Source organism: Hyaena hyaena, unplaced genomic scaffold (assembly GCF_003009895.1).
Source record: "Hyaena hyaena isolate Hyena2069 unplaced genomic scaffold, ASM300989v1 scaffold_333, whole genome shotgun sequence".
NCBI lineage: Eukaryota > Metazoa > Chordata > Mammalia > Carnivora > Hyaenidae > Hyaena > Hyaena hyaena.
The window spans coordinates 74541-218719 of record NW_024080963.1 but is presented as its reverse complement, the minus strand read 5'-3'; the positions used below and the strand labels follow the sequence as shown (position 1 = coordinate 218719).

Sequence of the window (144179 nt, the reverse complement as noted above, 5' to 3'; positions counted from 1 at the left end):
ATTCTCTCAAGTCACGACATTCTCAAAGTGAAAGTGAGTTTAATTACTTTTTTTAGAAAAAGGAAATACCTACCAGAAATAAGGAAATTGCATTATGAAATATTATTATCCTAGGCAGGGCATGGGGTTTGGAACACATGCACTACTGGTAGTGAGGCCTCTTCCATTGTAATGATAGAAAAAGCAACTCACGGTGTTTTTAGAAAAAGGGTGTTTATTAATTTAGATTCTTGAAATCAGGTCTTGGGTAGATCTGAAGGAACAATTAAATGCAGGGCTCATCTTTTTCCATTTCTCACCTCTGTTTTCCTCTGTGTTCTCTTCCTTCTCAGTCAGGTTCTCTTTAAAGGCTGGTATATGATTTTGCTGGTGCTGCCATAACAAAGGGACATAGGCTGAGTGGAGGCTAGAAGTCTAGAGTCAGGGTTGTTTTCTTCAGGGGGAAAGGTCTGTTCCTGACTTCTTCTCCGTGCAAGGGCAGTCAACTGAGGGAACTGCAGGGAGAAAGTCAAAGAATAATGTGAATCCATATTTGAGAAATAACCCACAGTCCAGTGCAGTTGGGAGCAGAGAGTATGTTAAGAAATTTATTTCTCCAGGATTTTGTGGTAGCTTGAAAGGACAATTTCAGTCATGCTGCTGCTGGATTTGGATCTATAGTTCATTGGATTATTATCTACAGTTCTTCATTTCTTTGTTTTTTGTAGTTATTGGTCTTTATATACCATATGAAAGTGGCTTTCATCGGCCTAAGAATTCTCTAGTTCTAAGGAGAAGCAGAGATTTTACAAAGAAGAACGGAGAGAAACTGAGGGAGAGCCAAGACTGTCCTCCAAATTCTCATGCCCTTGAGGAGCTTGTGTGTTGGTCTAATTCCCCCTGAAAAGAGGGAAAAATCAAAGTTTGGATGTCAGTGGGTTACCTTGAAATTTTGTTGTGCAAAATTAACTTAACGCAATTGTCTTAGCCAAGTCTAAAATTAATCAGTATCTTCAACTTCCTCTGAAATAAATCTATACTGTTGACTATTTTAAATTTGACCATTCCCCTTCCAATTTACATTATTTTGTTGTCATTTTATAGTCAATGTAGTAAGGGTGTGTAGGTAGTAAACTCTCTCAGTATGTATGTATGTGTATATGTATATGTACATGTATATATATATTTATTCATTCATTCACATTCATCCATTCAGAAAATGCCTTTATTTAGGCCATAGACTGAGGCCAAGGAGAAGATGCTCAAATACAAGTTCTGTCTCCCAGCTTGCTTAGAGTCTATAATATTACTTTTCATCTGGTTTTGCAGTACCTCCTTATTCTCTTTCACTATTTATTTGAGACTTATATTGTCCCATGCCAAACCTGCTTTTTGATGCAACATTTAAATTAGAACTCTCTTAGAAATTTCTCAGAGAATGGTCTCTTTACTTAAAGGATGCACTCAAGAGGTTGTATACATAGGACTGTGAATGTTGATTTGTAAAAAATTAGTTCACATAAGTCATAATCTAGATTTCACCACTGGCCTATCATTTTTCAAAATAAACTTTTCATCTTGGAACATTTTTAGATTTATATAAAAACTGCAAAGATGATACAGTAAGTTCTTGTAAGCCCCTTACCAGATTCAGTTTTCTTTAATGTTATCATCTTGCATTACTCAGATCCATTTATCAAAGCTGAGAAACCCACTTTGGTATGCTGCTATTAATTAAACTTCACCCTTTATTCAGATTTCATTAGCTTTTCCATTAATGCTCTTTTTCTGTTCCAGGCTCCCATCGAGGATATCACATTATGTTCAATCATCATGTCTCCTTAGTCTCCTCTGGTCTGTGACAGTTTCTCAAAGACTGATTGTGACCATTTTGAAAAGTACAAGTCAGGCATTTTGTAAAATATTCCTTATTTGTCGGTTAGACAAATTTGTCACAAATGACTAGAATGTATTTATAGGTTTGGGGGAAGACCATTACAGAGGCGAATTACCTTTCTTACTACATCACTTCAGGCAGTACGTTGGTTTCTCATTTTTGGAAATCTATTTCTTCTCCTAAAACCTTTAGCTTTTACCTTTATTCACCTAATATGTTTTATGTGTCTCTTTCCTTCTTCTTTGGCTCTGTACAATCTAGCTACAAAAATTCTCTAATTTCCCCCATACTTCTTCGCAATTTTTTCTCTAATCCTACACTTTCTTCAAGCTACAGATGTCCCTCTCCATCTTTCCCTCCCTTCCCCCCTCTCTCTGTCACCTCTTTATTCCCCTTGAGAATATCAGTTCACTCCCTGCCTTACTTGTCACTTGGATTGAGCCCCTTCCTGGCTTCTGATTTGCTCTTAATGATCTATAATGATCATCAATTCTCAGAGGAGTAAGAGAAATCAGGAAATGAAGCTAAGATTAGAAAAGACAGGGTGACATCATGGAGGAAGCAGAGCATATAGACAAGAAGAGTTGAGTCTGAGAGGCAGTTCTTTCATTTGTTGATTTTTCTCTTCTTTATATGTACCCCACTACCTGCCCATATAGAATTACCATTTTCTGTAACAGACTATTGCCTCAAACTCCATGCCATCACACATGGCCCCATCCCCATTTGCCTAAGATGCTGTTTTCTCTCTCTCCCCTCCCATCCTGTGATCCAATAATCTGGTGAACTCCAACTCAGCCTTCTAGAGATCTAATGTCCAGCATGGGGATTATAGCTAACACTACTGTACTGCATACCTGAAATTTGCTGAGGGAATTGATCTTAAGTGTTCTCACCATACAAAAACGTTGTTAAGTATGGAAGGTGATGGATATGTTAATTGATTGTGGTAATTATTTCACAATATACACATATATCAAAACATCACATTGTATACCTTAAAAATATATGATTTTTATTTGCCAAATATATACAACAAAGCTAAAAAAAAAAGAGAATCAAGGTTTGATTCTCTTTTAGATCCTCTGGAAGAGTGCATTATCCCCACCTTTGAGTTATCAAATATTCTGTTAGAGACCTCTTTATGGTCTCTAACATATTTTACCACAAGGTCTATTTATCTATTTATTGTTTATTTAATGTATTAAACTATTTTGGGTTCCCTGAGGACAGTTACTGTGGCTTATATAGGCTTCCTTTATACACATCACAGATGTATATTTGACACTGAAAATTTTTACTGAATGACTGGATCAATTAATATCTAATGTTGAGGAAGTCAAGTAATATCATCCTTAGGTTTATTTTTAAGATCAAATGAGACGATTGTGGCAGCACTCAGTTAAGTGTAAAGAGTTATGTACATTTATATGATTACCTATTTCTTATTCCCATGAACCGGCTCCACCCCAAATACTTGGTTTCTGTCAACTCATGTGTCACTCACCTTACCATATTTTGTTTTGAGGGTAGATCATGTATATTAGTTACCCACTGCTGCATAACAAATAATCCCCAAACTTAGTGGCTTCAAATAACAATGATTTAACCTCTCATAGTTTCTGAGAGTCAAGAACTCAGGAACAGATTAACTGAGTCCTCTGCATCAAGGCTTCTCAGAGACCATGTCAAGGTATTGCTGGGGCTCTGATCTTCTCAAAGCTGAACTATAAAAGCATCTGCTTCGAAGCTCACTCACCTGGAGGGGGGCAGCTGCAAGTCATTGCAGGATATTATTGGTCAGAGACACCAGTTCCTTGCCATGTAGGGCCACCCACACGTGGCAGCTTGCTTCCCCCAGAGCGAGGGCTAGAAAGGAAGAGAGATAAATGGTTGGGCAAGACTGAAGTTACAGTCTTTTTGTAATGCAATCCCATCACTTTTTGTAATGATATCCCATCCCTTTTGCCATACTGTATTTGTTAGAGGTGAGTCAGTTACTACATCCAGCTCACATTCGAAAGGATGGGCTTATATAGGGCATAAATATCAGGAGGCAGGAATCATGCGGCCATCCTAGAGGCTCTTACCACAGCACACTACTTACTCTGATCGCTGTAGGATCTAGCCCTGGCTAACATAAAACAGGCTCTGCATAAGTGGCTAATAAATTGATTTAAATAGAACAAAGCTGTTGACGCCCTGAGATAAGACAGGTGCTGCCACCAGGAGAAACGTTCCCGACCACTTCCCTTTCTCCCAGCACCAGGGATTTGCACCTGTGTGCCAGGCACCCAGGCCCCGTGCTGAGCACAGCAGGAAGGTGAGGGTCAGTTAAGGAAAGCAATGTAACCTATTTGAGGCATTGCCCCAGCGTATTTCTGGCATTGTGTCTTGAACTGTGCATTATTTACATGTAGCAGGTAATCATTTAGTCATTCACTCAACAGATTAATTGTTTTCTACGTGGCAGGTTCTAGAAATCCAGTGGTAAAGAAAAGGAAGTTCCTGCTCAAGTCTGCATGGTAGTGATTATTTTCCTTTGGGGCTTGACATGGTTTCTCTATTAGTTTTTAGAAAAGAAGCCAGACTTGATTATACTCTGATTGCTATGTCATGAAGGTCCTGGAGGGAATATCTGAAAAGATATTAGCTCATAACAGGAGGGCTGCTACTTTCCTAACTCCCTTACCTTCTTCAAGTCTTTGCTCACTTATTTAATAAGGCTTGTCCTGACCATCCTATTTAGTGATGTGGATGGATCTCTCCACTCTCAGTGCCGATTCACCCTTGCCCTTTCCTACTTCCTTACTATCCACATCACTTATTCTCTTCCAACATAATTGACTTATTATCTTTGCTCTCTAGTGTTCATAGCCCCTGTCTGAATTAAAATTTTTTTTCATGTTTATTTATTTTGAGGGAGAAAGAGACAGAGTGCCAGCAGGGGAGGGGCAGAGAGAGAGGGAGATACAGAATCCGAAGAAGGTTTCAGGCTCTGAGCTGTCAGCACAGAGCCCAATGCAGGGTTCGAACTCACAGACCACAAGATCATGACATGAGCTGAAGTTGGATACTTAACTGACTGAGACACCCAGGTGCCCCAACCCCTGTTTGAATTTAAATTCCATAAGGGTGAGGGCATCTGGGTGGCTCAGTCGGTTAAGCGTCTGACTCTTAGTTTCAGCTCAGGTCATGATCTCACAGTTGGTGGGTTTGAGTCCGGCATCAGGCTCTGTGCTGACAATCTGAGGCCTGCTTGAGATTCTCTCTCTCCCTCTCTCCCTGCCGCTCCCCAACTCATGCTGTCTCTGTGTCTCTAAAAATCAATACATACACTTAAAAAAACAAAAAATAAATTCCAGAAGGGTGGGATCTTCATTATTTTCTCTTCTGTATCTCCAAAGCCTAGAACAGTGCTTGGCACATAGTGTGTATGTGGGAAAGAAAGGTTAAAACAGGCAGAGAGGGAAAGGTTAAGACCTGAAATCCCTGGGAAAAACACATATTTTAAAACAATGCTGGGAACATCTGACCTCAAGCAAACTCCCTCAAGAGTAAGGTTCCTCCTAAGAATGTAACAGGCACCATCCACTCCCCCTCAGGTTTCCCTCAGGAATTTGACAAAAGACCTGACTAAAGAAAGCAGTTGACCATAAAATGTATGACGCACTAGGAACCTAAAGCCATAGACCATCCCTCCTACAATGGAAACGAGCCAATCAAGAAGGAATGACTGGACATTTAGAGTTACCTAGCCTATAAGGGTAGAACCTGGGAAGGAACAAGGGAGAAGGGAAGGGGTACTGACCAAAACCCTATAAAACAGAGTCCCTTACCTATAGTCACCAGCATTCACTTTCAAATGCTTCCTTTCTGTAAAGAAAGTCTTCATACTATTCTTACTTTCTGATCTTACACTTTATCCTTTTGTCTGCTTTTCATTTTATTCTGTGTCCACCTCTTCATTCTTTGTAGTGGAAAGAATGAACCCTAGGTATTGAGGTAAAAAAAATTCTGCAACAGTTGGTGCTCAAATATTTGTTGAAGAGATAAACTGAGTCCTTCCAGGTCAGGCTTCCTTTCTAGGCCCCACTTTGCAGCTTGGGATTTTTTTTTTTTAAGTTTTTAAGTTTATTCATTTATTTTGAGAGAGAGAAAAAGAGAGTGCATGGGGGAGAGGCAGAGACAGAGAGGGAGAGAGAATATCCCAAGCAGGTTCCACACTGCCAGCGCAGAGCCCAATGTGGGGCTTGAACCCATGAGCCCTGAGATCATGACCTGAACTGAAACCAAGAGTTTGATTTTCAACCAACTGAGCCACCCAATGTGTCCATGGGAATTTTTTTCATGAACAGAGACACAGAGAAAGCCAGTGATGCTCTTAGTTGTGGCTACTGGTTCCAAGAAAGGGAATTAGATTTAATTTGTTGGTGGGTCTAAAAAGTGAGATGTGATTAGTAAATGCCAAATTGGTTGATGATAAATGTGTGGCTGTCACTTTCTCCTGCTCACTCTTCCATGCCGTCCATCCCACAGCTGTCTGGTGTTCACAGTCTCAGGGAGTCTGTGCTCACAGGCTGAGCAGATGGAGTAATCAAAGCATGGGGTTGCCTAGTGATTTGGAGTGAGTTGTGTCTATTTGGAACAGAATCAGCAACGCTTATCCTTTATCCCCCAGAGAATGAGGAACCGTTGCACTCCCCAATCAGTTCAGAAAGTTTAATACTGCAATTTTTCCAGGCCTTACAGATAATAGGAAGTGATTATGGGAAGTGAAGTTACTTTGGCTGACCTCCCCTTTTTAGTTTAACTTTGTTCTCACTTGTGTCTTACTCACTGTGCTCTTAATGCCTCGTGGTTTTGAATTAAGCATAATCCTTGAGCTAAGCCCTTAACATTTTGATGGGTGGGGAGCCCATTACAAGAGTTTTACTTCATTTTTGAGCTAAGTTCACATAGACACATCCAGAGAGGGATGAAAAACAGATCTCTGCTTCTCTTTTGTGGCAGTTTTGGTCTACATAGAGTCCACCTCAGAAGGAAGTAAACAGTCATGTACTTTTGTTTCCGCATCTCCTCTCTTGTCTGCCTACCCTCAAAGTCTCACTTCTGCTTCTTCCTTCTCTGGCCTACATGGTCATTCATTTCTTTCAATTCATCTGGTTTGCCCTTGGAAGTAAGTGGTGTCAAGTCACAAGCTGATAGTAAAGGATGAAGGAAAAGGAACGTTGAGGTCCAGGCTTGCTGCTAGTGTGATTAACACACCTTAGCAGAATTCTAGGTGTTTCTTTGCCTTATTTAGAATTACCCCTTTTCTCTTATAGCATGGGACAGGGTCCGGAAATGAGGCAAATATGTGCCCATCCTCAAAAAGAGGGAGAAGATGGAGAGAAACTTTTCCTGCCACATAAATTTGAATGTAAATAAAATCTCTAATTCTAGTGGGTAGGAGTTCCCTTTAGGTGGCCAGAAGTGGTAGAAGATACCAAAGTATGATACATAATCATGTCTTTAATCTAAGAGTCTGTGAAACCTAGTGCACGGGAGGCTTGCTTAGTATTTTTAGTTTCATTGTTAAAATTGATATTTATTTTTATACTTCAAAGTGAAATATGTTTATTAATCTACATTGAATAGTTGAATAAACACTAATAAAAGCACAGTAGAGCAAGTACAAAATCATATGTATATCCATCATTTGAAGATAAATAATATTAACAGTTTGTCATACTTCCTTTCATTCTTTTTCTAAATGATTGTAACTATCATGATTCCGTAATTGTAACTATATAGTTCCTATTATTCTGTTTTCTCTTATTTTCCCAGAGCATGAAACATTTTTCCATTTATTTTTACAAACTCCCATGAACATTTTTCTCAAGGACTGAAAAAATATTCTAGAAATTGAGACATAGTTTACTAACCCAATAACCATAATCTAAACTAGGAATCAACGTATTTCTCTAAAGGGACAGAGAGTAAATGTTTTTGGATGTGTGGGACATATATATCTTTTGCAACTACTCAGCTCTGCCACAATAGTGTAAAAGCAGCCATAAACAAGATGTAAACAATCTGTAAACAAATGTGACTGTGTTCCAATAAAACTTTATTTACAAAAACAGACCTAGGCCGCATCTGGCTCAGAAGTCATAGTTTGCTGACCTTATTCAAGCAATTATGTTGTGTTAATTTTTATTATTTTAGATTGTATGATAAAACATTGTGCTACCTCAACTAAGATCACTTCCTTAGAAAACATTAGAAGTAAAACTAAAGTGAAGGTCAAAGTCTTTGAAAAATGGTAAAGCTCTTCATATTGCCAGATTTCTTCCTCAAATGACACAGTCATCAACAATGTAGGATACTGCCGATTGTATCACACTTTTTCACTATTTATTTTATTCATTTCATTTTCTGTCATGTTTAGGAAGATAAAATGCTATGTAGGAAAAAGCAGGCTAAAAATAAAGTGTGAGAAAAAAATTAAATATATAGTGAATGAAAAGAGCTGTCATTTTAATGGGGCAAAGTATGAATTTTCACTGTTTTTAATGTTTACTTTTGAGAGAGAGCGAGCGAGAGAGCGCTAACGAGTGGGGGAGGGGCAGAAAGAGAGAGAAACACAGAATCTGAAGCAGGCTCCAGGCTCTGAGCTGTCAGCACAGAGCCTGGCCTGGGGCTTGAACTCAGAAGCCATGAGATCATGTTAAGTCAGATGCTTAACTGAGCCACCCAGGTGCCCCTGAAATTTCATTACTGTTATAAATTGCATTTCTTGGAAGCTGAGAGTCCTCCCATGCTTGCTAATCTGTTGCATCTCCTGTATTATGACATGTCTGCTTATGTCTTTTCTCACTTAGAATCTGATGCATTAGCTGCTCCAGCTAACGATGTTTAAGAAACTTTAAAGGAGACATCTGGGGGGCATCTGAAGAGGAACGCTTAAGTAAGTTTTGGAATAGAGTTAACAACAGCATAGTATGCGGCCATTACCAATTTTTTGTTTGTTTTGTTGTTCTTCTAAGATGGTAAGTGAACCGAATTTAGTGGTCTATCTGCCTCTGTTCATAGCGATCTGTAATCATTCCTCCATGTCAGAAGACTATTTTATCTTTTGATTTTCCCTCTTCAGCACTAGTTTCCGATGGCAGCTGTAACAAATTAGCACAAACTTAGTGGTTTAAAGCAATAGAAATGAATTCTGTCACAGTTCGAGACGCCAGAAGTCTGAAATCAGTATCCCTGGGTGGAAAGTAAGGTGCTATGGAGCCCACATTCTCTCCAGAGGCGTTAGGGAGCTTCCGGTGGTTATTGGCATTCTTTGGCTATGGTCACATCTCTGCAGTCGTCAAGATCAGCAGCTTCAAATCTCTCTGCTCCATCTTCATCTCACCTTCTCTTCTGTGTGTATCAGATCTCCCTGTGCCTCCTCTTAACTTTTTTAATGTTTGTTATTTTTTTTTTTGAGAGAGAGAGAGAGAGAGAGAGAGAGACGCCGAACGGAGGAGAGGCAGAGAGAGAGAGGGAGACACAGAATCTGAAGCAGGCTCTAGGCTCTGAGCTGTCAGCACAGAGCCCGACACGAGGCTCGAACCCACGAACTGTGAGATCATGACCTGAGCCAAAGTCAGACGCTCAACTGACTGAGCCACCCAGGCGCCCCATCCCTGTGCCTCCTCTTACAAGAACACCTGTGACTGCAGTGAGGGCCCACCTGGATCATCCAGGATCCTCTCCCCATCTCCGGATCCTTAATTGAATCACATCCGCAAGGCACTGTTTTCAACTAAGGTACCATTTACAGCTTCCAGGGATTAGGACATGATGTCTTCGGAAGGGGGCATTTCCTAGCAACACAATCTCCCATTTCTACTGCTATTGCTGTCCCTTGTTTCATTAAGCAATTCTGCATAGTTAGTGAATTATCTTCCAATTGACCTTCCAAACATGTATTTATATATTTATAGCCATAAGAAATGTATAATGTGGTTATGTTTTTATCTTTTAATATTTTAATTTTTTAATGCTTTATTTTATTTTTGAAGGAAAGAGACAGAGACAGAGACAACGTGCCAGTAGGGGAGGGATAGAGAGAGAGGGAGACACAGAATCTGAAGCAGACTCCAGGCTCTGAGCTGTCAGCACAGAGCCCAACTTGGGGTTTGAACTCAAAAACCATGAGATCATGACCTGAGCTGAAGTCGGTTGCTCAACCAACTGAGCTACTCAGGCATCCCAATATTTTAATTTTTTAAAAAACAAATGTGGGCACCTTGGTGGCTCAGTTGGTTAAGCGTCTGACTTCAGCTCAAGTCATGATCTCACGATTAGTGGGTTCGAGCCCCGTGTCAGGCTCTGTGCTGACAGCTAGCTCAGAGCCTGGAATCTGTTTCAGATTCTGTATCTCTCTCTCTGATCCTCACCTGCTCATGCTGTCTCTCTCTCTCTCTCTCAGAAATAAATAAAACATTTAAAAAAATTTTAAAAACTCCAAATGTTATTGTGCCATAAAATCTTTTCTGTTTCTTATTTCCCATCAACATTATATTTTTGAGACCTCTCTGGTATGTGATTGTAGCTCTCCTTCTGTTTTGACCCTTTTTTCTAACCAAATGCACATCCTTATATCCGGGGACACATGGATGACCTCTGATTCATAGTCAGCTATCAGTTTTTTATATCATTAATTTTTTTGATTTCACAAACATGTTTGGCTTTTATAATAACATTAGTCAATGGTCACTGAATGTTTACAATGTGTTGAGCATTGCACAGAGCACATTTTTATTTTTTTTTAATGTTTTTTATTTATTTCTGAGAGAGAGAGAGAGAGAGACAGCGTGAGCAGGGGAGGGTCAGAGAAAGAAGGAGACACAGAATCTGAAGCAGGCTCCAGGCTCTGAGCTAGAGGTCAGCACAGAGCCCGACACGGGGCTCAAACCCATGAACCATGAAATCATGACCTGAGCCGAAGTTGGCGCTTAACCGACTGAGCCACCCAGGCGCCTCACAGAGCACATTTTAAAAAATATTTATTTATTGCTATTTTTGAGAGAGAGAGAGAGAGAGAGAGAAAGAGAGAGAGAGCGAGTGAACAGGGGAGAGCCAGAGAGAGAATCCGAAGCAGATTTTATACTGTCAGCACAGAGCCCGACATGGGACTCTATCTCACGAACATGAGATCATGACCTGAACCAAAATCAACAGTCAGATGCTTAACTGGTGGAATGATTAACCATCTGAGCCACTCAGGTGCCCTCCACAAAGTACATTTTAAACATTATCCCATTTAACACTGCTAATAGGACTATTAGCCAGCTTTGTCATTGTCACCTTTAAACTCATCAGGGACTGAACAACAGGACAGCCAAGCAGCTGGCCTAAGGTCGTACAGCCAAGTAAGAGGAAATACAGCATGAAAAAAGCAGTTGCTATTCCCCTAGGAATTCCTGATTAAATGAAGGAAAAGTACACACATCCTGGAAATCCGTGGAAGTGGAAGTGTACACACACACATACATACACCACACACACACACACACACACACACACACACACGAAATTTCCTGGATAGGGCCTGTGCCCATTGATCTGTTCCCCTCATGGCAGGTACCATCTGGCTGCAGGTCTAGGATTCCCATTCCTTGCTCTGGTTGTTTTGAGCTGTCTGCCTTGACTCTCTACTCTTCCCTCTGAACATAGAGCATCAAAACAGTTGCCAAAATCTACACACTGTAACCCTCAAACCACTTGCAAAATCATTAAATTTTTTTTTCCCATGGTTCCTGTATGGCTCAGTTGGTTAAGCATCTGACTCTTGGTTTCAGCTCAGATCATGATCTCACCATTTGTGAGTTTGAGCCCCACATCAGGCTCCACACTGAGAGCTCACAGCTTGCTCGAGATTTTCTCTCTCTCTTTCTCTCTCAGAACAAATCAATAAACAAAAGTAAGTAATAAAATTTCCCCCAATGAAAATTTATCTTCTTTATGATTTAAAAAAAAAACTTTTAATGTTTATTTCTTTTTGAGAGAGACAGGGTACGAGTGGGAGAGGTCACAGAGAGAGAGAAAGCATATACAGAATCGGAAACAGGCTTCAGGCTCTGAGCTGTCAGGACAGAGCCCGGTGCTGGGCTCAAACCCACGAAATCATGACCCGAGATGAACTCCGATGCTTATCCAACTGAGCCACCCAGGCACCTCTCTTCTTTATGATTTTAAAAATGTAATACACATTTATTCAGTACTTGTTTCTTTCTCTGTTGCATACTCTGCGAGTGCACACATCAGATCTACTGATGTTCTTCTCTGTCTAAGAAGACACCGTGTTAGAGCTTTCTATACTCATAAGTTACTGTTTTCTTTTTTACAATGAACTCTCAGAGTTTTTATAATCAGCAGGAATATCAAAGACATTTCCATTTATTAAACAAAGCATTCCTTTATGAACTGATTAGTTCATTAAACAAATGGCCATTGAAGGCATGCCTTCTGCCAGACCCTCTCTCGGACAACGAAGGACAAGATGAGTAAGAAGTTCTCAGGACCTACGAGGAAAAACAGAGATTTGTAATGTTACATGACCTTGTTAGATTTATATATGTATGTTAATTAATAATGCTCTGTAAGTGAAATGTAAAATCCATTTGGAACCCTTTGGAATTCTGAGGCTCTTCACCAGCTGAAGTCTTTACGGACATAATCTGCTATCCCTGCATAGGTTTGGGTAAGAGGCTGGGAGAGGATAAGAGAGGAGTGTGCAGGAAGCCTGACACCCCGGTCTCTGGCTTGAGGCCAGGACATGTGCACCTTTAGAGACTGTGCTGGTTTCCCAGGCTGAGGCAGAGGCACTCAGAGGCAGGTGCGATGACTTCCTTTGAAGTAGAACGCACTCTCTTCTTCCTGGAAGATTTGTAATTTCCTGGACACAGTGAGGTCAATGTCACCTGGGAGTATAAACATTTTCACAAACTCCATGCAACTGAAACACAGATTGTCTCTTACACACATCAAAGCACAGCATCATAAACTGTTTGCCAGAAGAGGGAAATTGAAGTTCTCCAGAACTTGCCTGCAGAGAATCTTCATTATGGTGGAACCAGACCAAGACTGGCTATACTTTGGGCATCAGAGAATGCCAGCTCTCCTGGACAGTACAGGGGAGAAGTCAGCTGGACAGAGAAAAGTCTCTCTACAAGGCACAGGCAGGCCTGGCTTCCAGACTTCAAAAGGCACAGGCTTTCATTTTTTAAATTCAAATGACATCTCTTGGTCTGCCTTTCATCCATTGCAAACTGATGCCTTTTCAGCACTTTCCCCTAATTTTAGAAGGCAGTGCTCCACACGCAGCGGGAACTTTGTTTTGACTTCATTCTTCTGGCACTAAGAAGGCTTACTTTCTTTTAGAAGCTAAATCCGTGCCAGGTTGCTGATAATGATAATTTCTTAGCCTCGGCCAGCTTTGCGGGATGCAACAAAATGTGTGTTGCTTATTACAGATTCTCTCAGACTTCAGCCTAACCTGCTTTCCATGAGAAAGAACTCACAAAATCCTGAAGGAAGCCCCACAAGTAAAAGGATCCAGGGTAGTAAATAGTATCTCAGAGAGGCCTTTCTTCCTTATGTAAACCTGGTCATGAATTCTTTGCCTTGATATATGTCAAAATACTATAGTACTCTTGCTGGACTGTGAGGACGGAGGCCTCTGGGCCTTCCCTAGATTGATGAGCCAGATGCTGATCAATCTAGCATTTTGATATTCCTGCTGATTATAAAAACTCTGAGAGTTCATTGTAAAAAAGAAAACAGTAACTTATGAGTATAGAAAGCTCTAACACGGTGTCTTCTTCCAGAGAAGAACATCAGTAGATCTGATGTGTGCACTCGCAGAGTATGCAACAGAGAAAGAAACAAGAAAGGAAGAAAGAATGTGATATAAATTTTTTTCTATAACATCTTTTTTTATTCACTATATGATGTTTTGGGCATATGGATGTACAACATTTTTAAAAGGGAGTCCTTAGTACCTTAGTAAAACATTGTATATAGCATACTGAAATTAACAAAGAAACTATTGTTGAACTGTAGCTTGTATTCATCTTTTCCAATGATAAATAATGTTGTAATGAACATCCTTGTTTATAAACACATTTTTTCACACTTGTCTGGTTATCTTCTTAGAATAACATCTAGAAGTAGAGTTGCTGGGTCAAGGGTATATATTCAAACTTTTTGTATTTTCAGATTGTCCTCTGGATAATCTGAAATTTTAACTAAGTTTCTTTGTTTGTAAATTAATTGATTTATTTATAGAAAGAGAGGGAGAGCAGGTGAAAGGGGCAGAGGGCAAGAGAGATAATCTTAAGCAGGCTCCATACTCAGCACGGAGCCGTATGCTGGGCTCTATCCCATGACCCTGGGATCATGACCTGAGCTGAAATCAAGAGTCCGTGGCTCAACTGACTGAGCCTCCCAGGCGCCCCTGACTAATTTTATTTTTAACAAATAAAAAATTAATAATTGGCTATTACTAATAAGTAATAAATTTATTGAAATAATAATTTTAACTCAATGAAAGCTTTCTTTCAAGGTGTTTCCCTACCTCCTCATGAATACTGGACATTTTCAATCTTAAGACTTTGCCAAGATAACGGATGAAAAATTATATCCCATTGTTTTGCTTTATATTCTCATCATTGTTTATGAGACTAAGCATATTTTCATGTCAGTCTTTTTTTTTAAGTTTATTTATTTATTTTGAAAAAAGAAAGAGAGCCCATGCAGATGGGAGATGTACAGAGCGGGAAGGGCAGGAGAGAATGGAGGCGGGGCTTGATCTTAGGAACCTTGAGATCATGACTCGAGCCAAAATCAAGTCAGAAGCTTAACCAACTGAAATATCCCTTCATGTTAGTCTTTAGCATTGTTTTCTTCCTTATCTTATCTTTCCTTATCTTACCCTGTCTCATCCTTCCTACATTTCAAATTTCTGGATTATTTCTTTAAAAAGTTCTTGACATCATATTTTTGCCTCAGGAGCTCTAGGCTGACTTGAGTTTTTCTTAGTCCTAAGAGGTCTCTGTGAGAGAGATTTGATTTTCCAAGGTAAGGCTTGTAGCAGCGAATTAGACTGGGGGTCTACTGGGGGTCATGGTGGGGGAGGGAGTAAATACTGTCAGCATCTTTCTGAGTGTTGAGATATAAATGTATACATGTCACAGTATTCACATTTTGATCCACTAATTCCAGATTCTCACAAATTTAACAAAGGAAAAATTTAGTAAAGGAGATCAATATATATATATATAGATCCCCCCTCCTTTTAAAAACGTTTGTATTTTATTTTGAGAGAGAAAAAGAGAGAGCACACACCCAAGTGGGAAAGGGGCAGAGAGAGAGAATCCCAAGTAGACTCTACACTGTCAGTGCATGGAGCATGATACAGGGCTCAAACTCACAAACTGTGAGATCATGACTTGAGCAGAAATCAAGGTTTGGACCCTTGACCAACTGAGGCACTTAGGCACCTCAAGGAGACAAGAATTTATATTCAAGTATATTCGTCCTCATCCATTCATTAAAAAGTCTATAATTTGAAACAATTCAAACCTCTAAAATAGGCAAAGGATTAAGAAAATGGTATCTGTCCTTCTCTGCCTGACTTACTGCGCTCAGCATAACACCCTCAAGTTCCATCCAAGTTGCTACAAATGGCCAGATTTCATTCTTTCTCATTGCCATGTAGTATTCCATTGTATAAATGTATCACAGCTTCTTTTTTTTTTTTTTATTTTACGAATAGTTTATTGTCAAGTTGGTTTCCATAAAGCTCCTAGTGCTCATCCCCACAAGTGCCCTTCTCCATGCCCATCTCCCCCCTCCCTCCAAATCCATCAGTCCTCAGTTTGTTTCTCAGCATTCAAGAGTCTCTCATGGTTTGCCTCTCTCTCTTTCCCCCACCATTTCCGCCCTTCTTCTCCCCCATGGTCCTCAGTTAAGTTCCTCCTAATCCTCCTATACGTGCAAACATATGGTATCTGTCCTTCTCTGCCTGACTTATTTTGCCCAGCATAACACCCTCAAGGTCCATCCAGGTTGCTACACATGGCCAGATTTCATTCTTTCTCATTGCCATGGAGTATTCCGTCATATAGATATACCACATCTTCTTGATCCATTCGTCCGTGGATGGACACTTAGGCTCTTTCCATGTTTTAGCTATTGTGGAGAGTGCTGCTATGAACATTGGGGTCCATGTGCTCCTATGCATCAGCACTCCTGTATCCCTTGGGTAAATTCCTAGCAATGCTATTGCTGGGTCCTAGGGGAGTTCTATTGTTAATTTTTTGAGGAACCTCCACAGTGTTTCCCAGAGGGGCTGCACCAGCTTACATTCCCACTAACAGTGTAGGAGGGTGCCCGTTTCTCCACATCCTCACCAGCATCTAGAGTCCTCTAATTTGCTCATTTTAGCCACTCTGACCAGAAATATGTGAGATTTTTGAGAGATGTTTGAGGATGCCATTTCTACCACCCTCACCCTACTGAACAGATTTCTTTCATGTTTGGGTAGAAAGTGTACACAATTATTCTGGAACATTGTTAAATCAGATAGTGAGGAAGCTTTCAAAGACCAGTAATATGTAAAGAAGGACCTAGAAACCAACTCAAAGAACAATTTGAGCTTCCCAGAGCAAAGTCTAAGTGAATCCTCTTACTTGTATTCTAGCTGGTCAAGCCCAACTTAATATAATCTGGCACTGGGTGTGGTTTTCTTGTATTCAGTATAGAGTTCTCTCTCCCTACCTAGGATGTTGCCCTGCTAAAGCAAGGCTGACCTGAGTCAGGAGCTGAGTTTTCCAGGTTCCTTGGGTTAATAATAGTACCCCGCCTAACCTGAATCAATACACAGGGGTGCTAACCTGCTTCCTATCAGCACAGACATCCTGGGAGATATTTCTCTAGTAAATATGCCCCTCTTGTAACCTGTCTCATAGATGACAGAATTGTTGTTTGAGGTCATCTTATCTCTTATTATTTTCTATGACCACCCCATACTTTGTAGCTAACATTTAAGTGCTTTTCTAGCTACATTATCATCCCTAACTTTCCCAAACAGCCTTATAATAATACCCACAATTTACTAGTTCTAGTTCCTGAGTGAAATGTTTTTTCTTTTAGGGTGAAAAAAATTAAAACAGGTAGGAATAAGCTGGACATCTTGGAAGAACCTAGTTGTTCCTTCCATCATTTATTCTACAAATACATATTGAAAAGTTACTCTAAGCCAAGTTCTATGCTAGGCACTGGGATACGTGGGGAATAAAAACATGAGCCCTAATCCCAAGGAACTTGCAGTCTAGAGAGAAGACTCAATCTTGATTTAATAATCACATAAGTGAATTATTAATGGTAGTTGTTGTTTAGTGCTATGTTTAGCATATGTAGCAGACCTATCATTAGAACTACAGAGGTCAAGTGCAGGGTGCTATGTAAGCATTTAACAAGGCTGTCTAACCTAGGGATGAGAGAAATTTTCTGCAAGGGAAAGATTTTGAGCCGAGATCCCAAGGATGAATAGGCAGTAACCAGAAGGAGGGGAGAGGGGCTGGTGCACATGGAATGAGTGCAAGAGTGATATAAATAATTCTAGAGATGTTCTCAAGGGCCATATCAATAGGACTTAGATCATGTTAAGAATTTTGTACTATACTTGGACTTAATAGAAATGGGAGGGTATTAAAGAATTTTAATTGGGTCACTGTGTGTGTGTGTGTGTGTGTGTGTGTGTATGTGTGTGTGTGTAGGCTGCTTTTGCTGTGTTTCAATCAAGAATTACTTGCATAAGCTATCTTGTGAAATGCTACATGGAACAATACATTTGTGGTTAATCAATGAGTAGCTGATACTCTAAGAACGTTCCTCCCACATTACAAGAAACATGTCTAGTCTAGGATAAGGCATTTCTAGTTTTGTCATTTCTCTCCTGTTTGTCATTGAGGGATATATGGTATCAGTAATACTTAGGCCTATGGGCTCTATTTTCTGGTAAAGTCATATTCTCCCCTCTGTGAAACACCTCTACCCCAACCATGTTGGTTTCTATTGCTTAATCCCCCTTTCCCGCTGTACAACTATTACTGGAGATTTCTGAATGCTTACTGTTTCTCAAAGTTACCCAACAAACTCTTCAACTTGGAATCCACACACCTCTTTTCTCCAGTATCAGGGTGTCTTTTGCATTTGATGGGCATCAGAGCCCCCTACTGGGAGAAATAGCTCAACTACATAAATACCAGCACAAAGGTCCAGAGTCCTGTAACTTTGGTGCATTTGTGTGGTGGGTGGTTTACCATCCAATGTTAAATGTAAAACTGTGCCAGCTAGAAAACCTGCTCATACCCTTTGCAATACTTCTGACATATAATTACAAATAATTAGCTTCTCATTTGGAACACTTTCCAATTACTCTGGATTGAAGACTCATTGTAACAGTGGGTGCATACCACAAATTGAGTCTCAAACTGGAATTGATGTTAAGAAATAATTCAGTCCAGTCTCCTGCTTCAAGAGAAAGAACATATAACACCTTCAAGCTGCTGAGTTCTTTGTTCTTTTCCTAAAATTTCCCAGAAAGGATACTCCACAATATCATCAAAAACCAAACTCTATGTTTTTAGTAATCCAATGGTTTTGTACATTTGATAAAAAATATCTTTTATGATTTTATTTTACTTTTTTTGATGTTTATTTATTTATTTTGAGAGAGAGAGAGAGAGAGAGAGAGAGCAAGTGCGGAGGGAGCAGAGAGAGGAGAGAGGGATCCCAAGTAGATTCCGTGCTGTCAGTGTAAAGCCCAACACAGGGCTTGATCTCACAAACGCTGACATCATGACCTGAGCCAAAACTAAGAGTCAGACGCTTAACCAACTAAGCCACCCAGGCACCCTGATAAAAGTATCTTTGAAAACAAATTTATTTTAGAATAATTTTATACTTACAGAAAGGTTACAAAGATAGTATATAGAGTTCCTGTATGTCCCTCATTTAGTTTTCCCTATTGTTAAAATCTGACATTACCATGGAACCTTTGTCACAATTAAAGAGTTGACATCAGTATTTTGCTAGGAACTAACCTCCAGCCTTTATTTGGATTTCACTAGTTTTCTCTGAACATCCTTTCTCTGATCCAGGATCCCATCCTGGATGTCACATTATATTTCACTGTCATGTCTTCTTAGGCTCCTCTGCTCTCTGACAGTTTCTGTGACTACGTTTTTGTTGATCTTGATGGTTGAGGAGTATTGGTCATATATTTAGTAAAATGCCCCTCCAGGTGGGTTTGCCTGATGTTTGTCTCATGGCTACACTGGGGTCATGAGTTTTGGAGAGAAAGGCTGCAGAGGTAAAATAACACTCCTATCATGCCGTATCTAGGAATATACTGTCAACATGATTCATTGCTGACGAGGTTAGCTTTGATTGTTGGGCAAGGTGAGGTTTGTTGGCTTTCTCCACTGCAAAGTTACTTCTAGTTGTTGTTTTTATTTAAAGAAATGTTTATTTACTATTGCGAGAGAGAGTGAGAGTGCGTGCAAAAGGGGGGGCGAGGGGCAGAGAGGGAGACAGAGCATCTAAACCAGGCTCTGCGCTGACAGCAGAAAGCCCCAAGTGGGACTCAAACTCACAAACTGCGAGATCATTACCCAAGCCCAGGTCAGTGCTTAACCGACTGAGCCACCCAGGCACTCAATGAAAATTTCTTTCCTTTTCTTTTATAGAGACACTTGTGGGCTTTCCTTTCAGAAGAGGGAAGGCTGTGTAATGAAGGACAGCCTTTAGGAGCCAGAGAGATCTGGATTTGTGAGCAGTTTTGCTGCTCTGTGTGATCTCGGGCAAGAATTTGTAAGATGGGATAATTCGAGTACTTTCCTCAACTGTTATGCTAAGGGTCAAAGGACACCATGCATATAAAGCCCTGACCGGCCACCTGATGAACCCACAGGCAACTAGCTCTCATACTCAAATGCTTGTTAACATTAATATGATAGCAATGATCATAAGCACTGTCTTTACTTTACCGTCACTGCTGAGTTTATTCTTCAGTCAGTAGCAGCATTCCTCAGCATGCAGTTCATTCCATTAATAGGCCGGCCTGGGCTTGGGGCCTTTGGGCTATATGGCTGAGCCTGCTGGTTCATTCAGTCATGGGTTTAACCATCTTTGCTAAGCTCCTCCTAGATCCTGAGGATATAGTGTTGAACCAACACACAGAGTGTGGCTGTGGCCCAGCCAGTCAGGTGGAGAATGTTCAGAGAGAGGGACATGGGAGCTGCGTGCCAGGTTAGATCAGGTGGGACCGTGAGGGTTAAGTGTGAGGAAAGCCTTGATTATGCACTGCTTCCCTAGTTCCAAGTCAGATAGTGTTGAGCAATAAAGCATTTTATTTATGGGTGAAATTCACTCTCTTTCAAGTCCATCATCACAGGATCAGAGTAGCCCACCCAGACTAATGACTTCAATTGTTCTCTCCTTCCCACCTTGCTTGTAGGGGTTCTGTGCTTGAAATGACTAGAAAGGTGTTTTCAAACTTAGGATATATTAGTGTCAACTGAGGGACTCCTCACACACATATTTTATATCCTGTGCCTGATATTTCCCATATTGTTCATCTGAGTCTGAGTCTGCACTCTCTTCCTTACTGTGGTGTGTTTTTTTGTTTAATTAAAAATTTTTTTAAAAATTCTTTATTTATTTTTGAGAGGGAGACAGAGAGACAGATTGTGAGCAGGGAAGGAACAGAGAGAGGGAGACAAAGAAACTGAAGGAGGCCCCAGGCTCTGAGCTGTCAGCACAGAGCTCGACGTGGGGCTTGAAGTCTCGAGCAGCCAGATTATGACCTGAGCTGAAGTCGGACGCTTAACTGACTGAGCCACCAGGCACCCCTACTGTGGTGTGTTTTATCGTGTATTTGGAGCGATTTTATTGTGAATTTATATATTTTTTTGGAATTTGCTTTTAAGAATGTCTTGAGACCTGGCTTCAGAGTATTCCCTCAGTGAGGATATGAGTTTACGAGTTTAATTCTACCAAACAGAGTAACTATCAGTTTGGGACTAAAGAATATCAGGTCACACTGGTGGCTGGATTCGGGTCCAGCGTTCATGAGAAGGCTTGTTTGTACTTAGTGCATCTGGGACTGAGAAGTGGGACCAGCGGCGGGAGACTGTATCTTTTCTGTACTTTATCTAGAACCAATGTCACCACTTAAAAACATCTGTACCAACTCCTTCTAAAAGGTATTTATTTTTTGGATAGTTTATTTACCAACGTTTTCTTGGTTTATCTACCACTCTGGGTGCTGGTTTGGGGCCAGAGTCTCTGATTCTGACCCTGGACTCTGTCCCTATTGCAGGAGCAGCACGAATCCTTCCTGTGGTCTGTTTTGATGTGGCATTTGAGCTAAGGACAGCTTTTACATTTTTAAAGAGTTAAAAAACAACATTGAAGCAAAGGTACAGAAATCACATGGGGCCCACAAAACCTAAAATATTTATTATCTGCCTTTTACAGAAAAAAAAATTTGTAGATACTAGATCGTCAGGGATCAGTGTATGCACCCAGAGCAAACTCCATTTCTGATGTTCATTTTCCCCACTAGGTAGAACTTTCTTATAGTCTCTAGTTTCCAAGAGTCTCTCTTACTTAACCACTAGCTTAGCTATTCATCTTAGAGGAAATTTCTAATATTTGATCTTTGATCTCCATATTTTAAAAGTTCGTTTATTTTGAGAGAGAGAGAGAGAGAGAGAGAAAGCATGTGAGCAGGGGAGGGACAGAGAGGGAGAGAAAATCCCAAGCGGGCTCCATGCTGTCAGCACAGAGCCCAATGCAGAGCTCAAACTCATGAACGGTGAGATCATGACCTGAGCCAAAACCAAGAGTCAGAAGCTTAATAGACTGAGTCATCCAAGTGCCCTGATCTCTGTATGTTTAAGTGTTCTATAGTTTAGGGGGTTTTGTGGACATCTATTTTCCCAAAATATATGAAAAAGAAGTCCTATCCTTCTGTCATATACTCCCTGTCAAGCAAGTCTCAGAGCCAGAGTAGGGCCAGAGCAAGGGCATGCTGTTGTCTGTGAGCCAGTTTCAGAAAGCACAAAATAGTAACGAATTTTATTTTGAAGGAATGAGTCTAGAAAGTAATAACTTACATTGGGATCTTTAGGCAGTGAGCTTTCTTGCACAGCTAAGGTTAGACAGCATTCACTGGGGACCCACCTTGTGGGTGGTGGTGTTCACACGCATAGGCGAGCATGGGGGTGTGCACGTGCCCTGCACATGTGCCCCCGTGGTTGCATCTATCTTATTTTGTCTCCAGATTAGGATTGTTTTGGATCAGGGAGTATTCCCTGACTACATAATAACCTTCCTATCAATATACTAAAATCTGACTTTCAGCTCTTGCTTTTCATTTGTGAGATTTTTGAGCGGTCTGGAGATGCCTACCCATTTATGGAAGGAATGTGGTGCAGCCCAGAGAACTCTGGCGAAAGGGTCAGGAACCCTAAGTTCTAGCCTTTGCTCTGGTCCTCATGCACACTCTCCCTTTTTCTCCTCCTTGTTTCAAACTAATGGAGTAAGAAGGAGGGAAAGAGAAAGTGAGGAGGCAAATGACCATTTCCAATTTGCCCCGTCATAAAGGGAGGGCTGTGTGTTCGCAGACATCAGCCCAGGCCCAGCGTGATGGCATCTTATTCTCAGGTCTACCTCTATTGTGTTCTCACATTCTGTTAATTAACTGCTCTGCGCTCACATGTATTTATAGATATCGATGCCATTTCTAAAGCTCCGAATTTTGTGGGTTATTGTATTTAGAGGTTTGAGACCGTTGGCTCCCACTAGATCTATAACATCAATGACAGCTGTGTTGTGTATACAGCTCTATAGCAACCAAAAGCAGCTGGCTGCCCATGAAAACTGGCTCTGGCTTCTCCCCTGACTATTCAGAAAATGATCCTTAAGAACAAAGAAGGCAGGACCATGCGGGGTAGGTTGGGAGGGGGTGCTTAGGTTAAGGGGGCCATGACCATGATCAGACCTTCTGGATGTTCCCACAGGGAGAGGATGGGAATGTTTTCCACACAAAAAAAAGGTCTGAGGAGCTTGGGGAGTTCAATTTTTACCCCCCACTGTGCCAGCAACCAGGCTCCCTCCGGTTGGAGACTCAGGGAGGCACCCGCCCTGTGTAAGGTGCTGTGACTGCAAATCACTGAAGGGACATCTGCTCATGGTAAGCAGAGGGTCCCCTTGTCTTTGATGGCAGCACCGTCCCTTACTTTCGCAGCCACAAATAATGAATCACTGTGAGCCCGAGGGAGGCTACACCCAGGAGTGTGTTGGAATAAGAGGTAGACTAATTTTCTGGTCCTGGGTTACTAAGGATCATGGAACAATTGTTCTAAATGTCTCATAAATACAAAACCTCTGTCAGTCCCGTGAATTCCCATCAGTGGACCCTCATGCTCTTCTGTGTATAGTAAGTACCCCAGAGTAAAACTAGTTTATGTTGTTCCCACCATCTTTGTCCCCCAATCCCGTGCAATGTTTCGCTCAACCACAACAGGGAGACAAGAAGAGACACCAACACTGGTTTAGAAGGAATTATGAGACCTATGTAAGTGCCAAACACAAGGACTGGCCCCTAGGGCAAAGCCTCCAAGGCACTAATGTTTTCTGGCTATGGACACAGCAGTTGGCCATTTGGATAGGAAACAGCTCCAGAAGGCCGCACCACTCAATGCAGCTTGACCTTTGCCAGGAGATTCCGGCAGATTCATCTGGACCACCGTTCAAATGATCTGCAGACTGGCCTCCTGGGGAGGCAAAGTAACATTCTATCTGTGACATCACTCATTTTATAATAAAAGTACACAGACTAATGCTGAGGAGGAAAAAATTAATCCATTGAATCTGTTTCTTGCTAGCAGGGAGATCCTAGATCTGCTGGAATCCACAGCTCCTGGAGGGGCGCCTGGCCACGTGGAGGGTTTCAGGGATTGGCTGAACTGCACTGGGCATGTCTGACCCTGCCTGCTCCTTCAAGCGGTGCATCAGCGATCTTGGATGGGCCAGAGGTTCAAAAGGACACCAAGGAGCTGTCAGAACTGTCAGCAGTTCTGAGTAGGTGGTAACAGCAAATAAAGGTGCCTCTCCTTTTTTTACCTTCAGTTCTTACCTCCCCAGGCTGGCGGCTCCCACATTTTTAATTTCTTTAGCATTCCCTTGCTAATTCCAAGGAAGCGCTGTTAAAAGTTCTTTAGAGAAGAACATGTAAGTAAAAAAAAAAAAAGACCTGGCCAACCTGGCCCATCGGGTGGCCCCCTGGTATAATCCCACTTAGGATCACCTGCCCGAGATGGCTCAGACAATAATGCTCGGTTCCTGCGGAACACACCTCAGGCTAACTGAGCAGCCATTCTTCTGAATGGATCAAAATCTTTTAATCACTTCACTTAGAGGAACAGAGGTAAAAGGAAGTCGGGTGTCTGGCACCTGAGAGAAATTAAAAACATTAAAATTTCACTTTTTATGTTTTTAAAACATAATCATGATTTAATGTTAAATGTCAATGTTTAAAATCCATAGGGCTATCTCTGGAACTCAAGACAACACAACGTGGTTAGGAAATATGCATGACACAGACACAAGCACCTGGTTCCATTTTATTAAAAAACAAAACCAAACAAAATTTTGCAACGAAATTTCCTGGAATTCACAATCCTTTTCAAATCTTTATAGTTGCATTTTTTTATCAGTACATAAGAACACAATTGCATGTATTTACATGATAGTCTTCTATATAACAAAAATAGCTGTGTTGTACGATTGTTTCCAACTATCGTCCTTAATATTTTATCACTAGCCCAGTATGAGACAAACTGTTTATGCTCTCCAAACACATAGATAATAGAATAATAAAGCAAAATAAAAGTCCATGTCTCCTAACAGAAGACAAATCCCTTTAAAGACAGATTTTTAAAATTTCTGTGTATTTCAAGAGAGATATAAAGTGCTCTGGAAGGAGTAAGGTAGGTGCCTGATGTGGGAAAGAAGGAAAGAGAAAGAGATTGATACCACCCTCCTCCCCGCTCCCCCAACACCCCCCCCCCGCAAATGATACCGCTGTAACTAATCATTTAAATATACATGTGACTTTATACAGAAGATGATGTTTGAGTAAAAGGGCTACATAATCCACTACCAACTTTCTCGGCAACTAAGAGCTAACCGAAGTCCAAATTAAAAGTTACCCATGCAAATGCCATTAGGAATAATTTTGTGATTTTTGAGTCATGAGGCAAATAAATCCAGGAAGCTGTCCCATGATCTGAGAATGGAGGATGGGAAATAGCATGATGGTACTACCATGTGTGTGATCTGCAGACTGGCCAGAGAGACCTCACAGGGAAGCAAAGTAAAATTCTACCTGTGACATCATTTGTTTTACAATAAAAGCACGCAAGTGCAGGTATATGGAGGAAAAATAAATCCGTTGGATTTTTTTCTTGCCAGCAGAGTAATACTAGAGATCGATGGTGCCACTGCTGAATATTTCATAATGGTAAATTCATTCTTTGTAGCAGATTTTTTTTCAGTGAAAATAATAATGTGTTATATACAAAGGGGTTAAAGGAAATTGGTTTTTTTTTTTTTCTTTTCACATTATTGAAATGGCAATTGCTGGTCATGGTCTGCAGTCTATAAAATCAGGTATCACATACATACTGCTTGGGAGGCTCCCCTGGAAACTAGAATAATCATCCTCCCAGCTCATGAATATTTGAAAGAACAATTCCCATTAATTTTCAGGAAATGAATGGAATGTAACTTTTCACAAGTACAAAATTACTTCAAGTTTTCTAAATATAAGGGACATCCCACTATAAAAATAACAGCCCGTCCCTCCCCTCCCTACCCCCTACATCTCTTTCTAATTATAAAATGGTACAACCATTTCAGATTACTAATGTGATAGCAGAAGTAAATATATTATTATGTACATGTACAAAACACATCAGTATTTCACACCATTTACATTCATATGAAAGAAGTCTGTTTATTGATCTTCCTTTGTGATTTGACAAGAATAGAGTTGAGATAAGTTACAACACGATCAGGCCCTTGCCTTAGATCTCGGCACAAACATTCCAGCCAGAGGCATCTTCTTTGCAAAACAGAGCTAATGATACGCTTCCACATTTTGCAGAAGAAAGGGCTGCAGATGGCAAGATCTTCTGTGGGGTTCTCCTTCATTTTTTCCGAGCTTGTGACATTCCTTCCTCTTCTGATAAACGTGGACCAAATTCTCAACTACTGAGGACACTACACGGTGAAAGGCAAATACCGAGTTGAAGAAACAGTGACCCTAGCCAAATCAGTTGGTTGAAAGAATAATGGCAATTATTCCAGCAGAGGGCACCCTGCCCCCTTGCAATAACATCCGACTGAAGTGTAAGTACCACGGATGCCGACAGGCACCCAGGCTGCAAAGTCCTTATGCTGAGAGTCCTTCTCCAACTGCTCAACTATCTATCCATTCATAGAGAAGATAGTTTGGTATCTCCTTCAAAAGCGTGGGATACACTAATTAAGAAACCCTCCTACATGAAAATTCTTTGGCTATTTAAAATCTTCACATTCTCAAACAGAATATTCCGAGTTCAGTAAAGCACTCGTTTTGTCTAAAACTTTTCGAGGGAAAAGGGGACTAACCACCAGACTTGAAAGATGATGTAGTACTAAGGCCATGATACACTTTTTAGGTTTCTGGATTTAGTAAGGTCAGTCATTGGCCTGCAAGACAAAACCCCCTATGGTTTTGCAGTTCTGTCTGACTAGGTAACCCACCTTAGCTTCTAATTATGAGAACGTTAGGAGAAAATTAAAGTAGTCAATGGAAGAACATGTGTCCATTTGGATGGTGATTGGTCTTTGGTTTACAAAGCACACACGGTCCCCACATTTTCCCTGCTTCTCCAAGCCCTTCAATTCCGTTAAGGATGACAAGACCACAGACGTTCTGCCAAGCAGTGATTCTGGGTGACTTAAGGTGAGCTACCTTCTTAACAGAAGTTCTCTCTTGCTCTATTCAGACCTGCGGACCTCTTAAGAGATTATGTTCTTGCCCGATCATTATCAACAAATATTTATCAGGTAGCCCTGAGCCAATGGCTCTGTAGTAAGTGCAAACATCAATAGTAGCACAAGGGTAAAAAGGTCTTTGATCACAGAGATTCCTGTAAAAGCCGCTTGAATGAAGCATAGTTCACAGGGTGATAAAGAGAGATGTGAATGACCTCATTGGATTCTTTGCAGAACAACCAAGTTCTGCAATTGAAGGGCTTGATAATTAAGGATCCACATCTAGGATCTAGAATCTAGGACCTTTAGTTTGGGGATAATTTAGTGCCACCTAAAGGGTCAAAGTGGAAATGAGGCTACCGATATGTGAGTCTTTACAGATTACTGTTCTATTACAAAGGGCCTGGGGTTGTAAGATGGGGAGACAAGCAGGTAAAGAGAAGAGGTAACTGAGGCTGAGAAACTCATTTCTGTTTCTCAGAATTCATTTATTTTTCAAGCAATCCCAACCTTCTTTGCAAGCATGAGTGTTTAACTCATGAGTGTTAAACTCCTTAAAATACACACACACACACACACACACACACACACACACACACACACACTCACACCCCAAAACACCAGGTCAGCTCTAAACCTAGGGGATGAGCATTTACTTGGGAAGGGCGCCCATATTTATATCCTGCCACTCCCTTTCTCACTTCCTGCAGGCGAGTATTCCCACCTCCTTTTAACTGCCATCAATCACACGTCTGTGACACAGAGCACTGCACAAGGAACTTGTGTTCCTCACCTTGGGAGAATGGCCTCTTTGTCTCTTTTTCAGTCTTAAGGAAGAAGTGGCCTCTCAGATCACTTACAAAGAGGAAGTTCTCATGCTAAGAAGCTGAATGGACATCAGAAACAGTATGGCCCATACGTTTTTCCAAGAAGTTCCAACCTTGGAAGCCTGTGGTGAACTAGGAAGGTCACAAATGCTGAAGGTGGAAGGTAATAGATCTAGATAGCATTCTGGAATCGTGACTTTGCCATTATTTGCCTAGGAGACTTTCTGGCAAGGAAGCCAGCAAAAAAGGCAACAGCTATAGGTGGTCTGTGATTCAATTAGTGATAAAAAGACGTGAACAAAAACATGGCTAACTCCATTATGGAGGAAGTTGATTTGCCTTTATAGTAAACTGGTTTTCCTCATCAGAAGTGCATATATAGACGTTGCCACACAATGAAAAGAAGAAAAACACCAACAATAGTAACAACGGTAATCACAATAATGGTAATTACAGATCAAAGCCACCAAGGTTTTTGTCCTGAAAGATGGGAAAAGAATGTACGTAGGGATACGTACAGGAAAGAGACAGGCAGTCAGAGGAAGCCAGAGATAGATATAGATATACAACACACACACACACACACACACACACACACACACACACACACACGGGAAAGAAATCTAAGTGAGAACATACAAAAAATAGTACCACAGAGGGCTGGGTCCTTGCTCTGCAGAGGAAGTGACTCTGTATCTCAGGTTTTCTGAAAGAGTTTTGATTTAATGAGATTTGTTTGTTTTCAGTCAAGGTGATGGATTCAATGGATAACTAATGCTTTTTATTTTTTATGCTCTGCAAGAATTTTCATCTAAACATAACTCATAAATAAGAAAGAATCCTATATTAGGCTATCTGCCACCATGTTTGGTTCTGAAGGTATGCCAGTTGCAAGAACCTAGACACGTGAACAAGCGGAATGAGGGAAATGCTGAAAACGACACAAAACAAACAGAACAACCTATTTGGACAGAGATTTGCCTCCATGGTTACCATCATGACTAGGTGATGTCACAGTAGGCAGGTAAGTCTTGTAACTGATCATTTTTAAAAAAGATTTTGTTTTTAAGTAATATCTGCACCCAGCATGGGGATCAAACTCACAACCCCGAGATCGAGAGTTGCATGCTCTACGGACTGAGCCAGGCAGGCACCCCTCCCACTATTCACTTTCTGCCTCCTCCCAACTCCCCCTCTTCTTGCTTCAGTGATGGACTTAATATTTCAGGGGTGACCAAGCCCCAGAGACTAAAACAATGTTCAGATGCTGTATTCATGATCAGGGCTCAGTTCTTCTTCTTCTTTTTTTTTTAATGTTTTTTATTTANTTTCTAGGAGAGAGAGAGAGAGACAGCGTGAGCAGGGGAGGGTCAGAGAGAGAGGGAGTCACAGACTGAAACAGGCTCCAGGCTCTGAGCTGGCAGTCAGCACAGAGCCCGACGCGGGGCTCGAACCCACGAACCGCGAGATCATGCCCTAAGCGAAAGTCGGAGGCTTAACCGACTAAGCCACCCAGGCGCCCCAAGGGCTCAGTTCTTCTTAAAAGAATCAGCCACACAGAGAGGCAAGTCCTAGAGGTGACCCTCAGTTTTTCTGAGGGAATGGAAATGCTCCTTTTCTTGCCCACAGCTTTGGGGTGAGAGAGGTCGCTGACTTCTGAGTTGAGCGCTGGCAGTTGTAAGCTGTCATGATTCACCCAATAGGGCTGGATGGTCACAAGCCCAAAGACTTCTTCTCAATAAGGCCACTCAGAGTCTTGTCTTTGGAGTCAGTATGTAACTTCCCAGGCACCCGCCCCCAAACCCCCAAGGGGGCACTGGCACTGGGAAGAGACCTTCTGCCAATCAGGAGGCAGGAGAACTGAGGTGAGGCTGGATGACTAGAGTCTGGAATTCTTTTCGGTTCCCGAGTGCCACATACCAGTCAAGGGTTTGTCATAGAAGTGAGGGAGCTAATTTTGTTTCAGCACCAAATCAACATGGTTGTGTGACTTAACAAAACCAAAACCAAAAACAACTGGTCAGAGGAGTAACAGTACCAGTAATGGACATCAGTGTGTGGTTAGAAAGGTCAAGCAGGAATTTCAAAAAGAATGGCCTGAATATTTTTGCATCACAAAACAAGCAGATCTTTGGGCCTCTCATTAGGCAACTTGGGTGGAGTCTAGTTCTCTCTGGAGGTAATTAGGTTTTCACTTCTTTGCGAGGGGTCAGGGAATCTTGTGAGAATACTGGAGCAGCTCTGCTCTGGACCAGGGGCCACGCACAGCTACTGGGGTGCAGCTGGCGATGTGGCCAGTCTAAGGAGACGTGCTTTGAGTGTAAAGCACACACTGGATTTAAAGAACTTAGTACCCAAAAGAATGTAAAGTATTTCATTAATACTTTGTACATGTTGAAACAAAAGGATTAACTATAGTATTAAAATGATTTTGAACTGTTCCTTTTTACTTTTTGAAATGTCGCCAGTAGAAAATGTAAAATGTACATATGTGGCTCGCATTGTATTTCTATTGGATAGCGCTGGTCTGGATACTCACTACAGAAAATAATGCACATCTGTACATACACATAAAGTTTGCATTTACTTCTAGAGGGTCAGAATTTCCTCTGCAGGAGAGGTGGTGCAGAAGCACGGGAGAAGGTTTTCATTTCTTTTAAACCCTTCTATGCTGGTTATTTTATTTTATTTTATTTTTTAACTACTGAAGCCCCATGAAGATCCTCCAGAAACAGCCTTTGGTAAATGGAAAGACTCCTAGGCTCAGGGATTCTGCAGTGGAACCTCCTTGTGGTAAAGTCACGGCCCTCACATTATCTATGCAGGATTCTATAAGGGGCTGCTATAGCCACAGCATAATATACAACCAATTCTCAATTTACCTGGTCACTGGCAGGAAGAGAACACTCCTCGCGCGGAGAACTCTGCAACCCAAAAGGCATTTTCTCTCCTGGGCATGGAATACAATGTATATACTTCCTTTGCTATTGAATTATCCTTCTAGTTCCACTTGACTTAACACCAAAATGTGTTTCAGGCCGAGCTGAATGGAGGAGGAATACATGATGTAGCTCTAGCTGGCCAAGAAAAAGCAACACTTTGGGATGAAGAATTCCACACCGAGAACTAGGATTTGAAGGTGTCTGGAGATGACACACTCTGTCACTAACAGCAGCTGTAACACAAGGCAAACCCAAACCACTCCTCCGTGGACTTAACACTTCAATCACTTAGTCATTCATTCTCAGCAATGCAGGAGTGCCGAATGTGTCAGGTCAGCGCCTCCCTAACGTATGAATAGAGTCAGCTATCGGCCATCTCAAAAAAAAAAAAAAAAACGTAGCCCCCAGGCAAAAAGCTCTTAGTGGCCTAAAGGTCAGAAGGAGCCTTAGGCATCATCATGTTAAAACTCCTTCATTTCACAGATAGAGAAGATGAGGCCCAATAAGCATGTTGCTCATCCAGGACTCCTTTTTTTGTTTTTTAAATTTTTTAAATGTTTCATTTATTTCTGAGAGAGAGACAGCATTAGCAGGGGAGGGTCAGAGAGAGAGGGAGACACAGAATCTGAAGCAGGCTCCAGGCTCTGAGCTGGCAGTCAGCACAGAGCCTGACGGGCGGCTCGAACCCACGAACTGTGAGATCATGACTTGAGCCGAAGTCGGACGCTTAACCGACTAAGCCACCCAGGCGCCCCTCATCCAAGACTCTTGACGCTCTGTTCAGTGCTGTCTTCATCCCTCCCTGCCTGCCTTCACACATGGACACCAGATTTCATTATAGGAGGTGTTAGATGCCCAGGGAGATGTGACATGTCTGAAGATGGTAATTACTTTCCTTGCCTTGCTGACTGCTTAGAGAGCATCAACAGGAAATCGTTAAAAGATGGTGAAAAAAGCAACCGGTGGTCGCCCCTGGCATACACTTTATGCTTCAGCAGGCAGCAGGTATTTAGGGCACAACCAAATTCAACCAAATCCTCATCGAATATGTAAATAACTCAATGAGGAAAGCTTTCCTTCTTAGTAACCCACACAGCCGCACGGCCTTCTTACAGAGGATGTGACCTGTGATTGTCCAGGGAAAGCATCCATTCCCTTAGTCATCGCTGCATGCGGATAGTCTAAACTTATTACAAAACTGCCCACTGAAAAAATAGCACATCTCTGTCTTTGTTAAAAAAGAAGAATAAAAACATAAGGAGTTTAAAAACGCCGGTGGGTTTTAGGATTGATTTGATACCTCTTTTCCTTTCCCTCTTTGTTTCTCTCTATCAGGTTAGCAAATTCCCATGCTGTACTTTTAAGATCAAATGGCTTATCAAATCACACGTCCCTCCTCCCCTGGTATTTGGATATACTCAGGGAGCCCTGGAAAGCTTTCACCTGAGCCCTTCTTTGAGGTCTGGCGAGGTTCAACAGAAGTGTGTTAGAATTAAGGTAAAGGCTGTACCCCCCCCCCCCCCCCGTGTTGGATACAGGGCTCAAAGATGATTGGATATCTTCTGAAGCCTCCGTCTCCTGCAGAAGCCACTTGTGGAGGTAACAAAAGACTGATCTAGCTATGGGGAGACCAATATCACAGACATTCGCTTTGGGGAAGAATACGTGGTATCTGCTCTTAAAACTAGGCTTGCAGTCCCAGTTACAAGCCCTACAGTCCTGAAGAATGGCGCTGCTGCCCTGGAGGGGACTTCTGAGTTTCGAATTTCCACCAAAGACTGTAAGATCCAGGCCGAATCAAGTGCCTCCCTAGGGCTTCCTTCTCATGTCACGTGGGCCATTGACAGAGCCCCGAAAGTGGAAGCCAGCATGATGTAGAGGAAAATAGCGAGTAGTAGCCTTCGTGGATTCAGAGCTCTGGCAGCTAGGATTTTTAAGATCCACCTAGAAGAATTTAGATTCTTAATGAGAGCTGGCCTTAGACTGTCTCAGGGTGCTTGAGGCACTTCCCAAAGCCATGCACACTTCATGCTGAGAGGTCAAGGCCATAAACCTCAGAGATGGTGTACAAACTAATCATAGCAGGAACTGGTGCTTCTAAACAGAACTCTCTGCAAAAGCTGGAGGAAACCAAAGGAGTGGATGTAATGTAAACTACACATGGTCTTAAAAAGACACTGCCAGAGAAATCCAACAACATTCCAAAAACAATAAAACAAGACCTGGAAAAAAAATGGACATGAAACTAAGAAGCCCTACATGTGTCCTTTCTGTGTGTTTTAGGAGCTCCTGAAGTGTGTGTCTACAAGGACATGGGAGGGAAAATTGGCTTTTGTGTTCCAAGCTGCCAAGGCCCTGGACTGTTGTACGGATGGAGAAACGGCATCCTGATGGACGTGACTTTGGATATTGCTTTCATTACCATTCTTGAGTGGAGCGTCGTGGGGTTACCAAGGTATTCTGGAGGTGCGTGTGCCTGGTCCAAGTCTTGAGGCACTCCTCCCTTCCTTCCCCTTGGGTCCTACTATCCCTTTTTTCTATGTGTATCATTTCAAGATTTCACCTCTTCGCAGTCTTGGTCAGTGGAAAGTTCTACATCAGACAGTCCAACTTCCATCGCCATAATCAGCGAGATGTCAGAGTCACTGCTTACAGCTGGCTCCTGCTCGCCTGGGAGGAGAAAGCAAAGTTCATGGTGAACATTGAACTGTTTTTTTGATGCTGGCTATTTGAATGCAATTGTCTTTAATACCATTTCTTTGATGGCCAAGAAAAAGGTCTTAGAAAAACTGGCTCTTTTGTAAAAATAAAAAAACAAAACAATAAAAAAATCCCTCATCTCGCACTATAGCCCCAAATAAATCCTAAAGAGGTGAAAAAGTTAAATGTAAAAAAGAAATGAATATAGCTAGAAGATGTATCTTATAAGTATATATCTAAGTAGAAAAATACCTAATATATTAAACTAGGGCAAGAAATTATATGTGGAAAAGCAGTTGAGCAGCTCACAGAATAGATTGATAAGTATGCATAAAAATCAACAAAATATTAAAAACATGAAACATAATATCAAAAGGCACACATCGAACTGGAAATACTTGTGAAAATTTCACAAAGGGGTATAGTTTCAACATATAGAGAACTTTTAAATCAGTAAGAAAAACTCACCAGGAAAATGGGCACAGATTACTATTACACAATTCACAGAGCAATACAATATAAACGACCGATAAATACAGGGAAAAAGTAGGCTACTCTTTTATGTTTATAAAATCTTCACTCTTTAAGAAAGGACAGTATTACACTGAGGCATGTACTTTGATATAGTACATGTAGAACTATGACATTTTCATTTCCAGAATGTATAATGAGAAATAATCAGAGATGCAAAAATATTCATTTAAGCATTATTTATAGCAGCAAAACACTGCAAGTAACAAAGTCCAACAATATAGCATATCTGGTACAATGTGTTACTTCTAGAGGACAATCTTTTTTTTTTTTTTCCAAATAGTTTATTGTCAAATTAGTTTCTACATAACACTCAGTGCTCATCCCCAAAGTGCCCTCCTCCATGCCCATCCCCCCCTCCCCCCCACACCCATCAGTCCTCAGTTTTTGTCATCTAGAGGACAATCTTGTTGTAATAATTAAAGTGGCATTTCCAAAGAATTTGTAGTTACATAAGAAAGTGCTCACAGGATTCTCTTAAGTAAAAACAGAAGTATTCAAAGCTTTATAGGCAGTGAGGCTGATGAGAAAGTTAACAAGAAGCAAGGAAGCCTAAAACATCAGTAAGAGTTGTCTCACGTTTGAGGACTTATATTCGTTTTCTTAAAAAAATTTTTTTTCAGTTTTACTTCCAAACATTCTTCAATGAACAAGTGTCATTCATTTACTCAAGACATAATGAGTCCCCACTATGTGCAAAAGGATTGTGGTAGATGCCAAGGACATAGGTAAGAGCAAGACAATTCCTATCTTCAAGGAGCTCACTGTCTAGTATGCTGGCACACCATTAGATAGTCAATCACCACACAATGAGACACACATAACGCTGGCAGACACACTTGGTGTTATTGGAGCAGGGAAGAAGGCTACGTAACTACCTGCTGAGTCAAAGGATTCCCGTTGGGTGTGACATCTAAGTTGAGTCCTAACTCATGTTTTAGCCCGATGAATGAGAAGGAAGCATCTTTTAAGCACTAGCAATACCATGTAGAGACAGATATGTCTGAACGTGAGAGGAGCTCTTCTGCAGATAGACATCAGATCATATTTAAATATGACTAATGCAAGGTCAAGCTGGGGAGTCTGAAGGAAGGCTGAGGTGCTCAACTGCATAAAAGGCAGCTTTAAAACCAAAAGATCGTGCGTGTCCCATTACTGTGCCAAAGAAACATACAATTAGATCAACAAAATGCCTAAGTACTAAAGAAGCTGATGGTTCTTTCTTTTTTTTTTTTTTTATGTTTTTATTTATTTTTGAGAGAGAGAGAGAGAGAGACAGCATGAGCAGGGGAGGGTCAGAGAAAGAGGGAGACACAGAATCCGAAACAGGCTCCAGGCTCTGAGCTGGCTGTCAGCACAGAGCCTGATGCGGGGCTTGAACTCACAAACCGTGAGACCATGACCTGAGCCGAAGTGGGATGCTCAACTGACTGAGCCACCCAGGTGCCCCAAGAAGCTGATGGTTCTAATACTTTGGCTCTGATAAACACCGATATAATTTTCTTCATGTTGAAGTATAATTAAGGAGAATATATGAATTTTATGAAGGACAGTGAATTCTTTAAGATGTTTAAAAAGAGACAAACAGAACTAACAAAGAGTTATGGCCTTAAGAATCAGTTTGAGAGGGGCGCCTGGGTGGCTCAGTCGGTTAAGCGTCCGACTTCAGCTCAGGTCATGATCTCACGGTTCGTGGGTTCGAGCCCTGCGTCGGGCTCTGTGCTGACACAGAGCCTGGAGCCTGTTTCAGATTCTGTGTCTCCCTCTCTCTCTGACCCTCCCCTGCTCACGCTGTCTCTCTCTCTCTCTCTCTCTCAGAAATAAATAAAACATTTTAAAAAATTTAAAAAAAAGAATCAGTTTGAGAGAAATGGGCTGTTTCACAGGGACATATACCTAATCTAAAGACTGAACTCTAATATGTTTCCTAGGCCCATACGTGCATGAGGTTCATAGAAATATAGACAGATCAATGGCTAGAATAAAACTTTGGAAACAGGAAGAGAAAAGCATTTAACATTTGAAAATGTAACTGGTCATTTAGAAAAAGGTGAAAGTGGATCCCTACCTCACACTTCACAACAGAATACATGTTAGGCTGGCTAAATACCTGTGTCTTTTATGTTTATAAAATCTTCACTCTTTTTGTTGTGCAGGCTGTGCTTGGTACCACTCCAGAGAAAGCCTTCACTTTGGAGTCTCAGTGAGCAGTGGTGGCTGGATTGGGATAGTGCACAACTTCTACAGCTGGACACAGGAGCTTGCTCTTTTTCCCAGATCCACTAAGTCATTGGCCCTTTGTACATTTTTTTCGGTTGCTCAGATCTTGTTATTGTCTCTTTCTACCTTTTTCCTGTCTATGTTGACCCACTCCTTACAAAATCCCTTTGCTGTAGTTTGTGTGGGGCTTTAGGAGAGGGGGAAGTAGTTTCATGGAGCAATCCACTCTTTCCACTCAGTGCTCTCCTAAAGCATCACTTTTACATGAGAAATATATTTAATTAAAATTATACTCATGAGAACTGGGAATCTACCTTACTTTACGAGACTATATCCTGGTTTCAGCTATTGGGACTACTCGTGTTACTTTGTCTAAGTCACTTTCTCCACTAGGGCTCGTTTAGTTGTCTATGAGTTTGGACTGTGTACTGCAGAGTCCTTTCCAGTGATTCCAGTTTGTACATATACATGTTGATGCCAAACTAGCACAGTGCCTCATACGTGGTGGGTTCTCAATAAATATTTACTAGATACCACTGAGGAACAAAGCTGTCTCTCTTTTTTCATAACCCTTCTAATTTTTACTTTTTATTTTAAACACTTTTCTTAATTGAAAAGAAGATGTACTTGTTGTATATTGAGTACAAGTATATCCTAAACGGGAGAATTCACTACTTTGTGGTGTGATGACAGCTGAACTATTCTTATTCCTGGAGATAAAAAATGAGGGTTGTGTTATAAAGATATAATCTCTCTTTCTCCTCCTCACCCTTTTTCTTCTTTTTCTTTTTTTATAATGGTCCAGAACCAACTTAGCTCATGAAAAGCCAAAACCTGCAGCTCACAATGAAACTGTAAGCAACCAAGGAGCTCATCATGGAGTGATTTTGTAAGTTTCACAAATATCTAGTAAAAAAAAAAAAAGTAGCACAGATGAAGGGTTGACTCAGAGTCCCATAAAGACAGCTCCTTGTACCTGCAGGGGCAGCCTCTCACCTTCACTCCTGGTTTTTTCAAGACACCAGTCTTAGCAGATTTTCTAGATTCATTCTCACTGCAATGTTTTCTAAATTGGAACTTGTGAATTGAAAAAAGAAGGGCCACAGGGACTGCTATGACGATGGCTGCTGAATTCATGATGCTATTTTGGAAACTTGACTGTCCCACACAGCTCCAGGCAAAGAGGAATTCAGATCAATGAAATCATGTATTTGCCAAAAGTGGTTCAATTTTTATGACGTAGCATTGCATCAACCACATCACCTAATCATTTTCCATGTCAAAACTTTAAAAACATGATCTGAAGACACTTGGAATTATTTTTTTCACTCTGTCCTGTGTTTTCCATTGAACTTAGTTTGCTCCATTTTTTAAACATTTTTTAATGTTTATTTGTTTTTGAGGAAGAGAGAAAGAGAGATAGGTAGAGAAAGAGAGTCTGAGAGAGAGATACACACACAGAATCTGAAGAAGGCTTCAGGCTCTGAGCTGTCAGCACAAATCCTGATGCAAGGCTCAAACCCACGAACCATGAGATCACAACCTGAGCCGAAGTTGGTCGCCTCCCCACCCAGCCAGGTGCCCCTTCCATAATTTTTCGAAACTTTATCTTTTAATTAAAGCAGATGTTTTACTGTGAGGCCAAAACAATACAAATGAAAACACTGTCACTAAAACATTTAGAAGGTTCTCTGTAGGTGGTACTAATTGGGGAATGTAAAGTAGCTATTAACAATACAAATGTTCACTGAATGTTACCTTCTTCCCTGCAAAAGCTGATATAAAAGGAATGCAGAAATAACATTGGCCTCTACTGACTTCTCACAACAACACTTTGATGTGGGTATCATTATTCCTGTTTTACGGATGAAAAAATATATTCTCAGTCCATTGGACATAGTAGTATAGTACTTACTTGACATACTCTCTTCTTTGGGGTTCATGCACTGTACAGACATTGAAAGAACTGAAACAGAGTGATAGGAATCCATTTAATAGTTTAAAAGATCTTGTCGTTCAGTGAAGAACAGATTAACAGCACAAAGGGTGGAGGGAATCTGGAGGAAATGATTGCAGCAAAACAGAGGAAATGTGGCTTGGTGTGGCAGCAGTGAGTGGAGATAAGGTGACAAACTGAAGAAATATTTTAGAAGGGGGATATATAGAAAGGTGGTGGGCTGGACAAGGGCAGCAAGAGAGGAGAAAGTAGAAGCTAGCCCCCATATTTCTTGAGCAATACTGGTACATTCACTCAGCTGGAGAAACTGAAAGACAAACTGGTGGGCAGAGGTCAAGAGTTCAGATTTGCGCGCGCCATATTTGAGACGCCAATAAGACATGCAGAGGAGATGTGGAGTCAGCAGCTACGTATAGGAGTCTGGAGGACAAAAAATGAAGTGAGAGGCTTCAGCATAGAGAAGAGATTTGAAACCATGAGACCAGATGAGGCTTTTTTAGGAAAAGCTTATAGGGTAAGAAAATAACACCAGGGACAGAGTTCCTTGAAACACCAAAATGTACTGCCAAAGACTCCAACTCATGCCTCTGACGTGACTTGTTTGGCCTGACCATGGTTTTTTGCTTTTTGTTTTGTTTTATTTTTTTGTTTTTAAGTATGAATTAGTTACCAATATTTAAAATTCAGGATATTTTACATACAGATTTATACTTGAAATTGATCTTGGAAAAGGAAAATATCTGGCAATATATGTCCAATTCCCAGAATGAAATCATTGAGGGGAACAGAGTGAGGCCTGCCCCGCTTAGCTCAAGGCAAAGAGGCTCTGGGTCTCCACAGCTGTTGAACAGTTTGCTCCCCTGGTTCATGTTACGTGGCCTGTGTAGTTACTGACGTTTAAAACCTCATAATTACAGGGAGGGTGGAAGAACATCAGAGGAGGGTGAGCCCCCTAAAAGCCTGAAAATGGCCAGAGAATACTGTCATTGATTCATTTCCTCCTTTCCTTTTAAATATATTTTGCTTACTTCCTTTATAGGCATTGACTCACAATTAACAATCCATACCCAAGGCAACAAGGTACTGTATTACTGATTTGGTTGGGTGGATTTTAAGACTAATCCCGTCATCTAATTTGTAGTCTTGAATTTCTTTATCGCAGCATTAAAGAGCATCGGATGAAATGGTGGGCAGAAAATACTCCATTTTAAGTGGAGCTTTGTAACCTATTTTCTTGATCCATAACTACTGCTTTCATACATTTCCACATTTAATTCTAAGTAAAATCCATCAGTAGCCTTGTGGTTAACCAAAAAATTTTTAGTGTTGGGATTTATTAATTCTATTCGGTCCATAAATTATTAATTTCTTTGGTTTGTCTCTTTCTTCTTTAATACATAAAAAATTACCTAAGGACTCACAGTTTCCCTTTGTGAAATGGGCACTGTGGCTGCAGTTCCGCTGTGGGTTCGATACGAGCGTGTATAAAGTGTGCCTGGATGACTGTTCAAGTGCCTTCCAACCTGAGAATGTAAGACCCTGAAACCTGGCTTGTCTGGTATCGGGCATGCCTGGCCTGTTCCTATCACTTCCTTGGCTCAGGCCTCTGCCACTGTCAACACTCCCATTCAGGGGTGTCTTGGTGGCTCAGTTGGTTAAGATCTGACTCATGTCATGATCTCACAGTCAGTGAGTTCGAGCCCCACACTGTCAATGCAGAGCCTGCTTGGGATTCTCTGTCTCCCTCTCTCTCTCTCCCCTTCCCCTGCTCATTCCCTCTCTCTCTCCTTCTCTCTTAAAATAAATAAACTTTAAAAAAAAAAAAACCCACACAACCCCCCCTACCCCAAATAAACACAGAATCCCACCATGCCCCTTCAGAAACAGGAGGTACTCAGGAGATGTCTATAGCATTGAAACTGAACTGAAGTTCCCCTCTGGTCATGTAGGGCTCAAGTTTTATATTTTATTAGCTAATAACAATCCTAATGCTTATTGAGTACTTAGTACATGCTAGGGATTATGCTAAGTATTTAAACAGATTATCTAATTTAATATTCAATATCAACCTATGACATAGTATTATTTCTATTTTCAGGCGATAAAACCAATGCTCAGGAAGGTTAAAAACCTTCTGAGCTTACACTGCAGTAAGAGTTGGATCTTGAATTTGAACCTAGATTTGTCTGACTCCAGAGACCATGAACTTGACCATATCTATACTTCAGAGGTAAGATTCTTAACCTGGGGATTAGTGGATTTGCAGGGGAATCCAGGTACCTAAAGTTACATGCACACTTAAATGATTTATATGCATACATATACTTCTCTGGTAAGAGGATTGTTCTCACTAGATTCTCACAGAAACCACAAAAAGGCTAAGAACCATTCACTGCAGAGATTTTGCATCATGGGTGAGTTGGAGACCATATTACCATATGCAGTAACAGTGGCTTGGCTGTCTTTTTAATGCATATTTTGGTTTACATTTCACTGACTATATGTTCTATTAACTTGACATGACACTCTTTATATGCAGTCACCACTTTCCTACTTAATTGTTTCTTTATGATGCTTATTTAAAGCTAAAGCAGAAAATTATCCTTCCCAGAATGAGGTTTGATATTTCCTGTGTGTCTTATGAAAGAAGGCATAGAGCAGTAGCAGGCTGGAATAAGTCCTTCTCTGTTAAGAATTAACAAACATTGCTCTCAGAGTAAATGTTTTCTGTGTTGGGAGAAAATAAGGTGGTGATGAATATAATCCCCCAGGTGTCCTGATTCTCCAGGAAGTTTGGTGTTCACACGCTGGGATCTGCTCTGCATCACATAAAAGCTTATTTTTTCCCATGTTCTTGAAAAATAAGGTTTCAAGGAAAAAATGGCACCCTTCTGTCCACTGGCACCAATGCCTATCTTCTTGAAAATAAGACATCATTTCTAATCACTTCTGTATTATGCAAGAGAACCGTAGGGGAGATGTTCAACCAGACTGGCTGACTTACATTATCTTTTCATCTCTTCTCAGACTCAAGGTTTCTTAGGGCAGGGCTGGGACACTGCCTGCATAGTTTCTATCATAATCTTGGTGGGCAAGTTCATCTGACTTCAAATGTGGAGTGTTTTCAATAAGGAAATGTGTTCCTTTTGCATGAGTTCCTTGTTTTATCTCTCTTGCCTAACAAGAATCTCTGAGGAGATAAACTTCTGATTTGGTTTAAATTTTCCTCTTATGAGGGGCTTCTACTGTGAAAATGGCTGGCCCGAGGGTCACTCTCCTCAGAGGCTGTGCGATATCAGTAACAACAGCTAGAATATATTGACTCCTTCCTATGTGCTGGGCATTGTGCTAAGCAATTACGTTACATATGTCATCCTCACAATGAGACTATGAAGTGGGTGTATGATTATCCCAATGACTGCTACACATTTTATAGGTGAAGTCAACTTGTCCAAAGTCAAGTACATAAAGGGGGCAGAAATGGAATCCCTATCCAAGGTAGTGATACTGACAATTACACCATTCTGGAATGGCAGAACTGCCAGATTTTATGTGGCTGCTAAGTTGTTCTCATAGACAACACTTGGCCACCTTTGGGAACTAGGCATTCCAAGGCTACAATATAAATGTATCCATCTGGCTAAGTGACTTCTAAATTGTTCAGATATAACTGGCACTTTTGCCTTTTTAAGTTCTTGCTCCGTAACGATGAATGTACACGTGTTGAGATCAAATCAGGAAAATTCCTTCTTCTCTTTCAGATGGGAAAGTTTAAAGCATTAGTTTTACATGGACTTGGAGAATTCCCTGGAAGTCTGTATATTAAGTAAGATCACATCGTTATGATTTCACTTTGCTTTTATCTTTTTTTAAAGTTTATTTATTTTGAAAGACAGCGAGGGTGCATGCGTGTACAAGTGGCAGAGGGGAAAAGAGAGGGGGGAGAGACAGAATCTTCAAGCAGACTCTCCAACACCAGCGTGGGAGCCTGACATGGGAGCCCAAACTCATGAGATCATGACCGTGAGATCATGACCTGAGCCAAAGTCAGACGCCAAACCCACTTAACCAACTGAGCCACCCAGGCTCCTCGGCTGTTATCTCTTCATCATTGGTTTTCTTTCCCTGAGATACTTCACCCAGGAGGGCAAAGATATCCTCCAACTGCTCAAACTTCTTACTGATTGCATTAATATTTTATTGAGTAATTCCTTTCTAAGTGCCCAAAGAAGGGACAATGTAACTTTCGCATCAGTTTTACATTGCTTTGTGCAGGAAAGGATGCAAAATCTAGTGAACATTTGTGTAGTTGACATTTATGTTGTTACAATCCCCAATTAGCACCACCTACAGACCACCTTAAGCATTAAGCGTAGTAGGTTAAGGAGAAATGTCGACCACCGAACCCGGTTCCTAAGGATTGTTTTAACTATTCAAGGCCCTTCAAAATTCCATTTGAATTTTAGGACTGTTTTTTCCATTTCTGCAAACAACAACAACAACAACAAAAACTCACATTGAGATTTTGATAGGGACTGCATTGGATGTGCAGATTACTTTCAGTGGTATGAACATTTTACAATATTTAGTCTTCTAATCCATGGCTATGGGATATTTTTCCATTTGTTTGTATCTTTAAAATTTCTTTTGGCAATGTTTTATAGTTTTTAGTATACAAGTCTTTCATCTCCTTACATTTATTCCTAAATATTTTATTCTTTTTGGTGTTATTATAAATTAGATTATTTTCTTAATTTCTTTTTCAGGTTTATCCATTGCTCAATTATTTTCTGTGTGTTGATTTTATATCTTGCAACTTTGCTGAATTCATTTTTTAGTGCTAACAGGGCTTAACCAACTGAGCCACCCAGGTGCCCCAAATCTTTGGGATATTCTATATAGTAGATCATGTCATCTGCAAACACAGACATTCTACTTCTTTCCTTCTGGTGGATGCCTTCTATTTCTTTTTCTTGCCTAATTGCTCTGGCTAGGACCTGCAGTACTGTTACATAGAAGTGGGGAAAGTAAGCATCCTTGCCTTGGTCCTGATCTCAGAGAAAAATCTTTCAGTTTTTCACTATTGAGTATGATGCTAAATGTGGGCTTGTCATATGTGGCTTTTAATATGCTGAGGTAATTTCCTTCTATTTCTAGTCTGTTGAGTGCTTTTTATCATGAAAGTGTATAGCATTCTGTCAAATTCTTTTTCTGTGTCAAGATGATCCTTTATTTTTATCCTTTGTTCTATTAATGTGGTATACCACATGTTGAAATCTATGATACATTTTAAGTTAAACTTATATATGGTGCAAGGTAAAACTTGGTGTTCATTTTTTCCCAAGATTTTTATAATCAATTTCTTGTACTAAATTTCCTTATTTTTATTAATTTTTTTAGTGTTTATTTTTGAGAGAGAGAGAGAGAGAGAGAGAGAGAGAGAGAGAGTGCATGAGTGGGGAAAGGGCAGAGAGAGAGGGAGGTACAGAATCTGAAGCAGGCTCCAGGCTCTGAGCTGTCAGCACAGAGCCTGATGCGGGTCTCGAACTCAAGAACTGTGAGATCATGACCTGAGCTGAAGTCAGATTCTCAACCGACTGAGCCACCCAGACACCCCTAAATTCCGTTATTTTTAAGTACCTATAGTGACTTCCATTTTCCTGACTGGTATCACTATTACAGGTGATGAGGCTGAAGAGACAGTATTAAAACTGAGGAGGAATTTGAATGCAGGCTACGGTGTCATGAACTTCTTTTAACATACGTGGATTATATTATAGTGTGCATAAGGACTTGCTTGGATACATTGCTGGAAAATAAACAATCTGCTTTTTTTTGTCAAAAAATAGCAATAATAATACTTTTTTTTGTACCCTGTAATGTGCTTTGGTGTATTTATGAGTACACATACACATGCATGTACATATACATAAACGATGCTTCACTTCACAGTGTATCTGACACATTTTATACCAGCTGATGCACTGCTATTATTGTATTTAATACATTTACTCAGAACCTGCTTTATTCCTTTCGCATTAAGACTCTTGGCTTCCTCCTTCTTTGCCCATTAATGTACTGGCAGACAAGGGGTACCCTCTCTTTCCCTGTCACTACACTGTTTCTGAAATGCTCTGTTTCTTCAGGGTTACTGGATGTAGGTTGATGCATCAACATTTCATAAAGAGCTCATTTGCCCTGTGACAGCCTCATCCCTACTGTTCGTATAAGTGTCACCCTGTTACGAGATAGTCCAACACAAGAGTAAGAGGAAACTAGAGAACAGGGATCTGATGGAAACAAAGTCTAGTTTAAAGGTCAAGCTACAGAACATAGCAGAGTTGGGAATCTTTTACTTCACTCTGGAAGGGACTTGGGGGGGGTGGCGCAGAAGTAGAAACACAGTTTCTTACACATATCTTTTTAAAATAAAGAAGCACCTAAAAAATATTTTTATGTTTATTTTGAGATGGGGGGGGGCGAGGGAGACACAGAATCCAAAGCAGGCTCCAGGCTCAGAGCTGTCAGCACAGAGCCCGACGCAGGGTTCAAACTTATGGACCGCAAGATCATGACCTGAGCTGAAGCTGGACGCTTAACTGACTGGGGCACTCAGGCGCCCCAAGAAAGAAACATTTTAAACAGGGACTTAGCTGAAATGTAAGTCCTCAAGAAGAGCAGAAGCAAAATGTAGGGTGAATAAATAGTTCAGTGCTAGAGACCAGACTCTGCTAAGAGCATATTTGGGTCTCTGTTGTCATTTCTTTAAGTTTTTAAATGTTTTTATTTCTGAGAGAGAAAGAAACAGCATGAGCAGGGGAGGGTCAGAGAGAGAGAGGGAGACACAGAATCTGAAACAGGCTCCAGGCTCTGAGCTGTCAGCACAGAGCCCGACGGGGGGCTTGAACCCACGAACTGTGAGACCATGACCTGAGCCAAAGTCAGACGCTTAGCCCACTGAGCCACCCAGGCGCCCCTCTGGTTGTCATTCCTGACCATTCAGACCATCTGCTTCCCCCATAAAGCACATGGAGAAGCCTACTTATCATACTTCAAGACTGCCAAGTCATCTGTTCAGAGGAACCCCTGGTTGTCCTCACATCTTCCAACAAATACTGCATAGTTCTTCTCTGGTGGGTGTGAGAATAGATCATGACCTGCGTTTTGGGGGAGGAGGGAAGGACTCAAAGCGGTAGCACACATAAGCCCTCAAAAACGGTTAGATTCATCTTAGCTAAAGAAAAGAGGCCTGATGTTTTCATCCAGAGCATGAGCTGATGTCCCGATAAACTACTGACATTCACAGTGCATTGAGATGGATGTGGCTTCCTGGAACACCTCATGGACTCTATCTGAAGTACAGAATCGCAAGAGCAGTGGTCCAGTCATACGTTATAAGATCATAACCTAACCCACTTCTCTGGCTCACAGAATGCAATTTCTAGCTCTTGTGTTCAGAGCAAAAACTAGAATTTGAACTAATATTTGGCCATGCAAGGGGAATCCTTGCCATGAGTTTAGGGTTGAAATAAAGGAGAGACAGATGATGTCATGTGATATAACGATTTATTAGAAAGATTATTTGATTATTCAGGTGACCAAAATATATTCTCAGATATATTTGGTCTTTATCTACAGTTTCTAAAAACACTTTCGAGCCACAAAAGTGAACTGGGTGTCTTGTTATTAATGAAGGTGGCTTCTGGACCTCACCCGAGGGCAGGAGGTCCAACTGTGTGATTGGAGTGTTGGGATTTTCAGTCCCACCCTGACCTCCAGGGAGTAGAGAGGGACCGGAGGTTGAATCAGCCAATGATCAATGACTTATTCAGCCATGCCTATGTCATGAAGCTTCCATGAATACGCAAGAGTGCACCTTTTTGGTCCCTTTTTTTCTAAGAGCTTCCTTCCACCCTTGGGCAACCAGAATGCTGTCGAGCCAGACCCCAAGCTCCATGAAGACAGACACTCCTTTGTTTGGGACCTTGCCATATGTATGTCTTCATATGGTTGTTGATTCGTATCCTTTAATACACTTTATCATATCTTTTAATAAAATGGTAAATATGTATGTTTTCCTGAGTTCCACCGGCTGTTCTAGCAAATTAATTGAACCTATAGAGGAGGTTGTTGGAATCCAAAATCTGTAGCTGGTCGGTCAGAAGCAAAAGTAAACAGCCTGGGCATGTGCCTGGCATCTGAAGTGGTGGTAGTGGGGGCCGTCCTGTGGGACTGAACCGTTAACCTGTGAAGCCTGATGCCATCTCCATGAGGATGGTGTCAGAATTGAGTTGAATTCTCAGACATGCTGCTGGTATCTCAGAATTGCTTGGTGTTATATGTGTGGGATCTCCCCCTTCTCCCCCTCCCTCCCCCCACCACCCTGCCATTAGAAATTGGGTCAGAGCATCCAGATGGCCAACAGACACATGAAACGATGCTCAGCATCCCTCCTCATCAGGGAAATACAAATCAAAACCACACTGAGATACCACCTCACACCAGTCAGAGTGGCTAAAATGAGCAAATCAGAGAACTCTAGATGCTGGCGAGGATGTGGAGAAACGGGCACCCTCCTACACTGTTGGTGGGAATGTAAGCTGGTGCAGCTCCTCTGGAAAACACTGTGGAGGTTCCTCAAAAAATTAACAATACAATTCCCCTATGACCCAGCAATAGCACTGCTAGGAATTTACCCAAGGGATACAGGAGTGCTGATGCATAGGGGCACATGGACCCCAATGTTCATAGCAGCACTCTCCACAATAGCTAAAACATGGAAAGAGCCTAAGTGTCCATCAACAGACGAATGGATCAAGAAGATGTGGTTTATCTATACCATGGAATACTCCATGGCAATGAGAAACAATGAAATCTGGCCATGTGTAGCAACATGGATGGACCTTGAGGGTGTTATGCTGAGCGAAATAAGTCAGGCAGAGAAGGACAAATATCATATGTTTGCACGTATAGGAGGATTAGGAGGAACTTGACGGAGGAACAAGGGGGAGAAGAAGGGCGGAAATGGTGGGGGAAAGGGAGAGAGGCAAACCATGATAGACTCTTGAATGCTGACAAAAACTGAGGACTGATGGATGTGGGGGGGAGGGGGGATGGGCATGGAGGAGGGCACTTTGGGGATGAGCACTGAGTGTTATGTGGAAACTAATTTGACAATAAACTATTTGCAAAAAAAAAAAAAAGAAAAAAAAAGAAATTGGGTCAGAAAACCTTAAAGAGGCAAGCTGATCTACCAGGTAAGGGGGCATGAATGGGAAAAGGCTATTAAGGTGGGCCAGACATTCTGGCCCTTGGGGATAGAAACCACTGGTCTTCCTCTCTCTTGCACCTCTTTTGTTTCATAACCAAGCAGATAAAGCCAGAAGAACCTGGCTTAATCACTCACTCATTCATTCAATCAACTAAGACACTGGATAGAAAAAACTTAGCCTAGTTTCTGGTTCAGAGAAACCCTTAATAGCATGTATGTTTTGATGATGCTAATGATAGAACTGGAGCTGCTGTTTATGCTGTTCACAGGTAGATGAACCCATCTCACCTCCTCCTAAGTGAGGAGGCAGACAAGGAACCCAGAGGCACATGCTGGTTGAATGGTACAATGTTTATCCTTATGTCAGTGTTGAGATCAGGTCTTCTAACTTCTTAAATAGCTCTTTCCAATGATTATTTCCCCTTTATGGGCACATTCTCCAACTTAAAAAAAAAAAAAAGAAAAAAGTAAGCCATACTCCCTTTTGATACAAATACAAATCCTTATCCTTCCTCATGAAAATGTTGACACCTGCTCCTCTCCCCATCATTTTGCCTTTGAGAATCACTGTTATGTTTCCTGAATCCTCATTTGTCAGGAAGATTTTGTTGAATTTTTAAAGTGAGTATTTTTAAAAAATGGTTTGCATTTTGGTGTTTTCCAGAAATAAAATTAAATCATAACCTTAGGGGATATTTCTCCAGACTCACTATCCCTTACCACTTGACACTGGTTCAAAAGGTTGAAACCTCTAAATGCTTTATCTGGGTTCAGTACCTCTTTAAAAACCTCACATTATCTTGAAGCAGATTTTCTTGGTGGAGGTGGTGGGGATGGAGGTACATACTTTCAAAAATGCTACAAAAGTGCAGGGACTAATGTAGTAACCTAAGCTGCTATGTCTCCATCATCAAGCATTGATACCGATTTTCAGGTGTCTGCCCAATGTCACCTCCTCAGAGAAGCTTTCCTTGTCTGTCTTCTTATAGTCCCTAGTCACTCTCTAATGCCTTACCTGGCCTTATTTTAATTTTATTTTTGATAGTCTTATCTTAACATCATATTCTATACTTTATGTCCTTCTGTCTTGTTCAATAGAAAGTAATCCCCATGAGGTCAGAGACTGCATCACCATAAGATTGCCCAGCACAGAAGTAAAGTTCTGAGTTATACTAGACTCTGAATATTCACATAGTAAATCATGTTAGATTTAAGTTCGTCTCTTCGTAAAAGTAAAACCAACAAAACCACACTGGTTCCCTTTGTACCTCATTTCTAGTTTTATGCTCCTGACGAAGCAACCACTACTACAATTTAACACAAATTTTTACAGTATATCTTATACAAACGTGTGTGTGTGTGCATGCATCTATCTACGTAATAAATAAGTCTATGAACAAATTAACTGCTATTTTGTGTATTAAATTTTTTACACAAATGAAACCTTGCTGTGTTGTTTTTCAACTTTTTTTCTTAATCTTGTTTTTCAGATTTAATCACATTCTGTATTTAAGTCTTTTTTGCTTCTGTTAACTAGTCTATATAAACACAGGCTGTATTTTATTTGTCCTTTTCCAAAATGAAAGACATTTACGTTATTTATAATTTCTGACTTGTAATGTATCTTCAATCGAATTCTCCAAAAATGCTAGTTTTCTTTCCTTTCAGAGTAAGAATACATGATCACTTCCTTCTCTAGGGAAAAGGTATTTTAAGGAGTTTTAAAAAACTTTTAAAAAAATGTTTTATTTATTTTTGAGAGAGAGAGAGAGACAGCGTGAGCAGGGGAGGCTCAGAGCTTCAGGCTCTGTGTCAGCTGTCAGCACAGAGCCTGACGCAGGGCTCAAACCCACAAACCGTGAGATCATGACCTGAGCTGAAGTCGGACGCTTAACCGACTGAGCCACCCAGGAGCCCCAAGAGTTTTATGTAGCTCCTAGGTACTATCATTTGTCTTGGCTTCCAGAAAATAAACATTGGAAGAATAAAAGAAATGAAGAAGTGTATGTGACCATTTTTTAATCGCTGGTCCCCAAAACGATTGATTATAATAGCTGGTCACCTGCCTGTATCTATCATTGTATTTTGTGATTACAGCAGGGGCAATGAAGATGGGAGTGACGGTGGGTGACAGCACTTGTAGAAAATGGCAGACTTGGCCCAGAATTGTTCTAACACCTCTTTGCACAATTATAACTATTACTGTTCTATCATCATCATCATCATCATTCATTACATTTGCTTTAGTTTATAACATTCTGTCAAACACTTGAGCCCATATGACAGCAGGCTGCCTGAATCTCAGAAAGGCTAAGTTACTCCCTCAACATCCCCTGAAGAGCCAGTAAGTAGGGGAGCTAGGACTTGAACCTGGATCTCCTGTTCTTGCTTGGGTGGGTTTTATGGTGCTTCACCAAGTGCTAGGGGTCCGTTGTAGGAGGAACCTGGGGCACTGCGTGTGATGGATGAGGACTGTGATGACAGTAACTGCCACAAAGGACAGCCGAGGCTGTTCCCTCCACACCCGTCCTCCCCCCCCCGCCCCAACATTTAGTGCCGCAATTATTCAGAGGCCCGTGACTACTTCATAGGGTAATGAATCTTTGCTGAAACCATTTGTTCGACCCTCTCATTTACTTTACTAATCTGTTCTTCATTTCCTTTGCTTATCCGATCTGTATTTCCTGGAAATCCAAAACAAGACAAAACAAAACAAGCATCTAGTAGCTACAATGAGCTTTACCAAATGCCTCTTCCTAAAGTGGTATAGGAGGGAGGGAGGTAGACTAACTAGTACATCACCAGACACTGTGCTGGGTATTTTTCATTTTCATTAGCCCTCCCAAACCAAAGAGTTTATCTCTTTTACTAAATTTGAATTGTCCTACCTGTGCATGGGGTTTAAAAATGGGTTTTGCTACTAAAAACCCAAACAAAAAGAAGAAAATGGGTTTTTGCTACTAAAAACCAAAATAGAAAGAAGGATGTGGCCAATTCCAGCTCTCCACAAAATGGCAGTTTGCATCCTGCTAAGTTGGTCTCTAGTAAGTGGGGTAGGGGCTCTTGAGTGATTTTCTTCTTGGCACCCACAGGTTCCTTCCCACTGGAAAGAGGTGTGCCCAGAGGTCGGAGAGTAGCACTGCTTGCCATGATCCCCCTTTTTCTGAAGAGGGCCTGTAATCCACAATATCTCTGACACCTGATTAATGGCAATGCCTTATTTCATTATTTAAAAATTCCATGCGTGCATTTTTTCTTCCTCTGAACTAGAGCAGACTGTTAGCTCTCTGAGGGCAGGGGCTTACTTTGTATAGAAAAGGCCAAACCTCTATCCCCAACACTATACTCATAAAAGAAATAGAATGCTCACCACCTCCATGTATTAAGCAAAAGAATGGGAAGACCTTACTAAATCACATTGGTGTTTTAAAGTCTAAAAACACTGGGGAGAGAGACTCCTACTCTTCTTATTTCAGTGCTGTGTGGAGAGTATTACACTAGGCTGTCAAGCAGGCCCACAGAATAAGCTAAGAAAAATAAGATCTAGACCTCACGGTAGTAAGGTAAGTGTTTCATTTACTTATATGGGCCAAGAATCTTATTCCTGCTCTTCCCAACCCCTTCACCTTAGCTTCTAGTTTCTTTTTTCTCTTTAATGGTTTCAGAATTATGCTCATCACCTCTCTGAGAAGAGGGGCCACCTATGTGGAATTCTGTCTCTGTGGCTGGCATGGGTGAGGGTGTGGCTAAGACAGCCATTCTGCCAGAGGCTTGCTAAACTTAAAAATGAAGAGATGAGAAGAATTGAAAAGGCACCACTTCTAGACGGACCATCATGACCGGGTGAACATATCCATGATAAACACAGAATTAGGAAAAGGACTTAAAACCCAGCAATTAAGGATGGAAAATTGAAGACGGAAGCATTTCATCCTAGTATCCCCAAATATGTGTTCAAAAGGCAAATATCCTGAGCAAGCCCATTGGGGGTTTGTAGAATTTAATGTGGAGGTTAAAGTCTTAGCATTTCCTGCACCAGCCTGAGTGTGGTCATCCCCCCATCCCTCTGTAAACTAATGAAAGCTATATAAACTCCTTATATAGACAAAGCCTTTAACAGATTTGGCAAATGAGACCTATTTAGAAGAAAAAAATAGCACTTGGCAAAGTAACTTCTACTCTGAACACATCTGTTTTACATCCATCAGAATCTAAATTTCTTCAAAGGAGGGGCAAATTCATCCTCATTCAGAACAGGCATTAAATATTATACCAAATCACTGACATCATTGGCAAAGAGGCTTTGTTTAACCGATGAAACTGACTCCTAGGTGAACTCCTGGTGAGGTCTACACTTAGGATCTTTTGTGATCCCTGCGTGACAGAGTCATTTCAATATGTGGCCCACGTGCATTGTGAATTTTGATTTTTTTTTAAAGGACATGCTACTGCAACTGGGAAAGACTATTGATGCCTATAATAAGCTGCCCTGCCATCCCTTCTTGAAACCCCATAGTTGGCCTAAATATTTGTCCAGGACAGAGCTTCTACCTCACTCCCTCTGATTGCTGCATGCTTTGTTTATCATTTTGCCAGCGTTCCCCAGAAGTCCGTAATGAATGAACATTTTGAACTTGTACTTTTGAAGAGCCTGCAACCACAAGCATAGACAGTGTTCCCAAAAAGAAGTGCTCTATCACTAGAGAGATCTTACCAAGTAGTCCTCGATGTTTATTTTTTTCCTGCTTGCAAATCATTTACATGACTTTGCTACAGAAAAGCAGCGGCCTCACACCATTGCCGAAGTTTTTTTGTAACACGGGGTGCTTTGCCGATAATGGTAAACGATGGTGCAGAGTGGTTAAAAAATCCATAAATCCCCAGATCACATAGAACCCACTCATCTGGTGCAGAGCTGAGTTTCCATGGATACCAAGGGCCTGTCTTCAATTCTAGGAACTTACAGGGAGGGCAAACTCCCTCACTCCCCCAGGATCTGCAAGCCAGGAAAAAAGCAGCAGGGGCCCTTGAACTAGAACTGTACCTTTGCAGACACTGAAGACCCTGTTCTTTAACCCTCTAGAGACTAAGCCCCAGGCCACCTTCAATTTTCTGATGAAGATTCTCTTATAAGAGGAAATCTCCGAGAGAGGGGTTGTAGGAAGCATGAGAGCTGGTTAAGATTTCTGAGACTGAATATTTCCCCCTCAAAACTTTGTCATTCCAGCATCAGAGGTGAGTGTATTTTTCCATTTTATGGCTTGCCTTCTTAGAGATAGGGGTTCCCTAAGAGGAGGATGCATATTTAGGCACAGAGAGAGTCTTGGAAGTAGAAGGTGAGCGTGTCTTAAGAAATTAGCTGTGTACACAATGCGAGCTCAGTTAGGGTTCCATATGTTCCATTAATGTTAATGTTCAACAAGGTAAGAAGGTTTAAAAGATTTCCTGCCATTATTACCTCCTTCCAAATACAGCTGATCCTTGAACAATACAGGGGATAGGTCACTGACTCCCGCACAGTTGAAAATCTGAATATAACTTCTGACTGCCCCCAAACTTAACCTCGCACAGTCTATTGTTGACTGGAAGCCTTACCAATAAATCAGAGACAGTGGGTTAATACACATTTCGTGTGTTATATGTATTGCAGACGACATGCTTACGATAAGGTCAAAGAAATGTCATAAAGAAAATCATAAGGAGAATTTATTTATTTATTTATTTATTTATTTATTTATTTATAAAAATGTTTTATTTATTTTTGAGGGAGAGACTGAGAGTGAGCAGGGGAGGGGCAGGGAGAGAGGGAGACACAGAATGCAAAGCAGCTCCAGGCTCTGAGCTGTCAGCACAGGGTCCCATGCGGGGCCTGAACCCTCAGACTGTGAGATCATGACCTGAGCAAAAGCTGGACAGTTAACCGATTGAGCCACCAAGGTGTCCCAGGAAAATATATTTATAGTAATGTACTGCATGTATTGAAAAATATCTGCATATAAGTGGACCCATGCATCTCAAACCCAGGTTGTTCAAGGGTGAACTGTATCAAGCTCTCCAAACATATTTTCTACACTGTATCTTGGATAAAAGATAATGCTGCCTAGCAGTTACTGACTGATTAGTACTCCGCTGCACATCTTAGCTACTATAAATCCAAAGAAACTATAAAATGTAACCTTGTTGACTTATCCTTTTCAGCAGTTAATTTTATGACACTAAAGACCTCTTTCCTCAAAAAAGTTTTATAGCTTAGAAAACCAATTGTGATTCTTTCCAAATTCATCGTTGGTCTACTATATCAAGGACATTCTTTAGTAAGTCGGAATTGTTCAAGTATTTTCTCTACAGAGAGCACTTCCTTTTACCAGGAGGCGATTCAAGAGTTATTGCTCATCTTCAAAATGTAAATGAATGCCTGTAACACAGTGTGTTGGTCACATATCAGGTCTATAGTCTTTCATGAGCAAATAAACAGTTATTTTAATAATAAAAAGGCAATGGCCTCTGGCTAATATAGCAATGTTGGCTGCCAGGTGAATCTCCATTAAGATCACAAGGTAGGATTGAATAAAACCATACTTAGATTTTCTATAGATTTTCTTTTGGGATTGGGATCAGTGTCCCAGGGGCCAGTAGGTATGGACAGACACTGCAGGATTTATAAGTAAGGATACACCCAAGGATGAATCACACAAAATGGCGCCAAAGTGTTCAGTTGGGAAATTTTCAAGGTGGAGTTAATAAGAAATAGGTGAAGCTAGCTGTTTTGAAGACAATACTCTGATACTCCTGAAGAAAAATTAATATCTGGCTAGAGAGAAAATTTAAATGGATCATAGGGATAAGACAATAGAGGATGTGTGATTTGTCCCAGCTCTGTTCTCCTTGGGCAAGAATTCCATGGTAGCAGCACAAGTTTTCAAACTCTGATTTAGAAAGAACCACCTGAGAAGACTGATGATAATCCCACTACTGGGTATTTACTCAAAGAAAATGAAAACACACGAATTTGAAGAGATATATGCACCTGTATGGTTACGGCAGCATTCACAATAGTCGAGATAAGGATGCAACCTAAGTGTTGATAGACAAATGGATAAGGAAGATGTGGTGAATATATATACCATGGAAGAGTATACAGCCATAAAAAGGCTGAGATCATGCTATTTGTGACAACATAGATGGACCTAGAGGGTATTTTGTTAAGTGAAGTAAGTCAGACTGAGAAAGACAAATACCATATGACTTCACTCATATGTGGAATCTAAAAATAATGAAATGAATAAACATACAAAAAGCAGAATCAGACCTATAAATACAGAGGGGAGAAGGGAGAGGTGGGCAAAATGGGTGAAGGGGAGAGGGAGATACAGACTTCCAGCTACGGAATGGATAAGTCATGGGAATAAAAGGCGCAGCATAAGGAGTACAGCGCGTGATGTTGTAATAGTGTTACGTCGTGACAGGTGGTAGCTCCACTGGTGGCGAGCACAGCCTAATGTATAAACTTGTCAACTCACTATGTTGTACACCTGAAACAACCACAACATTGCGTGCCAAGTATACTCAAAAAGAAAACAAAAGAAAGAATGACAGTTCTTAGCTCAACTCTGAGAATTATGATTTTGTAGATCTGGGGAGGGGGGCAGGGATCCACATTGCAATTGCAGCCCAGGTGGATGTTTAGACCACAGCTGAGAGACTCCAGTGTGTTAAAGGAGCCTGGGCTGTGGGGAGAGGGACAGAGCTCTCACCAAGCCTGCTATTTACTCAAGGTGTGACTACTGATGAGGTTTCCTGGACCTGTCTCCACTTCAGCTTCTCATGTCAAAGAGTGATAATGATTGTGAAAGTTAAATAAAATACCTTAAAGGTGAAAGGTCCTCAGCACATGACAAATGTTTAATAATATCTGAGTTCCCTCTATCTCTTCCACTTTAGACGACAAGAGAGAATATTTTTTAATGGTTTTATGGACCAGACACTTTTACAAGCAGCTTTGATTACATTAAATCCCATGAGGTGGATGTTGTTTTTTTTTTTTTTTAATTTTTTGATGTTTATTTATTTTTGAGAGAGAGAGAGAGTGAGCAGGGGAGAGGCAGAGAGAGAGGGAGACACAATCTGAAGCAGGCTCCTGGCTCTGAGCTGTTAGCACAGAGACTGACGTGGGGCTTGAACCCAGGAACTGTGAGATCATGACCTGAACTGAAGTCAGACGCTTAACCGACAGAGCCACCCAGGCGCCCCTGATGTTTTTATTACTTCCATTTTGTAGGTGACAGAATGGAAGCACTGAGATGTTGAGCAATTTGCTCAAGGCTGGGCTTTGACTTAGGTCTACTCCTGAGAATTTATATTATTTCCAGGGGTACAAATTAGGAACAGGAAACTTGAAAACCTCTCTCTGCTAATAAAGACCCACCCTTCACTTCCCAGCACCTTTCCCATTTGCTCACGTTCCCTGATGCCTCACCATCCAAAGATGACACTCATACTCAGTGTGGACACAGGCACACACACTGCAACCTGGCTGTCACGTGTGTCCTTCTCTTAGAGGGTGCACGTGCTAGGGGTACCCTACTGAAATCTACAGACTGCTTTATTTGTAGGGGTACATTGCCTTCCTCCAGATATTAGAGAGCCTTTAGGTCCGTTAAAGAAACAATGATAAATACATTTGTCTGGGATGCTGTTTCCTCTCTGACAAGCTAAATTGGAACTACAGTTTCATTTTCAGGAGTAATACATTGACAGTCACGAGCAGAAACCTCAGGCATCCCTGCTGAGACAGAGTTAGCTACCGTGACATAAAGTAGATGGTACTGATTCACGTGCACAGGCGTACCAGCACGTGCGTGTGCCACATAAACACACAGATGCGTACGCGTGTGCAGGTACTGCTGGAGGCATGTATGTGCATTACATACGCATTACATACGAATGTGTGTGTATGTGTGTGCACTCCTGACCTCCCTCTGTGCACACACATGCATGCTTCTACATATGCCACCAAATGGATATTAAACTTTGCTTTCCAAATCCAATTTTCTAATTAACTCCTTATTTAAACAACAGCTGCAGGATTATGATGGTGTTTTCCTTAAAAACTTCATCCCAGTGTTCCTGTTGCACAGCAGGAACTTACGTGCGGCCAACACTTTCTTGTGCTGGCAGCTCTGATTAAGGCATAAGTCTTTATTTATAGAAATGATGTTTGACAGAATTTTTTTTAAATAAACCTTAGTCTGTAAGTCTAATAACTTTCTCCCTGCTGTGAACCTTAGTTACCAGGTAGAGTACTAACTGTGTGTTGTTGCTTGATAGGCAGACATACAGTTACCAATAGGTATTATTTTATTTTATTTTTTTAAGTTTATTTATTTGTTTATTTTTGAGAGAGATAGAGAGTGGACAGGAGATGGGGAGAGAGAGAGAGAGAAGGATACAGAGAATCCCAAGCAGGCTCTGCGCTGTCACTGCAGAGCTGATGTGGAGCTCGAACTCATGAAACGTGAGATCATGACCTGAACTGAAACCAAGAGTCGGAAGCTTAACTGACTGAGCGACCCAGGTGCCCCCCGATAGGTATTATTTTAATGAGATCTAATAGGACAATTCAAAACAGTGATTGTCCCTTAGACATCAAGGCCTACGAAGAAAGCACCATTTGCCCTGAAACTGTCCCTATATTTGTGGTTACAAAGCTGGGGTGAGCTGCAGGGGACACACTATGCATTGGGGGGCTGCCATGACTCAGGTCTATCCGGTTAACACCGTAAGGGAATGAGGCCCAGGCTTTCTGCCGCTTCCAACTCTTTCAAGTTGGAAATGCAGACTTATGTGTAAAACCTCACCATATTGAAATCCTAGCTACTAACCAAAGATTGTCAGACGCATTTTCAGGACCAAGAGACTCATCTGCAGGTGAGAGGAGTCATGTGTGACAACAGTTTGCTACTTCTGGCCACAATCATTCCTGGAAATTCCTAGGCATCTATTCCTTAGTGGTTTTGGATGACGAGCCAAGGCCCTAGGGATTTGGTGGTGGTGGGGTGTGTGTGTGCACAAGGTATGTGTGTGTACATGTGTGGAGGCGTGTGTGTGCAGGAAACCTTGCTTGATCCCCACCCTGGTGTGCACACTGTGGGAAGCCTCTGGAGTGAGGAAGATGGAAGGTCTTCCCACCACCCTGGCACAGTGACTTAACCAGACCGAGTGGAATGTGATGTAGCTGATCATAACACAGAAGGGGAGGTGAATGTGGCTAACTCACTTAGCCACAATACGTTTTCTTCTGTCCAGAAGTTTACCTGCAAATTTCCCCCAAAGGGAGGGAGCACAGTGAGGTCCACCCCAGAAAAAGCCAGTGAGTTACAGATTTCTGGATTTTAAAGGTCTTCCAGCATATTTTCTATGTGGGGGTGTGGCACCTATGTGCTGAAACCTCAGAGGTTTATAAGAACAAGTACTTTCAAAATTTTTGTTTTAAGTTGTTCCCTGACTTAGCAAATCTGAAATTACTAGCTTATCTACCGGTCATTCATCCACATGTCTGTATGTTCAAGATACTCTCTATGGTTATTTGTAGGGGCTGCAGGCTGTTGAATACGATACAGGGCCGTGTGCAGAAAGACATAATTATGACTTTCTAGGAACTGACACTAATGGATTGTTGATTGATGGGCTGCCTAGTGATGATCCTGATAACCTGAGTGGTTTCTCTGCAAATGGTGCTAGAAGGGCAGTCATTATTTCATATGAGATCATGGTAATAAAGACTGCAGTTTATAACTCAGTAGTACTCAGATGATCAATTAGCAAAAACGAGAGCTACAAGTGAGCATGCAGTCCTGGCGCAGGAAGTAAAGTCATTCTGGTAACTGAAGAAGAGCAGGGTAATGTCAGTTTTCATCTCCACGGGCAACTGGTATAGGCCACGACCTAGAGCTATCAGGCCTTGGAGTCTATCTGAGAAAGGTGCTTTGTGGATATTTTTATAATATTAAGACATTTCAGTTGCACCAACAGGTTCTTGTGATGTGTCTGTCCAACATGTGTTCTCGTGGAGTGGTGGTGTGCGGTGGGCACAGGGAACATTTGTGACTCACTGACAGCCAGGCACTGAACCAGCAGTTGCACATACAGCGATTCATTTCACCCTCACAAGAAACCTGTGGGGTGGATTTTATTGGCACAATTTTAAAGATGAGGAAACTGAGGCCCAGGGATATTACATGAGTTTGCCCCAGCTACCCCACCTCCGTGGGCAGCCAAGATTTGAGCCCGAAGGGCCTGGTGCCAAAGTCATCTGGTTTCCCCAAACCTGTATTATCCCTTGGCAAGGTTGCCTTCCCTCATCGTGGGTCCATCTAAAATAGTAAGAGTAGTGCCAATAGTATTAAACAAAAAGTGAAATGGTTCCTTTAAGTTGCGTTGGTTTCTGGGTGTTTGGTTTTGTGTCATTTCCAGGGTGTCTGCATCAAGTACTGCACAGGTAGGCACTGGAGTCTTTATCCATCACACTTCCCTTTGCTGCTGTTTCTGCCTCTTTGTCTCTCTGCTGCCTTTAATCCCCATTGCGGCTGTGTAGTCCGATGTCAATAATGATAAATAATAAATTATCAATCCATTTCCATGAGGCATTAGTCTCCCTCCTCCTCATGGTGGGGGACCAGTTTGGCATTTGAGCTTCTGTCTCATGGGGGTAGGGCCACAGAGTCATCCCGGAGGAAAGAGCTATAGGGAGGCTCGCCCTGCTGGGGCCTGGGTCCAGCTTGAAGATCTTGGAAGATTATACATATTTTCTCTTTGTTAGCAGACATAATATAAAAGTATATCACAATGCAGTCTCTTAACTATTGCTATTGTTGATTCTTTACAATTCTTCAGCATATTCATTTGTTCCTTCAACTAATGCTTATTGAGTCTCACTCTAGGCCAGGAACTGTGCTGGACTTTGGAGCACGGAGATGAAAAGCCACAGTCCAAACCCTTTAAGGTCCTATAAATTCAGTGGGGTAGCAGATGCTTTCTTAGGAAACTGTAACAGAAAGAACTATTTGGAAGAAGAGAATTCTAAAACGAGCACCACACTCTGCTTGGTGTAGCAGAGAAGGGATCTCGGAGAATACAGTAGATGGGGTGTTCCTGAGGATACACAGGACTCAGCAGGTGAGGGAGAAGCGTCAGGGGCAGCATGTCTGGAACCACAAGCGGCTTGGAAATGCTCTGTGTAAAGTACCAGGTGGGAGTGGTTAAAAACCAGAAAGAGGTGTGCTGCTGCCAAACACTTAATGATTTGTTTAGATTAGCCAGCTGGAGATTTTAACCCATAGGTGATAAAAACATTTTGAGCAGAACAGTGACAAGATCAGATTTCTGCAGATGACAATCCAGGAAGCGCTGGTGGATGTTGAGACTAGAAACAGGAAGTGAAATGGCAGCCAGGGAGAAAATCAAGGTAAGAGACGATAAGGTCTTGCTTTACAGTAGCGGCAGAGGGAAATGGCAGAGGAAGGTATTTAAAAAGCAGACTGGGGGCGCCTGGGTGGCTCAGTCGGCTAAGCGTCCAACTTCGGCTCAGGTCATGATCTCACAGTTCGTGGGTTTGAACCCCACATTGGGTTCTGTGCTGACAGCTAGCTCAGAGCCTGGAGCCTGTTTCAGATTGTGTGTCTCCCTCTCTTTCACTCTCCCCTGCTCATGCTATTGCTCTCTCTCAGAAATAAATAAAAAACCAATAAAAAAAATTAAAAAGCAGACTGAACATTTGGTGATTGTCTCACTACAGAGGGAAACAGAGTGGAAAGAACGTAGGTAATCCCAATTTACTGGCTTGAGGACTAGGAAGTAATGTCATTGTAAAAACTGTAGTCATTAATTTATATGATAAGCCTATACACCCGTATATTACAGATATAACAGCAATGTAGCATGCAAAAAGAAAACACTCTTAAAGGTTTGGTTCCACACACTTTAGCTGAAGCAGGGTATGCTATTCAAAGCCATACATTTCCCTGTGGTAAAGATGTATTTGCAGCAGGAGGGATGCTAACACAACATGCATGTGGAATTAGTGATTTCAGTCTTCAATGGTATGTCAATAGACACTTTTTCTTTTCCCTTGCTTTTAAATTTAAATTTAATTTTTATTTATTTAAAAAAAGTTTTTTTTTTTTAATATTTATTTTTGAGAGAGAAACAGAGCAGAGCGGGGAGGGGCAGAGAGAGGAAGACACAGAATCCAAAGCAGGCTCTAGGCTCCACACTGTCAGCACAGAGACCACCAAGAGGCTCGAACTCACGAACCGGGAGATCATCACCTGAGCCAAAGTTGGATGTTTAACCAACTGAGCCACCCAGGCACCTCTAAATTTAATTTCTAAATCATATTTTTTTTTCACTCCAAGAGCATAGTTTAACAAGATGAATAGCACTTTATCTATTAATCATTCTCTGGGAATTGTCACTCTGCTATATTTTTTAGTATCTGGGAGTTCTTCTCCTTCTCTGAAAATTCCTATTTCTCACAGTATCTTGTTTCAACAGTATCTGTTGCAATATTGTATCCTCTGTGAGGACACAAATGATAGCTTGTAACTCTGTGCTCTGTGTTATCTTGGCTTCCCTGGAATTTCTTTTTGTTTTTATTTGTTGTCATAGCTTTCTCTTAGATTCTCATAACTGTCTAGCCATCCTTGCTCTCCATTCTTATTCACCAAGGAGGCACTCTGATTAAGCATGCATGGATAGGCTTGTCAATGGGGAAGGGACCTTATTATGGGGCTAAGACACCAGTAGGTGGCTCAGGATGGGGGAGGGGATTTGGGGGCCTAAATGTTCTTCACATAGTCTATCACCAGATCTTCTTTTGAGCACCACTCCTTACCCCAGTCTTCCTGGGCATCCTGTGTCCTACACCTTGAGGCTCCACCGCAGGGCTCTGAGTACTCAACTGCTTGTTTCTTATCAGCGTCGTCCTTAGGAGGCACTTAGGATTTCGTCTTTCTCCACTCTGCTAAATGAATTTCCACTCACTTGTCACCCAGAATTTATTGACCTATTGTCTGTTGTAATCCTTTCTCCATTCTTAGTGCCCATGTAGGCTTATATCTTTTATAACCCTTTGGTGGGACTTTGTTAAGTCACAGAAATAAACCTGTGGGTTCAATCTTCTATGTGTAGCCAGAGGTCTTGGGTTCATTCCAGATGGTTCCTTTACTAAGACCAGTCCTGATGCCCTTGAATTTCCAGCCACTTCCTATGGGTACAAGTTCATTTCCTCAACTGTCAGTGAAAGTGCTGAGAGACTAAGTGACTTGCCCAAGGTCACACAGCTAATTAGAGGCCAAACCAGGACTAATATCCAAATTTCCTGCCTCAAGCTAGTGGTGTTTCCCATATAGCATCCTACCTTAAGTAGCTCTGGTAATGTCCTGGGAATTACTTTACTTTTCCCTCCTGAACCACTGAATTTCACTTGTGAAATATTTTGATTTATATAACTCTAAGAGTCTGAATTTTCAGAGCCAATTCTTATGTCATCCAAAAGGTATTTTCAGCTGTTCCTGCTTTCTTAATCTCTGAATAATGGAATTTCCTCATAATATGCTTTAGAATTGAAATGCAAAGAGAAATGTTCTTTTACTTGCCCTCCATGCTACTCAAATGTTGAAAAAGTGCTGACCTATCAATTGTGTTTCCTGCCATCAGCTGCCACCTCTTGCTGAGACCCATGTTCAATGTGACAATGTCTGGCAAAATGCAGGTCTGCTCAACAGCCCTTTCCTTGGTGCACTCTTGGAACAGCTGTTAAGCCGTGACACTTACCCGAAGCCAGACAGCATTGGGAGAAATTAATCAAACTGGAAGTGGTGTTCTCAACGCGTAACTTAGAAGATCTGAGGCAATCTCCCAGAAATGGATGGATTTGGTCTGCTGGATGAGTTACTTCATTTCAAGAAGACAAGTTACTTCTGAGTGGATGGTGTGTCATGCCTAGGCTGAGTGCTCCAAGGGGCAATATATCTGTGGTCTAAATTGATGAATTTTCTCACAGGCTGTTTGTAAACCTGCAGGCCCTCCATACTCCCTGTCAGAGGCACCAGATGCACAAGACAGAAAAGCCCTGGGAGCCCTGGGAGCCCGGCCCTGCGTGGGCTTTCTTGGATTGGCGAATGTGTTTAATCAAGGAGAAATGTTATCATGGAAAATCTGGTGGCTTGTGGACTGGAGAGTTGCCATGTGGGTCACTTGGTGATCAAGGCTTGCGCTTATCACAAAGATCTTTTCTCTTCGGAACAGCTGTCTCTCTGCTGAAGCTGTTGTTGGGCTGGCGAGCCGGATGATTCAGAAACAAGGGGGTGATGTTGCTCCAGGGACCTGGCACATGATGAGACGTGGCGATGACTGCGGGGAGCAGGATCGCAACCTACAAATGCTTTATTCTGTACAGAAGTAGTCCACTGTGGCTTAACTATTTCCTGAAGGAAAGATGACAGTGGGCCTAAACTCTTAAATGCTTGGTTGATTCTGCTGTCTGCCACAATGGAATATCCTCATAAATCAAAGCAATCATCTTTCCAGGGCTAATGTGAATCTTATGGGCACCAAGGGAGATCATTTTCACTGCTGATTGCAGCCAGCATCTTTATCCATAGTCAAGGGTAGCTTCTTTGCCATTTCAGGCTTTGATGCAAGTCAGAAAAGCAGACGTGGCTACTCACTCTTGTCCTCTCTCATAAACACTGGAATACTTAAGCTAGATATGTTTATTTCTGGATGCACCAGTGTATTTTGCAGTCACATAAAACCTGGAAATTGCTGCCTTGCAAATATAGCAGAGCGTAGTTGCACATTTGAAACAGAAATGTGGCGCTCATGCCAACCCTCCCTTTTTCTCTCAGTTGTCTTGACTCAGAGGTTCAAAACTGGGTTCCCTGGAAAAGTCCTGAATGTACATGCTGTCTTGTTTCCATGCTGAAGCTGTGGTCAGAGCAAGGCTAGGGGCGTTTAAGACTTCTGAATACGGATATCCTGAGCGTTTCATCAACTACTCCCTAAGTGGTAAACAAAGAACTTAAAAAAATGAATGAATGTCACTTCTGGCCTAATTTTAAAAGAATATGCCTATAGGAATGAAGAACCCTCAGAGAGGTAGATCCTGAGTTCGTCCAATCAGAGAAAGTGAATCATTCCGGAGACTCTACACGAGTCTCTGAATGAACTTTTTGGAAGTTTTCTTTTCCATAATTAGGATGGAGTATGTGTCCCTAGAGAGCTCCTGGTGATCGCAGTGGTAGTTGTTAACAGCTTTTTTTCTACAAATGGTTTTTCTTTTTTTCCTGGACTGCAGTTTCAGCTGGGCTTTAGCAAATTATTTTTGTCTCATGAATGCATTTTGAAGAGTATGAGCATATTTTTTCCCAAAAAGGCTGACCTATCTCTAAGTTCTTTCTTTTTAAAAATTTTTAAATGTTTATTCATTAGAGAGAGAGAGAGAGAGAGAGAGAGAGAGAGAGAGAGACAGTATGAGTCGGGCAGGAACAGAGAGAGAGGGAGACACAGAATCTGAAGCAGGCTCCAGGCTCTGAGCTGTCAGCATAGAGCCCTACACAGGGTCTGAACCGCAAACCACAAGATCATGACCCAAGCCAAAGTTAAATGCTTAACTTACTGAGCCACCCAGGCGCCCCCCCCCTTTTTAAATTTTAATGTTTATTCATAATTTTTGGGGTGGGGAGAGAGACAGACCATCTAGGTTCTTTCAAAAGAGACCACAGTTTAGTACCCTTTGAGTTAAGAATGTGGTCGTCCAGTGAAGATCATCAGGATATTTGGGAACTAATTCACTCACACTATCATGGGACTCTTCCTGTCTGTTTCTACTGAAGAGATGCAGATAGCCAAGATACGAAACAGCTTTCTTCCACCTCTACCCACTCCTTTGCTCCCCACCCCACTGCCGATGTACAATGGATATGAAGGGGAGTCTGTTCTATAATTTTTTAATTAATTATTTTTTAATTTATATCCAAGTTAGTTAGCATATAGTGCAAACATGATTTCAGGAGTAGGTTCCTTAATGCCCGCCCTGAGAGTCCTCTCCAGACCAACATCTGTGTCTGACCTCTGACCTCATGCAAGCCATCCACCTCCTCTGTTTATATTCCAAGCAGAAAAGAGGCCCGAGTCTAGTCTTCTTTAGCTTTTCATAGGCTTAAGTTCTCTTCGATTCCCACCTACAAGAACATATTTCAGAATCCCCTCTAGGGTTTCCTTATGGTAACCCCTCACTGGGCTTGGGTGTGGGAGGTAGCCCTTCCCCACCCCTTTTGCTAGAGGGGTGGCATTCAGCATGATAATACTCTCTCCTCAAACAATCTCTTTACAGGTTCTCTACCTTCCTCCCCTTCTCTCTCCTCTTTATTATCTCGAAATGGGTAATGGGGTCAAGAATCATAGAACAGGTCCAGCAATCCCTGTCAAAATAACACCAGCATTCTTCACAAAGCTAGAACAAACAGTTCTAAAATCTGTATGGAACCAGAAAAGACCCCAAATAGCCCAAAAAAAAAGACCCCAAAGCAGTGTTGAAAAAACAAACCAAAGCCGGAGGCATCATAATCCCAGTCTTGAAGCTGCATTACAAAGCTATAATCATCAAGACAGTATGATGCTGGCACAAAAACAGACATAGAGAACCCAGCAATGGAACAGAATAGAAAACCCAGATGAATGGAACAGAATAGAGAACCCAGAAATGGACCCACAAACATATGGCCATATTCAATGGAATAAAGACAGTCTCTTGAGCAAATGGTGCTGGGAAAACTGGACAGCGACATGCAGGAAAATGAACATGGATCATTTTCTTCCACCATACACAAAAACAAACTCAAAATGGATGAAAGACTAAACATAAGACAGGAAGCCATCAAATTTCTAGAGGAGAAAGCAGACAAAAACCTCCCTGACCTTGGCCACAGCAACTTCTTACTCAACACGTCTCTGGAGGCAAGGGAAACAAAAGCAAAAATGAACTATTGGGGCCTCATCAAAATAAAAAGCTTCTGCACAGTGAAGGAAACAATCAGCAAAACTAAAAGGCAACTGATGGAATAGGAGAAGATATTTGCGAATGACATCATATAAAAGGTTAGTACCTAAAAATCTATGAAGATTTTGTCAAATTTCACATCCAAAAAACAAATAATCCAGTGAAGAAATGGGAAAAAGACATGAACAGACATTTCTCCAAAAGAGACATCCAGATGGTCAACTGACACATGAAAAAATGCTCAACATCACTCATCATCAGGGAAATACAAATCAAAACCATGACGAGATACCACCTCACACTTGTCAAAATGGCTAACATTAACAACTCAGGCAACAATAGATGTTGGTGAGGATGCAGAAAAAGAGGATCTCTTTTGCACTGCTGGTGGGAATGTAAACTGGTGCGGCCACTCTGGAAAACAGTATGGAGGCTCCTCAAAAAATTGAAAATAGAACTACTCTACAACCCAGCGGGTGATGTGTGTTGCAGAGGTTGCCCCATCAGAGAAATAACAGGACTGGGCTCCACTTGGGTCTTAGCCGAAAGGGTCTGGGGGGTAAGGGCACTTCAGCAGACCGAGGCTGCAAACAGACTGCTGGATGCACAGGGGCTGCGGGGAGCCTTGAGAGTCAGCAAGAGGTCCGCCTGTCCTGAGTCATGGCAATTACAAGGAAAAGGGCCCTGCACAAAGATCTGTCTATAGCTGGGACCTTAAGAGACTTTTAGAACTGTCAGTGACCTAAGAGTGAGCAGAAAATTCTTAGGCCTGCTGGAGTTTTCATCCTGGGCAGGAGAATATTATATGAAATGGCAGTGAAGCAAAAATAAAGATGCATTTTAAACACATCACAAATCATGTTTGCTGAATACATTAGATACACTCTGTTTACCCCAAGGATCTGACTTGATAGAAAGTTAGCAGAGGAAGTTTCCCAGAGGAATCCCATACCACAGTTCATTTCAACTAGCCGGGTACATAATAATTCACATGTAGTACATCATAATCCATGCTTCCTTCTGTGAAGTTGAAAGACCAGGTCTCCTGGCCAAACATATTCTGGCATGTGCTCAGAAGGTACAGGGGCAGCTTTAGGATGTCTTGATTTTGTCCATCTTCATGTCTCTTTCTAGCTCCCAGCTCCCTCCACCCTCCCACCCTCCACTCTCCCCACCCCCAGCCCAGGGCTGAAAGCTGGCTTTTTCTTGGGGGTAGGAGGAGTGGCAAATGGGTCAGGACCTAGAGTGCTAGTGGGCTTGTATAGTGTTGTGATTTGATAAGGGAAATGGACAGCTTCTTTGAAAATTAAGGGAAGGTTTCAGACCCTCCTGAGAAGATGTGGAGTGGCCCTGTATGTTTCTGCAGAGAAGTAATAGAATTTTCTTCTTTTGTGTCTTTCTCTCGCTCCTCCCTGGAGTCTGCAAACACACAGAGCTTGGTGGTTCAGCTGTGTTTTCCTTTGATCCTCAGGAACTATTTTTCCTTGCTGAAGAAAATCCCAAAACCTGCAGCCTGGGCCTGGGGAGTCAGAAGGCAATGTCTGTTTCGGGTGCAGATAAAGACTGGTGAGTGACATCAGAACATTCATAAAATGAGCCCTTGCACTAAGGTGCAGGAGAAATGCTGTGATTTGGGACTGCCATGTGAGGTTGTAAAAGGCAGAATGTCAGAAACATTCAAGATCATGCACATGGGAACATCTTCCTCCCAAATGTCAGACCCGCAAAGAGCCTGGGTTTCCTTTGCTGTGTAAATGCTTCTCTTTTTTTCCTTTCCTATGAACTGGAGATGATCCTTTAATGCCAGATTTTTCCATCTTCACGCTAGAGGCAATCTGTTCTATGCTTTCCCCACCTTGAGTGCTGAAATGACTTTTACATGCGTTTGATGGACCACACACCAACGCTATTTGCCAGAAAGGAAGAACAGAGGTAGGATGAGGAAGCAAGTAGGAACTACACATGTTTTTGACCTTTTGGAGATTCAGTAAGATGGAGAAAAGGAATAAATAAATGAGAAGGGTGTGAGCGACAGTGTTTATTTTCTCTCCTTGCTCATACTCTGAGCATAGGGTAGCTAAGCGTGGGGATCTGGACCTAGAGACTCCTTTGAATTCTGCCTCCACCTGCCGCTACTTAGGACCCTGGCTTGGTTACTTTAATCCCTCTGTGCCTCCATTACTGCATTAGTAAAATGACAATAAAAATAATATTTACTTCATAGGGTTGTTGTATATATAAAGGGCTTAAAAGGGTGCCTGGTGCACAAGTGGTGTGATGTATTTGTTAGCTACTGTTATTTCCTCATCTTCTAGTAATTTCCTGGATTGTAGAGATGTGAGGTGGGAAAGGATGATGTGAAGAAAAGTTATGTCCAACCTCCACTGGATTCTTTATTTGTGATTTCCAACCACACTTAATTCTCCATCCATGTTATTTTTAGGCAGCATTAGGGTTGGTTATAACAGGATTGATGAGGGCTTGAATCTCTTCATCTATTAATCTGTAAATTTGTGTTTGTTCATTTATGGACTATTTGTTTGAGTTAGGGCACTAGGCGATTTCAAAACTTTTATACAGCACAGGATTTTCTTCGTAAGGAATCTACAGCTGGTTAATGATATAAACAATTAATACCTAATCAGAATGACTACGTTTGGCATATTCTGTTAAATCCCAATAAAGAAAGCTAATCAGAAATAAATGGTCTACCAAAACTATTTTGAGAATTAACTCAGTTTGTGTCCTATGAGACTGAGATCTCTAGCCATATTCGTGCACACCAACCATTAAGTCTTCTGACTACACATGTGGTCTCGGGCCTTTTCCCCTCACATTTACCAGTATCTTGCTTTGAAATGACCTGGCATCTCAGCTCCCTGCTCCTACATATCTACTGAATGCCTGCTATGACCCTACACTCTGAGTCTATCTTAGGCAAAAGCAGTTTAGGGATTATTAAATATGTGGGAACAGACCATGATTCTGTATTTCATTTTTGGATGTATTTTAGCCCACAAACTATGCCTTCTCATTTGTCATCTGGGCTTTATAGAGATGTATGAAGTATGTATCCACTTTGAAAAACAAGGAATCTCACAGAGGACACATTTTTTTTCCTTAAAAATGACACAGTATTTTATGGCAAGGAAAATGATCCATTTTTGATTTGATGGTTCTTTTTTTTTTAACGTTTATTTATTTATTTATTTATTTATTTATTTATTTATTTAGAGCAGGGAAGGAGCAGAGAGAGGGGGAAAGAGAATCCCAAGCAGGCTCTACATTCAATGTGCAGCCTGATGCAGGGTTCAGTCACATGGCCATGAATGAGATCATGACCTGAGCCAAAATCAAGAGGAACTTGGTGGCAAAGTCAGATGCTTAACTGACTGAGCCTCCCAAGTGCCCCTTGATTTGGTTCTTCTTATGGGCTCGAAAAAACCTCATACCTTCAATGTTTTTGAACTGCTTGCAAAATTTTATCAGGCTTTCCAATATAGTTCACCTAGACAATGAACAGTGAAATGTCCAATGGTAATCCAAGATGTAAATGGGAAAATTATGGGCTAATCTTGTACTCTGAAAAGGAAACTTACTGTTTGACCCACATCAGTCACTTACTCTTCTGGGCCACAATTAAAAATGAGAAGTTTATCATGGTAAAGCTTAAATTACTTTTAAGGTTTGTCTATCCCTAAATAACTAGCATGCTAGATCTGTGCTCTTCAGTATAGTAACCACTAGCCACATGTGGCTCCTAAGCCCTTGAAATGTGGCTGGTTCAAACTGAGATGTGCTGTAACACATCAGACTTTGAGGAGCTAATAAAAAAGAAAGAATGTAAAATATTTTGAGTATATTGGGTTAAATAAAATACAAACTTAACCTATGTTTCTACCATGACTATAGAACATTTGAAATTACATATGTGACTTACATTATATTAATACGGGATAGCACCTCCCTAGACCTTCAAAACAAAGGGATTGGAAATTTGTCTTTAAGGACTTGTAGTGTTTAATGATCATTGTTTCAATATTAAGGTTGTTATGCCTTTAAAAGTCAGGTTTTCAGAGTTAAAATTCTTAACCACACAAAAGTAATGAACTATGCATTGACAGATATTTGCCACCAAGTTCCTCTTGAAATTACTTTCTGCTGAGGTCCTCTGGGAGTTCTACAGTTATAATGCTATCAACATTCAACCCCCTATTTTACTGTCTCAATGGTAAAGTCTATCAGGAAATACACCAACATGTTAAGAGTGATTATTTCTAGATGGGGTACTGAGCGATTTTTTCATCCTTTTTTTATTATTTTCATGTTTCAATCTTTCAACAACAAGGTCTAAATTAATTTCTTCATCAGAAAAATGCATCTCTTTACATTTCAGCATGAATGATTTTATAAAGTCTACAAATATCACAAATATGTAAAAAAAAAAAAAAAAGACCAACTTAAAAGGAAATATCCCAAAAGGTTTAATCTACTTTTCTCCATTTCCAGTTTTTCTACAGCAAATAGGTTACTTCTATCAAGAGAGATAATACACCTTACTTTAAAATTTCAATATCCACCCACCCTTTAAACCTTGAACCAACGTTAATTTGCATGCTGATTTTCTTAGAACTCCTGAAGCTTTCATCTCTGCTGTATAAGACTGATGACTAGATACTTTAGGTTTAACTTCAATCTTAATGCTAATACAGCCCTTTAATATTTTTATGACTATCATCAAATAGAGCAGTACAGTATATGCAGAAGACGGGGAAAGAATCCTGAAGATAGTTTAATATGCCACTGTGTTCGGAGAATTAGGTTGTACTGTAAAAGCAGCCATCTCAAGCCATGTAATTTACATCTGCATCCTGCAGCAACAGGGGAGGGCAATCCAGCCTGGCTCATGCAGCCACTCCAGAGGGCTCTCTCTCTCTCTCTCTCTCTCTGTCACATACACACACACACACACACACACACACACACACAGTGAGCAGGGCTGTGCCCTATCCAGTCCTGCTAAGCAACCCCTGCAGCTGCTTTTCTCACCACTCTCAGAGACCAGAGCCACCGCCCTGCCCACGCCAGGGACCATGGGGCTAGGACACTCATGCTTTCATGAGCACAGAAGTGTCTGTGTTAGGGCAGCCCAGAGGCACAGCCAGGTCTGTTGCCCGCCCACTTGGCTTTGGAAAGCGCTGGGCTTCTAAGGGCCTATCAAGTATGACTGTTCAGCCTGGCAATATTATACTGGGTTGTTTTTTTTTTTAACTTCTTGAGGAAAAATGTCTTTTTCTATTTCCCATGTGGCTACAGCCCTGTGGACTATGGTGCTTCGGAGCGGAGCAGGACTTACTGTTGGTGGTAAAGATGACTTCTCCTTCCTGCGGGGTGGGATCTGTATCCGGGACCACCTGCAAGGCTCCCACTGTCCGGACAGCAGGGTCCAAAGTGACGGAACTTTCGTTTACAGTCGTGTCACTCGCGCCTGTGATCTGGTTGGTGGGTGGGCCTCCCAGAGACCCCTCGAAGTCGGTGGGCAAGTCGTCCATGCAGTCGGCATTAGGCTGATAATGAGGAGAAAAGGATGTCTCCTTAGTGTTTGTCATCAAGTTAGAGATGAAATGTTTACAGCCTGAATATTTTGTCTCAATGGAAAACTGAGTTCTTTACTGTTTTCCTCCTGAATCACGTAAAAAAAATATTCCACTATAGTTTCTGTAATTAACATGAAAACATCTTCCAAAATTTCCTTTCCAAAGTTTCCAAATAGATCTAATGTTTTAATTCCGGGAGAAGCAATATTCATACATTAGTAGAATACTGGGAGGGGGGGACATAATATTTATTTATAAGGATAACTCTCCCTTGTATATAGTGTTCACTTGTCATATAGGAGGTAGGTGACAGCTGATAATTACTCCCAAAGACTCATGTATTGTTTGTATGCACTGATGACAGGAGAGTAGGGAGGGGGCACAGAATCTGACTCATGGTGAATTGTTTAATAGAGATACACACAAAAGCACAGGGTGAGGCTATTTTTGTTATGGTGGTGGTTAAACATCAGGCAAAAACCAGCTGTAAAAAATGCCCTATTTACTTAACATGCAAACCGATCACATGTTGGTCAAATCTTCTCAATTAAAATTTTAGAATCATGAAACTAAGGAGATCGTCTAGTTTGACTATCCACTCATTGCAAGACTTCCCCTCCCTCCGGACCCCTCATTTCCAGATCTGACAGCCCCCACCTGAACAACATAGAAACGGGGAGCTCCCTACTTTGCAATACAGACTGTGTTGGCCAGCCTTTGTCAGACTATTCTATCTTTGGGCAAAATCTTTCTCTTTGCAAATTTTTCTCTTTGGCCTAAATGATATTGAATATATTTATATCTCCTCCATAAACAGCTTTTAAAATGATTTTCAGTTGTTATGTCTCTACCCAAACTCATAAAGATTATTTTAAAAAGATAGTGTTGCAGAGATTTGGTCTTGAGAAATACTAAGAATAGCTTGGTCTAAATACCAACATTGCTTTGAGTGATGATAGTCCTGTGGTTTTGCACTCCCAATGGATGCAGAAGAGGATAGGTACGACTAGGTGAAGAAAATTCTGGATTGGCATTGACTGAATTAACATCACAGTGACTACACTGTGTTCAAAGTTCACCCAAAGGGAGAATCCATAGCTCCTGGACTCATTGGGAGCACAAAGCAAGAAATCCAAAGCAGGGGACCCTTGTCCTGATTTTCTACTCTTAAACCAGTCTCTCAGGCTCCACATCTGTGTTTGCAATAGTCAGTTGGAAATTTCCATCAAACTCACAAAAATCTCAATTTCGGCTCATTCCCTCTTTCTCTGTATTCTCTCTTTATTTCATCTTCTCCATCTCTATTGAAAGTGAGCCAATTCACTGAAACTCAAGTTACCAAAAGTCAGTTCACTGAATGACCAACCTACCATATTTATGAAATTTGGAGATTGTGATACTGGACATAAGCTATATTATGAATTTTTCCCACCCCATTACCAGCCGCCCTATTTCCTTACAGTTTCTTCCCCTGGTATATTCCATTCTCTACTTTCTCAACAGGGCAATCTTTAAAAACAACAACAACAACAACAACAACAACAACAACAACAACAACACAGGTCTGATTCTCCTTCTTCCTTTTTCTTTTTTTAAAGTAGGCTTCATAACCAGCATGGAGCCCAACACGAAGCTTGAACTCTGAAGTAAAGATCTGAGCTGATGTCAAGATTCAGACACTTAACTGACTGAGCCACCCAGGTGCCCCTGATTCCTCTTTTCTCTTAGAGAACAAATTATAAGCTCCTTAGTAGGGCAAAACAGGCTCTCTACAGCCTCACGGCAGCCAGCTTTTCTGGCCTCACTTCAGCCTTTGGAAACACCATATATTCCCTATCTCAGTGCTGTAGCTTCTGCTGTTCCTCTGATGAGCCGCAATCACCCCCACTGCCTTCCCCATCCCAAGGTCTCAACCTACCTGTGGTGAATCATCCTTCAATTCTCAGGCCAACCATCACCTTTTCTAGGTAGTGTTCCCTCCCAGGATGATAGTCTCCCAGGCAGCATGTTTGATACTGTGATACTTTGTAGGTATCTCTCTCCTTGTTATGGTTTACTTGTAACTGTGCTTGTCTCACTCTACCAGTCCACCAGCTTTCTCCCTTCAGGTTGATTCAGATATAACTGACATGTAACATTGTATCAGTTTAGTTGTATGACAGAATGATTTGATATACATATATACTACAAAATGATTAACACCTAAGTTCAGCAAACATCCATTACTTCATAGAGTTGCAAGTTTGTTGTGTGTGTGTGTATGTGAGATGAGAACTTTAAAGATCTACTCTCTTAGTAACTTTCAAATATACAAAACAAGATTGTTAACTACAGTCGCCATGCTGCATGTTACATCCCCAGGACTGATTTATAACTTGACCACCTTCACCCATTTCACCCCCACTCCAACCCCCAACCTCTGGCAACTACCAGTCTGTTCTTTGTTTCTAGGAGTTCAGTTTTTCAGATTCCACATACAAGTAAGACAGGAGCTTTCTAAAGTGAAACAACTACATTACGTTGATCTTGATTTCCAAGCCCTCATATAGTGTCTGACAATTACAAGGTGCTCTCAGTAAATGTCGATTTTATTAGGGTCTCAGTTTACTACTATGAAAAGTTGGGAATGTTAGTATCTGCCCTAGATCAGTTAAGGGGGGATTTGAGAAAATGCTTTAAAAGCTGTCAAGTTCTGTGTGAAGGTAAGGTATGCTATTCAAGGATAGCAGAATATGCCACCCCAAAATGTGCTGTTGGCGTAAGGATTATTTTGAGCTAAAGACAGTTGAGAAGAAGCAGATAAAGAAATGTGCTCCGTCCTCCTCCCATCTGCCTAAAAGTAGGACATTTGGTAAAGGTGGCCCCCTCTCTGTACTAGGAAGAGAAGAACATTCTGATCACCAGAGACTGGCAGTTGGCACCAAAATGGATCTGTAATAACACACCTTAACTAATACGCTCTTCTCTGCCATTAGTTTCCCTCATATATGTACCTTCCCACAATTTGCTGCCCCAGAAACGCAAGGTCCTTTGTCTGGTCACTTCTGTAAAAATTTGTTTTTTTGTAAAGGTGCTCTGTATGTCCAAGTTCTGCCCGCCCCTTTGACTTACTCATCCCTAAGTGCTCCCACGTGCTTGTGCAGTGCACATGTTAATAAACGTCTGGTTATTTTTCTCGTGTTTATCTTTTGCCAGTCTCATTTATAGGGCCTCCTCTGGAGAACCTGGGAGGATAGAAGGGAAAATATTTTTTTCCTTTCCCCTACACTATATAAAAACCTTTATAAGCAAAACCAATTGTATGGGGGGAGGGGTGTCAGGGAAGGATAGATTTCACAATGAGAATACCGTGCCGGTTGGTCTTTCCTCCAGAGGCATCTGAACACAATCACATATGCTAAACCACTGACATAGTTTTCAAAATGTTGACTTCGCTTGTTGATACTGTTTCTTCATTTTATTTCTTTTCTTTTTTTAAAAAAAAGTTATTAATTTTGAAGCAGAGTGTTCCCTTTTACTTTGTGGGCTAGTAGGAATGGTATTATATTTTTAACAGAAGGAAAGAAAAAGAGCTAATTAGCTCAGTGAGACTGTTAATGGTGGCAGGCATGAATAATGTGGCTTAGGTATAATATGTCATAGACCAAACATTACAGAAACTCACAGTTTATATCCACTCTAAGTGGTTCATCCAAGAGAAGAATGTTCTTGAAAAGGGACCCAATTTATATACCTCTAATTATAGTCATAATGTTTAGCAGAAGATATCAAATACCATCTGCAAGTGAACACTGCATAGGTATTCAAATTCAGGTCAGCACGGGGGAAACCCCTCAAATAAACCAACCTCTAGAAGTTAGAGGTATCCCAGCGACATGGGATTTCCTATTCAAGAACTATCATCCCATTCATATCAAGACAATAGCACTAGGTGAAGGGGTTCGCTGCTGGGGATACGAACAGCCTGGGTGATACGGTACTCCTCAGAGGAGCACTCCCTGAGATCTGTGTTCTGTCGTTCTACAAAGACTCACCTACACCTGACTGGAGAGAATTGAGGGCGAGGCTCTGTTGTGTAGATAAAGGGATGAAAACACTTCTGACAGTGAAGACCTCCCTCTTCCTTTTCAATTCAGTATCTTATTTCTCTTGGCAAAATATTATAAAAAAATAAAAGATACCCAAGATACCCACTATAATGGGAATTTCATGATCCTCAAGCTGTGCTTTCATTCTTCAGCTCGTTTTAGAAAAAGCCACTTGACAAAATGAAAACGTCCCCAGCTCTCAGCCTTCAGCTTATGTGTGGTATGCCTGATAGCACAGACAGCCACAAGGATACTCAGTTAAAAACAAAAACCAGAAACAAGCCAAAAAACCCTTACTGCCTGTATCTGGACCATTTCGTTGACATTATAACCAAGTGATGAGTGGTGAGTGGACACCGTCCAAAGGAGGACCAGACTGAACTTCGTAAATATGATTCTGTGACTGGCAGCCTTCTGGCTCTGAAGGGCAACAGCACCACAGATGTTTATTGAACCCTCAGCAGCATGAAAGGGATACAGAGATAAGAACACCAGGCACTAATTGTTAGAGACTGACAAGCTCTTTTCACTTTTCCTTAAGACTCAAGTATAAGGGATTTAGAAAAATTATAAAATAACATTTTTAGGCTGCATAAAGAGGGCTTCAGTGAGCTGAAGTGTTTACTAATTGAGAAGGCTGTGAACTTGTCCAGGGACATGGAAAGTTATACGAATGCAATAAAGAATCATCTTTTTGGTATGGTTTAGGCCTGGTGCTACCCAGTGCTAAAGTATGGAGTGAAATCATATCCCCAATTCCTCCCAGATCCAGACGTCAGTATCATCCTCTAGGACATAACCAGAAAAGCCTTGGGGAGGCGTGAGGGTAGCCATACGCCTTGGTGGTTCCTGAGAAGCGGCCCCACATGCTCTCTTCTTTCTGGAGAATGTTCTGTTCTCTGGGGCGAGCTCAGATGTGTGTCATGTTCCCATGCAGCTGCCCTTTAGGAATCCTTGGCAAAACTGAAAAGACGCTACCAGTGTTTATTTTTCTGGAAGTCAAGTGTGGTGAGTAAAATCCCACCTGTACTTGGTGGGCATGAACCCATGTACAAATTGCCCAACTGCTAAAAGTTAAAATGTTTTTAATTTTGGAAATAAGCCCAAACACCACTCAACAATTCTATTTTGAAAACAGTATTTGTATTGTCAACTCATTCTCAAGTAGCTTCTGGAGAAGGCTTAGCTCCTCTGGAAAAGTCTGAAGTCAAATGCTATTTAGTTGAAAACGTAACCACCAGAGGTGTTTCGGTTTCATTGTCCTGACCAAGAAGCACTGGGATCAACATTTAGGGCCTTTGGAAAATATCCTGAGCAATAGTAACTGGGGCAAATAATGTGGCTGTCTACCCTGAATTGTAAGCATTCTAAAGGTTTTGGAGATGTAAGAGAACATATACATATGCAAGCACACACATACATACATTTCCCACCTCCCTTGCATGAACCGGTTGAAAAGTGCAAACCTTGAGTTTGATTTTCTAAGCTCCTAGTATCTGGTAGAGATGATGGGTTCTTACTAATATTTCATGGTCACTGTAATTGATTTTCACCTTGAATGCATTATGCATTTGCAACTGTGGTCTGAAAATTTAATGCATTGCTTTTCAAAATCTAGCTCGAAGCTACCATCACACAAGTTGATTTGTGTTTGGTGTATCAACCATGAAAAACAGCACACAGCTTGCCTCGAGGCAGCTGGTACAGGGTAGAAAATTCTCCACCTAATGCATGACCTCCTAATGCTTCAGGTGTGCCCTCCCCAACAGAGTCCCTCTGATAGTCCTGCGTAATTAGCATTTTGGCATTAAGGAAATCTTTGATATCTGATCTGATCCTTTCTTCTTCAGTGACATCTTGGGATTGTTAACATTCTTTTTATTCTCTGCCATCAGTAGTGAGAACTGACAACAGAGAGGCTGCAGCAAAGTGGAGGGAATGGGGGGGGGGCGAATTTGGTCTCTGTATCCTGTTTGTCTAGCTTCTTTTAGTCTCTTCTAGCTTCTTGCCTAGTCTCTTCTCACATCTCTGTGCGGCCCTTGGATTTGGTGGCCTGGCTTGCTTCCTGCCCTCACCACAGCAGCTGGTGTCTCACCAACTACCAGCTCATGGGCTTCACTTTAATACAATTCTGGGAAAAGTCCTTCCCTGGAGCATCAAGCCAGCCAGCTGGTGGGATTCTCTTTGCATGGGGGGAGAGACTAAATTTTATAAACATATGATGGAGGGCACCAGCTGGATGGTAGTGCCAGAATTCAGTGGCTCTGGGTCTGGTTTCCTGTTCCCTCAAGGTCTCTGCAGAGATCTGTGTTGAGCAAAGGCTCTGGGCCAGGTTCCTAGTGGCTGTCCTTCCCTCCCGTTGTCTGGAAGGGCTCCTTTCCAGTGAAAGCTAGACGGTCGTAGGGCAATATCGGAAAGTGCAGCATGCAGATCTCCTTCCTGACAGTGTGTAATGACACAGGAGGTGATCACTGTGTGACCAGGCCATCCAGCCTCTGCTGTGTCCTGCCTACACTCACACCCTGCAGCCTAGATGAGAAGCCTATGAGCTGCACAAGCAGCACCTCGATTCACAGACATGGATGTGGTGAGAGGGCTGTGATGTTCTCAGAGTGAGAAAAAGTGAGAGGAGAGAGATTTCAGACATGGCTGTTCCCTTGGGGCCTCAGTAGATGATGGCTCTGCCATGAAGATGAGGGCCTCATAGAAAATCCAGGTGTGATGTTTTCTCCCTGCTTTCGGGGTGATGCAGAAAGACACACATTACGATGCTGGAGGCTGTGCTGTGCTTACCGGGATCCCTAGGGCTTTAAGAATGTTCATCTTGCACATGGGACAGGTGCGATGGTCTAGAAGCCAGGGGTCAACACAGGACTTGTGGAAAAGATGCCTGCAATGAGAACCATACATCTTAGAGTGGCGGTCACCGCACAGACTACCTAGTCCACTAGAGCCCAGAGACTTGTCCAAGGTCACTCGACTGCTCAGAGGCACAGCCAAGACTTGAACCTCCCTCTCTTAGCTCCTGGGCCAGTAAGCTTCCTGGTAGACCCTGTGCTAGGTTAGTCAAAATCTGTCTGGATCCCAGACTTGTCCTATATGATTCACAACGGAGCCTTCCAAGTTTCAGAAAACGTAGAGAATGTAGACACAGAGAGATTTTTCTCTTTCTCAATTGGAAGAATGCTTAATGGAAAGAATGGAAGTGAGGAGGCCTGCACAGACCTTTCAGGACAACTTGCGACTTGTAAATAAATCCAAAGTTTCTTTTTCCACAGTCAGAAGACAACTGCAAAATAAAGGCTTGTTTCCATTAATATTTGGGCTCTCACACAAAAGGGCAAAAGAGCTCCTGGAAGCATTTAACAACACAGATGACATTTTATGTTGTTATGGCTGCTGGCTGTCAAATCAGAAGCCAGAGTGAAGGGTACTGTACCCTTTCCTGTTTGTACAGCTGATGTGCTTAACTCCACTGCCATTCTCATGTGCCACCCCTGTGAGCCTTCACTGCGTGCCAGCAGGAGGGGGGCATGCGGGAGGTGCAGGGGGGCTTCCTAATTGACCTTTCATTCAACTTGGCTCTCAAGAACCCAAGAGATTATCAGGGACTGCTCGAGTCAGAAGCTTTTTCTCTCACTCACAAGACTCCAGACCACAGGCAGAAGCACTCAGAACTTCCTGCCTGTGGCAAGAAGATAGGGAACCACCTGTAAGTATGAAGGCTTTGTAGGACATTCCATTCACTCCTGACTTCGCAGATCTTCCTGGAATATGTTTACTCTCTTTTCTCACCTTTGTTTTCTTTCCTTCTATCAGTTCTAACCGTTTTCTTTGTGTTAGAGGGCTTTAGGCCCAAATGCTTAAAAGGGACCCCTAAATTAGGAAAGAGTGCAGGAAGGGCCACCTTTTAAATGGAAATTGAGAAGAACCCATGAGCCAAGGATGGGGTTAGCTGTACCCTGGATATGGTTAGATTGAGGATTAGAACAGAAGAGTAGCAACCTGGAGGTGTCATCATATTTCCAGATTGTTGTTTAGAATGCCTGTAGATTTATTCCTTGAAAGACACATATCACAGTCATTCATTCTTTCACCCATACATTCATCCAACAAGTAATAAATGCTGAGACCTGTGCTCAACACTGGCAATCAGCATGGTAGTGATTTGGTTCCTTCCCTTCGGGAGTGGGACAGGAGGAGCAGAGGTTAATAAAATAACACAAACAAACTACTTAATGACAATAGTGCTAAGTACCACCTTAGAGGAATATGGAGTCTGGGGAGGCTTATACCTGGGAGATTTATTTCGTTTGGGTACTCAGGGAAGATTTCCCTGACGAAGTGCCAAAGGGCTTCGTGAGGGCTACACAGACATGATCCACACGAAGGGGAGGGGAGAAGAAGGGTATTCTAGGCACAATGACTGACTGACACAAGAGCCCTGAGCTGGACACAGGCAGAAGTGAGGGAGGGACTAAAGCAGGATGAAGCCACCCTGTCCCCCAAAAGCAGTATGGACCTCCCTGTGTTGAGGCTCTGCACTCAGGAAACAAGTTTTTTTTTTTTTTTTAATTTTTTATTTATTTCTGAGAGAGAGACAGCATGAGCAGGGGAGGGTCAGAGAGAGAGGGAGACACAGAATCCAAAACAGGCTCCAGGCTCTGAGCTGGCTGTCAGCACAGAGCCCGACATGGGGCTCGAACCCATGAACTGTGAGATCATGACCCAAGCCAAAGTCGGATGCCCAACCGACTGAGCCACCCAGGCGCCCCAGAAAACAAGTTCTGAATCTGAACTTGCTCGCCCACTGTGTTCCTCTGGGGGAAAAAGTCAAACACTCTGATCCTTCTGACTGTTCTTGAGAGGCAGCCCCTGTGGTGTTTCCTGCATACATGCTAGAGTCAGAAAGGAGGGCAATCATTAGCTGTTTTAGCTTCAATAAGCCACTTAATATCCCCAAGTCTCGGATGCTCCATCTGAAAGATGTAGATATACCTACTTACACAGAGAAGTCTTTCCATTGTCTCCAATCCCCAGGAGCTGACAGTTATTCTCTAACACCCTGAATCATTCCTCTCTGTTCACTGCTCACTCTGACATGCCTGTGATGGTTAGTTTTGTGGGTCAACTTGGCTAGGCTATAGTACTCAGATCAAACACTAATCTAGGGGCATATCACAGATCTGGTTCATATCTGCAATCAGTTGACTTGGAATAAAGGAGATTATCCTAAATCATCTAGGTGGGTCTTATCTAATCAGTTAAAGGCCTTAAGAACATAACTGAGGTTTCCCGATGAAGCAGAAATTCTGCCTCCAGACAACCACACCAGATTCTGCTCAAGTTCCTAGCCTGTAGGCCAGCCCTACAGATTCCTGACTTGCCATCCCTACATAAGCCAATTTCTTGAAAAATCAATGTCTTGAAAATTCTCTCATATATATACTTATACATATGATATATAATATAGTGGAGTATAGTGGGATTCTCTGGAGAACATTGATCAATATATCCTCCAATGAGAATATAAGGTCCATGAGAGCAAAATCCTTGTTTGCCTAATTCACTGTTGTATCCTCAGCATCTAGAATAGTTCCTTGCACAGAGGTGATGCTCAGAAGTATCTGCTATATAAATGATTACTTATCAAGAGCCCTGGTCCTCCTCACTGTCTACACACGGGCATAAGCCCATGGCCTCCGTCTTGCTACATCTCTTCTACACGCTTTGCGTCGCTTCTATCTCAATGCTGCTTCCTCACTCCTAATCTTGTTAATGTTCTTTATTATTGCAATAACATCTAAACTGCTCTCCACACCACGAGCTTTTCCTGTCCTTTTCATCCCACTCATCCTTGCCAGATTTATCTTCCTAAAATATAGCACTAGTTACGTCACCTCCTTGTTCCATTCTGTTTTGTGCTAGGAGCTGGGTACAAAGATGAATAAGACAAGGTCCCTCCATCAATGCAGTCGCGTAGCCCTTGAATGGTTCCCTGTGAACCACAGTGCAAAGGCCACTGGAAAGCCACACTCCCAGACCCGTCATTTTCTGGCTGTTTAATCTTAGGCAAGTCTTAGTTCTCCAAGACTCAGGTGCTCATCTGTGAAATTTTCTTATAACTTTGGGGTCTGCAAGTGAATGACTCTGTGAAGGTGGGGGGTTTGGGGGTGGGGGGATAAGTAATGACCACAAAGCTTAAAAGGTAACTCCTGGCCCCCCCTTAATTGTGAGCTACCATTAATTTTATGGATACCGATGTACTACATCTTGTTTTTAGATATTATGTTATTACTCTGATTTCTACTCTTTAGAATATACTTTTAACATTTTAACAAGTAAAGGCATACTCTTTAAAAAATCTGAGGGAGAACTAGGGCAAAAAGTGAAAGTGCTAAAGTGACACATAGGGTGATCATGCTGATTATTAACGAACATTCGTTTCCTCACATCGTAATTCTTGTGTTAACTATCAAATATGAAGACTGTATCCTTGTAATTAGGATTGCAAAAACAATTCCTCTCTCCCCAATGGAAAGAAAAATGGAGTTACTAGACTAAATAAATAAACAAAGAAATAGGGAAAGAATCCAGTATTCAGTGAGAGGAACCAACAGTCAAGTAAACATCTCTACGGTGAAGTCAACCTCAGCTCATCCTGCTAGTATGATTCACGGTACCACACTGTTCCTTCCCATGTTTTAACAAAGGCCGTGTGACAAAGGACACACTGAGGAACAATGAGACAAAATATGCTATCTTGCCTATTTTTAACAATCCTAGCAAGCTGGAAATGCAACAGAGGGTTGATCAAAACTCTTCTCCCTCTTTCTTCATCAAAGTTCCGTTTGATGAACCATTTAAGTAAAAGTTCTTCAGGGGCGCCTGGGTGGCATAGTTGGTTACGTGTCTGACTCTGGCTCAGGTCGTGATCTCGCGGTTCGTGGGTTCGAGCCCCACCTTGGGCTCTGTGCTGACAGTTTGGAGCCTGGAGCCTGCATCCGATTCTGTGTCTCCTTCTCTCTTTCTGCCCCTGCCCCGCTTGCATTCTGTCTCTCTCTGTCTCAAAAATAAACAAACAAACAAATAAAAAAGAAAAAGTCCTTCAAGCACCTAACAAAGGATAATGCTGACAACTGAACATGATGCTGAGCTGATTATGAGTAACAAAATAAGGTCTCACGTTTTTTACCAGTAATGACAAACCCAGCTAAACCTGTTTCCCCATTTATTAATTCTTGGTTTCTGCTGTCCTTTTGCCTATATGTGTGATATCCCCTCCAAATAAATGGCATTTTTCCCTCCACCTGGAGGAAGAACACAGCTTTTCTGGCCTTTCTATCTCATCCACTTTTGTAGGCTTTGTCAGACGCTGTCAGCCTGACACTGACATTAGAATTCCATGGTTTTCCTTTTGGCACCAATACAAGCTGTTTCATTCCCTTCAGTGAGATGGTTATCAAAGAACATGAGTCACTCGGGGATGCAGGCAACATTAACTATTTAAATAGGATATATCCACTGCTTCTTTGGGTAGTCAAAATATTTCTTCAGAACCTCACAATCTTATTTGCAATTGTCAATGAAGTCGGAGTTTTTAAATTAATAACCACCAATTTAATTAATGAATATTAACTTAATATTTATTAATATGCCTCCATGTATCTAACATGCCTACTATGCAACAGGCATGTTACATACATTATTAATTCATTACAGCTCTATGAAGGTAAAAATTATTATTCCCATTTTATGAAGGAGTAAGCTGAAGCTCATCAAAGTAAATTAAATTATGCAAAGAGCTCGTAAGCTGTGGAGCTAGGGCTCAAACCCAGCCCTAGAGTCAGTGGTTTTACCCAGCTCTGCACTCTGCCATCCTTCCTCCCCACAACTGAACCGTCATGGCAGGGGGTGGGGGAGGGAGCGGTTTGGAACAATTCGAATTTTTATTCTTTCCCAATGTATTTTTGTGGTTCAGTTTCAAGGAGGCAGTATCTTAGTTACAGGGGTTGGGGAATCAGGCAAAACTAAAGCGAAAAGTGATCTGCCTTAAGCATATTCACTTGGCTACAGAAGGGAAAGCTGTAAAACAATATTGGCCTCCTCAGGACTTTTCTTAGATACTAGCTTGCTTGCTTTACTTGGGGAGAGGATAACACTGGCCCCTAAATGCTTTGTACTCCCCCAATCCCCACTGCCCAACAGACAGATGTGGTAAATGCTGAGTTGGCAGCTCCATCACCTTTCCATAAAGTGTTCGTATTTGAACCATCAAGGACCACAGAAAGTCATACCCACGCTTTGTCAGGGTTCTTCTCGACGTGGTCTGGTTTCCCTTTCTTGCTTTAGCTTTCTATATAAATATGATATCACCCCTCAGTCTTGAAATGCTTCAGCTTCTCCCCTCTTCCTAGAGCACAAAGTCAAAATGCCTGAAGACAATGCACACAAGAACGCTTGCTCACTCTGGGATGTGTCATGTCTTCTGTTATGTCCCCATACTTACCCCACACTTTTACCATAGCTCTGGAATGCCCTTCTCATTTTTTCCCCCTGGTGTGTCAAATCTTGCTCACAATTCAAGTCATAGCTCAGATATCCCTTCTCTTCTTTGAATATCCCATCCCTTTTCTCGAAACTCAGCCAAGTAGAGCTAGTTTCTTTTTCTTTTTGCCCCACGGTGTTTTCCTATATATGCTGCAGTAGCTGAGTGTGTGCCCTGATTTTGGGGTTTGACCACCGCTCCTTAGCTTTGTGACCTTGGGTAAGTAATTAAATTTGCCTGTAGCTCAGTTTTCTCTTTCATGTTTTACGACAATGTCCTGTAAGTGTTGCAACAACCTTCCAAAGTAATATTGTTTGTGATACTCCTTTAGAGGTTGTTATTACAATCAAAGGACAAAGGGCATAAAGCAGAACAAACAAAGCCAGAAGTTAGTAGACTGAAGACAATAACAAAGGTTACAACAGAAAGAAAGAAATAGAGACTAAAAAGACGATAAAGAAGATAAATGAAATTAAGAGCTGGTCTTTGAAAAGACAAAATCGGCAAACCTTTAGCTGGACTCACTAGGAAAAAAAGGGAGAGGACTCAAATCAGAAATGAAAGAGATCAGGGGTGCCTGGGTGGCTCCTTTGGTTAAGTGTCTGACTCTTGACTCTTGATTTTGACTCAGGTCATGATCTTACAGTCATGAGATTGAGCCCTGCATGGGGCTCTGTGCTGTCAGCACAGATATTCTCTCTCTCTCTTCTCTCTCTTCCTCCTGAATCCCCCAAGCTCACTTTCTCCCTCAAAATAAAGAAATAAACATTAAAAAATAAATGAAAGAGATGATACAACTGATACCACAGAAATATAAGGCTCATAAGAAACCACTACAAACAATTTTATGCCAACAAATTGGACATCTAGGAGAGATGGATACATTTCTAGAAACAATCTACAAGACTGAATCATGATGAAGCAGGAAATCTGAACAGACTAATTATTATTAAGGAGATTGAATCAAAATGAAAAACTTCCCAACAAATAAAAAAGTCAAGGACCAGATGGCTTCATTGGTGCAATAAAGAAGAATTAATACCAATCCTTCTCAAACTCTTCCAAAACAAAACAAACAAAAAAATAAAAAAAAAAAAGGAAGAGGAGGGAACTCTTTCACACTCATTTTATAAGGCCAGCACTGCCCTGATACCAAAACCAAAGAAGGATGCGCAAGAAAAATATAAGCCAATATCCCTGATGAACATAGATGCCAAAATCCTCAACAAAATATTAGAGAAGCAAATTCAACAATAAATGAAAAGGATCATATACCAGGACCAAGTGAGATTTATTCCAAGATGCAAGGATGGTTCACAAATTAGTCAATAGGTTATACTACATTATCAAAATGAAGGATAAGAGAGAGGGCAAGATGGCGGAGAAGTAAGGATCTCCGTACTTGCACTCGTGCCCATACATCACAAAATGAAGGATAAAAATCATATGATCATCTCATTGGATGCAGAAAAAGCATTTGATAAAATTCAACATCCATTTATGATAAAAACTCTCAACAAAGAAGGTACAGAGGGAAGCTACCCCAACATGATAAAGACCATATGTGACAAACCCACAGCTAACATTATACTCAATAGTGAAAAGCTGAAAACTTTTTCTCTAAGATCAGGAAGAAGACAAGGATGCCCACTCTTACCTCTTTTCTTTAACAGAGTGTTGAAGTCCTAGCCAGAACAATGAGGCAAGAAAAATAAAGGCATCCAAAGTGGAAAGGAAGAAATAAAACCATCACTATGTGCAGATGGTATATATAGAAAACCCTAAAGACTCCATACCAAAGCTGTTAAAATAAATGGATTCAGTAAAGTTATAGGAAACAAAGTCAAGACACAAAAATCTATGGCCTTTCTATATACTAATAATGAGCTGTCAGAAAGAGAAATTAAGTAAACAATCTCAATTACAACTGCATCGAAAAGCATAAAATACTTAGGAATAAGTTTAACCAAGGAGGTATAAGACCTGTACACTGAAAACTATAAAACACTGATGAAAGTAATTGGAGACACAAATATATGGGAGGATATTCCATGCTCATAGAATGGAAGAATTCAATATTATTAAAAATCCATACTACCCAAAGCAATCTACAGTTTCAATACAATCCCTATCAGGGGCGCCTGGGTGGCTTAGTCGGTTAAGCGTCCGACTTTCGCTCAGGTCACAATCTCGCGGTTCGTGGGTTCGAGCCCCGCGTCGGGCTCTGTGCTGAGTGCCAGCTCAGAGCCTGGAGCCCGTTTCAGTCTGTGACTCCCTCTCTCTCTGACCCTCCCCTGCTCACGCTCTCTCTCTCTCTCCTAGAAATAAATAAAACATTAAAAAAATTTTTAAAAAAACAAAAAACAATCCCTATCAAAATTCCATTGTCAATTTTCAAAGAAATAGAACAAATAACCCCCAAAGTTTTATGGATCCAAACACACAGAAAACCCCCCAAATAGCCAAAGCAATCTTGAGAAAGAACAAAGCTGGAAGTATCATGCCCCTTGATCTCAAATTATATTACAAAGCTACAATATTAAAACAGTATGGTACCGGCATAAAAACAGACACACATAGATCACATCAGTGGAACAAAATAGAGGACCCAGAAATGAATCCATGCATACATGGTCAATCAATCTACAACAAAGAAGGCAAGAACACACAATGGGGAAAGGACAGTCTAAGCAATAAATGGTGTTGGGAAAACTGGATGGCCAAAGAATAAAAAATCTACCCCAATCTTGCACCATACACAAAAATTAACTCAAAATGGATGAAAGACACCTGAAACCATAAAACTCTTAGAAGAAAACATAGGCAGTAAGCTCCTTGACATAACATCTTGGCAATGGTTTTTTGAATCTGACACCAAAAGCAAAAATAAACAAGTAGGAAAAAAATAAACAAATGGGACTTCAACAAACTAAAAAACTGCTGCAGAACAAAGGAAACCGGAACAAAATGAAAATGCAACCTACTGAACGGGAGACAATGTTTGCAAGTCATATACCTGATAAGGGACTAGTATCTAAAATATATATAGAATTCATACAACTTGATAGCAAAAAAAATATCCAGTTAAAATATGGGCTAAAGATCCACATCAATATTTTTCCAAAGAAGACAATACAGATGCCCAACAAATATATGAAAGGATGCTCAACATAACTAATCATCAGAGACATGCAAGTTGAAACCACAGTGAAATGTCAACTCACACCTGATAAAATGGCTTTTTTTTTTTTTTTTTTTTTCAAAAATACAAGACACAGCAAAGTGCTGGAGAGGATGTGGAGGAAAGGGAACCTCTGTGTGCTGCTGGTGGGAATGTAAATTGTCGCAGCCACTGTGGAAGGCAGTATGGAGGTTCTCAGAAGGTTAAAAATAGAACTACCATATGATCCAGCAAGTCAACTTCTGGGTATTTACCTGAAGAAAACAAAAACATTAACTCAAAAAGATATATGACCCTCTATATTCATTGCAACATTATTTATAATAGCCAAGTGTCTGTCAATGGATGAATGGATAAAGAAATATGGTATATGTTCTCTCTCTCTCTCACTCACTCACACACACACATACACACACAGAAAATGGAATATTACTCAGCACTAAAAAGAATGAAATCTCACCATCTGCAACAACATGGATGAAACTGGTGGGCATTATACTAAGTTAAATAAGTCAGAAAAAGATAAAATACTGTATGATCTCTCTTATCCGTGAAATCTAAAAACAAAGACAACAACCACCACAAGAAGACAAGCCCATAGATACAGAGAACTGATTGCTCGTTGCCAGTGGTTAAGTGGGAGATATGGATGAGGGGGTCAAAAAATAAAAAGAAAGAAAGGAAAAAAGACGAATACTTTTAAGTTTAAGTACTGCTTAGCGAATGCCATGTCCATTGAATTGAAATGTCCAGTGAAATGAAAGCCACTGATTTCATGTTGATCTTATATCCAGATATCTAAAAATTATTTTATTTGTTCTAATACATTTTCACAAATGCACAATTACTGTGCATAGTAAAAAAGTAAAAAAATATTACTTGCTGATATTTTTGTCCAAACTGAATTTAAGACTTCAGATAAAAGTATTAAAACACGTACAAAAGTATTTCCTAACTTAAATCAGAAAAATGTAAATTAAAACAATGAGTTCATTTTTTCTGATAATTTGCATTTATTTATTAAACTTTTTGTTAATGTTTATTTTTGAGAGAGACAGCATGAGCGAGGGAGGGGTAGACAGAGAGAGGGAGACACAAAATCTGAAGCAGGCTCCAGGCTCTGAGCTATCAGCGTAGAGCCTATTGCAGGCTTGAACCCACGAACTGCAAAATCATGACCTGACTGAGACATCTAGGTGCCCCTAAATTGCATTTATATTTAAATTTGATAATAGCTCGTGCTGGCAACGGCATAAACACTCATAGACTTTTGGTGGGAGGTAAATTGGTCAGTCTAACCGTTTGTGAGAGCAATATGGCAGAGTGAATCAATACTGAAATGAATAATCCTTTTTTATCCTGTAAAAAAGAATCTGGTTTACACTTAGATGTTTCAAGTGAGAACAAATTTAAATATTAAAAGAAAATGATGCAAAACGTAAAATATTTAGACTACTACCTGGCACATTAAAAGCTAGAGTGTCATAGGTTGTTGTTTTTTTTTTTTATCACTTGTTTACATATGGGTGAAATTAAAAGTATTTTAACACCTGGCACAGGGTGGGCACTGATGGATAAGAATGGATGGCGGCTCCAAACAAGGAACACAACCTTATAGGCTCAGTATCACCCTGCTTTACTACTCTGTGTCCCAAGTGAGTTTGACAAGCACTGGACAGAGTTAAAGTATTTCTGTCTCCAAAACCTAGAAGAGTACCTGGAATAGGATACGCTTTCAGTATTGTTGGCTGAAAAAATGAATTCTGAAAGTCCATTTTCCCCAGGTCGTGATTCCATTAGCAATAATTTAGTTCTTATTCCTTGCAAGTGCGCTTTCGGTGGTAGGGTTTACTCAGGAAGCACTTTTCCTAAATTTTTATGGGTTCTAAAATGTAAAAGAATTCTGCCTTTCCTCTGGGGGTCAGTGGATCCTGACAAGAACATTAGGGGCATTGATGAATCAGTCCATGCTCTGCTCAGACTGGCTGGTACATATCGCATCGGGCCATCCTTCTGTGCAAATCTCATTTTCAGAACATCAATTTATGGATCAGAGCACAAGCATTAGTCAGTTAGAATGACCATAATAACAGTGGTGATGGCACTTATAGAGTGTTGACTGAGCCCAGACAGTGTCACGGATGTTGCATAGGAGAAATGTATTCCATACGTACACAGAGGGCAAAAGAAATCTAAATTGCTCTCATTGATTTCTTATAGGATTCCACTTGTCTAGCTGCTCCTAAAATCAGGTGAATGCAACCAGAACTTTGCCATAATCTTGACTATCATGCTTTGAAAAAACACACGGAAATCATTGACTTGTTTTGCACATTATCTTTTGCCCAAATGCCATGACTGTGGTCCAATAACTAGCAGCCCAGGCATTCAATGTATCATGGGATTTCTCTACATTTTCTACTGTGCTACATTATGCAAAATTGTAGATTTAATTTCTATCCGTTAGTGAAACATTAACTTTGTTGACACAGTGGCACTTTAGTGTAGTATGGAAGGTGGATTTCTTAGTTATACATGAGAAAATCTGAAAAAGAATATTTCTGTATGTTGTTAAAGAGATTCCAAAACTGATACCACAACTCACTACTTGGAATGTTGAGTTCTGAGGAAAAAGTAGGAAAATCAACACAGAATAACAAATTCATTTGTGTAGAATAGTTATGTAGTACTACTTTATTCAGAGCCTTGTGCTGGGCATTAGAGGTACAAAGATGGATCAGACAGGCATCCTGTTGGTGAGCTGTTTTAAATAAAGAATTGGCAGGCTGATAGAAAGACGAACATTCTGTACTTTGTAGAGGTTAAAAGCTCAGGCTGGGGGGTAAAGTAAGTTTCATTTTTTTAAAACTTTTTAAAATGTTTTATTTATTTCTGAGAGAGAACATGAGCAGGGGAGGGTCAGAGAGAGACGGAGACACAGAATCAGAAGCAGGCTCCAGGCTCTGAGCTAGCTGTCAGCACAGAGCCCGACGTGGGGCTCGAACCCACAAACTGCGAGATCGTGACCTGAGTCGAAGTCAGACGCTTAACCGACTAAGCCACCCAGGCGCCCCATAAGTTTCGTTTTTAATCTTGGCTGACAGTCCTGGGATCACCCTGAACCTCTCTGAGCCTTAGTTTCTTTGTCTGTAAAATGAGGATAATAATAGTACCCATCTGAGGCACTCATTAATACTATTCATTGAATATGCTACCTCTGCATCTTTCAAGCACATGGGATGATTACAGGCTCTCCTGTTGGTAGCTGTAGTCGTGTGACTAATTCTGGCCAATAAGATAAAAAAAAGAAATAAAAGATTTCACTACAGAACATGGAATTCAATTACTGGCTTGTCAAAGTTAACAGTGTTTGAGATGGTGACTGCTTTGTTACCTGACAGCCATGAGCAGACACTCCTCGCTGATGCACAGATAAACACGAAACAAGAGAACTCTCTGTTGTGTTAAGCCACGGAGAGTTGGGAGGATTGTTGTTGTTGTTGTTGATGCTGCTGCTACTACAGCAAAACCTCGATCCTGACTAGTAAAATACCTTATTAGGTTGGTGTAAGGATTAAATACTTGTTTGTAAAGTGCTTGGCTAATAAGTGTTCAGTGGATAACAGTGCCATTAACTATTTTTTTAATGTTTATTTATTTATTTCGAAAGGGAGAGACAGAGACAGAGACAGAGACACAGAAAGAGAGCTGAGTAGGGGGGAAAGGCAGATAGATAGGGAGGGAGGGAGGGAGGGAATCCTAGGGGCTCTGGCGCAGAGCCCGATGTGGGGCTCTATCTCACAAACAATGAGATCATGACCTGACCCGAATCAAGAGCTGGACACTTAACTGACTGAGCCACCCAGGTGCCCCAACTATTTTAAGTCATGTTATCACAACATATAAAGTGATGGGTCATAAAGAGATACAAGTAAAAGTATCACAGAAGTCAAGGAAGGAAGCAGTTCCTTTGTGAGGAAATTAGGAAACTACAGGATAGGGAGAACTTTAAAGTGTGGAGACCTGAGGAAAGAATCTAAGGAGAAGGAACTTCCATGAGTAAAGACTGTTGCAGGCTCAGGATTTGAATAGAAACTGAGTTGGGTTGAAGGTTAGACTATTTAAAAAGTAAGAACAGGAAATAAAGCTGCAATGGATGGATCCAAATCAACATTTTGAAATAATCTGGGTGGACTGAGTAGCAAAGAGGTATGAACAATGAGGAAAATAACCAGGGCCTGAGCTAGCTGTCCCTCATTCCTTGTGATCATGGGCTTCTCGTCATCAAATTATTTCCTTCCATGGTCTCAGTTTTCTATGTCTCCTATACAGAAAGTCCTTGCGGTGGTGACAATGTGGTGTTTTGGGGCATGGTGTGGATCAGGCTAGTTAAGCAGACACCAGCCCCTCCCTACTGTAAACCTATCCAACTGGCCCAGAGCCTCACTGTGGGGGTGACTCTGCTATTGGGCTTGGTCTGGAATGTTTCAGCCAATGATGAGAAACTGCCTTTCATTGACCCCCCCCCCCAACCATTTAGGTTATGCAAACATCATTTAAAACAAAAAGAAGAGAAAAAGAGCTATCACACAGAACCAGCAGTAATCATATTCTGGCTATTTTTTAAAAAACAGAATTACTTTGTTTTGGCAAGCTTATATGCTATGCTAGCAGTTTTATCTGATGGAAGGGGAAATAAAAAGAATGCAGTGAAATAAATTATTGCTCACCTTACCAGCACCAGCACCAGCCTCCTATGAACAAAGATGGCCTGTTTTCAGGGCCACAAAACTAAGCTTGGAATCACTATGGAGAAAATAAAATCCTGAAAGCTAGCCTACATTGGATTTGGTTTCTTTGGGATGCTCAGACATTTGGCCTAGAGTGAGATGGGGGTTTCTGGGGACAGACTTCATCAAACCGTATTCTCAGAGCTGAGCATTCAAAAGAGCATCCTTGGTCGTGGGGGTGGGGGGTGGGGAGGGATGGGGTAGGAGGGGAGAGGAGGGTGGGGCAAAAGTGTCAAATCCAGTTTTACAGGGAAAAGAATCCAGACTGAGAAGTTAGAGAACCTGGCTTTGCTTTGGGCTCTGACCAGCCTCTCTTGAGTTAACAGGTTTCTTTTAGTAAAATAAAGGAGCATTAATGGTACCTGCTCTACCTTTATTATAGGCTGTTACATATAATGTCTATACAAATTAGACATTATATGTAACAGTAGAGTGCATTACAACGTTCAAGTATTATAATGACAAGTATTATAGTGAACAGCTACTTAATTTCATCTAGTTGTCCATAACACCAGGTTTAGATAACATTAAAGAAAAACCAACAAAACTTTAAATATTAAGGAATGGTATCAGATCCTCTAGGTACTAAACTCAATTTCTTTCTTAGCTACAATGGAAGAAATTGATCCTTTAGGAATGCAAGTTACAAGGGAATTGCAGACCCTCATTTTATAGGTGTCTGATTTCTTTGAGTTCTGGTAGAGGGAAGTTCTGTGATTAAAACTTGACCCTGGTCTAATTATATCATTTGGCTGGGGCAGCAAAGCTGGTTGGCATTCATCCTGTGTGTCCAGTTGATTAATATAACTGGGGATCAGGACATTTGAAGTCAGAATGCCATGTTTAACAAGGTTATTACAGTTCAAGACTTGTTTCCTAAGGCAGCATTTGCTCTGTTGAAAATACCACAGAAAAAAACTCATCAGACATCATTTATCAGCATTGCCATTTCCTTTCATGTTTCCTTCCTTTAATCCCTTAGATTAAGTGAAAACTAATTTTTGGCAGTGCATACATACAGACCTGAAAGAATCAAAGAAAAAGTTGTTAGAAAACACTGTCAACAAAGTTGACATTTAGATTTTAATTTTGACTAATGTACAAAATGAACTACATTTTTTAAAAAGTCCACAATGTAGCTTCTTTGGTACTTAAATTACCAAAAACTTATAGTTTTTCCATTATTTTAAATGAGGGTGTAGATTTTTAATTTTTTTTAATTTATTTTTTGAGAGACAGAGAGAATGAGTGCGGGAGGGGCAGAGAGAGAGGGGGAGAGAATCCCAAGCAGGCTCCACACTGTCAGCACAGAGCCCGATGAGGGACTCAAACTCACGAACTGTGATATTATTACCTGAGCTGAAACCAAGAATCAGACACTTAACTGACTGAACCACCCAGGTGCCCCTAAAGGTATAGATCTTAAGGAAGCTTGATGGGTTACTGAGTATGTATATGTTTATGTACAAATACCCAGATAAAGATATACACTGTTTCCAACACCCCAGACTTCTCTCCTCAACTTACAGGTCAATACCCACTCCTTACCATGAATCCACCATTATGATTTCTGTCACCACAGGTTAGCTTTGCCTGTGACTGAATTTCATATAAATGGAATCATAAGGTATATATTTGTTTTTGCCTGGCTTCTTTTGCTCAACATGAGGTTTTCAGATTTATCTCTGCTTTGATATATATCAACAGCTTGTTTCTTTTTATTGCTGAGTAATATTCCATTGCATGTACATACCAAATTAATCTATAGATTTTCCTGTTGCTAGTTGTTTTCATTTTTTGCCCATTATGAATAAGCATGTTATGACCGACCATTCTTGTAAAAGTCTTTCTGTGAATGTATGCATTCATTCTCTTGGAGATATAGCCAAGAGTACAATTGCTAGATTAAAGGGTAGTATGCATTTAACTTTCCTAGAGACTGTCAAACACCTTTCCAAAGCAACTGTGCCATTTTAAACTCCTGCCACACTATATAACTTTTAGTTTGGCCGAGTATATAAATTTATATTCCTGAAAAAATGAGTTTTGTAAATAATAGTTTTCTTGAGTGAGATGCTTTATACCAACATAAATTTCAGATAATTTGAAAAATAACTAATTAATTGATCAGTTTTCTTACTTCTTGATAGGGAAGCATTAAATAGATCAGCGACAAGATAAAAATTCATAAATTTTATAGTGTACTTTTTTGTTAATCAAAAAGGATTGTAAAAAAACAGAATAAAAAGACTTAAATGAAGAAAGATACTATGTGCTAAAAGTATGAAAACAAATATTAAAAATAGTTAATATCGCATTTTGCCAATTCTAGGCCATACCATTTCCTCCTCCACATTTAAACATCTCTGATATTAGGAAGCATCTTATAGTCAATGACAATTTATATTATATATAATTTATGGGTTTAGTTAACAATAGTGGACAAAGTGCGAAGTACTGTGGTAGGTAATAGTAACATCTCAGAGAAATCAAAGACATGGGAACTAAAACTAAGCACTATTTTTATATTTGGCTATCAGTTGAGAAAGATGCTTAAATCATTCGACTTCATGGTTCCAAAGGTATGGTAACATACGCACGCTCATATCTACTTGTGGGGAGTAAATTGTTACCACCTTGTAGAAGAGCAGTTGGACAAAACTTATCAAGATCCTTCAAAATCACTTTGGACTCAGAATTCACTTTTAGGAATGTATCCTAAGTGATAAATACAGAAAAAATATATAAACAATTTAAATGGTGATGATTTCATAACGATGAAAACTGAAAGCAATTTACTTGTTGAACGATAGGGGATAGTTAAGTAAACTCCAACCATGGACTACATAATGCAATCACTAAAGTATTTTAAAATAATTTCTAAAGTTATAGGAAAATGCTCACTTATTTATTTATTTTCAGGAGTAGAATTTAGTGATTCATCACTTACATATAATACTCAGTGCTCATTCCATCAAGTGCCCTCCTAATGCCCATCACCCATTCAGCCTATCCCCTGCACCCAATGCCTACTTTTTAATGTCAAATAAGAAAATAGAAGAAATATTATATTAATGGCATGACTCTACAATGTTTACCAATATACAAGTGATGTTTATATATATATATATATATACATTAGAAAATTTAATACTAATATTAATAATGATTATTTCTGGGTGGCGAGATTATTTTTGTTTACTTCTTTATACTTTTCTCTACTTTCAAAATTTCCCACAATTAGCAATAAAACCTTGAAGTTATTTTTAAAATCACACGTATAAAGAAATAGCTGTGAAAATTATGACTAATATCTAATTTGCATAACATGGGCATGAAAGAATAAGTCAATCCTCATGAAAATCAGCCAACATTCATGGCTCTTCTCATTCTTAAAAAAAATTATTTTATGTTTTTACTTATTTCTGAGAGAGCGAAAAAGACAATGTGAGCAGGGGAGGGTCAGAGGGAGATACAGAATCTGAAATAGGCTCCAGGCTCTGAGCTAGCTGTCAGCACAGAGCCTGATGTGGGGCTCGAACCCATGAACTGTGAGATCATGACCTGAGCTGAAGTCAGACGCTTAATCAACTGAGCCACCCAGGCCCCCCTTCATGGCTCTTTTCAAAACTAAGGAATCTTGAAAAAAAAATCTGTTCCTAAGCAAGCATATGTATTGGGCATGGCAGGCTAAAGTCAGGACAGACCATTGCTGCTGGCCAGGACATACCCCTTTGTTTTCCACTTCATGAATTATAGGACTCATAGTCAGAATCCTGATCACATTACAGAGTTTTATAATTTTTTTTTTTTTTTTACTCATAAACAGTTTGGAATTTTCTGTCCACACAGACATTCAGTTCATCTGACTCATCTTAAAATCAGACTGGACCCTGGGGTTAAAAACCTTAAGGGAACTAGTTATCTATTTTTAGTGCTTTTGGTAAAACTTGATTGTGATTTTTTAAGTTTTCAAATATTAAAATGATGTTCATTTTTTATAGGCGATTAGAACTATTTTTTATGTTATGCTGTTTATTATGATCATGTAAAGTCTTGCAGGGAGAGTGAATGAGAGACCCTGTGCCCCCTAAGAAGACAAGTTCATCAATGATTATCGGGGTTGAACTGTGGTATTGCCCTGGGTTGTCATCCACGACCTGGATCTCACATCAGAGTTTCAGGAGAGGCAGGGGAGGCTATGAACTGCCCAGGTAGATTTGGTTGGAAGCATCCAGTGAAAACAAGGATATTCTCCGAGACATAGTGAACAGTTTCCCACTGGATGGGAGCCACTGTTAGTAGGCACTTTGGTGTAGGCACTGTGCTTATACCTCCATTAGCTCAGTGCATCTCACTAATTTGATTTTAAGGAGACTGGACCTTGCCAGGCAAGTCATTCTCTAAGCCTTAGGATACATGCTTTTCCAGACAGCTTTACAAACGGATCCCTCTACTGTTAGCCATGTACTTTATACTAGATGTCTCCCAGAGCTGCTTCTCTGGCAGAAGAAAATGTCACCTGTCCTAGGGCACAGGAGTTAGTGGATTATAGTGTTTGAGGAGTCAATAATTAGGTCCATGTTAAAAATATGTCAGTTACACGAGCTGAGAAAGGAAAGCAGCTGGCTGTTTGATTGGTTAGATGGACAGAGTTGATGTAGGATCATCTTGTCAATTGTAGACATATGTAACAGGTCTTTCAAAGAACTCATCAAAACTAGTAAAACAAACGTCAGCTTTGACTTTTCAACCACCCTCAATAGCATTCCTTTTCCAAATCTCCAAGCCTCACCCTTTTAGGATCTATCTGACTTAGATACTGAAATGTCACCAGAAATTCCTTTGTAAGTTAGGATATCAATTTGCAAATATAAGCTTCATTTGTCCTTCACTATAAATTTGTTCCATACTCTAACAGTAACCATTTATCCGGTTTTTGATTTATAGTTTGACATCTTATTGTGTTTAAATCTCCATTTCATTTCTTTCAAAAGAAGTGCTGTTACTCATGTTCTGATCTTTGTAAAAATGTAGACTTAAGTTTCAAAGAAAAATGGAAGAATGATATATTCTATGTCCCCAAGTAGTCTCATTCCTAAAATGGAAAGAAGAGGAAGTGTGGCATATTTTACCACCCAGAATTCAACAATCATCTTTCCAAAATGGAACTTTACCTAGATGAGCCAAAGCTGGTTCTCAAGGTGTTTGTTTGTTTTGTGATAAAATCTGTTTCAGTGCCTGAAATCTGTCTCTTCTGGTATGGTTTTTGAGCAACAGTGTGCTACCTGCATGACTTCTTTCTATTATTCAGAATCAGAATGCAAAGATATGTGCATGTTTTAAATATAAACAAATACAGATGTATCTACCCATCACCAGCTGGTATGGGTGGCCATTTTCAACTGTTGCAAATGCTGTCACATGTTGGGTTTACTTCCTGAATCTCTCCTGACTAGATCCATCTCTCTACATCCCCAGTGCCGACACTCCAGTTCGGGCCTCCAGCATTTTCTACCTTGATTTGCAATAGTCTATTAACTGGTTCCCAGACTCCTGTCAGATCCCTCTGAGCTATATTCCACATGGTGCCAGCATGCCATGTAAACAGCAAAAGCTGAACCCAGGAAGCCCTTCAGCTCCTGGCTATAATCCAGATTGGCATTCAGGTCCAAATGATCAGGGCCTGTCCAGCTCTCCACCATTATCCCCGACTCCTGCACTATATATAATCTGTCAATTACAGGTTACCATCAGTTACCTTCGCTTGAGACATTCTTATCTCTGACTGGAAAACTCCTTCAGTAAAGCTCCGTGGAAAACAATTAGGTAATTTGAATTCATAACCTCAGAAACAAGGAAATAATCGGGAATATCAACTAAGGTCTACACACATACTATTTATAACAGTGTTATTTATTATAGCAAAAAATGTGTACATGTAGGGGGACAGCTTAAACGTCCCAAAACAGTCAGATAAATGATAACATATGAGATACCATCTATTAATTGAAAATGATGGTGATACAGTTTTACAAACATGGAAAATGTTTATCCTAGAAACGACTTAAGGTGACTTAGGAGATGCAGATATTCAAAAGGTGCCATAAATTTAAAAGAAGAAATTAAAACAAGAGTAGAGACATAAAATAGTCAAAGATAAAGCTTAAATTAATCCCTTTTGGCTATGCATGGGCCACAAATTTGGCTCTTAGCGGTCTACTGACAAACAGAAAATCAGGATGGTATCATCATTCATTACCCACAATATAAAAAACATTCCCTTGCTTGGAAGAAGTGTGGTGATTCTGTACATGAACTGCTTTGGCAAAGTCCTGTGAAGAAGTCACAGAATAGGGGCGCCTGGGTGGCTTAGTCGGTTACGCGTCCGACTTTCGCTTAGGTCATGATCTCGCAGTTCGTGGGTTCGAGCCCCGCGTCGGGCTCTGTGCTGACTGCCAGCTCAGAGCCTGGAGCCTGTTTCAGCCTGTGACTCCCTCTCTCTCTGACCCTCCCCTGCTCACGCTGTCTCTCTCTCTCCTAAAAATAAATAAAACATTAAAAAAAAAAATTTAAAAAAAAAAAAAAAAAAAAAAAAAAAAAAAAAAAAAAAAAAAAAAAAAAAAAAAAAAAAAAAAAAAAAAAGAAGTCACAGAATAAAATCCTAACAAGAGGCACAATGGCAAGGTTCTGAAGATTGCTTCTAACAGCAATCCCTGATAAAAGTGCTGGTCATGGCACCAGCCAATTCCGTTCTTCTGGAAGGAGCGACTATGTCACAGAGCAGGATTTCTGGTTTTCTGTGAACCCAGATACAGATGTACATTTCAGGGAAACAGAAGAGCTCACCTGTATTTCAATAACTCTTCCCAAAGAATAGCCTTTTTAAAAATCACACTTTTGATACACCTAATGAGTTTAAAGTTGTACTTGCTAAAAAAGTACCTAGAGTCTAGCTAATCTAGCTGGATAATTAAAAATAGACTCATCAGAATGAATAATTCAGGGGCAGGAGTCGAAGCGGGAGGATTGGTGAGAAAGCCACTTCAGAAAGCCAGGAAAGAATGGATGGTGGTGATGGTGTTAGGAACAGTAACGGCACCTGTAGTCCTAATCATAATAACGGTAATTCATATTAGGTTTATAGTAATAGTAACAAGAATTAGAATGGTGACAATCGTGATAATAATTATCATTCTTTGTTACATTTTAAAGTGAATGTGTAAAAACCAATTTTTAGTGGGTCAACTTTAGATGAAATTAGATTCATTCTTCTGCGTGTTGCTGTCCAGTTCTCCCAGCACCATCTGTTAAAGAGGCTGTCTTTTTTCCATTGGATACTCTTTCCCACTTTGTCAAAGATTAGTTGGCCATACATTTGTGGGTCCACTTCTGAGTTTTCTATTCTATTCCATTGGTCTATGTGTCTGTTTTTGAGCCAATACCATACTGTCTTGATGATGACAGCTTTGTAGTAGAGGATAAAGTCTGGGATTGTGATGCCTCCCATGTTGGTTTTCTTCTTCAATATTACTTTGGCTATTTGGGGTCTTTTGTGGTTCCATACAAATTTTAGGATAGTTTGTTCTAGTTTTGAGAAGAATGCTGATGCAATTTTGATTGGGGTTGCATTTTCTCACACCATACACAAAAATAAACTCAAAATGGATAAAGGACCTGAGTGTGTGACAGGAAACCATCAAAACCCTAGAAGAGAAAGCAGGAAACAACCTCCTTGACCTCAACCGCAGCAATTTCTTACTTGACATATCCCCAAAGGCAAGGGAATCAAGAGCAAAAATGAACTATTGGGACCTCATCAAGATAAAAAGCTTCTGCACAGCAAAGGAAAAAATCAATAAAACTAATAGACAACTGACAGAATAGGAAAAGATAGTTGCAAATGACATATTGTATAAAGGGCTAGTATCCAAAATTTATAAGGAACTCACCAAACTCCACACCTGAAAAACAAATAATTCAGTGAAGAAATGAGCAGAAGACATGGACAGACACTTCTCCAAAGAGGACATCCAGATGGCCAACAGACACATGAATTGATGCTCAGCATCCCTCCTCATCAGGGAAATACAAATCAAAACACACTGAGATACCACCTCACACTTGTCAGAGTGGCTAAAATGAACAAATCAGGAGACTCTAGATGCTGGTGAGGATGTGGAGAAACGGGCACCCTCCTACACTGTTGGTGGGAATGTAAACTGGTGTAGCCCCCCTGGAAAACAGTGTGGAGGTTCCTCAAAAAAATTAACAATAGAATTCCTCTTTGAACCAGCAATAGCACGGCTAGGAATTTACCCAAGGGATACAGGAGTGCTGATGCATAGAGACACATGTACCCCAATGTTCATAGCAGCACTCTCATCAATAGCCAAAACATGGAAAGAGCCTAAGTGTCCATCAACGGACGAATGGATCAAGAAGATGTGGTTTATCTATACGATGGAATACTACATGGCAATGAGAAAGAATGAAATCTGGCCATGTGTAGCAACATGGATGGACCTTGAGGGTGTTATGCTGAGCGAAATAAGTCAGGCAGAGAAGGACAGATACCATATGTTTGCACATATAGGTTCATTAGGAGGATCTTAACGGAGGACCATGGGGGAGAAGAAGGGGAAAAATAGTTGGGGAGAGGGAGGGAGGCAAACCATGAGAGACTCTTGAATGCTGAGAACAAACTGAAGGCTGATGGGGCTGGGAGAGAGGGGAAGGGGGGTGATGGGCATGGGGGATGGCACTTGTTGGGATGAGCACTGGGTGTTATATGGAAACCAACTTGACAATAAACTATTTAAGGAAAAATAAATAAATAAATAAATGAAATTAGATGCTTATATCAAAATCTAGGTTTCGTTATTGACGTTTTCTTTCTAATAAAAGTTGAGGCTAAATTAATAATACAACACACACACACATACACACACACGCACACACACACCTCCAGACCAGGGGAATGGGGAGTTAATGTTTAATGGTTACGGAGTTTTCTTTTGAGAAAATGAAGTTCTGGAAAAGGACAGTAGTGGCGGTCATACAACAATGTGAATGTACTTAATCCCACTGAGTTATAAACTTAAAAACAGTTAGAAAGGTCAACTTTATGTTATGTATATTTTGTTCCCCCACCCATTCCAGAATTATCTGATGTAAGAGGTAACCCTGCTCAGGACAAAAATGACATTCTGTTATGAAGAACGAGGAGCCCGGACCGTCCATGGACCCGCAGGCCACTCAGTGACCTTGACTCAGGGGATGCTCAGGGCAGCCCTGCCCACTGCTCCCGTTCAAACACAGGAAGCTGGCTTGGAGCTTCAACACTAAAGAATATAAGTGCAACACTTCCCAACCAAACTATTTTGGGATTGGTGTTACAACTAAGTTGCTTTCTTTATCCAACCACTACCCCCTGCTCTAAAACATAAAAATCAAAGACCTCAGTAGAAGTACAGGTAGTAGTGACTGCCTCCTACGGTGTCCTCCAAGAAACACTGTTTACAGAATGTGACTATATGAGGGAATTTGTTGGGAACTCTGTTTATGAGCAAGGTAAAAGTGGGGGCATATCTACCAAAGATGATAATTTAGTTTGAGAGGATTTTATCTGTAACCCAACTATGACAACAGGAAGCCACAGGGCTTGCTGCCTCTATGGGCCACTTCTACATAACCCACCGATATCATCTGTATATGAAAGAGACTGCTTTTGTCTCTTTTCTTGAAGTGGGGTGGGATGGTGAGATGTGAACAGCTCATCAAAAAATTATTAAGAAATAAGCTAAAGGGAGTCAGGACACCTTCCTGTTTAACCTCAGGAGAAAATTCTAACTGGCTTGTGAAAGGATCTGGATTCTCCAGGTTCTAAATAAGCACCAACGTACCAAGGGCTGTGGTTGGTTTATTTAATTTAGACTTTGATCAGCTTCTGCCTACAGAGTTAGAGGCCAAAGAAAAGTCAAAATGAGCCCCTGAGAATCTAGAACCATTTCTAACATATTAGAATATTAAGTGAAATGAGCAGGATGATAAACGATGTTGACAGTAATGTCTCAAACTTAAAAATATAGGCATAGCAAATAAAAGCAAGGAGATATATAAAAATATTAGCTGCTGTTACTGAATGCGGGAGTTGGGTAGATAATTAAATATTTATCCATTATACCAATTCACTATAATGAAGATGTAATAGGCAAGGCAAACCATTGTTAGAAAATGTGAAGATGTACACATCTTCAGAGATGCAGAGATGCTTCAAAGGCTGTGGAGCCTTTCTGGTGCCTAGCATTGCTTCCTCCAACTTTTTAAAATCCATTTTGCTATTGTTGTACCCATCACTCTGAATTGTGATTGCTTATTTCAATTCCTATCTCTTTCCTCCACACTAGACTGATTTCCTTTAGGGCAGAGATCATGCCAGAGTCTTCAACTCTGTTACTTCACACCATTCCCGGCACACTGTTGCTACAAAATAAATGTCTGTTGTTTCGGATGAAGAATTTAGGACCTTTAGAAACTCTTCTACATCATAGAAGAGTTCCCAAAGCCAAATTCAGTAGTAGAAACTAATATCCTCCGAAATTAACAATAATGCTGTAGGGATCCATCAGGGAAAGGAAAAGAATTTTACAGGCACCTAGAGAAAGGATTCATACATTGACTTTTTTTTTTTTTTTTTTTTTTGCAGATTATTGCCCTGCCCAAGGAGGTCGGATTCTTTTTGAGTAGGAGTGTGAAACTGGGTTTGTGTGAAACTGGGTAGCTAAATAGACTGAAATGGATAACTACTGAAGAAAAGTAGGAACACCTTGGGGCACCTGGGTGGCTTAGTCGGTTAAGCGTCCAACTTTCGCTTAGGTCATGACCTCGCGGTTCGTGGGTTCGAGCCCTACGTCGGGCTCTGTGCTGACTGTCAGCTCAGAGCCTGGAGCCTATTTCAGAGTCTGTATTTCCCTCTCTCTCTGACCCTCCCCTGCTCACGCTGTCTCTCTCTCTCCCTCCTAGAAATAAAAAAAAAAAAAAAAAGTAGGAACACCATAGGATAAAAGCCACGGAAGAATCTGAGAGCACAACTTATTCTCTGGACAAGAGAAGACAATAGCATTTCAATTAAATGCTTCAATAAAATATCTTCTGTAGCTAAAAATCATAATCACAAGTAAGAACCTGACTCGCCAAAACCACCCCTAAAGTACACTATAATGTAGATTTCAGTATATATATGCCTTACGCAAAACCAAAGTTCTTTGGAAAATACCCTAGTGGTGTATTAGGATCAAACCCAAACCATAACAGTTGGACCTGTCTGACCCTGATGTGTTTGCCTGGCTCACCCCACGGGGCGGGGCGGGGTGGGCGGGGGAGGCAGCCTCCTCTGCGGGTGTGCTGGGGAAAGCCCTCTGGGGGGGGGAAAATGGTGAGTGCATGTGTGCATGACTTAACTTCAGGACTTGCCATGACTGCAAATAAAGAAGGGAGATCACTTATTAATTCATTCTAATTTGTGCAAGGGTATCCAAAAGACACAAATAAGAGAATGACTCTGAAAAAAATCATGGTACGAGAATATCCTGGAGTGATTTGGAAAGATACCCTAAGTGACCATAATAGAGAAGTGATGGACCCGGCGTGTCAGGCTAGGAGGCCACAGAAAAGAGTATAAAAGAAGGAAGACAAAATCTGGATCATTTTTTTAAAACTGTTTATACTCTGAGGGGATGCAAAAAATTCTGTGAGTGAGTCAGCCTGGAAATAATGAGAAAGAGAGTCTATAAAGTTCATAGGAGCTAGGGCTTAATCATACCCCAGAGGAAATTATGTAGCAAAAAGCAAATGCCAGTGCATTTGTTTGATAACATCCATTAGTGCAGACTGTCTGGCAGAAACAAGCAACAGGCATCAAAATATCTTGATTTTAAAGTCAGCAAGGAAAAAATGGATGAGCTCTTCAAAGATTAAATATATATGGCTCATCTAAGATCAAACAACAAATAACTCCAACCTGTGCCTGGTAAGTCTCAATGTATTTTGTTATTTAAAGTAGGGCCCACAATAAGGAAATAAAAGCAGATGGACACTAGGAAGCTCGAAGCAGAAAGAATCAAGGAATGAGCTGAGAACCAAATAATAATGTAAAAATAAAGAGTTTCAGGCCAAACTGAACTGGCCTAGGGCAAGGGCTAGTATAAATATAACTGGAGTTCCTAAAGTTTTATTTATTTATTCTTATAAATAAAACACTATTTCTTTGGTTAGTATTTCCAAAATTATACGGTCAGAGATAGATCTGGAATAGTACATGATGACAATCTAAACACTTCTAAAGCAATGTAATTTGTCATAATTAAGAACTGAAATCAGCCAAATGTTCCACAACAGTGGCATGGTAAATTGAATCGTGGCACATCTATGGTTTGGATATTATGCAGCTTCTAGTTAGTTCTGTGTAGTAACATGGAATACACTCATGACAGAGCTCTAAATGACGAAGTTAGTTCATACAATATGGATTACAGAGCTCAAGTAATGCTATATATAGTTTTTAAAACAGGTTTTCTTCATTACATTTACATTCTCAAGAAAAAGTTGCAATTTAACTTAAATTTGCTTTGTTATTTTTTATTAGTAGTACCCTCATAGAGCACTGAACATGCTCCAAGCAGAAGCAAAGCACGTTCCTCGCTTCTAACTATGAGGGTTTATAAAACCCTTAGTAAAATATTGCAGAGACAAAAGATGCTGCCCCGCGAGGCTCTCTGTAGCTCACAAGCCCCCTGCCATTCTTTGCCAGTGTTTCTAGAAGTCACCAAGTAAATACCAAGTGTAATGTCTAAAGAGAGAATTGATATAGTCCCTCAAAGGAAGAAACCCACTGAGTCTTCATGTGTCCCAATTTATGATTTTGTCATAGAGACAGTCAAGCATCTACACACCCAAGGAAAGTGAAGCCCCAGGGAAGGCTCTGGCCACAGCCAGCACAGGGCACTTTCCCCAGGCCCTCTCCTGAGGATTAATCAATGTGCCTAAAAGCATTTCAAGAGAAAGCCACTCTCCTTGGGAGTTTCTGCATTTATTTGCATATCCTGTCCTTTTTTGGACATTCTTTGTCATTTTAGGATTATTAGGCTAATTCCTTTCCAGACATATTTTATTTCTTTTGTATTTATAAAAAATAGTTCTTAAAGATGCTGATTTATATCTTTGTGTATTTTATCTACTTTAGTTACTTACATACTCATAAGAATTTTTAAATCTAATCTTTCATTTTTTTAAATTAAAAAAAAGTTTTATTTATTTCTGAAAGAAAAAGAGAAACAGCATGAGCAGGGGAGGGTCAGAGAGACAGGGAGATACAGAATCTGAAACAGCCTCCAGGCTCTGAGCTAGCCGTCAGCACAGAGCCTGATGTGGGGCTCGAACTGTGAGATCATGACCTGAGCTGAAGTCAGATGCTTAACCAACTGAGCCACCCAGGTGCCCCTTGATGGCTCTTTTCAAAACTAAGGAATCTTGAAAAAAATTTGTTCCTAATCAAGCATCTGTATTGGGCATGGCAGGCTAAAGTCAGGATAGACCATTGCTGCTGGCCAGGATGTACCCCTTTGTTTTCCACTTCATGAATTATAGGACTCATAGTCAGAATCCTGATCACATTACAGATTAAAGCTAATCTTTCTAAGTGAAGAACATTTCCTCAAGGGAAAATTTCTTATTTCTAGGATACTTCACAGATGCAATAACAACACTAAAAAAGATGTGGAATTATAGAAAGATGGCTTTTATGCAACTTTAAAGTATTTGATTTTATTGAAGTAGTTAAACTGATTTAATTTTAACCATATAAAAAATTCAAATACCTCAACAGTGAATTTCAATTAGGGAGAAGGATGAGGGTTATACAAGAAATCACTTGGAGAGTTCTTCCAACTAGACGTGTTGGCATCCCCTCCCAAATTCTGGAAGTTTTGGGGTGACTGCCACATATCCTTCCTGCTGGTAAAACCAAAGATCAAAACAAAAGAAAAAACCACAACAAGGGAAATGGAATTTGCCTTTGGCTTCCCAGGCACTCCTGACCATATTCTGGCTGTTGATCCCTTCATGAGTGTTCCCAGCATATTTTTAAGAGTTTACTAGTTAAATTAAAACAGCACTTGTAAAAGTGGGAACTGATTCTAAATATCACGGTTTTGTTGTCATAGAAAACTCCTACTTGGAGCCACACCATCAAATTCTGTATCACGAGGCTCTAATGCACAGGAGTACTCATCCTTCAGTGCAACGAAGACCAGAAAAATAATTATTTCACAAGAAAAAGTGTTTTCAAGGGGAAAGGTCACATAAAAATTACAAGCTTTTCGGTTGTTTGATACTTAAACCTGGAAAACAGTTGGGCAGGCTGACTGTGGGCTAGGCCGGTGCCAGCGAGGCCAGCAGACACTTCGCACCCACACCCCCTTCGGAAGCAGGCAGCTCAGAGACTCACCGGCAGGGCAAGATCCGCACGACGTCATTGGGCTTGTACCCTTCAATGCACACTGCACAGTTATCAAAATCGGGCTCTGTTTCCTGCAGCAGAGAAAATACAGATGAGCTTACCTGTGTAGCTTCAGCTCGTGTGGAAATACCCGAATAAGCAAGAAGAGCATGCCCGGAGCAAGGCTTTCAACAGGCCAGCTGCCGTTTTTTTAATCAATAAGTGGCTGTATATCGGCTCAGTTTCCATTCTTCCAACCTCTACTTTTTGTTTCTGGGTTCCACTGCAAGGGCTTTTGTGAGGGAACAGTTTTTTAATGCATCGTTACTAATAATGCTATTTATTATAATTGTGAGAAAGAAAGTTTTAAAAATACCATTACTAAGAATGCTATTTATTATAATTAGAGGTGTCATCAAAATCTCAAGGATGAGAAATACTGTTTATGGAGAACTGTCTGAACAATATTTAATCTATTGCGTCCTTGGGAATCTTATGTCTACAACTCTAGAATAATGGTTTGAACTTTTTATTCGAGTATATAAATCTCTTTCAATACCCTATACTACTTATGTGGTGGTCCCTGCTCTTTTATGTTCTGTTTGAGGAGAAAAAGTGATGAAAAAATATACTTTAAATTTAGTAATGAATTAAATAAATTTCATCTTATTAAGCTCAATAGCATCTTTATATAGTCAAAAAACAGCAGCATGCAGTGAGACAAATCAATTATTCAGACTGGAGACGATACATGGTATATATGTAGAGCTGGGAATCCCTTACAATGCCCTGAGGAGCCCCAAATATGTGTACTGCAATCCACTGCTCTACAATTTTGTCTGGGGAGAAGAGAGACCTTTAGGGCCTGGACTGGACTGTTTTATTGTTCCTCTTCAAGATATGCTTCTGCTTTTGATATAGTTATTACAGCATTATTTATAATAGCCAGGATATGGAAGCAATCAAAGTGTCCATTGACAGATGAGTGGATAAAGAAGATGTGCCATATATATATGTATATATATATATATACACACACACATATACACACACATATATATGGGTGTGCACACACACAATCACACACATATATATATACACACACAATGGAATAGTACTCAGAAAAAAGAATGAAATTTTGCCATTTGTGATAGCATGGATGGATCTAGAGAATATAGTGGTAAGTGAAATAAGTCAGTCAGAGAAAGACAAATACTATATGATTTTACTCATATATGAAATTTAAGAAATAAATGAACAAAGAAAAAAAGGAAACAAACAAACAAAACCCAAACTCTTAAATACAGAGAACAAACTGGTGGTTGCCAGTGGGGAAGTGGGTAAGCGGATGGGTGAAACAGATAAGGGTGATTAGGAGTACACTTATCTTGATGAGCACTGAGAAATGTATAGAATTGTTGGGTCATTATGTCACATATCTGAAACTACTATATAACACTGTATGTTACTTATATGTGAATTAAAAACATATATGCTTTCCTCTTGGCTTTATGTCATCATTCTACAGCAAGAGGGGCTGCTGCAATGACTTTCGGGTTCTAGATGTTAGATTTCAGAAGGACTGAATATGATTTCTGTATTCACTGCAGACATCAGTGGAAGACATCCCTCATCATATAACACTGTCCTCCTTGCAAGGATTTATGGACAAGGATTTTTTGGAACACCAGGAACAACCACTTGGTTTTTACCTTGTGGGACACCAGGATAAGGTAATTAGATATGGCTTGAATAGTTTTTCCTTCTTTATACTGGCTGCTAGAAAGTCCCAATCTAAATTTGGGCTCCATTTCTGTTACACATTTCAGGTAATATATTTGTGTACAGGTTTCATCCTACCTCCATCTATTTTTCCCATACTTTTCAATTTCTTGTATTTTCTGTCCAACTACTTTGTTGTTCTATTGAATGTATTTTATAAACTGCTTTAAATTATATTTAATAAAGATGGGTTTAATAACAGACTTAGAAGTTATTGTCATGTATTCCTCTTTTCCGACCCTTCCCTCTCCTCTACCCTGGCTGCCAGAAAAGTCAGGAACGTTTTCCATAGCCCCTCACCAAATAGAAAAGAGGATGTTACCTTGTCACCCTTCTTGATGGTTCTGACCTGGAGCTTGCTGATCGCTTTCTTTGCTGCATCTCCCAGTCGGCGCTGAAAAACCAAAAGCTGCTTGTGAGTAATAAAGATTTGTAATTCTTGACTTTGTTTCTGGTGGCATTTACTAAACCGGGGCAGCTATCTCTGAAATCATGCACAGGTGGCGTGAGTGTTAATGACAATGGAAGGGAGAGATGGTGCAGTCTTCTCTGTGCAAACTGGTGCTGGTAACTGAGGTCTATTAAAGAGCTCTGCCATTGAGAGAACCTCTTCATGGGCAATGGTAACCAAGTGGCACGTGACATGGGAAAATCCTTCACTACAGGGACTCCAGCATGGGTTACAGTTGTGCAGACTAGTAGACACACACTTAACTTCAGTAATTTGCCACTCTAGACATTTAATTTGTGACAAGGAGGTAGCCGATCTGGAGTAGCTGGAATAAACTTCATCTCCTTTGCACAATCTGGATTTATTGTTTGTGTATTTCTTTCCATTTGGAATTTTAAGGAATTTTCTTTGCTTATAGAGACCTAGCCTAGATGTATATCTCATCTGTACTATCCTATTCCATCACATTCTTACATGCCAGCTTCACCTCCTCTGTGTGTAAGAGTGGGTATGCATATAGGAAAATGCATAAAACATACATGTTCAGCTTAAATAATATAAAGCAAACACCATAACTCATGGAAAATAATATATTATGACTCCTTTTTTCTTTTTTTGTTAGGGAAAGTTCTATCCTAGTAAGCCCTGCAATAAGGCAATGATAGTGCAATGAGAAAGAAGGGGAGAAGGAGAGGGAGTGGGTGGTGAGAGAATTAAGTTTCAATCTGCCAAGCAGATTTGCTTGTGTGCATGTGAGTTTTCTACATGTAGCATCTCCTTCTTAGGTATGTGTACTACTATCCAGTAATAGATGTGTATTTGCAGCAGTGAAACATTATTTGAAGGACTATAATAAATAAGACATTTAAAAAGAATAATTACTTGCTTTCACTAATATTTTTTCTTTTTGGAAATAACACTCAAGCTTCTTTCTTTTCTTTAAAGTTGTGAACATATATTAGTGAACAGTTAACATGTTCTAGGTAACATACTAAAGCTTTACATGTAATATCACCTTCACTCTTACAATAACCCTATGAAAAATATAGTATTTTATGGAAAGAACCGAGACTTACAGAGCTTGAGTAAATTGTTTATCATAGTCAATGAAAGGTCAGTCAGAATTTGAATTAAGTTTGACTTTAAAACCAAAGGTAAACTACCACTCTTATTACTCACTAAACCACCTAATCAACAAACCAGCCCATTGGTCCACCAACCAACATCCACCCAACCAGCCAGCCAGCTAACCAATCAGACAGCCTGCCAATCAACTGACATTTGGCCAACCAGCCATCCAACCAATACCTAACAAGCTACCTAACCAGCCAACCTACCAATCAGCTAACAGCCAACCAACATCTGGCCAGCCAGCTAATCAGTCAACCAGCTCTTTAGCCAGCCAGCCAAGCAACTAACCAACCAAAATCTATTGAGTATTTATCAATATGGTACTTCCTCAAGCACACAGCAGTAAATAAGTCGAAGAGAGGTGTCCTCCTTGTTGATTCATTTTCTCTTTTATGTTTTGTCCTTAGTTTCTGAAATAATTACCAGCATTTTTAACAGAAAAGTAAATTTAGTTGTTACCTAAAAGGAGACCTACATACACTCGATATCTATGCAGAAGTCTGAGAGTAGTTACTAATCTAAGGTAGCAGGAAAAACAAGGAGAGTTTATAATGATAAATAACATGGTGGGGGGCACATTGAGTGAAAGGGGAAAATACTGAGATGAAACTAAACACGAAGGAATTGTCCTCTCTTCCTCCTCTAAGTCTCTGATCTATAATCCTTTGATCTTAACTCAGGCAACCTCTTTGGGAAGCCCTTCCTCCATATCTTCCAAGACAGAAGGTCCTTCTCGTCTATACCTTATGGAACCTGTTCCCTTTGGTTCATAACACTGTCATAGCATTTGCAATGTGACATTTGCTTTTATGACCCATCCCTGTTACATTTCTCTCATGTAAACTCCTTGAGGCCAAGACTGTTCATTTTTGCTTCCCACCGTGTCCCAGAACCTAGAATAAAACTGCCTTTGATAATTGACAATCATTCCACATGTATTCTGGATTATGATTTTGTCCCAGGCACAGCTCTGGGTTTTGGAAACAATGGTAGTGAAAGGAGGCACCTGGCTGGCTCAGTTCGTAGGTCATGTGACTCTTGATGTTGGGGTTGTGAGTTTGAGCCCTGTTACAGGGATAGGGAATACTTTAAAAAATTACAAATCTCAAAAAGTAGTTAAAAAACACACAAATTCCTGCTCTTTCTAGCTTATAATCTAGTGGAAACTCCATAAATATTTGATGGGTGAATTAAAATCTTAAACTACAAGAATGTTTTTTTAAAGGATGAGAAACCATCTGTGAAACTTAGCCGGTTAACAGGAAAATTAATGAACAAACTATAAGCAATATACGTGGCAGGGTAAGGAAGGTCGTGATCCTGGCTTTGGCAAAACCAGTCAGTCTCAACCAAGAGCTGCTTTTCACTGAAGAAGCCTGGAGTGGGAATTGAAAGGAATTGAGAAAAGGCTACTAGTTACTAGGAGTGAGTGTAACGAACCTGTAGGATATTACATTTAGAATAAGAAATCTGGACCCAAATAAACAAAGGCTGATTGTTTTTCATTCAGGAGCTCAGATATTTTTGCAATTGTGCTAATGCGTGTTACATAATATCTGGCCCCAACAGGATCACATCGACTATTTTTTATTTTCAAAGGCTAAGCAGACCAATTAAGTGGCAAGTATCATTTTCAAACAACAGTCCCAGATTATACTCAAAGGAACCAGAATTTTTTTCAAAACTCAATTTTATTTAAAGCAATTCCTTTAAAACTTTTTCATAAATTGTTGAAATTCAAAACATAACTGAGTACAATTTTTTCATAGTAGAAGTCTGCTATTGAAGAGGATGGAATTGTTTTTGATGGGAATAACATTTGGTTTAACTGGGTTTCAGAGTTAGCGTTCCTGAGCATCACAATCAGTTGTTGATCTGCAATGAGGTTTTATGTACTATACCGAGCATACTGTTTTCTATGCATAATTCTTTTTTAAAAAAAATTTTAATGTTTATTTGTTCTTGAGAGAGAGAGAGAGAGAGAGAGAGAGAGAAAATGAGTGGGGAACGGGAAGAGAAAGAGGGAGACACAGAATCTGAAGCAGGCTTCAGGCACCAGGCTGTCAGCACAGAGCCCAATATGGGGCTCGAAACCATGAACCGCGAGATCATGACCTGAGCAGAAGTCCAGCGCTTAACCGACTGAGCCACCCAGGTGCCCCTTATGCATAATTTTGTGTGATGAGATTACAAGGGAAAAAATGGTGAAATATAGGGCATAACCTCTATTCTCATGGAATTTATAATCTATTTTTAAAATTACCAATCCAGTGGGAGAGCAACCTTCATAAGTATAGTATAATATTACTGCTTTAAGAAAGAGAGGAAATGGTTCATTACAAGTTCCTAAAATAATTTTTGAGACACTTTATATAGTTCTGAAGAAGGATATCTATAAAAATACAAAGCCAGCCATGTCCTTTTATTAGAAAGTCTATAATGTGGCTTTTGCTGATTTACACACACAATATTAATTTTTTTTCCATCTTAACTGTCTCTTACAGTCTGTTACTTCATTATATAATAGTTACTTCTTTTGACACAACCCAAAAGGAATGTTGTTTTTTAAAAAAGTTTTTATTTTAATCACCCAGTGCTCATCACAAGTGCACCTCTTAATCCCCATCACCTATTGCACCCATCCCCCACTCACCACCCCTCTGGTAACCAACAGTTTGTTCTTTATGGTTAAGAGGCTGTTACTTGCTTTGTCCCTCTCTATCTCTCCTTTTTTCCTTTGCTCATTTATTTTGTTTTTTAAACTCCACAAATGAGTGAAATCATATGGTATTTGTCTTTCTCTGACTGATTTATTTCACTTAATATAATACTCTCTAGCTCTATCATGTCATTGCAAATGGCAAGATTTCCTTTTATATGGCTGAGTAATATTCCATTGTATATATACACGCCACATTTTCATTATTCTCGATGGACACTTGTGCTGCTTCCATATCTTGGCTATTTAAATAATGCTGCTATAAACATAGCAGTGCATGTATCCTTTTGAACTAGTGCTTTTGTATTATTTGGATAAATGCTAGTGGTATGATTACTAAGATTGTGGCATAGTTCTATTTTTAACTTATTGAAGAACCTCCAGACTGTTTTCCACAGTGGTTGCATCGAGTCTGCATTCCCACCGACAGTGCACAAGGGTTCCTTTTTCTCCACATCCTCACCAACATCTGTTGTTTCCTGCCTTTTTGATTGTAGCCATTCTGACAGATGTGAGGTAATGACCTCATTGTAATTTCAATTTGCATTTCCTGGATGATCAGTGATGATGAGCATTTCTTCATGTGTCTGTTGGCCATCTGTATGTCTTTTCTGAAGAAATATTTGTTCATGTATTCTGCCATTTTTTTCTTAAATAGTTTATTGTCAAGTTGGTTTCCATATAACACCTAGTGCTCATCCCAACAAGTGCCCTCCTCCATGCCTATCACCCCTGTCTTCTGCCATTTTTTTTAAAAATGTTTTTTATTTATTTTGAGAGAGAGCATTCATGCATATGGGAGAGGGGCAAAGAGAGAAGGAGAGAGAGAAAATCCCAAGCAGGCTCTGTGCTAATAGCACAGAGCCCAATAGCAGGGCTTGACCTCATGGACTGTGAGATCATGACCTGAGATGAAATCAAGAGAAGGATGCTTAACCTACTGAGGCCATCCAGACACCCCTCTTATGCTCATTTTTAAGTTGGATTGTTTTATGGGTGTTAGGTTTTATAAGTTCTTTACATAATTTTGATATTAACCCTTTATCAAATATATCATTTGCAAACATCTTCTCCCATTCTGTAGATTGCTTTTTAGTTTCATTGATTATTTCTTTCAGTGTGCAAAAGCTTTTTACTTTAATGTAGTTCCCAATAGGTTTTATTTTTTGTTTCCCCTGCCTCAGGGGACGTATCTAGAAAAAAGTTGGCAAGGCTGATATCAGAGAAGTTACTATCTATGCTTTATTCTAATATTTTTATGATTTCAAGTTTCACATTTAGGTCTTTAGTACATTTTGAATTCTATATGGTCTGTATGGGTCTTTCCTTTCCACTCAATGAGTCCCTTTTAATATGTCCTGCAGGGCTGGTTTCGTGGTCATAATCTCCTTTAGTTTTTATTTGGGAAATTCTTTGTCTTTCCTTCTACTCTGAATGATGGCCTTACTTGGTAGAGTATTCTTGGCTGCAAGTTTTTCCCATTGAGCACTTTGAATATATCACTCCACTCATTTCTCTCTGGCTTGGAAGGTTTCTTCTGGAAAATACCCTGATAACCTTATAGGGTTTCCTTTGTATGTGACGGTCTTCTTTTGTCTTGCTGCTTTTATTATGTTTTCTTTACCACTATATTTTGCATTTTAATAACAATATGCCTTGGTGTGAATCTGCCTTTGTTGTTGGCAGTTCTCTGTGCTTCCTGGATTTGGATATCCCCTTCCCCGGATTAGGAAAGTTTTCAGGTACTATTTCCTCAAATAAATTCTCTGCCCCCTTTTCTCTCTCTTCTTTTTATGGTATTCCTATAATATGAATGTCATTATGTTTCGGGGAGTCATTGAGTTATCTATTTTCATTTGGCCTAATTCTTTTTTCTTTTGTTCAGCTTAATTACTTTCCATAAACTCTGTCTTCTAGGCCATTAATTCATTCCTCTGCTTCTTCCAGCCTGCTGTTCACTCCATCAAGCATGTTTCTCATTTTGTTTATTGAGCCCTTTATCTCTGGTAGGTTATTTATTATCTCTGTATTAATGGTCTCACTGTTGTCCTCCACTTTTTTCTCAAGTCCAATATCCTTAGGATATTGCTTTAAATTCTCTATCATGCATGTCACTTACATCCGTTTCACATAGATCTCTAGCTGTGGCCTTGTCCTATTCTTGCATTTGGGACAAATTCCTCTGTCTTCTTATTTTATCTAAGTCTCTGTGCCTTTTCCTCTGTGTTAGGAAAGTCAGCTATGTCTCCTATTCTTGAGGGTAATGGCTTTATGAAGAAGAGGTCCTGTAGTGCCCTGCAGTGTTATGTCCCATTCCTTAGGGCCTGGCGCTTCCAAGAGTGTCTCCCATGTGTACTGTGTGCACTTGGCTGTTGTGTCCTGGCCACTTTATCCTTTGGTCCAATTGTCTGCAGAGGCTCTCTTTCCCTGTTGTGTGCAGTGTTGGTATCTGGCCTGAATGGGGCACATTTTAACGATGTGTGCTCTGGTTTGCTTTTGAAATGAGACTTGTCATCACCGCCATAGAAATGAAAGCTTTGCACAACTCCCAGTTTAGGAGACATGGTATTGGCCAGGGTTTGGGCCAGTCTTCTGGGAGAGGGGCCCTGAAGCATTGGGACTGAGACAATTGTGATTGAGAAGAGCAGTTCCACCAGTGCACAGTGGGGTGGGGCTTGGTGTAAGCAATAGCCAGGGTCTAGGCTGTATTGCTTTCTGCAGGTGACCATTATTTATGCTGGGGGACGGTGTTGCCCACTAGTATTCCTTTCTTCCTGGAGGGCTCTTTCCTTGAACGTTGCCTCTCTGTGACTTTCTCCAAGATGAGGTAACCTCCCTGCTCTGTGCCCCAGGCCCCCCTCAGATCAGTTTCCATGCTGTATGTTCTCAGGCTGTTTGCTCTGCCTTTTCTTCAATAGCAGCCCCAATGTCCTCCAAGCTCTCCCAGAGCCGAGCCCGCTGACCTTTAAATCTCCAGGCTTTAAGCCTCACTGGTTGCAAGAGCTCATGAAATTTGGGCCTTGTTTTCCTGGCTAATTGCTATGGGGATTTGTTTTTCCATGTGTCCCCGTATGTTAGTCTGTCTTTCACCCTTCTCTTTGACAATGGCTCCCTCCCTACTCTGGTGGCCAAAATCTTTCTCCCCCAAACCACGTCTCCACACTTCATGCCTACTTCAATGTGGCTTTTTCTCTACCTTTAGTTGTGAAGTTTGTCCTGCCAGTCTTCAGATTGATTTCTGGGGTATTCAGGATGATTTGATAAGTATCTTATCAAATAGGTATTTGTGGGATGAGGCAAGCGTAGGATCCTTCTACTCTGCTGCCATCTTCTCCTCCAGACCTCTAAAACAATTCTTTAGCAAATGAAATATGCCTTTCTTAAATGTGAGCACACAAGGTAAGTTCAAAGACTACTTTAAATTTTGGCCATGCACTTAACTTTATTTTTGGCTATATCTGAATAAAGATGAGGTGTCTTTAAAAAACATCCCCTTTCTCTCTTCCAGAAAAAGCCATTTCCATGCCCTTTTAAAGGAAATGCAAGCTGCCTTTATTTTTTTAAGAAAAGTGTCTATTCAGGAAATGTGAAGTATGTGGACATTAAGGAATCAGAGATTATGGCTAACAGAAGAGGTAATGGTTAAGGAATGAGATGAATTCCACTTCTGGCATTCTGATGGCCGAGGGCTGATGAGGTTAAAGGAGATCAGTGGAGGATAAAGTCATTTGGGAGATGGGATTCCCGAAGTAGCAGAATTAACAGATGGAGAAATGAGAGTAATAAAAGAAAATAATCAGGTCCTCTTAAACATCAGGTCTATGAGTCCTTCCTCCCTGGAAGCCCCAAGATATGAAATGCTTCACAAAAGGCAGGAAAACAGGTTTTCTGTAATTATTCTGAGAAATGGTATAATGACATTCCTTTTCTTTTCTCTTTCCTGTGGAGTTCCCTGAGTCAAGCCTCATTCTGTATGTCATTGAGAGAAAATACACATATACTTCTTTTGAGGAGGAAAAGGACAGCATTTGGGCAGAGACTGAGGGAAGATATAAAAGTCTGTCCCAGCAGTGGGGGATGGCATGCTCCTGATTCCTGGAGGTCACAGAAAAATCACCTTCTGAGATATGTATGACAATCGTGCAACCATGTAGTGCTAGATTCATAAAACAGATTAACAAAATAATGGAAAAATCACCATAAAGTTTTAAAAATGCTATGACCACTTCCACGCAGTCAAACTTTGTTAGTATGTGCACGTCTGTGTTTCTTCTTAAGTGATATGAAAATCACACACACACAAATATTGAGTTCTGAATTCAAGAAAACACTGTCTCACTTTCAACAGCTTTCAAACTATTATTATTAGATTTCCAAAAAGACAAAACTAACGAGGTAATGGGTAAAACATCAACATTCTTAATAATATGGCTCAAACAAAGCAGTTGCTTTTGTATTTGGTTCCTCTGTCTTTGGTTTTTTTTTTTTAATGCACCAAGTATAAATGAGAGGGAAAACTTTAGGCCCTGCTCAGACTGAATCTTGAATGCAGCCTGAATAGAGACTTGAGGGGTTGGAACCAGAAGTCTATCACAAAACAGATGCTTTCCTTTGTGGTTCTCAGAAATGCAGAGTGAGATGATGCTAAAAGAAGACTGAGGAGCCACCTTACATTAGTACAGGTCTTCTCTTTCAAGAAGGGCTTCCTCTCTCTTTTCCAAGGTGCTCCTATGGATTTTCTCTAGCCCAGCTAGACCCAAATCATACTCTTCACTAAAGACTGTCAAGAGTGGGACCATCTTGGTAACTGGATATATATATCCACCAATGTGACTGAAACAGACATAAAAAAAATATTTACCAAGATAACTGGTTCCTTGACAACAGTGAAGATAAACAGTTTTATGGAAAATAAATACAGAACTCTTAATTAACAGAAGGAAGTCCTCGATAGATGCCAACAAAGATGGTAAGTGACGGACTCCAATTCAACCCAATACTTACAGTTATAACTTATAGTTATCTCCTAAATATTTAAGAAACTGAGAAAAATAAGATGCGTCCTTCATGTTCCCCTCTCTGTTATACACAGAAATGCAGTGAAGATGATAAAAAAAAAACAAAATAAAACTGGGAATAAGGATGCCAAAGCAGAGCATGAAGATCAAGTTTATGTTCTTCTGTTTCATGTGACTGGATAATTCTGTATCCTGTTTGCCCCTTTACCTGACTGCTGTATTTTATAATCAAGATTATTATCATGATCACTGCCACCAAGTGGAAAAAAATAACTAACTGTTCTTATGTTCTAGGTGAAGGAAGGACACTGTAAGCATAAACAGAGTTGGTCCCAACTGTCCAGAACCCCACGTGGTCACAGGTGACTCAGACACTTCCTCCCTTGCCCTAATGCATACTAATGATCATTCCAGGCCTGGTTGATAGGACAGAAATCTTTGCACAGCCGGTCCAGTTTCTATAATGTGGAGCGCCATCCATAAATCTAGAAAAATGGATAGGGAATTAGACTATTCTATTGGCCATAGTGGCCTTATGGAGCAGTGACTTAAGGCTGTTTGTGTACACACAACATGACATTAAGACATCACGGTTATTTTTTGTGGAAGGTGTTGTAGAGGAGAAGGCAATGGCTGGAAAGTTAGAAGATCTGATTTTCAGTCTTATTTGTCGCTAAGTTAACTGTGTGATATCAGCCAGGTCACCTACATATTATAGGCCTTAGTTTCCCTTATAGTAAAAGTAGGCAAGTTAGTAATGCTATTTTCAGCTTTACCAGCTCAGGATTTTCATCCATGAAGAGCAGAACTGGGACTCAAAGATGCTTCTGGACCTGAATTGTCTTTTTAAAAAAGGCAAAGTCAAGGCTAAATACTTCACTAAATACTCCATGGATACAATGTACCCTTTGCATTTCTGGCCCCCCCTAGGGCTCTGCACTTTCTACAGAGCACATCAGGGACCATTTTACGTCCTTTTTCTTTGGGAGACAGAAGCATCTTTACCTGTAGACCTTCCTCTGCTGCCTGACACTCAGCGTATCTCTTTCCCCTTTTCTCTCCCTGTAAAATCCAAATTTGTTTTATATTCAATATTTGTCTTGTTCTAACATAACTTTAGGGTTTCCTGGGTGGCTCAGTCGGTTAAGTATCCGACTTTGGCTCAGGTCATGATCACACGGTTCGTGGGTTTGAGCCTCGCGTCATGCTCTGTGCTGACAGCTCAGAGCCTGGAGCTTGCTTCAGATTCTGTGTCTCCTTCTCTCTCTTTGACCCTCCCCTGCTCTCTCTCTCTCTCTCTGTCAGAAATTTAAAAAAAAAATTTAAAAATAACATAACTTCAGCATGAACTGTGCAAATGAAATCAAAGGGACATGGGCCATTGTATGCAAATAATAGGAAAAGGTATCCACAGAGGATGGTAATTCTTGCAAGAAAACTTGTTTGAATGGCATTACGAGGCCTCAAATCAAACAAAACAGGTCTGGTTTCCTTGGATTCACCTCAAAGACAATACTGCTTGTGAATAATAGCAAGAACCTTACTTAGTTTATCTTATCTGCCTGTATTTGAAATAACCGCCATCCACTGGGAGTCCTGTGGCTTTCAGGACACAGATCCATTACCTGTGTCTGAGATGGGGTGTCTTATCAGACAGTGAGACCATGTGCCAGAGCCTCACCAGAAGGCAGGCTCAGCTGCCACAGCCCTGGCAGGAATACTGCTTGCTGGTTTGCTTTGCCTTCCTGTGGGGTTTCTAAAAGCAGGTAAGAATTAGTAAAAGGTAGCAGAAGTGGCACATTTGGGAAATGAGGGACACAAGGCTCCTTAGCCTCCTGGTGGGGTGGAGAAACTGCCCATAGTGCACAATGGTATTCAGGATCAGGGGTCTGTCAGCCATCCAGCCCTCCTGCCTCAAAGTTCAAAAAGAAGCTACTAGTTGGGATGTTATTAGATCGGTAGAATGAAGATGAATTCTTAGCACACTCTGTGAAGCCCCCTGAGGTAAGGAATCTAAAACTACATAGTAGAAAGGACTCAATCAGAGTGCCTAGGTGGCTTAGTTGGTTGAGCATCTGACTCTTGATTTCAGCTCAGGTCATGATCCCAGGACATAGGATCAAGCCCCACAGCTGGCTCTGTGTTGAGCATGGATCCTGCTTAAGGTTCTTATTCTCTCTCTCTCCCTCTCTTCCTCTCCCTCTTCCCCACTTATGCATGCACACACTCTCTAAGTTTAAAAAAATTTTTTTTAAAGGACTTAATGAGTTCTTACTTCTAATGCCAAAAAGGGCCAAAATTCAAGTAGCAGAAAGGTGAGGAGTCCTCGCGTTCACTGCTGTGACAGAGACAGGGCTGGCACCCTGCCCGCGTGTCAGGTCTCCTCAGTATCTCAATATTGTCTGTGGAGGCAGCCTGGTCTTGTGGAAACTCCTCTGACTTGAAATCACCAACCTGGTTGTGTCTCCATGAAAAAAAAATCACTTCGCATTTTTCTCTCTCTCACATTCATTATATCTAATGTCCTTTAAGTTCTAAAAACTACATTTCTGGGGACTGATGGTCAAGCATTCTCAACTGCATGAGTAGAATTATGGCCAGGTGTCTCTTCCTCCCAGTTCTTACCACTGTGGTTTCCTGTCCACAGCTTTCTGGGACTGGGGGGTTCTCAGAGGGAGAGGTGTCCACGCTATACATGGAGAAGTCCACCCTGCTGACATCAACGGGCTATTTTCTTAAGGTACTCATCCAGAGGCATCATGAAGACGTGAGGAGAGAAAGAGAGATACATCACAGTTTTTCAAAGTCACCCAGATATGTGTCAAGTGGCCAGTGAAATGTTTTTCCTAATCATTATAGGACCTTTCTGTCTCTGATAAGCAGGTGGTGGCTTGCATCACGTCTTCCCACGCCATCCAGGTGCCTTCACCAGCGGCCCGCTGCTCCCACAGATGCATATGTGACAGAAAAGGTCTCCTCACCTCAGCGCCCTTCCCTCAGCTTCCTCTCCTGGGCCTACTATCTTTGCCTGGAGGCCACAATCACTGTTTCTACCTTTATGATTCAGATGGGTTCCTGACTTCAAATGCTCCTGTGCATTTACTGCATTGGAAGGTCCTCCTGCCTCATGATCCCACCCTGCCTACCCCTCTGTTACTTTGCTCCCAAATCACAGTTGGATTCAAACCCTATTTACTTTTATTTTTGGCTTAATCAACAGAAATTTATTGTCTCAGAGTTTTGGAGGCTAGAAGTCCAAGATCAAGGTATCCACAGGGATTGTTCCTTGTGAGGGAGAATCTGTTCCACGCTTTGTGCTTAGCTTCTAGTGGTTTGCTGGCAATCTTTGGCATTCCTTGGCTTGTATACGTACCATCCTGTCTCTGCCTTCATCTCCAAACAGAGTTCTCCCTGTATGCGTGTCTGTGTCCAAAGGTTCCCTCTTTATAAGGACACCAGTCATATTGGGTTAGGATCCCAACCTATTCCAAAATGACCTCATCTTAAATAATGGTGCCTACAGTGACCCAATTTCCAAGTAAGTCACATTCTGAGATACTCAGGGTTACGACTTCAACATATGAATTTTCAAAGGGGCATGATACAACCCATAACACCGTGTAATGGATTAATATTCTGCTACAAAATGAAAGAAGAAGCTTTTGATGAAACTTTGATGAAACGGTATGGGAAAATCTCCAAGATGCAAAGAAATCCACATTTCAAATTATAACATGCTACACTTTGTGGAAGAAAGAATGAAAAGAACACATACATATTTTTGTGTGTTCATAAACATATCGTGGAGTGTTTGCACCAGAAATCACTACCATGTGTGCTTCCATGGAGGTACCTGGGTTTCTGGAGGAGGAGAAGGGTAGGAAGGAGAATTTTGAGTGCAAATCCTTTTTATACTCCTTGCGTTTTGAACCATGAGAATATACCACTTATTCAAAAACTAGATTTAAGCATAATAAAGCAAATTGAATCAAGACTGCTAAACTATTCTCAAGAAGAATGATACCAATTTCTGAAGCCCCCAGTCATATGTACGGAGCCCTTTACACGCTAGCTTCCCCAGGGTTGGGTTTTAGCAGGTTTGTTTTTTCCTAAATTTGCAGGTAAAAAAATCACTTCTGATTGTTTGCTTTGCTTACAATGATCTCCTCTGTGGACCGCCTGCCTTCCTCAGATCAAGTATCATCTTAACATCTTTTGTGGCACTTCTGCTCATCATAGGAACATATTCTGTATCAAAGAAATTCACTTTTTGAATTTGCCACACATGTTCCAAACGTTCTTAATATCAGGGAGTTCCTTTCACACATGGGATGTGTAAAGTGTATGTTTGCCAGGTGCACTGTTAAGCTGCCAGAGAGATAGGAATGAACCTGGAGAAATGTGAATTATCAGGGGTTCTTAGGGATTCCTCACATTCCCTGGGGAAAAATCTAGAAATAAAAGCAGCCCTCCCGTCATTCTCATCTTTGGGTCCTGCACAAAACGGGATACACCTTTTTTGCACAAGTCCTGACAGAAACTGCATCTATAATGATAATCAACAATAGCGGGCAATTTTGTGGTACATATTCTCTAAGTGGCATATAGAAAAGAATGGCATCTCCAGGAGGAGACCAGACTGCTGGGCTTGGACCAGCGGGCATCCAAGATGTTCTCAGGATGGAGCATTTCAAAGATGTTAAAGATCTCAGCTTTAAGACTGCCAACCCGTGTGTCCTTGGGCAACTGCTTATCTTCTCTGTTTCCTCACCTGTAGAATGGGGTTCTGCATACAGTGCCTTCATCATAGAGTTAAGAAGAGGTATATCAATGTAAAGAAAGCACTTGGAACAACCAAACCCTATTTATTGTTAAGTGGTCCCAGCTCCTAACAGACATCCCAGCTCTGACTACTTCAGGGCCTTGCCTAAGCTGCCTGGGGAGTCACATTTATGTCTGGGTTTAAGTCTGATTGTGGCAACAGACTATTCTAGGATTCATCAGAGATGAGGCTCCAGTGGGCTAGACTGCGACGTGAAAAGCAGGCCCCTCAAAGTGCTGTGTGTGCTCCGCGACAACCTGCATCCTGTATGGGATGCACCACAGGCCCTTCCACATCCCAGGGCTTGTTCAGAAATGGGAATCAGAGGTCTGGCCACTTCCTTCAGCTCTGTGGAAATAATTGGAGCTTGTACTAAGGTACAGGGAAGCGGGTCGATAGACCAGGGTCCCCAAAGGACACCGGCCTGGAAGAAAGATGACAGGACTGTACGAAAGAAAAGCATCGTGAGTGTAAAAAGAATCCTGCAGACCAGTGGACCCTAAGCAGAGGGGCAGTGGGTCCAGGTGGAGCGTGAGGTTGGGGCTGGTCTCTGCAAACCAGCCTCCTTGCTGCCCTCCCTCCGGGTGCCTGCATGCACGGGGTAAGTGAGGTGTGAGACAAGGAGGGAATGGATTCCAATATTGATATGACCGGAAAGAAAACAAATACATAAAATAATATGACAGAGGGAAAGAGAGTGGGGCATGAGGCCACATTAGCAGACATCAAGTCGTCTTTAGACCTCTTCTCCTGGATGCTCACTCTCCAAGGGAGATCTTCCTGTCCTGGCTTCTTAAATGGCATCTATGTACTGACGGTGCCTGTATGTCTATCTCTAGCTCTTCTTCTCTCCTGACCTCCAGATTTGCATATTGAAATACCTGGCATCTGTGTTAGATACCTGGTAGATACAGGGGCGCCTGGGTGGCTCCATCGTCTCCATCATGGTCTCACAGTTCATGGGTTCAAGCCCTCCACTGGGCTTTGCGCTGACAGCTCAGAGCCTGGAGCCTGCTTCAGATTCTGTGTCTCCCTCTCTCTGCCTCTCCCCTGCTCGTGCTCTGTCTCTCTCTCTCAAAAATAAATAAAACATTAAAAAATTGAAAAAAGATACCTAGTACATATAATAGGCTTCTCAAATTTAACATCTGCAAACTGAAATTCTGAGTTCTCAGCTCCTCAGGCTCTCTTCTCCTGTCTTTCCCATTTTGGTTCATGCTGTGAAAACTGCTTCCTTGACTCTTCTCTTTCTCTCACACATACAGTAAACATGTAATTTACTATCCAAACTGTCACTTTTGAGAGGAAAATGGGGAGTTATTAATAATTAGGCTGGTACAACAGGTATAAACTATATATATATATATAAAAGGATATATTATATGGGGGATATACTATATAAAAGGATATATTCTTTATATTCTATATTTAATCCATAGCATTTAAAAATATGATCCTAATCAGATTCCTTCTGACTTCTTGCTCACTCTGGTCCAAATCCATCACCTGCCATCTGACTACTGCACTAGCTTCTGAGTGGGTTTCCATCTGTTTTCATGTGTATTGCATCTGACAGAATTACAATGCAAACTATGTGAGGGCAGAGCCCTTGTCTATAATGTGGAAAACAACTTTTCTTACATATAGCACAGAAGCTTCTAGAAGCCTAGAATGGGAAGTGTTAAGAGTTTATGCCTCTGGGGAGAGCTAGAGGAAGGGAAGTTGATAAAGAGACTTTGAGGTGGGAAGAAATTTACTTTTAAATACACACCCTTTTGTTTGGTTGGTTTTTCTAAAACTGTGTGCATACACTATTACTGTAAATTAAAAACCACTGCTACATGGGGAATTAGTCTCCAAGAAAGCCAGATTCTTTCCCTGTAGTCTATTTATATGCTTTCCTTTTCCCATAACTCTGGAGAAAAGATAGAAAAAAGATCCCATTTCATTTCAAAGTGTGTCAGCTGAGTTAAAAAACCCCATCTAGATTTAACTCTTTGTGAATTATATAAGAATTGAGCTGTTTGCTTGTTTGTTTATTTATTCATTTGTTTAGGGTGGTGGCGTGGCTTAGTTGGTTGAGTGTCCAACTTTTGATTTCAGCTCAGGTTATGATCCCCGGGGCATGGGATCGAGCCCCACCTTTGGCTCTGAGCTGAGCATGGAGCGTGATTGAGATTCTCTCACTCTTTCTCTCTCTCTCTCTCCCTTTGCCCCTCCACCCTGCTCACATGTAGGCGCTCTCTCTCTCACAATAAAACAAAACAAAACAAAAAAGAATTGAGCTATTTAAATTGGGGTGGGTCCGGGGCGCCTGGGTGGCTTAGTCGGTTAAGCGTCCGACTTTCGCTTGGGTCGTGATCTCGCGGTTCGTGGGTTCGAGCCCCGCGTCGGGCTCTGTGCTGACTGCCAGCTCAGAGCCTGGAGCCTGTTTCAGAGTCTGTGTCTCCCTCTCTCTCTGACCCTCCCCTGCTCACGCTGTCTCTCTCTCTCTCCTAGAAATAAATAAAAAAAACATTAAAAAAAAAATTAAAAAAAAAAAAATAAATTGGGGTGGGTCCTATTTTCTAAGAACTGCCTTATGTATTAAAGGTGATCTAGCTAACAACTATCTAATATGTCACACGTATTTTGTTACTCAATTCCCCTTGGATGCAGCTGATAGGAGATCAGTCTCACTTTACATGTGAGGAAGTATAGGCTAGAAAGGCAAAGTACCTAACCTGTGTCAAGTCACACAACTAGGAATCACCCACCAGAGTACAGATTTGAATCCAGACCTGTCGGACTCCAAAGCTGTTGTCTTTAATGATTACCCGGCACTAGATTTATCTTGGTGTAATTGTTTTAGGAGACTCAGCACACCCGCCAAATCTCTCCCTTCAGTTTCAGTTGTACCTTTATTCTCCATGTCACTACCTAAAAGAGCTTGGTGTGAGGCTACTAATATAGAGAATATCTAGAAAATCTTACTCCGTGGGAAATGGCATTGAAGTGATCTTCTCCACATTCAGCACACATGTGGGCTAGTGATCATGTAAGATGATGGTGACTTTTCTTCAGCTGTAATCCGCACAAAGCCAAGCAGAAACTGAAGTGCTCACTCACCTGCCTAATTCAATCAGTCTCTCTTGCACATACCTGAATGGTTGAATACTTCACCAGTGCAACATTAAGGCCTTGGATATTCCATTTTAGGCTGTGAGCCTACATCTAACCTGAGAGTCGATTGTTCTGAAGGGCCAGTACTGTTTTAATAAAAATAAATGACTTAAGTTAACCTGAGGCTTATTATAGCTATAGCTTGCATAGCTGAAGCTTTCTCTTGAATAGAATGGGGCACTGTCCATCAGAGGAGAAATCTTTTTCTGAAGGAAATTATATGTTCTTATTCCATCCATCAAAGGACCAAAGTATAGTGCCTATTTTGATCAGGGAACAGTGCTAACTTTTAACATGATCCCAAGTCACGGAGTGACCCTGAGGGTGTTATCTTACAATTTAAGGAAAGTTAATAAAATTGGAGCAGAGTAGAAGCTTAAACCCTATGAGCCACTTCCACACCATCCACTTCCCATTAACTTTTCACCTAAATCACAGAGTATTCATATGCTAGAGACATGCAAACAACATTTACCTGCACAAAGCAGATTAGTGATTGAAATAATTAATGACCTAACAGATTCAAGCTTAAAATCTCCTCGTTGACTGAATTGCCTAATGACGGCTTGGACTATGCACAGACTCAAAAATATAGGGTTACCATTTTCATTCATTATCATCAAATTAGCAAGGTGTCTTAGCAATAAATGACTTACATAGGTTTAGTTTCTTAATATGTAAACTTTGGTGACCAGTGAAACCAAATATATTAGTTCTTTGTCTATTTTCATTGCCTTCTGTCTGATAGTACATGTCCATTTAAATTCCAGAATATTCAATAAAAGTGGTAAAGTTAGATTTATAAGTAGTCATCAAGGAATCTATATGATAGTAATAATGGATACCATTAAAGTGAGAGCTTAAGGGGCGCCTGGGTGGCTTAGTCGGTTAAGCGTTCGACTTTCGCTTAGGTCATGATCTCGCGGTTCGTGGGTTCGAGCCCCGCATCGGGCTCTGTGCTGACTGCCAGCTCAGAGCCTGGAGCCTGTTTCAAGTCTGTGACTGCCTCTCTCTCTGACCCTCCCCTGCTCACGCTGTCTCTCTCTCTCTCTCTCTCCTAGAAATAAATAAAAAAACATTAAAAAAAAGTGAGAGCTTAAGAAGTCATTAGCTTCATGTTCAGAGGCTTTAAAAAATATACATTAGCCCATAACCATAAGAGGAAGGTATATTCTCATTTAGTTTAGAAAACCAAAGCATGAAGAGATTAAGAATCTAGCCCATGTTTTACTACATGGCAATGAGAAACAATGAAATCTGGCCATGTGTAGCAACATGGATGGACCTTGAGGGTGTTATGCTGAGCGAAATAAGTCAGGCAGAGAAGGACAAATATCATATGTTTGCACGTATAGGAGGATCAGGAAGAACTTGACGGAGGAACAAGGGGGAGAAGAAGGGCAGAAATGGTGGGGGAAAGGGAGAGAGGCAAACCATGAGAGACTCTTGAATGCTGACAAAAACTGAGGACTGATGGATGTGGGGGGGAGGGGGGGATGGGCATGGAGGAGGACACTCGTGGGGATGAGCACTGAGTGTTATGTGGAAACTAATTTGACAATAAACTATTTGTAAAAATAAATAAATAAATAAATAAAAGATCTTGGGGGAAAAAAATGAGCATTACAAAAATTTAAAAAAAAAAAAAAAAGAATCTAGCCCATGTTTGGTAAGTGGTGGAACTGGACTACTATATAACTACTAAAAATCATGTTTTAAAGATTATTTCATGACAAGGGAAAATGTTCACCAGTTAATTAAAAAACAGAATACAAATCTTACATGTGTATTTGTGTCTCATGCATAGACACGTATATAATCACAATTTACTGAATATATATTTAGGTGGTTACAAAACCTGAAAAGTAATGTACTCAGTGGTTAACAATTCCAATGGGTAATGGGTGATTTGTCTTCTCTTTTAGTGTTTTTTGAATGGCACAATTTATTAGATTGAGCATGTATCATTTTGAGAATCAGAAAAGATGCAGTAATACTATTTTTAGAAATTGTTCCAGAAGCTGTTGAAAATTTAAACAAATCAATTGCCATAAAATAGGAAAAGTCAAAGAGTTGTCCTTTTAAACAATAACCCAGACCTTACTGCCATGAGGAAATTTTCTACTAATACTTGAAGGATCAGCTAATTGAAGGGGCATCTAGGTGACTCAGTTGGTTTAGTATCCGACTCTTAATTTCTGCTCAGGTCATGATCTCACGATTCGTGAGTTAGAGAGCAGTGAGTGAGAGGCTCGTGCAGCACAGAGCCTGTTTGGAATTCTTTCCCACCCTCTTTCTCTGTCTTTCCTCCACTCATGCTTTCTTACTCCCTCTTTCTTACTCCCTCTCAAAATAAATAAATAAACATTAAAAATATTTTTTAAAAAGAATCAGCCAGTTCCACTGCTATTTAAAATGCCTTTGAGCTGGGCTCTCCTATGGTACTTTCCATGATGATAGGAATGGCTACCAAATGGCAGTACACTTATAGGACACTCAAAATGTAGCTAGTGTAACTGAGAAACAGAATTTTAAATTTTATTTTATTACAACTAATTTAAATTTAAATGGTCACACATGGCTAGTGTCTACTGTGTTGGACATTGTGGCTCTAGACTGCAAAAAATGGAGGAAAATTTTCAAATTTCTCAAAAAAGCCAGTATAACCATTACCTGAAAATGATAGAAATGTAAACTATGGATGAATTTCACATATGAATACCAGGGTAAAAATAAATAAAATACAAATACAACCTAGCATATGTTAGAATAGCATGCCTGAAGATTCAGGATGGTTTGATATCGATAAATCCATTAATGAAATACACTCCTACTAACAGATCAAGAGAGAAAACTCAGACGATAGCTGTTGAAAAGGCATTTGTTACAATTAAACTTGCTTCTTGATTAAAATGATAAAATCCTTATTATTATTAAGGGTTGTTAAGACAATTATGTATGAAAATATATAGAGAACTCTTAGAACATGTCTGCATATAGTACTATAAAATATTACCATTATTAAGGTAATAATAAGGCATGTTATAATAATTTAAAAATGATTTATATAGGAAAAATACTTCATTTATAATAGCAACACAATTATTAAATACTAAGGAATAAATATAAGAAAACGTGCAAGATTAAATAAGAATATTTAGAAATGCTAGTAGGAGACAAAAAAGAATCATTGAATAAAGGGCAAACACATATGATACTTAGAAAGATTCAACATCACAAGGTTATAAATTATTCTGTAAACTTAAAAAAGATAACAATATGGGGCGCCTGGGTAGCTCAGTCTGTTAAGCATCCGACTTCAGTTCAGATCATGATCTCACAGTTCGTGGGTTCGAGCCTCCCGTCAGGCTCTGTGCTGACAGCTAGCTTAGAGCCTGGAGCCTGTTTCAGATTCTGTGTCTGCCTCTCTCTCTGACCCTCCCCTGCTCATGCTGTCTCTCTCTCTCTCAGAAATAAATAAAACATTAAAAAAATAAAAAAGATAATAGTGATTCTAAATTTATATAAAAATAGACATAAGAAGTGAAGGTAGAAAAATAAAGAAAGATTCTGTGCTCAATATTCTTATAGTGCTATTACAGTGCTAAATATTATAGTGCTAAAGTACTCAAAATAGTCTGGTCTCGGAGGATGAACAGACAGATTATGGTACAGTTTAGAGGGCACAGAAATAGAACTTAATACATAAGAGTATTTAATATATGCTGAATGGGGATACTGCATATGAGGGGGAGGAAGATTAATTATTGAATAAATACCTGTCATAAAATCTAGTAGGTAGGCCATCTGGAATGAAACAATGTTGGCCCTCTACTTAGTTCTTTACGCTGAGATAAGTTCTCTGTAGATTAATGACTTAATCATAAAACTGAAATAAAAAGTAGTGGGTGAAAATTAGAGAATGTTTTTCTATAGTCTTGGGCTGTAGAAGATCTTATTACACAAAACTCAGGAGCTACATAAAAAGGTAAGTTCAGTTATGTAAAACCCCCAAATTCCTTCATGGCAAAAAGCACCACAGATAAATCAAAGGCAATGACAAACTGGGAGGATAAAACTGTCAGTTTTATGTTGGTTAACTCCTATGACTAATACTCTTCTCTTCAATTTCTTTGACTTACACAGATAAGTAAGAAAATGACCAACAAACTTAACTGAAAAGTGCTCAGATAACATAAGCATGTATCAGAGAAAAATATTTCACTTTTTCTATTTTGCTTCAAAAGATGTTCAACATTATTTGTGATAAGAAAAATGGGATAACATTTTTAACTTATCAAATTGCATACAACAAAAAGGTCTAACATTCTTTTGCCAAGGATATGGGAAAACAGTGTTATTAGTATATTATTGCATATGTTAGTATAAAGAGTACTATACTAATGTTTATATTAGTATTAAACAGTATTCGTTTATCATTGGTTAACACAAAAATTCTTTCAACCTTTTTGGCAGACTTTGGGCAATATTGATCATAGTTTAATATACATATACCATCATCCTAGCTGTTAAACTTCCAAAATTTACTTTAGAGGTATACTCACAAATGTGCTTTGTGTCACACATACTTTTTTTTAACAGAGCTGGTTTGATACATGTGAAATATGCAGAAAATGAAATGTTATACAGTCATTAAAAATGGGAAAGCATCTTGTACTGAGTGTGGCGATGACTAGTTTCCAAGAAGTGAGAAATAAGGGTACAGAGTAAAGTGTGCTATCAATTGTTTAAAAATGTGTGTGTGTTTGTAAGCACGTGAAATATCCCTGGAAGAGAAGGTATTCCAGGAAGATGACTGGATAATTGAGGGACAGACAAGGAAGGCAATTACTCTTAACTTCATACCATTTTATACCTTTGCATTTATACTAAATATATCTTATTTATTTATATATTTAGTATAAATATATCACCTTCCAGAAGGAAATCCTGGCTTTCCCCACACAACGTTGCCACTATGAGTACAATCTCAGCTCATTCCTCTTTCTACCTTTATTATGTGCCTAAATAAATGTCAAAAAAAAAAAAATGAGCAAGAGGAATGTGGGAGAAAGCATCTCAATATTACAGAACAATAATAGTAAAGATCAAAACATGTGTATTTGGGAAAGATCTGAAAAACAATATGGCAAATGGTAACAGTGTTTATGTTGAGTGGGGGATAATAGGTTCTTTTGTTTCTGTCTTGGTACTTTCTGTGCTTTCCAAAGTTTATATAATAATATGCATTACTTTTTCATTAAAAAAGTATTTTTCATTAAAAAAATTTTTTGCTACTCACCTGGTTCCTGTCCCTGGCATTTGCATATCGAAACCTCTGGATATAGTAGAAGACCAGCCACGCGAGGGATATGATCATCAGAACAATGAAGGAGATGGAGACAAACACAACCGAAGTGCGGCTCACGTATTTCTGCAAGTTCCGGGTTCCGATGGTGATGTACATGGTCACGGTGATGTTCCTTTCCAGAAGGCTTACTATCTCCTTCCCTTTTGGTTCAGGAATCATTATTGCCACGATGTCTTCAACACCTGTTGTGACAGAGGCAAGAGAGAGACAGTAAGAATAAGGGGATGAGAGAGAGAGGGAGAAAATCATAGTGAACTGTCTAGACAAGGTAAGATGTAGCCAAATAATGACTACTTTTGATAATTCTGTGCCAGATCTAATAGCTGGAAATGGAGCCAAATTCTCAATCTCCTTCAGCTACCTTGGGAGGCTGCTGTCTTATATAGGAGAAAAGAACCTAAACTGAACTCATGACTTTCGTACCATGAGGTCCTGATCATGCTACTCTCTGGCTCTCTAAGGTTCTGACCCTGGTCTGGTAAAGGTGGACCCTTCCCACTTAGCCCAGTTTGCAGTTCTCTGTGGCTTTTCACAGACACTGAGCAGGGGAAGGGCACCTGCCACTCCATAGTAAAAGGGTAAAATGCTCAGTTCTATGCTACCTGTCTGTATACTCCCTTTCCCCCTCACAGCACCAGAAATACTCAATTCTCTATCATTTCTAAGGCAATTTTCTCCTATGCTGAGTACCCACAGTAACCCCAAAAGGGTTTCTTTCAAGTTCTAATGATCTGTAAACATAAAATCATGGTCTTGGAACTATTTTCTGCTTATTTTACCTAATTCAGTGTAAACAGCTTGCGTTTCCTCACACCAAGCAAAGGGATGGTGGAGGCTGTACAGATAATTTCCAAATCGTTTTACCTCAACTGTCAAATACCCTTTCTACCACAATATCCATTACGGTACAGTTTGAAGCAAAAGTGACAATTTTGGGGAGGTAAGTTACCTGGGTCATTGTCCCTTTTCTTTATGACATTGTGAGTGGGACAGCCTCTTGCTGAGAAGTTCTGGGGACTCTACAGTGAGTCTTTAGTAAGGATATGGTTTCAACTCCAAAATGACCAACTCAACACGTCACTGTGGCTGATACTTGAACTAGAATATTAATTTCAATTTCACAAGGGTAGGTTCTCAGGAATCACCCCAATTTATGCTCATAAAGTTCTTCAAGAGCCCCACTTCTATATGGACATAGTCCATCATCCTCTGGGGTCACTACAAATCAAAAGGTGCAATTTTGCAATTAGGACACTGTAGATTCAGGGCAAAATTAAACACTGCTATAGCTGCTTAAAGCTGGCCTTGTTCACGTGCAGAGGTCAGTCAGCTACCAGAACTACCAGATTATACTTGCTCAGAGTGTAACAAGCTCTTAGAGGCTACTTAGGGCTTTCACTTGACCTTGATCTCTAGGCAAGTTTTCAATATTAAATTCCTTGATGGTATTTCATGGAATAAATATTTTGAAAGCTAACTACATACAAAGGTATCTGTGTGTGCTACATGAATTATATATTTTTAAAAATTCCTAAAACCATTGTATTGGTCCAACTGTACAAATCATAAACCCACACGGTATTTAGATTTGGCTATTATTTCTGGGAATTACTGAAGCCAATGGCTTGAATTTCAACTTTGCAGAATATTACTGACAATTCTGATGCTCCTTCTCTTTTCATGTTTACTTTGGCTAATGGCTGCCTGTGGTCTGAGGTTTTATGAGGGATTAGGGCTGCTGATGGGTTTTGTCTCTACAGAAATACGATCTTTTGTGTATACTGGACTAATCTGGCGTGGTGAGGCTCATTCCAGTGCTGTAGCTCTCTTACAGGTATTTAAGTAGTGGTATAATTATAATTTTTCACTTAATTTACTTCCGTACTTATATGTTTAAAGCATGTCTATTCAAGACTGTAGAATTTGATTTCTGAAGATGGGATCTTGGGGTTGTTTATGAGTCTGTATATGCTCAAACATGTACAAATTCTACATTTTTATTCCTATTTCAGTCCTTTTAATTATCTATTTTTATTGAAGTATAGTTGACATCTAGTTCTGTATTAGTTTCAGATGTGCACCATAGTGATCTGACAATTCAATTATGCTATGCTCACCATGATAGGTTTTACATTTTTTAGCAGTTAAATTTCATTAATATATTCCTTTATGGGTTCCACTTTTGATTCTCTGCTTAGAAACTGCTTCCCCACTCAAAATGATAGACATACTGATTGAAAATGGCTTCTCAAAACACGATTTTTTACATTTAAATCTTAAACAACCTGAATGTGACTTAGTAACAATATTTACTGAGCTCTTATAATGTGACAGGCAGAGAAGAGACAGGATGCAGTTTATTTTTCCCTTAAATGCTCAGGTCTGTTCGGATCTATTTTTGGACTTCACAGTAAGGTTGACCTGTCTTTTGCTGAACTTGCATCAGGCTGCTTTAGTTGTGTAGTTTTTAACATATCTATTATCTGGTGGCCTAACTCTGTCTTCACTAACTCCTCCATACAACTGTCTTATTACCTGCTTATACTTAACAGACCATAGAGCTTAAGAATGAAGAGTCAAACCCCAGCTCAGCATTTTAAAAACAGGCAACCAAATTTTAGGTATCCACAAAGTTTTAAATTACATCATCATCCAGTTTTAGAGACCTAAGAGAACATTTTCTCGTCCTGCGGGGTAAAGTATAATTAACTATTTTAAAGTGTTTATTTTAAATGTAAGTGCTTAGTTAACAGTGCCTGTGCTTGTACCCCTGGTGTACCTTCAAGATAGAGGTAACCACTTGTAAAGAGAAACAGTGAAAATGTCAGTGAGGCAGTTCTATTCATTTAGACCTCAACTTTATTCATCTTTCTAGGGCCGATAATGGTTAAAAAAAATAGACAGGATTTTGGATATTTCCCTATGAGCTTTAGGCTATGACTTATTGTGCATGGTAAAAAGGGAATGCATTTCTCCCAGTAGCAATAGTCATTAAGAATTTAGGTACTTAGGACATCCCAAAACAGTACAATGAAGTGGATCTGGACGAGTTATCTCATCAATGCACATAATCCAGGGCGAAAACTACTATAAGGTCTCATATGTTCAAATGAGACATGTGTACCAATGTGAGTAATCACGTAACTCCCCGATCTGTGCTTTATTTTGAAATGTGCAGCTGTATTGTCAGGGAGGAGCCAGCGGATTCTCCCCAGGTATACGGTAGTGTAATTGCTTTTGGGGGGGTATGTGTGAGGGAGGGAGAGAAGCAGGGGTGAGAAGGCACTGAAAGCCTGAGTGAGATCAGAGTTACATGCAGCCCTAAGTATCTAATCTAGGACACATGGGAGGCCCAGAGACTCAGGGAAGAGAAGTTAACAAGTAGCAGATTTTATGGGGTTATTATCTACAGAGACACTACTATTTGGGTGGTTCTGTATTTATTGTAACACCTAATCATTCTAATACTGAGTGCGGCTTTTTGTGAAATTATGTCAGCCAACCCTTCATTTCCCTCCCAAAGGCACTGTATACAACTGAGTGATCACTGTTATATAAGTATTGTGTATTCTGGAAAAGCTCTTCAGTCCTGTGGGACAATGTGTGACCGGCACACATACGACCTGGCGGCCAGACAAACAGCAAGGAGTGCTCTGTATTTTTAGTGCTTCCTTTCCCAGGAGAGTGCTCAATTGCCATGATCTCCTTTGGTATACACAGATAGTAAGGGATCAGAGCAAAAGTTCAGAAAGCTAAAAGAGGATTAATAACCAGAAAGTCCTTTACTTATAAATTCAGAATCAGGCTGTTTAACCATAGCATTAAGAGAGTGTCTAGAACACCAGCAGAGTGCTAGACATTTGATAGGGCTGGCAGCCTCGTTCCTCCCCGTGCATCTTGGAGGGTGCTAACATCCCTCCTAGGTTTGTGTGACCAAAAATCCTTTTTCAATTCCCTGTATCCTCTACAGACCATCTTTTGGAATTAGGCAATAATAAGAAAAGCCTACAGTGTTCCATTTGTAGAAAATTTCTATTTAGGGGCGCCTGGGTGGCTCAGTCAGTTAAGCGTCCGACTTCGGCTCAGGTCATGATCTCATGGTTCGTGGGTTTGAGCCCCGTGTGGGGCTCTGTGCTCACAGCTAGCTCAGAGCCTGGAGCCTGTTTCAGATTCTGTATCTCCCTCTATCTCTGACCCTCCCCTGCTCACGCTGTCTCTCTCTGTCTCAGAAATAAATAGAACATTAATTTTTTTTAAATTTCTATTTATATACTTAATATTTACTGTTTTTTACAATAAGCTCCTGATGATCATCTATTCTTGTGACATAATGTATATAAATTGATCTCAAAAACTGCAAATTATTTCCATAAATGTAAAGTATTACCACTTAATTAAACATATTTTAATAGACACAGATGTAAAAATCCTAAATAAAGCACTCACAAATAGAACTCAACAATACAGTAAAAGAATCTTCCAGATCAAGTGGGATTTATTTAAGGAACATGAGGAATATGAGGATTTATTTAAGGAGTATGAGGAATATTAGAAGATACATTAATGCTTTTTAATACACTAACAAATTAAAGGAACAAAGCCTAGCATCAGCTTGTGTAGCTAGCTGTCCTTCAGTATCTGGTCTCTTTCTTGCCTATGGTATTAGTGTTTTAGGTAGGCACAGGCTGACCAGTTGGAAAGTGTTCATTCCTAGCCTCCCTTGCAGCTAAATGTGGCTACGCAATTAATATTTGGCCACTGAGATGTGAAAGAAGATGATGTTTGCCACTTTAGGGTCTTATCCACAAAGGATGGAGTATGTGCTCCCCAGATTGTGTCCCCTTTTCCCTGACTTCAGCTAAGCTTCTTGGAGAAGGAAGCCACATGTTGAGGATGGTACCCATTCCTGATTCTTATTAAGAACAGTATAAGGGAATTTCCTTAATGTGATAAAGATCTTCCAGAAGTAGCACACTGAATGGAGGAAACAACACTAGAAGTTCTCCAATTCAAATCATGAGTAAGACCAGGAGGAGCCAACATTTAAAGTAGGAGTGATATCTGGCACAGAGACATAGAAACTAAAGTGTAAATCTTGGAAAGGACGAGTGCAAGCTGTCATTATTTGAGAAAATCACATGACCACCTTGAAAAGCCAAGATAATTTAGCTTTTAAAATTAGAAGACCATTCATGTGAGGTGCCTGAGTGGCTCAGTCAAGATAAGCGTCCGACTTTGGCTCAGGTCATGATCTCACAGTTCACTAGTTCGAGCCCCACATCAGGCTCTGTGCTGACAGCTCACATCTGGAGCCTGCTTCGGATTCTGTGTCTCCCTCTCTCTCTGCCCCTCCCCACTCACGCTCTGTATCTCTCTCTCTCAAAAATAAATAAAAAACATTAATTTTTTTTTAATTAGAGGAACATTCAGTAAATACAAGATTCAAGATTCACATTGAAAATGAAGAACTTTCGGGGCGCCTGGGTGGCTTAGTCGGTTAAGCGTCCGACTTTCGCTTGGGTCATGATCTCGCCGTTCGTGGGTTCGAGCCCCGCGTCGGGCTCTGTGCTGACTGCCAGCTCAGAGCCTGGAGCCTGTTTCAGTCTGTGACTCCCTCTCTCTCTGACCCTCCCCTGCTCATGCTGTCTCTCTCTCTCTCCTAGAAATAAATAAAACATTAAAAAAAAAATTTTTTAAAAAAAAGAAAGAAAATGAAGAACTTTCTGTACACCAGCAATATGTAATCAGAAAATGTAATGGGAAAAAATGACCTATACATAACACAACAGATGTTATAAAATATCTAAACATACCCCTAATAAACACTACGGCCATATGAAGAAAACTGCACAGGGACACCGGGGTGGCTCAGTCGGTTAAACGTCTGACTCTTGATTTTGGCTCAGGTCATGATCTCATGGTTCATGAAATTGAGCCCCTTGGGATTCTCTCTCCCTCCCCCTTTGTCCACTGCCTCCCACCCCCACTGCTTGTACGCTCATGTGTGCCCGAGTTCTCTCTCAAATACAAACACTGAAAAAAAGAAAATTGTACAATAAAGTTTCTCTGAAAGACATAAAAAATTTCTGAAGTAGATTTCAACTTAACCCAAGAGTTATTTAGTATTATATAGTTTCCACACACATGTGATTTTTAAAGTTATCCATTTGTAATTATTACTATTTTATTGTTTCATTACGGTCAAGGAACACAGGTTCTTGATATTATTCTTTAATCATCTAATACATGGATAAATATTCCGTTTGTGTTCAGAAATATTGTATTCAAGACCATTCTTTGGTATATATCTCTCATTGATTAAACTTATTAATTACATTCAGATTTTCCATATCTCTGCTTATTTTTGTCTACACAATTGGTGGAAAGGGGCATCTTAAAATATCTCATACAACTGTTGCTCTTTTTTCTCTCTGAGGTCTTATTAGTTGCTGTTCATTATTCTGAGTTTCTAAGGTAAACTGAATATGCATTCATGATGGTTATATTGTGATATATATTGTTTGCTGGGGACAGGTCTGAGATCATCAAGATTCTTGGTCTTTAGAAGTGATCTGTCCTTCCTTTTTGTAACCTTTTGAAGTTAACATTTTTTAAATGTTTGTTTATTTTGGAGAGAGGGAGAGACAGAGTGTGAGTGGGTGAGGGGCAGAGAGATTGGGAGACAGAATCCCAAGTAGGCTACAGGCTCTGAGCTGTCAGCACAAAGCGAGATCATGACCTGAAGTCGAACGCTTAATTGACTGAGTCACTCAGGCGCCCCAATAACCTTTGGAATTTATAAGCGAGAACAGTCTTTGATGTTTTTAAATGTTATTACATCTATGAGTATTCATCAGGTAGTTTGGTAGCACTATCTCCCTATCCATGGTTTCGGTTCTGGGCAGCTAACTGCAGTCCAGCAGCACGTGATCATCCTCCTGACTCACCATCAGAAGGCCCAGGGTAGCCTAACACTATGTCACAGTGCCCCATCATTTACTTCACTCCATCTCATTATGCAGGCATTTTATCATCTCACAGGGTCACAAGAAGAAGGGTGAGTGCAGTACAATACTGTATTTTGGGACAGAGACCACATTCACAGAACTTTTATTACACTATACTGTTATATTCTTCTATTCCATTACTGTTATTGCTCTCTTATTCTGCCCAACTTATAAATTAAGCTTTGTATAGGTATGTAGAGGAACAAAACTGCATATACAGGGTTTGGTGCTATTTGTGGTACCCTCTGGGGGTCCTGGAACATCTTCCTGCAGATAAGGGGGGGACCACTGTACGCGGACACTTTCAATCAGAGGTATTTCATTATTTTTCAAACATGTGTCTCTATACTTTATTCAACTATTTACTCCTATATTTTTTCTTTCCTGTGATTCCTATTAACCTGTTGGTGGTATTTATTCTATTCGCTCTAATTGTATACTTTCGCCCTCTCATTAAAAAACTTTTTATTTTGAAATAATTATAGACTAATAGTGGCAAAAGTAGTACACAGAGGCCCTATGCACACATCTCCCAACTTCCCCCAGCGGTGGCCTCTGGCATACACAGTGCATTATCAAAACATGAAGTTGACCGGCACATTATAATTAACCAGCTTATAGGATTTAGACTTTGCCAGTTTTGGCATCTGCAGATTTTTAAAACGTCTTTGTGTAAAATTCCATGACATTTTATGGGATTCTCTCTCTCCCCTCTCTCTCTGCCCCTCCCTTGCTCGCTCGCTCGCTCTCTCTCTCTCACACACACACTCTCTCTCTCTCTCTCAAATAAATTTTAAAAAACCCTTCTAAATGGAATTTTACAGTATGTAACACTTTGTCTTTTTTTTTTTTTAAATCAACACAATGCCAAAGCTGTTGCATGTATCAGTAATTCATTTTTTTAACTGATAAATAATATTCTATTGTATGGAATATTTAACCACAGTTGAACTATTCATCCATTGTTGGATATATGGGTTACTTCCAGTTTTTGGCTATTAAGAATAAAGCTACTATGACCAGTAGTGTACAAGTGTTGGTGCGAACATAAGTTTTAATTTCTCTGGGATTAATGTCAAGGAGAGCATTGTTAGGTTGTATGGTAGCTGCATGTTTGGTTTTTAACAGAAATTACCGGATTGTTTTCCAGAGAGGCTCTATCACTTTACATTCCCACTGGCAATGTGTGAGTGATCCAGTTTCTCGGCGTCCTTGCCAGCATTTGGAATTACCACTGTATTTCAGCCCTTCTGATAAGTATATAGTGGTATTTCATTGTTTCTTTTATAACTTCTCTTCATCTATTCTCTGCTGAGCCTGATGGGGATTCTGTGTCTCTCTCACTCTCTGCCCTTCCCTCGCTCGCTCGCTCTCTGAGATTTTCTCACTTTTTCAAAAATAAATAATAAAACACTTAAAAAAATAATGGTAGTACTCTTCAGATGTCTTCTTACCCCTGCCTGTGAGTTCCTATTTCTCTGGTGGAATCAGCTATGCTGCCCAGTAATATTGTCTGTAGAAAAGCCAAGGCAGGAGCCCTAGTTTCATTCATCCAGGAGAGATTAAGGAGAGCTACAAATTGCTCAGATGGCCCTCAGAACAACCAGCGCTTCTTCCGAGCAGGTGGGCTCCCTGCAATACTGGAGACCCCTCACCCTCCTCTCAGGTGGTGCCAGTGCCTTCGCCTGAGCCACTGCTGAAGTCCAAGCCTCCTAAGTCAGGAATCATCTCCGACTCCATCTCTTACCCATGTCCTGCTTCTCAGACTTCCCTGTGTGATTCTTGCAACCTTAAGTCTCTGGCTGACAAACCCCCTAGTAGCTTCCATCTCTTCTTAGAACCATTCCTTTACCTCTTGGCTTTGATGCATCTGGTGCCCGACAAGGACACTAGTTCTCTGCGCTATGATTAAGAGGAAAGTTTTGGTTTTAAAATTTTTTCTTTATTTTTATTAAACCCCACTCCGTATACCTCAGGCCAGAAGATGGTCTGATGTCCAAGTTCCACTTTGCTACTTCCAGACTGTTACTCCCAGCCCCTTCCCATCCTCCTTCGAAAGCCACTGGTCTTTGAGATTCTCTCCGCCTGCGTTCACAACCGGTCTCTCATCTCCTTGTTTGTCTACCAACCTTCTGGTCATCTCTTTATCACCCCTTTTAGCCCATGGCTCATAACGTTCATCCTTCTTGGGCTGGGATTTTAGTTTTCACAAGGATGAGCCGCCCAATACGCTCTTCCCCACTGATCTTCCTTTTCCTCTAGTCCTTCTCAAGAAACAAATTCTTACTCACCCTGGATCTTGTCACCACTAGGAAACTGCATCACCTCTGAAATCCCAATTTCAGAGATGTCACTTTCCCAATGCCACCTCGTCTTTGTCTAGCTCTCTTTGTGCACGTAGTTCTCTATCCATGATCTCCCTGCCTCAACACTCTTACCACCATCAGCTCTCTCCTGGCTTCACGTCTGTCCTTGCCTTTGGATCCTGTCCTCAGCAATGACCACATGGTCCGCAGTTATCAGCACTACTCTATTAATACCCTCAGCTACCTTGTTCTTCTATGTCTCTACGGAACACACCCCACGAGATCTGCTTTTTCTGTGCCTCCCTGTGAGCGCGTGAATGCTGCTAAGAGAAAAATCTCACAAGTCATCTGTTTTCACTTCAAATCTAGGATCCCTTTCCACAAACGAACACCCAACACTCCCCATTCTACTCCATTCTGGACCCGCTCTTCCTGTGTCCAGATGATGACCTCAGATCTTTACATCTCTCCTCAAACCTCCTGTGCCTTCTTCCCACCCACCATTTATAGTTAGTGATCTTACTGCAGGAGTCACTGAGAAAAAATACCCACCACAGGGAAATATCATGTCCTGTTACTAAATGAGGTCATTCACAATGAAGCACTTAAACACAGGGCCTGCCATATAAAAACCACGATATAGATGTCAAGTTTTATTAGGATCATTACTGTTTTTACCACTGCCAAATACACAAATGGGACTGCCCTGGCCCCACTCTTTCCTTAGCACGATGCAGGACAAGTCCTTTCTGCTACAAAGGCTTAAATCCTGTAAGTGCAACTGCGCCCCACCAGGTCCATTACTTGTCAGGTGTGGCAAGGCACATAGGACCTTTATTGAGTTAAGACAAAAGCAAATGCCCTCTTTTCCTGCTGATCTTAAGCACAAACATCTGGGAGCGAAGCTGTGGTAACCATCTTAGCACCATAAGGGGGAAAAGAGTAGACACGGAGCAAAATCAGGGCAGAAATAATGTGATAACATGATTTGAGAATTGAGCAAGCCAGACATGAAGTCAGAATACCTTTACACTCTGCAGCTAGCTTGCTAAAGACAGGTTGGGTTGAATTTTCCGCCCTTTGCTTCCATGTGACATAATCAGGTAGTTACCCTCCAAAATGTGTGTGTGTGTGTGTGTGTGTGTTGTGTGTGTGTGTGTGTGTGTGTGTGTGAGAGAGAGAAACAATCCAGGTCTTCTGAATCCCAAGCCACTATCACTAAGCCTCATTATATTTCCATGTAATTTCTTAGATGGTCTTTAATTTTGCATTATCTGAAATCACATTAACATTCCCCCTTGGCATTTTCATCGGTGTACATTTCAGAAAGGATGTCCACATCAGCAAAATTATTGTTGTCTGTCTGCATGTATAATTCCAACACCATGCTAGGCCATGAATGAGTGGTCATTTCAAATGGCACCAAAGTGTGTTCTGTTAGCTCTTCTACCCAGGGAGAGGTTAGTGTTATCCTGAACCCTATACCTTTCCTGAAATCCATGTGTGACTACACTTGCTGGGGACTGGAATACATCCCCACTTCTGTATTACTTCTGGTATTACTGTATTAGTCTGGTATTACTTCTGGAATATTACTGTATTACTTCTGGAATACAGTTCTAGTCTGGACTATAAAAATAGTTTTCAGGGGATAAAAACAAATTCACAGTAGAACTAATTAAGGCCTGTAAAATTTATCATTCAGGAACCAGACAGATAATCTGTAGTGTAAATCAACAGACATGATTCCTCCAGAAGACTTTTAGGCTCAAAATATTAAAGGTTCATCTGAGTTACTGGGTAAAAACTGGTTGATCTGTGCTCTGTTGATGCTTTGCTGAAAACTTGAAATATGTCAAATGTTGGATGTTTCTGAAGGACATTTTAATCATGCACCAGATTCTTTAAGTGGAGATGTATCATTACAGTCAGACAGACACTCAATAACAACTTTTATCAGGTCAAAAATGTTTAAAGGAGATGCTAACAATAGCCCATTTTATTTTCTTTGGAATGGTTCTAGTAACTTAACTCACTGATGTCAGTTCCACAGCTACACTTGAGATGATCAATGACTCACACTTTTTAACTAATTAATTTTATTTTATTTTTAAATATAATTTATTGTCAAGTTGGCTAACATACGGTGCATACAGTGTGCTCTTGCTTTTGGGGGTAGATTCCCATGATTCAATGCTTACATACAACACCCAGTACTCATCTCAACAAGTGCCCTCCTCCATGCCCATCACCCATTTCCCCTCTCCCCTGCCCCCCCCCATCAACCCTCATTTTGTTCTTTGTATTTAGGAGTCTCTTATGGTTTGGGTCCCTCCCTTTTTGTAACTATTTTTCCCCTTTCCTTTTCCCATGGTCTTCTGTTAAGTTTCTCAATGACTCACACTTTTTTGAAAAAATCATATTTTTTCCTGATTTACAAGTGTGTAGAATTTTCTGTGAATTGTGATAACTGTATGGGGGGTAATGAATATGCGTTATTTTATTTACAGCCCCACCTGTAGCATATTTTTAGAACATAGTAAATCAGACTCAAAAATAATTTATTCCTAGTTTCTGTGAGAATTTTATATAGTTAAAATGATATTATAGAGGCTGAAATAAAACAAATAACAGAACACTAAACTGATCTGTACAATAATTCAGTTTTTATTAAGAGCAAATAATCTTTTTAGATTTGTATGTATTTATTTTTTAAGTGTTTATTTATTTTTGAGAGTGAGCGAGAGAGAGAATGAACAGGGAAGGGACAGAGAAAGAGAGAGAAAGGGAGACACAGAATCCAATGCAGGCTCCAGTCTCCAAGCGGTCAGCACATAGCCCAACATGGAGCCTGAACTCACAAACCAAGAGATCATGATCTGAGCCAAAGTCATGCACTCAACCAACTGAGCCACCTAGAAGCCCCAATTTTTATTATTATTTTTAAATTTACATCCAAGTTAGTTAATGTATGGTGTAATAGTGATTTCAGGAATAGAATTTAGTGATTCACCACTTACATATAACACGCAGTGCACATCCCAGCAAGTGTCCTCCTTAATGCCCTTCACCCACTTAGCCCATCCCCCCAACCAACACCCCTCCAGCAACCCTCACTTTGTTCTCTGTATTTATGAGTTTCTTATGGTTTGTCTCTATCTCTTGTTGATAGCACTGCTATAAACATTGGGGTGCATGTGCCCCTTCAAAACAGCACTTTGGTATTCTTTGGATAAATACCTAGCAGTGCAATTGCTGGGTCATAGGGTAGTTTCATTTTTAATTTTTTGAGGAACCTGCAGAGTGGCTGCACCAGTTTGCATTCCCACCAGCAGTACAAAAGGTTTCCTCTTTCTCCACATCCTCGCCAATATCTGTTGTTGCCTGAGTTGTTAATGTTAGCCATGTTAGAACAAATAATCTTGCTTAAAGAACCTTCTGCTTATGTATAAAGTGTTTTAAATTCTAATTTTAGCTTGGATAAAAACCAATATGCATGCAAGTCTCATTAAGGAGCAAACTGATGGAATCCCAGGATAGCCTAAGAGAGGCCAAAATCCTGCAGCATATCTCCCTCCATTATAATCTAACAAATGAAATTAAATAGCAGAATCATTCCCTATAACTTCTAGGTGGATGACCTTGGGAGGTTTAGAAAATCTTTAAGCTTTAGGTTCATCATCTCCAGAACTCTATTAACAAACCTACCAAGTCCAAAGGGGTGAGTGAGGATTAAATGAAATAATGCATATAAAGAACCCAGAAATAGTGGGTGCTTAATAAATAGAAGTTACTATTATCATCAGCCTCATTTATCAAATAATCATTTAAAACATTCCAAACAGTATAAAACTTTCATTTAGACCATGGGAAGGGGCGCCTGGGTGGCTTAGCCGGTTAAGCATCTGACTTTCGCTTAGGTCATGATCTCGCGGTTCGTGGGTTTGAGCCCCGCGTCGGGCTCTGTGCTGACTGCCAGCTCAGAGCCTGGAGCCTGTTTCAGAGTCTGTGTCTCCCTCTCTCTCTGACCCTCCCCTGCTCACGCTGTCTCTCTCTCTCTCTCCTAGAAATAAATAAAAATATTAAAAAAAAACAAAAACAAAAAATAGACCATGGGAGGTAGGGTAGGGGTGGGAAGAGACACATCAAATTTGGCTTCCAACCTAGTTTCC

The 144179-nt window shown here is 40.5% G+C and overlaps 1 protein-coding gene and 1 non-coding gene across 2 annotated transcripts; one reads left to right on the top strand and one right to left on the bottom strand.

Moving 5' to 3' along the window:
* Positions 1-33055: 33055 nt before the first annotated feature.
* RNF150 (ring finger protein 150) lies at positions 33056-130876 on the bottom strand (the record flags this gene model as incomplete). The annotated part of the gene is made up of 6 exons (XM_039249159.1): positions 33056-33467; positions 70894-71104; positions 78016-78112; positions 106248-106330; positions 108343-108414; positions 130626-130876. Coding segments are annotated over 6 exons (833 nt in total), but the record flags the coding sequence as incomplete, so codon positions are not given.
* TRNAQ-CUG lies at positions 82109-82193 on the top strand. Its single transcript has one exon. It is a non-coding gene; the product is annotated as a tRNA-Gln (tRNA).
* Positions 130877-144179: the final 13303 nt, after the last annotated feature.